General features: G+C 41.5%; 1 protein-coding gene across 1 annotated transcript; it reads right to left on the minus strand.

The window, feature by feature from the left end:
* Positions 1-62,016: 62,016 nt before the first annotated feature.
* KIF14 (kinesin family member 14) lies at positions 62,017-115,588 on the minus strand. Its single transcript, XM_047705372.1, is given in 32 exon segments — positions 62,017-64,192; positions 64,550-64,685; positions 65,657-65,731; positions 69,049-69,171; positions 69,910-70,068; positions 74,226-74,410; positions 74,586-74,810; positions 76,916-77,010; positions 82,204-82,304; positions 83,751-83,883; positions 84,478-84,571; positions 87,620-87,746; positions 90,126-90,278; positions 90,779-90,926; positions 93,412-93,572; positions 94,506-94,608; positions 96,823-97,007; positions 99,460-99,523; positions 99,788-99,935; positions 101,032-101,204; positions 102,625-102,740; positions 103,220-103,336; positions 104,264-104,371; positions 104,812-104,842; positions 105,657-105,709; positions 107,179-107,199; positions 107,201-107,278; positions 108,936-109,023; positions 109,657-109,694; positions 109,696-109,912; positions 111,903-113,164; positions 115,260-115,588. Coding segments are annotated over 31 exon segments (4,986 nt in total). The 5' UTR covers positions 113,054-113,164; positions 115,260-115,588; the 3' UTR covers positions 62,017-63,812.
* Positions 115,589-142,122: the final 26,534 nt, after the last annotated feature.

Here is a 142,122-nt window from a genome sequence, read left to right on the forward strand (position 1 = left end):
TCCTCATGCTGTTTCTCACTCTCTCTCTCTCTCTCAAATAAATGAATAAATAAATAAATGAAATCTTAAAAAAATAATAATAAAGTTCAAACCACTTGAACAATGGAATTCCTGTGCCTTTAAAGCAGGCTAACAAGCAGATTTTAACAACTACAATTCCCAAAGGTTAGATCCTTTTCCAGAAGTATATATAAAATGCGTAAGCAACCGAGATAGATAAAATCAGAACAAAGTATCTGTTATGATCATATGTAGTAAGACCCAGTGCTAGGTTTATTCAGGACCTTGGTAATAGTCAGAAATCTGGATAAAGGCCACCCGCCTCCCCCGCTCCCCTCAAAAGGAGGAGCCCTGCGTGGACTGGAATAGTGTATGCCCTGGTCTTATTTCCTGTGCTTGGAAAAGCACACCTGGTCCCTCTGGTGTTACTATTTCCAGAGGTTACTCACCCAATGTCTGTGTCTCCCCTTGCAATCTATCCATACCAGGGACCAGAGCAAGGTCTGGCGAAAGAGAATTCCCTGGGAAATGCCTGCCCTAGGGAAAAGAGCTACTTGCCAAGTTTAAAGTCAGTGCAGAGTTTGGCAGAGGGACCTGCTGTCTAGCTCAGTCGTGGAAGTCACACCAGGACGGTGTCCATCCCAGGGTATTAGGGCTGGACTGAATCCACATTTCTCTGCTGTCTCAGAAGCCACCGAGAAAGTGGAAACAGGAAGCAAACTCAGCACGTCCCCCTTGCCCGTTAGCAAACTTTCTGAGTGCTTTTCCTCTATCCTTGAATGTGGCCGTCCCCTTTTATAGTCGGCCTGGAACATCTATAAAGTGGAAGCCACTGAATTGTATAAAAGCCTTTATAAGCATCTTTACAATTGCCTATCTCCTTTCAACCCCTCTGCCCCAGCTCACCCCCCTGGGATGTGGACTACATGCTTGCTACCCTATAAACATCAAACATTTTCCACTTGGGATTTTATGCCAAATCATCACCACGATTCGGAACACTAAAGTGTTTCGTTCTAAAAGTCGCCTCGCTTCCTTTAACCCACATTCAGGGATGGCTTCTTTTCTGTTTTACAGAGCGGAGGAGAAGGAGAAGAGAACCATCACATACACAGAACAGGGTTCCTGGGAAAGGGCACAGAGAGTTTCATGTTTGAGACTCGGTTCCTTGGGCTCTTGGACAGTGGGTCCAAAGTAAAGCAGCGCACAGCCACTCCATAATGAGCTCTGCCTTTTCACGTGTAACTCCAGGAACAAGGGAAAACAAAACCAATTCCTCCCCCCCCCCCGCTTCCCCGAGGTACAGACAAAGAAGAGCACCCTCCCAGAGGAGTCTGATGATAAGTGGCCGCTGAGAGCATCACTGTGATCAGTCAGAAAGGCAGGCGAGTTATTAGCTTAGCCCTGAACCTCCTACTTAATGTAGGACCGGTGGTGATGGTTAACAGACCCTAGCTGCGGTGACAAGCCTGGGACCTGCTCGAGGAAATCCAATTGAAAAGCAGCCAAGAGGAACAACAAGCTAGAAACAGATGTTCCAGCTACCAGGATGAGCACACATTTAACCTGAATATGTAGTTGGGGTGGGATAGGAGCATGCGTTTCTAAATATAGTGATTTCACCTCTTCCCCCATATAGATATTGTCAAGTTCAATTTTAGCCATCCACATTAGGTTTGTCAAATTTTCGGCAATTTCTTTAAAATAAGAAGATGTCAAAAATCCTAACAGCTATTAAGGGAATTCTGGGTATGTGATTTATCTGCCAAGTTTTACTAAAACATTTCAGCTAAATCATATACTCTTACATTCCAGTCTCATAGTAACTGAAAGCTATCTTAAAAAAAAAAAAAAAACTGCCCCAATGAAAGGCAAATAAATAGTTCACGTAATTACTGGATGTAATGTTACCACTCAGGGTAAACTAGCATTAAGAGAGTTCTATTTTCAGTAGTTCCCTTTAGCCACTTCTGGTTACTTAGTAGGGGAGTTTATGTTAATAGAGGTGTGATCACCGCACGGAGACTAGAGCCCAAGCTTGACAAAATTGGTTAATTAGATCTGAACGCAAGTTGAGTCCTCTGAACCATGGCAATATGTCACACCCGTTAGGAAGCATTCTCCTTTATGTCAACACAATCCTGGTTTTCTCTAATGGGCTTCCTAAGAGGAGAGAGAGACCATCTCTCCATGTTGATTTTTCTTAAGAAAAAAAAAATCAATACTTGTAATAGATTTTAAGTAGATCTAATGTAGCACAAGAATATGCTCCTAAGAATAGAAAAATATATGTAAAAGATTTTAAAATGTGAATTAACGCCTGCCACACTAAGGCCAGACCTTCCCCCAAATTCACGTTGTCGTGATATGTATCTAAAGCAAAGAATAGCTACAGACTATTTTCTCTGGTAACACTTCATGTTTTATTGGTAGTTTTTAATCTGGTACATTTTTGGGTTCACCGAATTCTTATTTGCTTTAGAATGCCCGATTATATCATCCTGTAAAGGAGAAGAGAGTGTGAGCCGTCGTTCTGCGCTGAAATTTATTGAAGGTTTTTATGAAGAGGGTGATCCTGAGGAATACAGCTTTTAAAATCCAAGAACAGCAGCAAAAATAAATTAATCAGGAATTCATCACTCATTTATACATGCATTACTTCCAAGGAAGGTAAAACGGTTCAGTCAATTATGGATTTATAAATAAACCTGATTCTAGGACCTTGGAAAATACTTTGATTGGACTATAGATCTATTTTTCCCCCAAAACAATTTTTACTTCAACTTCAGAGAAAAGGGACATTAAAAACCAACCCCTCTCTGTGAAAATTCGAGGGGAACTCTTTTGTGATAACAGGAGGAATCCGTGGCAATGGTTCACGGAGCTCATCTGTTCTCCACAAACTCCGGGGTGGGACCCGTCTCTCCTGTTTCCAACTCATTCTCATGAATTCTAAATTGTCAACACCTAAGGTTAATGATACCTGTCTTTTTGCTGTCATAAACAGTTAGGGCGGTTTAGCAAGGGATAAATCATCCTCAACAGAGGGCTGTCCTATTGTTCTCGTCAAACAAAGGAAAAAGCCTATTTCTATATAAATCCTCAACAGTGTTCAAAAAGAATAGACTTTTTTTTCGTTTATACTCTGATGAAATTCTTAGTCTACAACACCTTTCCTTCTTGAGCCAGAATATTTTTTTTTTTTAAGTTTGCAGAGTAATAATGACAAGTTTATGCATGCGGGAGCACTCTAATCTCAAAATATGCACGGATTTTTGGGGGACAACACAGTAGGAAAGTCAATCATCCTTTGGATTATTAGCTAGCCAGTGCCTTGATCTGAAACCTCCTCCATTCTACTGAGGACAGTACTTTTAGCTAGTAAATAAATACACAGTGATCACGTGCGGTTGGGGGGAGAGGATAAGAACATTGCCAAGAATAATCAACAAGTTCATCTAGCAGTAACTACGTATGAACGAAAATTTCTTTTAATGAAAAATATTAAAGAAACTACAAACTACTTTTTCCCCCCATCCAAATCTTAAATAACTTCTTTCTGGAAAATATGCCTTTGACGATTCAACAAGCACACTACTAATTTTAGAATGTGGCGTCATTCATGCTACAATGTAAGGTCGGATCTACTTTGTATTATAAGCTTTTATACACACGAAGCATATATTAACTATAAGATCAGCATAATAAGCCTACCAGGTACTCCATTAGATTTCATTTAAATGCCATAAGGCCAAGAACTTAGCAACAAAATAACACAATGTGCTTAGAGATAACTTTACAATTTTCATAGAGAATGTCCTTGAGTTAGCAACAACTGTGACACGGTGGGAGATGGCGGCAATGGTCAGTCAGTCATGCTACAAATATGTTGTAATGAAAAAATGTATCACACCCTCAGAAATTTGCCAAAAATAGCAAATGGAAAAAGTACTTATGATTCGATGAATGGTTTTTCCCCACAGCCTTCCACTCTGCTCTCTCTGCACGCCCCCCCCCAACACTCTTTTGGTGATTCTCTTTATCATCAGTATGGCACACGTGTTCAACCAGCTCCACGAACCAGTAATGTGGCTCTGCCCCTGGGTCTAGTCCTCTACGCACACACGGGCCAACAGACCAAGCCACTCACACAGCACAAATTCTTCCATTTCACGTCTTTGGCCAAGATGTTTTCATCCTCACCAGACATGGTGACAAAAAGATTATTTGCTGCCTCCTCTTTGCCAGCAAACAAAACCCCTCTCTTTGGGTAGCTGCCGGAGCCTGGATTGCTCGGTCCACCCGTTTTTGTGTTTCAGACAATATGAATATAAATCAGGGCAATATAAATCAGAGGGTATTAGAGACAGCCCTAGCAACTCCTTCTGCCGACAGGCAAGCGAAGTTCCAAAGCAGTGACCTGTGCCAAGCACCACCAAGCTGGCCAGGGACAAGGCTGGACTGGAATGCAGGGCTTGGCATCACCCACTCCTGTTACTTCTGGTCTCGAGGAGCTGGCCTGGGTGGAAAGTGGCGGTCAGGATGTTTTACCAGACTTCCTTCCCACCTGGGGAATACTTCATGTGGCAATTTTGGACTGGAAGCTGGCCAGCCCAAGCTGCAAACGTGTCTCAAGCAGCTGGAGTCTCGATTCTGGTTATATCAAAAGCCAACCAGTCACTATCGCATTATATTCCACAATGACTCAGTGGCAACTCACACAGTCCACAAAGATTTACGGAGCCCCCAGCAGTGCTCAGGGACCAACCAGCTAGGCTCAATCACCAGCTAAGGCAGAGAGGAAAAGTGACCACAAGCACTCTGCCGGAGATCGACTACTAGGGAAGTGGGACACCTGATGCAGGCTGGGGGTCTGGAGACTGAACTAACAGATCTGAAGGGTGCACGGGACTGAGCCACAGACTAGTCCTATAAATAGTAGGAACACACTTTCATGTTAATCAGCTCGCTTCATTCTCCTAATTATACTCCCAAGAGGTAGGCAGGACAGTCACTGAGTTCACCTTAAAAACAAACAAACAAACAAACAAAAAACCACAACAAAACCCAGGCTAACGAGAGGAATGGGCTGAAGGCTGGCCAGTCATAGAGCTGGGTGGAAAGCAGGATGCGTGATGAGCTCCCCAGAGAGTGTTCTTTCTACAAGTGGACATTCTCCTAAAGCACCTGGAGGGCTGGAGCCATTTCTCACTCAAAACAACAGGGAGCGGACGCCTGGAGGGGTCCGTCAGATGAGCATCTAACTCTTGGTTTTAGCTCAGGTCATGGGATCTCAGGGTCATGGGATGGAGCCCCATGTTGGGCTAGGCACTCAGGAGGGAGTCTGCTTGAGGTTCTCTCTCTCCCTCTCCCTCTGCCTCTCCCTCCATTCACACACATCCTTGCTCGCTCGCTTGTTCTCTTCCTCAATAAATAAATAACTTAAAAAACAACAACAACAACAACAAAACAGGGAGGAGGGTTCACCTCCACACTCTGGAGCCCACTTTCTCGTCATTTTTGTCTACTTGGGTAGATGGCATCCTAGTTGGTGCAAAGGAGCTGATTTGCAGCCAAACAGTCCTGCCAGGCCACAGAGAAGGTGACCCTTCACCTGAAGGACCCCAGGCCAGATCTAGGATCTCAGTATCTCAGCCCGCGGCGGCAGCCTGCAAACCAGAGTCTTCCATGAGCTTGGGCCCCTGCACGGAGCCCATTCTGGAGGTTCTGCCTGCCTGCACATCACCCCCTTTTCTTCCCCTCCTTGGCCTTCCCCATCCCGAATGCTTGTGCAAGCAAACCCAAAGTTTCTTCCACGCGTGCCCACACACACACACACACACACACACACACACTCCCAGCCTTCACCCTGCTTCCCATCTCTTGTGTTGCTTCTGAGCCACTCCACAGTCATCCTCTGGGTCAGAAGTCACCCAGCATCTCCAGAAACTAGGAGGCACTGCCAAAGCTGAGAGGCTACACATGCGCATTCCAGGCCTAGAGGAATACTTTTGTATTCTTTTATTAGGGGTTTTTCAAGCAGTAACCCTGATGCTTTTGATTTCCATGTGTGCCATGGTAAAATACTCATTATCCAAAAGTCTTTCTACATTATGGGCTGTTTATCCCTCTGCTTTTCTGCATTTCCCCCAAATTTCTATGATGATATATTGCTTTCAAAAGCACGGGGAAAAGTCCAAGTGTTTCCCCATAGGAATATAGAATTATTAAGACTTCTCTGAGTGGTGGGACTGTGGGTGACTGGTTTTTCTTTATTCCATTAGAGTGCACATGTATTGCTTTTGGACTTGTACACTGAGATCAGTCCCAGACCATTCTTGAGTGATGAGGAGCAGCTCTAAAGTAGTAAGCAGAATGATTGCTTACCCGGGGGTTGGGGGCGGGGGGGAGGCTGGGTGGCTCAGTGGGTTAAAGCCTCTGCCTTCGGCTCAGGTCATGATCCCAGGGTCCTGGGATGGAGCCCCGTATCGGGCTCTCTGCTCGGCAGGAACCTGCTTCCCTTTGTCTCTCTCTGCCTGCCTCTCTGCCTACTTGTGATCTCTGTCTGTCAAATAAATAAAATCTAAAAAACAAAAAGAATGACTGCTTATCCGGTGAAAGCATTTTTGGAAAACCCATTAAAAAGCCAAGATAAGAAAAAAAAACCAAAACAGATGGAAATGATGCCTACTTTTCCCACCATTCTCTACCTTCATCCAAGGTTGAGACAAGGTTGGGACTCCAGCCACCATGGACCGTGTCTTTAAAATCCCACTCTATTTTCCTCATTATTTATACAGATACAAAGCCTACTATTCCCGAAATGGTAGAAGAAATATGGGAAACAAAAACTGTGTTATGTCAAGATGTAGCTGTCTATACTCCCACTGGTTTATATCATGCTGTGTAGACCACTAAGCATTTTCCGTAGTTGAGAGAATCAGAAACAGAGAGAGAGAGAGAAATTATGGCCGAATTATGGCATCATACCATTAACGTGCAGAGATAGTTGCTGCTAGTGTACGATTACTACTTTTCATATGATTTTCACCTTTCATCTTCTTGTAAAATGGTGTGGATTTACTGCTGAGCCTGTGTACTGCTCTTCTCCTAAAGAGAAAATTACTTCTTTTAGAGGATCTGCTTGCACAAGCGTAAAATCTTTGCAGCTCTCGGAGCAGCAAGAGAACCACATCAGACTTTGATATGCTGAGCTGGCTGTTTTGAGCTACCTGTTCCAGAGAAGTTTGGGCAGGGGTTTTTCCAGCATGTCGCTTTCTCTGTATTTTTGTCCACTCCCATCCTCAAATGCTTTATGAGGTACCTCCTAAATGCAGCTGACCTTACTAGATGCTGTATGGGACACACAGATGGCTAGCACAGGGTCCCTGTGACACTGAGTCTTGCCAGCTCACTGGTGATATGGCAGAGCAAAGTCCCACCTGAGGGGCTAGGGGAAGGACATTCCAAGCCGAGGGACAGAGGAGTGGAAAGACCCCGAGGGAGGAAATGAGCATAAGGCTGAAAAGTGCTAGAAAGAGTGCTAGAAAGTGTGCTAGAAAGGCCGAAAGTGCTAGAAAGAGGAGAGGAGAGCTGAGGATGGAGACGTGGGAGTCCGTGAGGTCTTTTAAGATTGAGGGGCTTGACTTTTATTCCGAGTATAATGAGAAGCCATTTGAGCAAGGGAATGATGACATCGGATTTTTTTTTTTTTTTTTAATGATCCCTCCAGCTCTGAGGAGGCTACGTCACAGAGGGCTAAGAGCAAAAGCAAGGAGACCAGTTACATCAGCAGAGGAGGAGACTGGAGAAGATGGTGACCTGGACCAGGGTGGTAGCAGGAAGAGCAAGGAGACTCATGGAGACAGAACTCACAGAGCTGGGAGAACCAGGCTCTTAACTCTACAACAGAGCCCCGGGTTATTATGAGGCACTCAGAAGGGGACCCATACACACGTACTGAATGAATGGCTGCAGGAGAGACTAACTCCCCTCTTGGAGATCAGGAAACTCATTCTAGGCTCAAGGATCTCTGAGAGGCCACACTGATTTTCAACTTATCTAGTTCAGTTCCATCTGACTCTTTTCTTCCACCTCGAGATTTTCAGGGGTCCCAACAGAGGTGCTCCACGGCTCCAAAATAAAATGACTTCTGACCAAAGGAGAGTACTGAGGAAGCAAATGAATATCACACTCAAAATCCCCTATTCCCCGGCGTCCTTTAGACGTCGCAATAACTGGGGCTCTCATGTGCTTCTGAGAAAGTCCTACGGTGCATATAAAGATCATCACGATAGTTGTTTTAAAAATGTTTGTTGAAATATAAAAACTGTATGTCTGCATCCACAGTTCTTAACTCTGGCTGCGTATGAAGTGCCTGGGGAGCTTTTAAAATAGACTCGCACCCAGGCCCCGCCCCAGCCAGATCGCATCGCCAGCTGGGGCACGAGGCCCTGGCAGACAGCGCGAGGCCCTGGCAGACAGTGCGTGCGAAAGCTCCCCGCTGAGTCTCACGTGCGTCAGAAGCGCCTGCGCCGTACATGAAGCGAGTCAGTTTCCTATCTGCCCTTGACCACAGGACGTGAGCAATCCTGTGGACGGGCTACAGCCGATGACACAAGGAGCAGCTTCCTTCACGGCATTCAGACACACACGTTCCCTCTTGAGCACTTGCAGAAATTGCTCACAAAGCTTAGAATACAAATATATTAATCAACTTGAGGCTTAGGAATGAGTAGCCTTGCCAGGCATCCCAACCCTCTATGATTCCTGCCTTTGCTGTCCCCTCCCTGCCACCTTCCCTCCCTCTCTTCCTACCTTCCTTCCCTCCCTTTCTCCTTTCCTTCCTTTCCTTTCCTTCCCTTCCTTTCCCTTCCTTCCTCTTTCTCTCTCCCCCGCCCTCCCTTCCTCTCTTTCCTCCCTACTTTCTTTTTCCTCCTGCTCTTTCTCCCCCCGCTGTCCTGGTGGTCTTCCCACTCTCTTCCATCACACCTCCCCGACAGCTGCCTGGGACACCGTCAGCAGGCCAGCTATCCTGGAGGCTTCAGACGGCAGAGATCAGATCTCAGGGAAAGGTCTGGATAAAAAGAAAAGGTTGAAAGGCCACAGCATATATAAAATTCTTGCTCTGCTGCTGAATATGGGCTTCACTGCTTTGAAATCAAGTCTGGTTAAAGAGGTTAAAAAGGGAGTTATCATATGGCCCAGCAATTCTAGTCATATACTTATAGGGGTAGAATGTAACATATATGTAAGAGAAATAAAAATATATCCACACAGAAACGTTCATACCAATACACATAGCAGTAATAGTCCTAAGAGCAAAAAAAATGTGAACAATTCGAAGGTCCATCAGCAGACAAATGGATACACAAAATAAACCAAATGTGGTCTAACCATACAGTGGAAGATGATTCACTCCTAAAAAGAATGAAGTGCTGGGCGCCTGGGTGGCTCAGTCATTAAGCATCTGCCTTCGGCTCAAGTTATGATCCTGAGGTCCTGGGATCGAGCCCTGCATCAGGCTCCCTGCTCAGCGTGGAGTCTGCTTCTCCCTCTCCCACTCCCCCTCCTTGTGCTCCCTTTCTTGCTGTCTCTCTCTGTCAAATAAATAAATAAAATATTTTTTTTTGAAAAAAGAATGAAGTACTGCTACATGTTACAATTTGGATGAATCTTAAAGACATACACTGACCGGAAGAAGTCAGAACAAAACTCCACATAGTGTATGATTCCACTTACATGAAATGTCCAGAAGATGGAAATCTAAAGGGACAAAAAGAAGACTAGAGATTGCTCAGGCCTGGGGGAGGGAGGAATGGGAAGTGACTGCTCATGGGGACGGTTCTTTGGGGGTGATGAACACATTCTAAAATCACCTGTGGTGATGGCTGCACAGCTCTTCAAATACACTTAAAAAAGTGTATTTGTGTAATGTAAATGGGTAAATTATACACTACGTGAATTATATCTCAATAAAGCTGTTAGATCTAAAAACAAAATGTGTAGTTCAACAGAAAACTATGAATGCTGAAATGATCATATTTTTAAAAATCATGTAGACCTTAAGAGAGGGCATTCATTGGAATATTACAGTCAGAGCAGTCAGCATATAACACAGAGAGATAGGACCCATCTCTTCCAAAAATGTTTTCCTTAATTATGGAAACTTCGGCGACCTTTGCTCCTGCTGTTTGAGCATCTTACAAACTCTTCCCCATCCTCTCCTCCACCCATTAACTTAATGGCCCCTCTTTCTTCTCAATAATGAATAGTTTTCTCTATTTGTCTCACTAATTTTCACAACCTCCACTTCCAGGTGTTTGTGGAAGTTATGGCCCCTTTCAAGGAGGAGATTAGAATTTCATGTTTTAAAGACCCTGCGCTGACGTATGGGATCAACTCTCAGCCAAAATGACATTCCCACCCAACATCTATCCAACATCCAACACACAAAGACCCCCCAGGGATTTCGTGAGTTCCTCGCTGTGTCTGGGAATAGACTCCACAGCTTTACAGGACTTCTTCCTCTAAACGACCCCCAGGCCAGCTCCCCAGAGCCAAGCTTTCTCAAATTGTTCCAAAAACTCCATGATCGACATCAGTCACTCTGCATTCAAGGACTCTTGGAACTGGAAGTTTGCAGACTGGCCCTCATCTTCCTCTCAGCTTTCTGTCCTGCCATCGCCCCTATCACCCTCTCCCTAAGAGCCTTGAGGAAACAGCTCCTCTTCCAAGCACCTCACATGGAGCTTCCACCACAGCCCCTGAGGCAGCTCGTCATGTTCTTACCATCTCTGTCTTATGACGTGAAAATGGAGGCACGCAGAGATGAAGTCATTTCCCAAGGGTGCACATCTGGAAAAGGTGAAGCCTCCATGAGGAGGCAGAACTCCTGTGTGCTGAGAGCCCAGCATGCACCAGGCACCGTTCTAAGTTCTCTACGGGCTGACAACACTCACCTCAGACATTCCAGTCAGACCCAGCCAAGCTTAAGTGAAGGAGGCAGCCTCACAAAGCCAGCCCTATCGTGCTGGGTCACAGGGATGTGAAATTCTCACTTACTTGTGGAATATTTAATAGACGGTATATCTATTGCTCTAGGAATGGGGCATATGTATAATACATACAATAAAACGAATTAGAACCCTTGCCCTCACAGACTTTATTTCTGTGTGAGGTGAGGCAGACTAGAAAACTAGTGAATAAGTGATGTGCTGTATTAAAGGGCTTACGTGCTATTTTATTTTATTATTTTATTATATTTTTATTATTATTTTAAGATTTTATTTATTTATTTGACAGACAGAGATTACAAGTAGTCAGAGAGGCAGGCAGAGAGAGAAGAGGAAGCAGGCTCCCCACTGAGCAGAGAGCCCGATGTGGGGCTCAATCCCAGGACCCTGAGATCATGACTTGAGCTGGAGGCAGAGGCTTAATGTCTGAGCCACCCAGGCACCCCTTAAATGCTATTTTAAAGGATGTCGTGCCAGTGCCTGTAGGACGTGGGGCTGTAGTTTTTGAAAGCACAGCCAGAGTGGGTCTCATGGAGAAGGTGACATTTGACAGACATGAAGGAGGACACCCAGGAGCACATTGGGGGAGAGCGGCTCAGGGAGAGAGAACAGCCAGTGCGAAGGCTGACGTGGGGGGGCACTTGGAGGCTGTGGGGCAGCAGTGACCGGAGAGCTGGGGTGAGCAGTGGGGGAAATGGTGTGGGGTTACAGGAGACAAACAAGGTAAACGGCAGCTCAGCTTTCACTCTAGGAGCTGGGAAGCTGCTGGCGGGTTTTAGACTGGGGACTGACCCCCTACAGGGATCCCAGGATGGAGCATAAACCAAAGTTAACAGGTCATCTGGGAACCTCACTTCCAGCAGTAATGCCAGCCCAGAGAAGGGACGGAACTTGCTGGGGGAATGCAAAGCTGCCTCCAGCCCCTGCATCTTTACTTTCTATCCCTGATCACCCCCTGGTGGAGGTAAATGGCTACTCGAAGGAAGCAGAACACAAATTCGCCTAACGCACAGACTGAGAACGCCATGTGGGGACACCGGGTGGCTAAGCCCGCAGCTTCTCTCCTCTAACCCTTCCTGGAGCCTCCGCTAAGCATCTTACTCATCCTTTAATCCTTCCCGGTGCTGTGCACATCACGGTGATTCCATAAGTGTGAGCCGAGGGAATGAATAAAGGAATAAACGCATGTGGGCGTCTGTTACAGGAGCAGAGAAAGGTATCAGTAATTGTCAGCGAAGGAGGAGCAGAATGAGTACTGCTTCTAGCCGACCTTTTAAAGTTCGGGATACTTTCGTGGAATGTTCTGTACGTTGCAGATTTCTGACCCAGGCAAGTCTGATCAAATCAATAAAGTTTTAACACCATGGCTGACTTACAATATGCTAGAGCACAGAGCCAATGTGTTTTCAAACCGATATCCCTAGTGAGCAGTGGTTGTTAAAACAAATGTGACTGTACAGCCTTATTGCAGAAATTAAGGGAGTCGTATTCTTTATTTAAAAACGATCCGTTCGGGCGCCTGGGTGGCTCAGTGGGTTAAGCCGCTGCCTTCGGCTCAGGTCATGATCTCGGGGTCCTGGGATCGAGTCCCGCATCGGGCTCTCTGCTCAGCAGGGAGCCTGCTTCCCTTCCTCTCTCTCTCTGCCTGCCTCTCTGCCTACTTGTGATCTCTCTCTCTGTCAAATAAATAAATAAATAAATAAATCTTTAAAAATGATCCGTTCACATTCATACATAAGTTAGCTATTTATGAAACTGACATGGTCAACAGTTCTCTGGAGCTGCTGTATGCTTTCCTTACATTTAAGGTTATCAAATGCAAACCAGGGGGTAATTAAATATTCAGAAAATCACAGAAATAGGTTTCTAATAGTACGTACATACCTTCCTACATATATACTCATCTTCGAGCACATATGTGTGTAGAGGAAATAGAAATGCATTTATTTTCTTGCAAATTACTGGTATGTTTAAAGTTCAACGTTGATTGACACATGCTTTCACTTAATGAAGGTAATTACAAAGAATAACAACTCCAAACAGATCTGTTCAGTGTAACCATCTCGTCCCGCCATGTAGATTACATCGAGAGCTGTCAGATGGGTCGTTTTGCCACCAATCATGCATCAGCACATTTGTAAGACAAAAAACAGATTAAGAAGCACTAACACTTTCCTCTAAACACTTGCTGAAAAGAATAAAAGTGGCTGGCAGGGAAGGAAATGATGGGATGTTGGAAGCTTTCTCTACCTCACCTCCAAGGTAGAGGACTCACAGGAAGGGCAGGAACGCAGGCAGACCTCTTGCAATGGGTGTGGTGTCTTGGAGGAAGACAGGATCACCCAGACCCAAGTTTAATGGCACTGTTTTACCTAATACACTGTGCATGTATCACTGCTTTCCCTAAAAATCTCTACTGAAGGGGCGCCTGGGTGGCTCAGTGGGTTAAAGCCTCTGCCTTTGGCTCAAGTCATGATCCCAGGGTCCTGGGATTGAGCCCCACGTTGGGCGCTCTGCTCAGCAGGGAGCCTGATTCCTCCTGTCTCTCTGCCTGCCTCTCTGCCTACTTGTGATCTCTGTCTGTCAAATAAATAAATAAATTCTTAAAAAAAAAAATCTCTACTGTAACCACTGGATACGTAACAGCCCCAACAGGGAATTTATTTCTGCTTCAGACAGCTATCAACTGGTTGAGTACCCACTATCTGGTAAAGACAAGTCTCACTAAAAACCAGGTGGTATTGGAAATGATGAATCCTGTATTTAGATGTAGATCATTACCCAGGCCTCGTTTGGGAAACATGAATACATATGGAAAAGGTCTGTGATTACAATTACACCGGTCTAACTTCAAACACCAGGATTATGAAAGAGGGTTCCACTGTATTTAGTTTTATCCTGCCAAACATGTTGGGTAGATGAATGTTGTACCTAAAATACCGGCATGGATTTTCCCCCTTGACTTTTTACTACCACGTATAAATAGTAGGAAACATGAAAATGGATAGACAAGAGCATTGAAACGATCAAATTGTGTATAACATGAACTTTGTTACTATATCATAATTGTGGGGCCTTTTATTCCAAAGCTGGTTAGGATTTAAGGTCATGTTTTTTTTTATAGCAAGGGAGCACAGAATTATAGCCAGTCAGTTACATGATCTTGGCCTGGTCATTAATGTAACGTGACTGTTTGCTTTTGTGTAATGACACGAGGCATTACAAGGCACTGCTGACATCCCAGATAATGGCAAAATAAATAAATAGTGGAAGTTTAAGACAAAAACTCTTCAGTCGTGTTGCTTTCAGGAATATGCATTTTGTATCTAAAAATAAAGGGAAACGTTTTATTCCATATTTAGAAGTTGAAAAATGTGTATTTAAAAATTAACTTCCTCCCATGGAAAACACATTTCTATAATCCTGCTTTAATGAGAGAGTTGGTTTATGGGTCTTCGAATGTCCCTCAGAAAAATTACCTGCTAAGTCTATGTCGAGGAGGCTGAGGAGGGGTGTGGAGGTTTGAGGTGCCTTTACTAATGTCCTATTTTAATAGCATGAAAGTCAACTGACGAGAGTTTCTTCAAAAATGGTTTGATCTCTTCATTTTTGCTCCTATCTCTGAAACTGTTCTAAGAAGGATCAGGATTCTAAATGCCTGTCAATCAATGCTCCTTGTACCGTTCTCTTCATTCACTTGCAGACTACTCATTCAGATGCCATAATAACCAATATCACTCCACTGCTCATTCTGTTTCTGACTTCAAAGGTACAACTTACTTCTTCAGAATGAACAAGCCTGCATGGCGGGACGCAGCCCTTGAAACAATGCTGACCGAGATGGGCACCTGGGTCCAAAAAGCCAGCTTTCGTCTTTCAGGTCAGAGACTTACAGAACACAGGAGCTAGGAGAGACCTTCCTGGTGGTCACGTGGTATTCCCCCCCCCTTTTTAAAATTAATTTATTTATTTGACAGACAGAGATCACAAGTAGGCAGAGAGGCAGGCGGGGGGTGGGGGGAAGCAGGCCCCCCGCTGAGCAGAGAGCCCGATGTGGGTCTCCATCCCAGGGCCCTGGGATCATGACCTGAGCCAAAGGCAGAGGCTTTAACCCACTGGGCCACCCAGGCGCCCCTCATTTTTTTTTTTAAAGGAAAAATTGTATTGATAGGATGTGATAGAAAGAAAACAGCATGAGACTCAGGAGAGTTTTAGTTCTCTCATTCGTCAACCTCTGTAAGTCTCAGTTTTCCTCTTGTAAAAATCGAAGTCGCGGTACCCAGCCAGCCACCATGGTAAACGTGCCATGTGTTGCTGTTGTCTTTGGTGTCCTTGAAACCGCACCCACGCACTGAATATTGGGGTGACAGTGGAACACGGCCCACGCGGCTCGCCTCTGGCTTCTCCCGCCGCCAGCCTAAATCATTCTTCAGGAGGTGATGGAGTGGCCCTTTGGAGACTACTGAAAAGGAAAGCATGCCTCTGAATCCCCGTGTGGAGGGGCGTTTGAGGGCCTGTTGCTATGTAATAGGTCACCCGATTATTACTATTCCATTACCTGTGGAAATAACGCCACATTGTCACACTGGATGAATTAATTCAGATACCAAGTCCCACTTGGCAATCCGCTCTGTGTGAGAGTCTCAGAAGCACATTTACAGCTCACCTGTCAGTCACCTTCATAGAACATCTCAGGAAAAGAAATGATGTACGGTAGTCCCTGCTAATCATGCACTTGGCTTTTGCCACTTGGCTTGCTTCCTGTCTTTTCCCTAAGTTAGAGTACATGTCTGTGTTCCCCTTCCCTCCTCCCCTCCCAGGGGAAGGCGGGGTGGGGGGTGCTGCGGTAATACATGCATCTGACCAAATTCTCAGCGTGGCTGCTTCTGTGGCATCTCGGCATATGAGCAAATAATTTACAGAAATTCCAGAGAAAAGAGGTGCTTCAAGGGCTCCCAGGGCACATGATGGGGCTGGAAGAGTGAAGCGGCACAGCTGGGACAGCTGGGAGCTGGCGCTGTCACTGAGCTGTTTCCCTGCTTAACACAAGGTCATCAATCACCCCCTCCTCCGGTCCAACCACCCTCATTCCATGACTCAGAACCTGAGCGTCAGCCTCAATCTCCTTGACACTGTGTCCTGTGAAGGACATCTCAGAGGTGTCTCACGAAATTCACATTATTAACAATGGTTAAATGGGGGAGGGGGTGGGCAGAATTCAAGGATGAGTATGATGCTAACAGGCCTCCTCTAAATTCCCGTCACACCTGGTCCTCTACCAGTTGCTAAGACGTTTGATTTAGGTCATCGCCCTTGAAATTTGCCATTGCTCCCTGAGATCTACTACTGGCCAAACCCAACCACGGTGGGGAAATGCATGCATTTTTCAAATGAAAAAATGCTCACTAGAAATATATTCTGAAATCTGAAACTACGGAAGCTCATTGCCTGCATCAGATTGCTCCTGGCTTGTGCCGGCCGGGAAGGAAAGTTCACCGCCTCTGCACCACTGTAGAAGGATCGGCTTCTGATCCTTCACAGGGATTTGCTAAGTATTGGTAGTGATAAGTCACCATTTAGAGTTGGGTACTCTGTGCCAGACATTTCAAAAAAAACAAAAACAAAAACAAACCAACTCATTGACAATCACCCTATAAAATATTATTATTACTATTATTGTTTCATGCATCGATGACATTTTGTAGTGCTTTTTTTTCTTTAGAGAGTGTGCATGCACATGTTGGGGGAGAGGAGGGGCAGAGGGCGAGGAGAGAGAAGAGACTCTTCAGGATCCTCGCCCAGCCCAGCCCAGAGCCCAACTTGGGCTCAATCTTAGAACCCTGAGATCATGACCTGAGTGGAAATCGAGTCAGATGCTTAACCAACTGAGCCACCAGGTGCCCCCATAGTGCACTTTTCAGTGTAATTTCAAGGTCCTGATATTGAACAATTTGACTGAAAGGATGATCTCGTAATTGAAAATGCAAAAGCCTCTGCAGGAAAGAACAGAAGTAATTTTATCTCTTATTTATGTATGAATGAGTTAATCAGACTCCTTATCTAGTAAGGAAATAGAGAAGAGACAACATTGCTCACTGGAAGAAAGTGAGAGATAAGTGGGGTTCTGGAACTGGGTGAGGCTGGGTGAGTGGTGATGCAAGGACCGTTCCCTGACTTTCTCTCTGAGGTCCCCAGCCAACCCCCTCCATCCTGGGCAGCCCAGATCTCCCCTCTACAGCTGAAGCAAGAATGCTGAGGCAAAGTGACTCATTCACCTCCCAATGGAAGGACAACCTCCAAAATTTTATCTACTTTTATTTTTTATTTTTCAGCTTCCAGAATTTTAGAATATTGCAAACCCTCTAATATTTTGCTCAGAAAGCAGTGGAGCTGACATTTACGAGAAGTTAACTGCCGTAAAGAAGGACATTGTCTAAAGAAAAATCTTCACATAGTTGGACAAAATTCCAAAGGTCATAGAAGGGTGTGGTGGGATCTATTTACATTTTGTATACAATGTAGTCTCTGCCGGGTAGTAGGTGAAAAATTAAGTGATCACACAAACCTGAATGGTTTTGAGCAGTTATAGGAGGAAAGAAAAATCCTAGATCTTAGTCTCTGCTGCCTCGACATGTAAGTGGGACAAGTGTTTTTTGAGAATCAGATAAAAAAATCCCACATGCTGGTCTCAGAAAGCCTTCCAAATCTCCTCTTCCACGTTGGAGCAGCTATTATGTTAAATAGAGAAATTATTAGCTAGTAATCTGTCATTAAAACCTTACAAATATGGTATTTCAACAAATCTTCTATGCCACGGTAAAACATCCCGTAATTTTATGTGCCCCTAAGAACAAACAAAACCTGACAATTAAACTGGGTTGTATCGACAATTGCTGGATCCATTCTGACTACAGATGTGTTACGATGTTATGATGCACGCATCTCAGAACCAGTAAGAAGAGATCCCCAAACTTTAAGTGTGAAATTATTGGATGTAAATATCTACTTGCCCAGCCAGTTGTCATCAAGCCCTGGTATCCTTGCTTCTTGATGTGTTTGTCTCCTGCCTTCCCGGTCCCTCCACTGCGGACCTCACGATCTCCCACCTGTCTGTGACACAACTATGTCAAAGCTGTCTGTGAGGGGTACCTGAATGGCTCAGTGGGTTAAGCCTCTGCCTTAGGCTCAGGTCATGATCTCAGGGTCCTGGGATCGAGCCCCGCATCGGGCTCTCTGCTCAGCAGGGAGCCTGCTTCTCCCCTCTCTCTCTGCCTGGCTCTCTGCCTACTTGTGATCTCTCTCTCTCTCTGTCATAAATAAATAAAATCTTTAAAAAAAAAAAAAAGCTGTCTGTGAAAACAGCAGACCCCCCAATTTCAGTCCCTCTGCATGTCACCGAGCATGTTACTGACCTTTGTGAAGGACCTTCCTTCCCCAGTCCTAGTCCTTCTCCAAATCCTTCTTTGTGCCTACAACCATCCTTCTCCAGCTAAAATACCAGCCCCTCCAGGAGGGTGGTGAAGTCCTCAAAACCACTGCATGGAGAGAGCACATTTTCCTGGAGCATTCATTTCAAGCAAATGGGAAGTAATTTATGACATTTGTTGTTTTTACTAAAACACACATAGCAGAATAGAACGATACATCACATGATTCTTAAAGATAAGTGAGTTTGTGGAAACAGCATCATTTCCGGTTAGCACTCCCTTCTGTTGTTTGGGTAGGACGGTTCCAGAAGCTCTAGCCTATAGGATAAGCCCAAAGTTCCCATCGCCTTTTCTGTCTTGTCTCTCTCCCTCCCTTTATTCCCGAATGCCAATTCTTTTCTTCTGCCAAATACCTTCTCACCATTTTCCCCAGATACCAGCTTTGCTGCCTTCCTAGTGACAGTCATCTGACTTCAACCATCGTTTTTCCTCTTGCCTGCTTTCCAAAACTAATGACACCTTAAAGACCAGGTCAACTCCCACCTCCTACCTCAGAGCTGCCTTCTGGACCACAGGAGCCCAGTGTTCTTACCCAAAGATGCTTACTGAAAGAAATCCTGTGGCTAGGGGTCCGCAAGCTCTGGCTTGTAGCCAGATACTGCTTGTGGCTGCTGCTCACCCCCAGTGTTGAACAGCAGCAACAGAGACCACATGGCCTCCAAAACCTCGCCTATTTTCTGTCTGGGCTTTTACAGAAAACGGTTGCTAATATCTAATCTAGATCTTTATTATATTTTCTAATGCTAAACTTCCATTACCTTACTATATGTTATCGTAACACATAAAGTTAGTTTACTTTCAAGTTAGTGAACGTTTTCTATTTCCCATTTCCCAAGTGAGACCACAAGCTCCTTGCAGGCAGAGGTTATTCACCCAACCTCCTTCCAGAATGCCTGGGACTCTTCTATCCTTGACAAACGTGCTCCGTGGCCTCATCTAGCACGTTACTAAATGATATGTTGTCAAGGCACAGGTTCAGTGAGATATGAAATAAACGCGCTTTCCCATGGATTGGTACATGACACGTCTATCAATCATTCCATCACCAAACGTGTATTTACCATCTACACTGCATGGGGTCCAAGACTGAGAGAGAAGAGTCGTATAAGAAAATGTAAACTCTCGGGATGCCTGGGTGGCTCAGTGGGTTAAAATCTCTGCCTTTGGCTCAGGTCATGATCCCAGGGCCCTCGGATCAAGACCCGAATTGGGCTCTCTGCTCGGCGGGGAGCCTGCTTCCTCCTCTCTCTCTTGCCTGCCTCTTTGCCTGCTTGTGATCTCTGTCAGATAAATAAATAAAATCTTAAAAAAAAAAAAAAAGAAGAAAAGAAAAGAAAGAAAATGTAAGCTCTCCCTGATGGTCAGACATCTCCTTGAGATGAGATCAGCATATGCAGAAGAGCAGCCAATGGGAAACAGCACACGTGCGGGGGTGAACCAGTAGTGTGATGCCCAGCATTACAGAGAAGAGAGGAATGAGAACATTCTGAAGGCCAAGGAGGAGCTTTGACCCTCAATAAATGTATTCTATGGGTCCATGAAAGGGAGAATAAGGAATAAGGTTTACTAGTTGGTGCAAAAGGATTATATAAAGTAGTTTCTACCTTGCCCGAACCCCGTCTACCGGAATGACAGTCCATCGCAGCACTTAGTACAATAAGCTAAAATCCTGGGTATGTGCTCCAAAGGCAAAGAGGAGAGAAATGTTCCCCAGTTCACGGTTATGCCTGATCTTTGTACTGATCTGAATATTTATAACTTACCTGTCCTGTAGAACCAAAAAGCAGCTGAAGCAGCCTAAAACAAATGTATTCCATAAACATTCCACAAATATTTACTGGGTGCCCACTACGCACCAGTGTTCTAAGGCTCTAGGAATACAGTGGTGACTCACACAGGCCGGGTCCTGAACTGTTGTCCTTTCCATGGTGAGAGACTGTCAGTAAGTAAACAAGATCAATACAGACCACGCTAAATGCTCTGAAGGAAATGGACATGGTGACCCGGTGTAGAGTAACTGACACGGAATGGGGAAAGGTCACCGAGAGCCTCCCCAAGGCCTTCCACTGAGACCCGAAGGGAACCCCCCATGTGAAGAGCTGCAGAGAAGTACAGAAACGAACACAGAGAGGACAAAAGCCCCAAGCAGCTCTGAACCTGGTGTGTGCTTATAGAAGGCAGGTCACGGTCAGGGTAAATGGTCAGCTATGACGCTGGAAAGCTGGTCAGGAGCCAGGGCACAGAGAGCCTAACAGGACTCTGGCTTTGACTCTGTGGGCAAAAGACACGGCAATAGAATATAAGCCAAATTAGAAAATCTGGGAAGAGAACAACCAGAGTCCACAGATCTGCTCCCGCTAAGGCCTCGCTGATGTCATAACCGAGCTTCGGATTTGCTTTCTAACAACCAGAGCCAAAAAGGGTTATGGAGGTTACGAGGTTCTAGTTTCTGAAAGGAGAAAGTGCAGCAGTTTCTTGGGTTGATCAGTGGAGTCCTAGCACTTGATTCTATAAATATTTCCCTAGAATCCTGTAGTCAGGACCTTGAGAAATATAATGGTCAATTTTCTAGAAAACAGCTTCAGCAAATAAGAACCAGTTTTCACATGGCTTTCTCTGGTTCCTGTGGCTCAGGGCTGAAATGCTACTCGGAGAGATCTGAAATCTGATCTTGGTGCCTGTGTCTGGCCTCATAACATCCAAATAAGATTCAAAATTTTCTAGAGCAATATCTTAGTTTTTGGTTGCACATAGATGGACCCTAGGCAAAATGTGAGAAAGGCAAAGTTTATCCCTTATGTCCTCGCCTCCAATACTGCTTTTGGATCCCTGAGGGCTCCCTGATATGACCTCAGACTCCTCACGTCTACCTGGTAGGCTGTGTCCTCTCTGTCCTCCTCCACGACCACCGATCAGCAACAAGAGCACTCCTGATCTTTGAAACCAGATGAGCCCAACAACATGCGGATATGTGCCTTTCAGCAAATTACTTAACTTCTAGAAGCTTTCATTTCCCCATCTAGCAAGACTGAAATGAAAAGACATGTGCAAAGTGCCTGGCACTCAGTAGATGCTTTCCACACTCAATTAGTCAAAACAGTTACCAAATGAGTGCTAGTTAGCTAATGAGGAATACTATGCTTTTGCTCTGTTAAAAATACATTATGTGCCTAAAAAGCTTTAAAAATATATATTAAATTATTTTAATTGTAAAAACATACCTGAGTGATATGTGAAAATTTGAAAGACTTTTTTTTCCTACGATTTTATTTATGTATTTGACAGACAGAGAGATCACAAATAGGCAGAGAGGCAGGCAGAGAGAGTGGGGGGGGCGGGTAGAGAGGGGCAGAGGTAGGGGAAGCAGGCTCCCTGCTGAGCAAAGAGTCTGATGCAGGGCTCAATCCCAGGTCCCAGGGATTGAGATCATGACTTGAGCCAGAGGAAGAGACTTAACCCACTGAGCCACCCAAGCACCCTGATAATTTGAAAGACCCAATGCTGACAGGTGTAAAATGAAAAGTGGAAATCCTCCTTCACTACCTCCTTATTTCCCACTCTCAAGTATATGAAGAAAAGCTATAATTAAATGCCCTTTGCTATCGTTAGCAGAGTAGATTTCTGCAGTCTGATTAGCAGCTTTTCAGAACTTTCTAACATGTTATCTATGTTTCTGTTTATATGCTACACAAATTAATGTTGTTCTCCAAAGCGTTTTTTACTCACTGGCATAGTAATCCTTTCCCATCTGTTCATACAGACCTACCTACCTTGTCTTATACTATTCCATTTAACAATGCATTCATTTAACAAATATTTATCAAGTATTGATGATGTAATAATTATCTATAATTTGCTATTATCATAAATATCTTGACACATACATTTTTATATGCCACGTGTGATTACTTCTAGAGAAGAATTCCCCCCAAAATGGAATTTCTAGGTCAATGTGCATGCATTTGAAATTGACACTTATCGACAAACTGCCCTCCAGAAGAGGAGGTGTCAGTTCACACCCCGGCCACCATATTATGACCAACCCAGTTTCCCAATGTGACAAGTAAAAAATGTTATTTGGTCTCATCTGTCTTTCCCTGGTCATTAGTGAAGATAAACTTTTCCCACATATTTATTAGCCAATTCTATGAATTACTCTGTGAAGATCTTTTCATGTTTTGACACGTTTTTCTTTCTTTTTTTTTTTTAAAGATTTTATTTATTTATTTGACAGAGATCACAAGTAGGCAGAGAGGCAGGCAGAGAGAGAGGAAGGGAAGCAGGCCCCCTGCTGAGCAGAGAGCCCGATGCGGGACTCGATCCCAGGACCCTGAGATCATGACCTGAGCCGAAGGCAGCGGCCTAACCCACTGAGCCACCCAGGCACCCTTGACACGTTTTTCTAGAAAGAATTTCAAGTGGTCCCTAATCTTAACAATTACAAGCTTGTCTAGAGGTATTTAGTATGTCCCTGTAACTAACACATGAAATCAAGCGCCTATGGTTAGGACAGACTACAGTATTCACCTACATGAGGTATATCATTAGGCTTCTGAAAAGCGGGGAGTCATTTTACCCATCCCTGATTTTCTTATTAGAACAGGAGTCACACGCAGATATTGCAAAGTTTCACCCAGTCCAAATTAGTGCCCCAACAATTTCAGAATCAAAGGAGACAAGGAGACAACAGGTCTGGGTGACTGGGTCACGGCCTTCTCTCAAACCTTCCTAGAAGTCCTTTCAGGTAGCTCATTATCTCTCATCAAATAATGAAAGGTTCCCCAGGGGGTGCAGTGAGTCAGGCATCTGACTCTTTTTTTTTTTTTTTAATTTGTGGCTTCCTTCTCAATTTTAAAACTTACCATAAAACATTTCTGATCATCCAGATGAGCTCAAAACCAAAATTTCATTCATTCATTTGCATTCATGTTTACAATATATATTTGCAAAACCCAATATACTTTCGTTGTTGTAAGCTGACGAGGACCCAAAAAAGCAGATTTACTGTATAAACGGGCATCTGACTCTTGATTTCGGCTCTGGTCTCGTGATATGGTCGTGAGATTGAGCTCTGTGCTGAGCAGGGAGCCTGCTAGGGGTTCTCTCTCTCCTTCTCCCTTTGCTCCTCCCCTCCCCCAACAAAACCAAACTGTGATGGTAATTCAGCTGTTGGGGTTTTTCAGTGAGTCTTTTCTGACCATCCTATTTGAAGCAACATCCTTATGCCCTCCCTCAAGCACTCTAGCCCCTCTCCTGCTTAACTTTTCTGTATGGCACCCACTGGCATGGGCATTCACTCCTATTTGCTCCCTTGTTCATTTCTGTCCTTCCCGCTACAGTGTAAGCCCCAATGAAACTGTTGCATAGAACTCTGTAGTCCTGAAAACACTCCCGTACCTAATCTTTCTACCAAGGCTTGATGTAGGTGTTGTATTACCTTCACTTCACAAAAGAGGAAAACAGATCTAAAATAAATTAAGGGACACACTCAAGGCTGCTTGGCTGGTATGTGGAAGGACCTGAGAGTTCCACATCATGATGTTGCTGCTTCTAATGGTAAAGTTGAAGGCTCCCCGCATACAGATTATGGTTAATATAGATGTAGCCATTTCCAAAATGATCTTTAGATGGCTTGAAAGCTACCACTTTATCTATGAATGCCTTTTGGCTTCCACATAGCTACATACCCAATTCTGCCTATTTAACTAGATCCCAGAAATGACGATCCTGATGGTGGTCTATCTGGGAGTAAAGGGACCCCCTCCTTTGGTGTTGATGCTCTTTCCTGCTAGACCACAGAGGGCAGAGAGCCATTGCATTTCTTTTTTGAGATACAGCTTCCAGGACAATTACCCTTTTGTGGTCATTCAACAACTATGTGTGGAAAGGAACTGAATTCCCAACGGAACTGGCTATAACCAAAAAAAAAAAAAGGAACTGGCGATAGCAATCAAAACCCTAATTTCAAAATAGCAGAGGGTTCTTCCTTCATAAATTTGCACAGCAGTAGTCAATCCTGACCCACATTAGAATCACCTGGGGACCTTTCAGAACTACCAGTGCCTGGGCCCCAAGACTCTAATTTAATGGGACAGGGAGTGCCAGTTGGCCATTGGGCTTTTAAAGCTCCATGGTACAGCCATACAGGCGGGGATGAGAAACCTGATTTACAGGTTTCTCAAGTGAAGCATTCCTGTCCCCATTGAAAGGTAACATCTGCAGGGGGGAAAAAAAAATCCTCACCCAACAGAATTCTTCAAAGCGACAACCACCTAATCCTAAGAACTGTAAAGATGACACGGGGCCTCCCTTAGCAGTGACCCTTGGGAAAAAGCACTTCTGAACAAAGACAAATTGCAAAGCCTCTTGGGGACTTGCATTCTGAGAAATTCTTCGCAAAACAAAGGGGCATCGCATATGTGTTTTAGAATGGAAGCCCACAACCCTTTTCTGCATAGTAATTACTTTAGGCTCTGCAAGCTGTACACGGTGGTTCCTACTCAAGTCGTCCACTACACCTCAGAAGCAGCCAGGGACCCAGCAAGCAAGGACTGTGTTCCGACAAAACTCTGGTTACGGGTATTAAAATTTGAATTCCATGTAATTTCACCTCACAAAATATTATTCTCTTGATTTTTTTCCCCAACGATTTAAAAATGTAAAAACCATTCGTAGTTGGGGGGGGGGGGTTTGCAAAAACAGGCGGAGGGGTGAGAGTTGGCCCGTGGGTCATTTTTTGTTAAGCCCTGCTCTGAAAGCATGTATTAAAAACAGAGGAATGGGGTGCCTGGGTGGCTCAGTGGGCTAAGCCTCTGCCTTCGGCTCAGGTCATGATCCCAGGATCCTGGGATCGAGTCCCACATCGGGCTCTCCGCTCCTCGGGGAGCCTGCTTCCCCCACTCTCTCTGCCTGGCTCTCTGCCTACTCGTGATCTCTCTCTCTCTGTCAAATAAATAATTAAAATATTTTTTAAAAATAAATAAAATAAAAACAGAAGAACAAGTAAGCACAGCTAATAAATATATAGATGCAGCAAAAGATGTATTTGGGTAGAACTGATTTCACTGAAACTGTACTTAATTCTTGTCTTGGCAGGAAACTGTAACTGGACCCGTTTCTCAAAATACAAGTGTATTTGAGATTCCAGAGTATTTGTGGGGGGGCAGAGGGGAGCTTGCTTGCCTTTTAGCCCCTTTCTTACTAGAGACATTGCAGGCTGCAGGAGATGCACAGTACATCAGGACAGGGCTCCAACAAGAACTTAATAACTCAATCACAAAACTTGTGGCTGGCCTATGCGGAGGCTGCTTTTACTGTCCTTTGAGTCATAAAAAATACCAGCTCCGGGTTCGCAAGTGAACGGTTTATAGGCATTGATTTACACAAACACAGGTCTATTAAATATGAGCCCAAAAGATTTGGGGAATTCGGAGACATGAAAATCAGAGATTGGAGATGGAAGGAGTCCCACACTGAGAGGCAAGAGGGCAATTTTTCTACAGGGGTGCTGGCCGGGGTGCTGACAGCCGAAGGTCATTTGACCAAGAAACAAGGAAGAGGGAAAGATGTTGGCGTGAACAGAAATACATCCTTGCGTCCTAAGCAAATCGTCCTCGGTTACTTAATTTATCAATGCACGTGCCGTGCTTATATATTACACACAACCCTCAACAATGGAAACATTCAAATGGGAAGTAAATTTCCTCTAGTGAACTTCCCCCAAACTGTGAGAGGTCAGGAAGAGAGATTTGGTTTTGGTGGACCAAAGAAAAAAAGAGAAGAAAAGAAAAGAGAGAGAGAGCACGCATCCATTTGGGGATGCCATCTGCTTGTCTTCGGTGGAAAAAGGCACAGAGAGAAGAGGGAGTAGAAGGAGAGAGACCCGGCCAGTGTGCGTGTGCACCGAGGGCATCCTTCTAGGGCCACCAGCAGCCCTGCGGAGACTTGTGACGTGCGGGGGGCGGGGTGGGGGGATGCAGGTAGAACACAAAACTGCTACTGTTCCAGGATCTTCCCAGCAGCCAACAACCTCTGCCACCGCAGGCCTCGTAAATGTGTTTTATGTGTCCTGTTGCTCCCGCAGCCCCGTCTCCCCCAGGCTGTTGCCACCTCCTAATAGCGCAGCACAAAGACCAATGTCCCATGGAGCCAGGAGCGAAATTACCAGCCTGACCCTCACCTCTCTGATGGGCCTCACTTTCAAAGGCTTGCCCAATCCTCTCGTGGGAACCACGAGCCGATTTGTGTAGCGACAGGGATGCTCTCAGCTGGCCTCACAGGGGAATTTTCCAATGACACACACAAATAAAACCTGCAAACCTGACAGTGGGGTGGGGGTAGCCCCAGAACTATGGCTGAACCGCCAGAAACTGCTTCTCCCTCAACCCCGATTTAGTGCAAAAGTTTCTATGGAGAATTTGCAAGGAAGGGTGGATGCTGAAAGCTCTGTGGGACTCACTTCTACCCCAGACAGAGCAGAGTGGTGGGACCCCCGGGGGAGAGGGGGGTTCGGGTGGTAGCCCCACCTGGCCTCTGGCCCCCACTCCGAGGTCGTCCCGACCGCTCCACCCTGCCAGGTCCACACTCTTCTCCCAACTAAAGGATCGGGCTGTCGCCGTCCCAGTCGGGCCCCACAGCCTGCGCGGACCCTCTGCGGGGCTGCACACCAGCTCCCCAAGCACCTCCCACCCCATCCCCAACCCTTTCGGGACCACGACCCCGTCTTCCCTGCAGTCATGATTCCATCATAAATTACTGAATGGTCTTGATCATGCCGAGTTCTACCTTTACATGATTTCATATAAATAAATGAATAAATCAGGAAAAATACCCTTTTCCAGATCATGTGACTTTTGTTTTTCTTCTGAAAATATCATCGCAGTAAGTTTCTTCATCCAGTCGTGCAGGAGCACCTGCTGGGCACCAGGCACCCTTCTGGATGGGATGAACACGGCAGAAACTGTGGGCGCTGCTCTGATGGGGTGCGCTGTCTTGTTAGGGGGACAAGGAACAATACAACCGTGTCCTTACCAACGGAGCTACGTTCTGTGAAGGTCGGAAGGGACACGACGCCTTCCCTGTGAAGCGGGGTTTGGAGGGGGGAACATGATGTAGGCAGCCAGAGCTGAGGTTGGGGTTAAGGGAGGCTCCACATCACCAGGGCAACCTGTTCGCTGTCATTGCTTGGTCGTGGGTGTTAGGAACAGCAGGAAGCCATGGGAAGGTGTTAAGCAGTCACAGCACAGTGACAGTGATGGGAAGCGGTCCATCCCAGGCCAGGGTCTCTCTACTAGGCAGGCCCCAGAAAAAGCAAACAGAGCTACCAGCCCACAGCAGAAAGGCTTCTTGACTTCCATTGCTCCTTCAGTTTCTTCCTTCAGGCTACGAATCAAGGTTTTTAAAAATACTGGCCAGATTTTTTTCTAGACTCATTCTAGAAATGGAAGTTTGATTTGGGGGAGGAGTGGTAGGGTTTTAATATGACATTAATGAGGACTGTTCTGGGAAAGTAAGTATTTGATGAGGGAAATGCCAATATACAGACAAAGCCTAGAATTTAAAAGGGAATAAAATGTGACATGTAAGAGAAACAAGGGCTCATTTTTTTTTTCTTTTAACAATCAAGTCCTGAATGCACTGCTTACTTGCTCTGTAACCATGGACATGTTGCTTAACCGTTCTTTGCCTCAGTTTCCCCACAATTCCCCATAATCCTCTTCCAGATCATGTGACTTATGTTTTTTCTTCTGAAAATACTATCGCGTTAAGTTTCTTCATCCAGTCATGCGGGATTAACGATAATTTTTTTATTTTTATTTTTTAAAGACTTTATTTCTTTATCAGAGAGAGAGAGAGACAAAGATAGTGAGAGGGGACACAAGTGGAGAGAAGAAGCAGACTCCCCAAAGAGGAGGGAGCCCACCGCGGGTCTGGATTCAAGGACCCTGAGATCCTAACCTGAGCCAAAGGCAGATGCTTAACCCACTGAGTCACCTAGGCCCCCCAAAGATAATTTAAAAAAAAAAAAAGTTTGTATTTATTTATTTGAGAGAAAGAGATGAAGACAGCACAAAGTGGGGAAGGGACAGAGGAAGAGGGATAAGCAGACTCCCTGCTGGGTGAGGTGGGGTGGGGGGATGCTGGGAGGCCCTGGACGGGGGAGCCTCCATCCCAGGACCTGGAGATCATGACCTGAGCTAAAGTCAGACGCTTAACCGACTGAGCCACCCAGGCGCCCAACAGTAAGAAGGATAAAAACTGCTAGAATTCCCCATTCACTTTCAGTGTCTCTGGATGTCTCCACTTGGATGCCTCATTCTTCTTAATCAGGAAAAAATGAAATATGTATCAGCAGCTCAATCAAGCCCAGCTCCCAAATGTGCACAGAAAGCTAAGAATAGAAATCAGTCCCAAAGGGCACTCAGCAAATGACTCTGAAAACCCCACAAATTGCATGTATACATTTTCAGCATTCATAAAAATACAATACTGTTATTATGTCTGTTGGCCTCTAGGTATAAAAAAATAGGAAATGTCACAAGAGAACTTCTTGAGAGTGCTTGAAATATTTATTTTCACAATATTAAGAACAAAAACATTTTTGACATGTTTTACTGTTCCTTTCAATTCTCTTTAGTTCATTTTGAAGTTAGGACTTGAAAGTCCAAGAGGGAAGTAGACCCACCAGCCCCAGGGAGCGATCACTATATTCTGTGAGACATTGCCATCTAGTGGCCAATGTGAACACTGCAGGGGATGACGCTTTTCCCTCAAATTTTAATTTGCAAACCTATCAGCTTCCTTTCACCAGTTCTCCCACGATTTATACTGACCATGGTGTCTGGGTTTTCTAATGTGTGTTTTTATTTCCTCAGTAGTAAGAGTACAAATGGGCCGTAATAAAACTCATAAACTATTTGGGTTGAAGGATTAAGTAGGGTTCTTGTTTTGGGGTTGTTTTGTTTTGTTTGATAAATCATGTTTGGGTAGATAGAAAATCCAGCCATTTAATTTGTAAATGTTGGGAAACACTGATATACATTGAAAACAAATCCACAATTTTGAGATTTGAGAGGGAAGTGCATATTGTGTGAATTCTGTGCCTTAACACCGAGCTAACAATCAATGTTAAAGACAAATGACATGATAAACGCATAAACAGGTCCTTCACTACATGATGCAAAGCGTGGTAGGGGGCTTTCCCTGGTTACCTCGGCAGTCCTCAAACAGCACTACAAGCTCCATCCTTCCCCACCTGGCAGCTCAAACAGCTGAAACTCACACAGTTGATGAGAATTCAGAAGCCAGGACCTTCACCTGAGGGCAGGCACCTGTGCAACCCTGCAGACTGCTGTCTTAGCTCCAGACAATGTCTGGCATGCTATAGGTACTCAATAAATACCGTGAATGAATAAAGGAGTCCTGTGGCAGAAGCCACTAGCACTCCCCAGCGTCTCTGCTCCTCCTCTCTTCTAACCAGACGTGCTACTGGGTGGCACTTTCCAATCATCTCTGCAATGAGGTCTGGCCACGGGACGGAAGGATGGCCGCTGGAAGTATTATGCCCAGGCCTGGCTTGTGAAAACTGCCGAAATGGGACCCTCCTTTCCTTTTCCCATGTGCCAGCTGAAAGGAAGGGAATCCACTAACCTAAAGCGGGGGTTGGGGGGGAGGTGGGGGGCCACCACAAGGTGCAGGCAGCTCACATCCCGGAAGTAATGCCTGGGGCAGAGTCCCCGGGCCCCACTGACCCTCATTCGATGGTGACACGGGTGAGAAATAAAGCGTTATTGTGTTAAACCCCTCAATAGGAGAGTTGTTTGTTACAACAATCAGTCCACCCAAACTAATAAAACTCCAAGGCAGTCCTTTTGAAATGATAAACACTGCATTTTCTGCACAAGAGAGACCTCTCCCTTTGCTGTCCTTTTAAAGGCTCTGCACAATGGAATAAAGAACTTTTAAGCTTTACTTTTGTAACTAGTTCATGCCCTCACTGGAGCGTCTTTATAAAAATCAGAGAGAACTTAAAGGGAGTTCGTTTATCCTTTCTTTTTCGTAGGTTTCCACTGAATCGGAGCCCGAAGGTGAATTTTCTCCAAGGAGTCTTAAAATACTGACGTTTCCAGCAGGGTTTACTGTTGCCTGTAAGATGGCATGTTTCATGAAATCAAACTAAATCTGCTCTCCAGCACATCTATTTTTAAGATCCCTGGCGCCTGACCCTGACTCAGCCGAGTGAATCACACTAGACTCCTCTGATGACACACCAACCCCCCCACAGTTGGGGCGGGGACAAGGGAGGTGAGGGGGGGGCGGGGAGACAAAACCTAATGACTGCTGTTGGCTGTGTTCACACTGGGAGCTCCTCACCACCTGACCGAAGGAGCATTCCGGATTGCCAAGAAAACACAAGCTCCGGAGTGCTCTTGAGTGGGAGCAATACATTGGCAACTAAAGCCACACTGACTCTTGTGACATCCACGTGCTTGAACTTCTACAGTGAAATTGCCCACCTAACTCCCTAGTACAGTTTTAGGCATCTACGGAGGGTTTTTCTCCCCTTTCTAATTGTTCTGACAAGGAAATATGTAATGTTCAATACTAGTCACCCAAGAGAGCTATTATCTGCTTCTAATTTTCCTCTCTGTCATCTGCCAGGGACTTCGAGGGGCATTCTTATGTTGGATTAGAATCAGCGATGCACCCAATGAGAGACGTAGGAAAATTCATGAGGAATACTTCATTTCAATTAACATATTGGCTTAGGAAATTTAAAACACCATCCTTTAAAGTTGGACAAAATTATTTCAACATTTCTCTGAAATAAGACATTTCACAATACTTAGGACATTTTCATAGGAAAGAATGATGAAGGAGGATTTCCCTTACCAGATATCAAAACCAATTTAAAGATGTATTAATTAGGGGAACCTGGGTGGCTCAGTGGGTTAAGCCTTTGCCTTTGGCTCAGGTCATGATCTCAGGTCATGGTCTCAGGGTCCTGGGATCCAGCCCCAGCATTGGGCTCTCTGCTCAGCAGGGAACCTGCTTCCCCTTCTCTCTGCCTACTTGTGATCTCTCTCTCTGTCAAATAAGTAAATAAAATCTTAAAAAAAAAAAAGATGTATTAATTAAAACACTGTGGTGCTGACACAAATGGAAAAAACGATTATAAAAAGAGACTTAGAATATTTGAAACATTTCGGTATCGTATGTATGTATTTATTTATTTATTTATATTTGCTTTTTAAATCACAGATCAATGAGGAAGGGATGGAGTGTGTGACAAATAGTGTTTAATAAAAATGGCTACTTATTTGGGGGGAATTCCACCTTACCCCTTGAACAGCAAAATAAATCCCAAATACACTGAAGAATTTAAACTGTAAGCATTAACAGGAGCTAGAATATAATGGTGACTATTTATACACACTGAAGATAGGAAAAGGTTTTCTAGGGACAAAGAAACAATGGAATAAAATACTGATCCGTTTTGACCCCATGAAATTTTAAGTTCCTGAATTTCAAAAATATAACAAACAAAATTAAAAGGAAGACTAGGAACTGAAAAATACTTGCCATGTGTATGACAAAGTTCAATATCCTTATAAATCCATGGGAGACTAACATAAAACCCAAACTAAAATAAAAGCCAAACCAAAACAAAAACCCACTAATGCCCTGATAGAAACATGAGCAAAAAGCATAAACAATTTCTTTTTTTTAAGATTTTATTTTTATTTATTTGTCAGAGAGGGAGGGAGAGAATGCACGCACAGGCAGGCAGAGAGGCAGGCAGAGGCAGAGGGAGAAGCAGGCTCCCTGCTGAGCGAGGAACCAGATGTGGGACTGGATCCCAGGAGACTGGGATCATGACTTGAGCCGAAGGCAGCCGCTTAACCGACTGAGCCACCCAGATGTCTCAAACAATTTCTTCATAAAATAAAAAACACTGGTTAAAGTTAATGATCAATTAACATATAGAAAAAATGTTCAACTTCACTACTAATTGAAACACTAAATCAAAAGCAAGATACCATTTTTCACCTTTGAAATGGCCTATAATTTTTTTAAATAATAATATTTAGTGAGCTTATGGTGAGACAGCCACTTTCCTTTACTGGGGGGTGGGAGTTTACATTTGTCAATACCTATCGAACTCCTTTACAAATTCTATTCCCTTGAATATTGTAATCCCACTTCTATGAATACATCCTGAAGAAATAATTAGAGATAAAAGTATTTATGCACCAGGATGCTTGCTGAAGCATTATCTGTAATAGCGTGAAATTGGAAAAAACACAAACCTCCTGCGCTAGAAGAATGGTTAGCATTCATAGAATGGATTTATGCGATCATTGAAAGTGCAGGTATAAAAGAATATTGATTGCTCTGAGAAAATACTGATAATAAGTAAAGAAAAGCAGGGTACATAGCATATGCATGTGTATTACCTAACAGATCCCTCTATTTACAGCTTCCAATGCCTCCCCACCCATCGCTAAGGATTCCTCCAATCACCGCTGCTCGGACTCTGATTTCTCAGTTGGACCTCTGCGATGGCTTCCTACATGATCCCCAGATGCCAGCCTCCCCTCCCTCCAGCCACACCAGAGGAAAGAAGGCCCAGTGCATCAGTGACTTGATTCCACCTCGGACTTCTTCACTGGTCTGCTCACACTTCTGACTCCTACCTCCTGGAAGACCTACAAGCTTGCCCCAATGCACCTCCCCAACCTTGCCTGCTATGCCCCCCCACCATATTCGAGTCGGATGTTCTTTGTGGCTAGGTCACACACACTCTGGGCCTCACTTGTTCTGTTCCTTCCAACTGGAGGGAACAATGCTTGGGATTCCTTAACCTCCATCCTGCCCATGAGGCCGTCTTCATGCCTCCAGGCCCACTTCCCTCCAGGAGGTCCACCCCAACCCGCCCAACCAAAGTGATTGCTCTCTCTTCCTCTTCTGGTAGGTAGTAAGAACCTTGAGGGCAGAGGTTGGGGCACAGGCTTTGCATACACCAGGCATTTAGTAAAGGCTGGTTATTGGTTGTCAATGGAAGAAAGGAAGGAAAAGAGAGAAGGAAGCAGGTTAAGGCGGGGGAGGGGGGAAGAAGGAAAGGGGAGGAAATGTAACTAACATGGCAGGATGCTCAGTTTTCTTTTGGGGCTGAAGACAGAGGGTGGAGAGCACTTGAAACTCTTGCACTTGGGATGTTTGAGACCTATTTGTGATTCTTTAAAAATGCAAGAAAATGGGGTTAGGTGAGGGGAAGAATGAAAGAGAAGATCTTGGAGAATATGAGTACCTAAAATCAACTGCTTCTCACCTACCTGAGGTACCAGAGAGAGGAGAGAATGAAACCTTTATATTTGGTCGTTCCTACAGTATGTAATCTGCCTGACCAGATACACTCAGATTCATTTTGTTTTTACTAGAAAAAGAGCTAGACACACTGGCTTCCTTTTTAGGTCAACGTGAAGCTCTACGGGCCCCAACTCATCCTATTCCTTTCAAGCTCTGAAATCCACTCAGACTCAAAAGCATACATTATTCCCTCATATGTATAAAATGACTTATTCTGTCTGTATTCGTTGAAGCACTGTTTGTAATAGTGAAAAACTGAAAAAATCTAAATATCAATTGATAAGGGATTGATTAAGGGGCACCTGGGTGGCTCAGTCAGTTAAGCGTACAACTCTTGATTTCGGCTCAGGTCATGATCTCAGGGTCGTAAGACTGAGCCCGGCGTCTAGTTCCATGCTGAGTGGGGAGTCTGCTTGAGAGTCTCTCTCCCTCTTTCTCTGCCCCTCCCCCAACTTGTACTCTCACTCTCTGTCTCAAAAACAAACAAACAAAAAGATTAAATTATGGATCAAACAATGGAATACTATGGAGCTGGAAGAAAGGAACGAGGAAGCTCTCCGTGAACTGATTTTGAAATGATTCCCAAAATATCATTATGGGAACAAAGCAAGGTACCAAAGAGTGTATGTAGAATGTACTATTTGATTACAAAGAAGAGAAGTAAAACTTTATAACTTATTTGCATACAATGGGTAAAATATGGACGAACATATGAAGAACTGAAAAGCTGGGCACCTGGGGACAGGGGTGGGAAGAAGGTTTTTATTACTGGACACTCTTTTCTGCCTTTTGGAATTTGAACCAGGTCAATGTATTAGCTCTTCAGGAAATACATTAAACCTCGTGTTAGATGACACTGTGAGTGGGTTCGGGCTAGATACTACACAAAGGAATACACAGATATGGCCCCAGCCTACAAGGTCAGAATTAAATCTTCTTAAAAGGAGAGGTTCCAGAAAGAACCCCATCAAGGGGTACAAGGGCAGTTCAGTTGGTTGGGTGGCCGACTCCTGGTTTCAGCTCAGGTCATGACCTTGGATCACTCAACTGAACCCCCACTGGACTCCCTGCTGAGCAAGGAGTCTGCCTGCAATTCTTTTCCTCCCCCTCGACCTCTTCCCTTGCTCATGGGTGTGCATGTGCACACATGGGTACACACACTCTCAAATAAAATAAATATAATCTTGATTAAAAAAAAAAAGAAGAAGAACTCCATTAAAAGGAGCCAATGATGGACACTTACACAATAGGGTCAAGCTGGTACCTTCAAAAAATCTGAGTTTCACTACCCAGATGCTAACCTTTGCTCAGCCTTGCCTCTGTCCCTGGGCTCTTTGGGTGTTCATGTGTACTGTTTCTGATTTATTTTCTTTCATTACGGCTTGATCTGTTCCAATTCGTACATCTGAAAGGAATTAAGTACATGGGTTTGTTAAGCATGAATCTGACTGTTCCCAATAGGAGTAAGAATAACAGCGGTGAGGGAAACACATCGGCGCAGACCTCCCCGTCTAAGCTCGCACGTCTGCAGTCACTAAACACGGAGAGCACCAGCGAAGGCACCAAAGCTGGGGGAGTCTGCATGTGTGACATCTGCTCGAAGAACATGACCGTGGTCTTCGTACCATCACTTGCTTCTTACCATATGCCCCAAACGATTCTGCCTTCCTCGAACCTCAAGGAACCTCTAAATTAACTAGGAGTTTTATTCTACTCTAGTAACGGAGTGAAAAGAAGTTCACTGGTACAAGAGATGGTTTATTAAATGGTATATTAAAATACACGTGACTCAGGGACACCTGGCGGGCTCATGGGGCACATGTGACTCTCCATCTGCGGTTATGAGTTTGAGCCCCACGCTGGGCACAGAGGTTCCTTAAAATACACCCAGCTTTGAGTTCCACTAACATCTCATTTTCAGTCTGGTCACCTTTCCCTTTCATCACCAGTGAAAATGAACACTCCAGGTGACAGCTCGAAAACCATGTGAGGCCTAACCCACCAAAGGAAGACCGGCTTGTGTACATGCCTATGAAGACATTTAAATCGTACTTTAAAAAATACTCAATGTAACAAGAAAGTATTCATGAAACAAAATTTTAAATGACAGAAGCACATGCATCATGATGAAAAACCTGTGTGTGTGTGTCTGTGCCTGTGTGCATGAAAATGACAAAAGAAAATTGAAAGTTTACCGCAGTATTATTTCTGTGCAGCAAGAACTACTGGTGATGTTTATTTTCTTCTTGAATTTCTCTATTTTTCTGACCTTTTTACAAATGAGCCCTTTAATATTCTCACAATCAAACGAAAAAGTCTGATTTTTAGAAAAAAGTATTTGCTTTCAGTATAGTCCACTAAGTAAGGTGTGAGGTAGGAGCAATCACGTTTAGCAAGACTTTCAGCAACCCCAAAGAGCTCAAACGAAAATACTTAGTTTGCAAGGTTATTGCTCTCCCTGTTCACCCGTGAACTGAGGGTCCCTGTGGTTTTTTTTTTTTTTTTTAATACTTGTATTTATTTGACAGAGACAGAGATCACAAGTAGGCAGAGAGGCAGGCAGAGAGAAAGGGGGAAGCAGGCCCCCTGCCGAACAGGGAGCCCGATGCGGGGCTCGATCCCAGGACCCCGAGATCATGACCTGAGCTGAAGGCAGAGGCTTAACCTACTGAACAACCCAGGCACCCCAGGTCCCTGTGTTCTGAACGACATTCCCATGAGGGGTCCAAGTCACTGGAGGATTTCGTAAGCACCTCAGGGCTGCTGCGGACCCTAACAGGACCTGTCACATGACAGTGTGAGCTGGGGCCACGTCTCTCACCCAGAAGGGGTTGGGGGTGTTCCTGGCAGCCTGACCTCTCTTGACTCAGCCCTGTCAGGGGGGACCATTACAAGGATAAAGTTGATGAATAATAAATAGCATATTTACACAGCCCCGCTCTCCCAAAGGACTTTAAAGTGCTTTATAAACAGATAAATTACACATTGGGAACCCATGCTCTCCCACTGAAATGTGCCGCTCCCCCAAGGGTGAAAAGTGACCATTGGTAAGTGCTGCACAGGCCAAGTGGACCGGAAGCCCAGAGCTGCCTTTTAAGTTAATTTTTACCAGAGGTATGCAGATGGAAAACAACTAGTCACCTGACAACTAAGGGACAAGGCATGGAGTCTTTAACCCAACAGGAGGAATGGAGATACTTGTCCTATTCTTCCAAAAGAACCGGAACTCCCTCCCACCCCACTCTACCATTTACTCAGTGCCGTGGTCAAGGAATGTCATCTTCTTGGTCAACAGATGAGCACTAACCGTTTTGGGGAATGTGCCTCAATTTCTCCATCTGTGAACTGAGGATGGTAGTAATAAGAACTGGGCTTTAAGAGGGCTCCTGGCTGGCTCAGTTGGTAGAGTGTGTGGCTCTTGATCTTGGGGTGGTGAGTTTGAGCCCCACGTTGGGTGCAGTGATTACTTTAAAAATTAAAAAAAAATCTTAAAAAGAAAAAAGAATGAGGCTATTAAGGATTCAGTAAGATAAGCAGAGACAGTGCCTGACATAGCACTTGTGGAGGGGGACAGTCAAGTACAAGAGACAAGAACAAGGACAAGGGACAATGGCTCCTTCTCTCTTTACCTATTACAAATTCTCACGCGCCTCTCGAGTTCAGTGTAACTATGGAATTTTATTTTTTTAATTTTTTTAAAGATTTTATTTATTTATTTGACACACACACACAGAAAGTATAGGCAGGGGGAACAGCAGGCAAAGGGAGAGGGAGAAGCAGGCTCCCCACTGAGCAGAGAGCCTGATGTGGGGCTTGATCCCAGGACCCTGAGATCAGGACCTGAGCCGAAGGCAGAGGCTCAACCCACTGAGCCAACCAGGCGCCCCTGGAATTTTATTTTTAAAAAATCAGTAAAAGTGAATGAGGAAATGAGACTTCTTTGAGCTCCCTGAGGCTACTAGCTTCTGTATGTTATGTATTGTTTTATGTCAGAACTGGAGGAAGCTACATCTTCTGGAGCTGTGGAATGGACTACGGAAATTTAAGGAGGATTGTAAGAAAATTCACATTTTCTCCTGTCTGAACAGGCCTCCTGCTCTGTAACCAGTAGGCATGGTGAGCTCGTGGGCCTCCTTTGATGTGATACAGGCTTATCCCAAGCTCTCAGGCTCCACAGAAAATTAGATAGGATGCGTCTTAACCTACATCCACAGAGCAGAGACAATGGAAAGGGATAAGGAAAATTCCTTCCAGAAACATAATCAGGAAAGTCCTGGCTTTGAAGGGGCCGCCTACAGGGAGAGTTCTTCAGGGGAAAGAGCTCATGGTATGAATTTTCCTCGGGGCTGCAAAATACACCGTCATCTAGATTCGTGGCAGGGGGAAAGGTGAATCCGGAAGCAAGTCCCTGGACCCAAATTAGAGTAAACCTACCTGGAATATGACAACTAGTAACAGTTGCCCCCCTGGGAGCCCTGACTATGTGTCTGGCCCGTGAGACACCTTTGCTATATTCTGGCCTCTTACTGGTCCACAGCCCAGCAGCACTGCCTTCCCCTGGGAGCTTGGAGAAAAGCCAACTCAGGCTTGGCTTGAGACCAACGGCTTCAGAATCTGATTTTAAGCAGACCCTCAGGGCATTCGTGTGCAGTCTGAGAAGCACCAACTTTCAGATCTCATAAAGCCGCCTCCAGAACCCTTTTGCAACCTCGTCTGGGATGATCCTGACAATGAAGTTCGAGATTTCCATAACCAGGAGGACAGACGATCCTGGCCAAGATCCCACAGAAAGATACACAACTGGAACCAAAGCTCGGGGTTACTGACTCTCCTTTTTACACCAGTCCTGGATTCGCGTTGTCCTGACCTGCCTTTCCCTTTGCCCCAGCCATAGGCAACTAGAGCACAGAGGGCTGAGAGTCACTCTGCCTCTCCAGATGGGAGCAATGTAGCAAGTACACACTCCCTCAGTAGAACTTTCCAGCTCTAACTTCTAACTGCTTGACAACTTATCCACAGCATGGCGGCTTCCAGATCCCTTGAGGAAGGACAACAGATCTGTAGGGCTCAGAAAAGCTTTTGAAAGCTTGCTGACTGGGGGAGGAGGGTCCTACTGCAGGAGCCCTGGAGGGTATGGCTGGGGGGGGGTGGTGGGGGCAGGCAACGGTTGCCTTTGAGAAGCAAAAGTTTGGGAAGGGAAGGAGAGGGAAGGAATAGCGCAAAATTGAAACAAGCTTGGATTTTCCTCTGGACTCTGGCATCTGCCTATTTACCCTTTAATTCTGGACATAACCTGATGATTTGGAAAGCTCTTTGCGTCTATAAAACAAGATAAAATCAAATGAAATCCCACCCCGACTGCATGAGTCTGTCTCTTCATTTTGTGCGGAACCGAATTTTTGACCTGAGAGCCTGACCAGTCTGGAAATGAGGAGGGGGGATCACTCAGAGAGGGATCTGGGGAAGAGGGAGAACTTCCCAATCCCCCTGCAGTCCCTGCACAGGGAAATACAGCCTCTCTCTAGGAGCCTGCACTGGGCTGCCCCAGGACACATCCAGTCAAGAAGCTGTCATCTTGAACTTGGGAAGCTGGAGGTGAGAATTCTTGAAGAACAACTTCAGGAGCGAGGAAGGGGCAGCAGGAGGGACAAGAGGACCTTTGACGGGGCAAAGCCTGGCAGAACATTCCAGAACCTTCACCGGGAACAGTGCTGGTTGTCCTAGAAGGTGTGCCTCATTCACGGGGCCCTGCCTTTTCTCTACACAAATCTCTTCTGAAGTTAGCTTGTTAGACGAAAAGGGAAAGGGAAGCCTCTGGAGTTCTCGGGTTCCCATTATGTGCTCTTTTGAGTAAAGGGCTTTTCTATATAGTGCCAAGAATCCCTGCAAACATCACTTCCCTAGACTTCTTCCCCAGATGCTTTTTTAATATGGTGTGTTTATTGCTCAAGGGACATCCAGGAGCCAAGTCTCTTTGCATAAATCACTAGCAACTTGAAAGGAGACCATTCCTGCTCTGAGGATTTAGAAAATACCTAGCAAGGGAAGAATCTATTACATCACGGTGTGTGCCCGTTCCAACAACGATTAGCAGGATTACTTTGGGGGGCTGGGAGATTAAAAAGTGTCACCGTCAATACTTCCAACTTCTCCTAAAGAATAGGGCAAGGAAACCCATCACTGAGAAGCCAGCATCCTACCTGCTGAGTCAACGGCCTTCCTGTTAGTGTGCTTATTCTAAATCCTTCTGCGATGCAAAGCAAAGCAAAAAAAAAAAAAAAAAAAAGAAAAAAGAAAAAAAGAAAGAAAAAAAGAAAAGAAAAAGAAAAAAAGAAAAAAAACCCACAGAACCACAAACGGTTACCGTTCTAGAAACCAGTGAACTTTCTGATAATTGCATGTATACTTCAGAGGCAAACAGGATAAACTAGAAAATTCTAAGCATCTGTAAAAAAAGGGTATGAACCTTTGGGAGGGGCTTACGTGTTGAGGACTCGCCCCATGGACCGATCACCTGACCAGAAAGGTCCAAATTCATCTAGGTGTCACTACAAATACGGTAGCTTTGCCCACCAACCGCATCTCTTGGAAATTTAACTTTAATTAAACTTGACATTTTGTAGATCTCCAGCAGTGTTTTCTGAATACTGTGCCACGGGCATGAAGCCTGAAACTCCAGTTGCTTCTCGATGCCGATGGGGCAGTGCCTTTGCAAGAGTCAGCTAATCAATCAGACCTGCATAAGGGCGATTCCTAGAAATATCAGAAATCTCCTTTTAATGATCTAAAGCAAGTCACTGGAAAAGTGTTGCTCATGATAATGAGCTGCAGAAGGCTTGGTCCCGTTGTAAGGCAACGATGAAGAACTAAGGCACACATTCCACACCTGCAGCAGATGCCAAGGGTGGGAACTGAAGACGTGTTTTGCAACAGAAGGAGCCATGGAAATTCCTCTGTCCACCCGAGAGCCCGAGAGGCTGGGCTGTGCTTGTTCCAACTGGCCCACTCCCCATCAGTTGGCCACCTGCTGGCAGCGGGCAGAAGTCGTGTTAAGTGTGAATCAGCCTGGGGGTCTCAGGGAGGTTCCCTACCCCTGCAGCTCTGACCACCCTGCCTCTACTCCAGTCTGGAAGCCCAGCCTGGAGAGGTCAAGGGACTGAGGTAGCACCAGAGGTCAGGAGGGCCCTCACCTTGCCCCCCCGCCCCCAGACTGCTCCCTCTCCTAATACCTTTCCTTAGACAAGACGCCGGTAGAATTGTGCCCCATTCTGTTCCCACAGTGGCCACCATGTTTGTTTCCTGGACCAGCTGAAGACACTTGCCCCAATTTCTCAGCCTCTCCTTTGTGGGATGACCGGCTCAGGGAACAGGTGACGGAGTTCAGAGAAGAGACCCCCAGCCTGCCAGAGCGCCATGCTGGGGGCCTCTGGAGCCCGACTGTGGGCAGCAGTGCCATGCCACTCGGTACCAGGCTGGACAGACTCTGTTCTGTCATGGAACGCTGATGACCATACGTATCAGGTCGAGTGCCTTCAGCAACCTAACCCTCCCTCAGCCCCATTCGTTAGAGCTCTTTTGGTTATTAGGAATAGAAACCTAATCACCTCAAGTAACTGAAAATGCCCAAAACAGCAAATCCTATCTTCCAACACAGCTGGATCCAAGAGGCCTTCCGTCTTTCCCCACCCCAACCCCGTCTCTCTTTGTTCAGGCCTAGGTCACATGCCCATCTTTAGGGCCAAAAAGGGAACACTACCATCGGCCACCTCACTAGAATCACTTGACTTAAAACAGGGACAAAGCAGCTCACCAAACACATCAGGGACGCTGGGCAGACAGGAAAAAAAAATAACAGATCCCACTACAAGACCAAGGATTTTAATCATTTAGCCACTGTGACCATCCATCACTAACCTCTGTGAGAGGGTGTCCTCCACAGAATGCCGACTGTATGCAGATGATGACACACCAAACGGGCCCCACCAGGGGACCAGCCATACATGACGAGGCCGCCCTCCTGAGGAGCAAGTGTTTTATTCCGTGCTTTCCCCGCCTCCTCTGTAAGGCATTTCCATGATTTCTCATCCCACTTCTTAGAGACACAACAGTTACAGCCAAATTCTGAGAGAATGCTACTGTGCCAGGTTTGGCCTCCAAATGGCTGTGTCACTGAGAGTCCTTTAAAATAAAGGGGCAGATGGCACCTGAGTGGCTCAGTCAAGCATCTGCCTTCAGTTTAGGTCATGATCCTGGGGTCCTGGGATCAAGCCCTATGTCGGGCTCCCTGCCCAGTGGGAAGCCTGCTTCTCCCTCTCTCACTCCCCCTGCTTGTGTTCCTGCTCTCTCTGTCAAATAAATAAAATATTTTTTTAAAAAAATGGCCCTCCAGGTAGCCGTACCAAAACTGGGTTTAGGATGCAAATCCCAGGCATCAGGGCTCTGCCCAAATCAGACTGAGTGCCTGGGTCACGAGGCCTGTGGTTACCTCGGGACAGGACGGCCCTGTGCTCTGTCCTTGCTCCTGGGAACTGCGGAGCACCATTCAAACCAAACAGACCAACCCCAGAGCAGAAGACCAGTGGCCTCACAGTTCCCACTCCACCTCAAGTTCAAAAGAAGAAAAGTGCAAAGCCCCTTTAAGACCAGGCAGGAAGGGTCAGCAGAAAATCAGGTTTTAAGAAACAAACTTCCTAACATGACATGAAATCGTGAAGCCACACAGTGACTCCCTGGGTAGCTCTCTGGTTAACACAAAACCCTGAAGAGCCAGCAGGAGGAGGGACAGACCATGGATGAAATTAGGGATGAAATTAGGGCAGCCAAGGCAAAGCAGACCAGGTACACGGGTGTTTTCGTGTTTGTCCTAAAAGATCAGAAGAGTGAGGTGGCCTAATTTCTTGAGTAATTATACAGTGGGGAGGAAGCTTTAAAGACATTAAAACTGGGGTTGCTGGAGGGGAGGGAGGTGGGGCGGTGGGGTATTATATAAGACTGATGAGTCACTGACCTCTATCTCTGAAACCAGTAACACATCATGTGTTAATTAAATTTAAATGTTAAAAACTGGTAAGATTTTAAAAAGGAATTTACTGATAGGCTCCCCTTAGGAGAGCAACCTTACCTAAACAATGCATTCCTTGCTCCCCTCTACTTGCTAGATGGGACACCTCCGGATTCAGGAATCCTTTAATAAAAGGCAATTAGATCTTTTTTTAAAAAAAAAAAAAAAAGGCATTAAAATTTGTTCAAAGCTGCCTATATGGTCTTATCTTAAAAACCATGTCAAGGACGTAGATCATTCTTTTTTACTTTATCTGAACTGAATCACATTCTACAGTTACTAAAGCCCCTAACTGGAGAACAGCACTCTTGACGAATGAAGGCAGTTACCATTTTAACCTGTCATAAAAACAGGCAGAAACTAAGCAATGACTGGTCACAGTTGGACGTAATCAGAAAGCACTGGTGTTTTACTTAAATGTAGTATTTCTTTCAAACCCTGGGGAGTGGCCGTGTCCAGCGCTAAGGCAGAAGAATACCGTGGTTGAGCACGAGGCTTCCCCCCAGAGTGCCCTGGGCTCATGGCCCAGCCTTACCGCTCCTTAGCCATGTGACCTTGGGCAAGTCACCGCTTCTTCGTGTACAGAATGGTAGGATTAATGGGGCTTTTTTTAAGATGAATGGAGACTGTCTGGCACGTCTGAAGCACTATGCAGCCACCCTTTTTAGCAGACCTATCAAGTGCTGTGTGTGGCTAAGAATACACCTTTATGGGCACCTGGGTGCCTTCAGTTCGGGTCATGATCCCAGAATCCTGGGATCGAGTCCTGCATAGGGATCCCTGCTCTGCGGGGAGTCTGCTTCTTCCTCTGTTTCTCTCCCTGTGTCTCTCATAAATAAATAAAATCTTTTTTAAAAAATACACTTTTGGGGGCGCCTGGGTGGCTCAGTGGGTTAAAGCCTCTGCCTTCAGCTCAGGTCACGATCCCAGAGTCCTGGGATCAAGGCCCGCATGGGGCTCTCTGCTCAGAAGGGAGCCTGCTTCCCCCTCTCTCTCTGCCTACTTGTGATCTGTCTGTCAAATAAATAAATAAAATCTTTAAAAGAAAAAAATACACTTTTGTTTTTGTTGACAGCATGGTGGGCTCCCATGTTCTGGATCACCTCTCTCTCTCCTAGACCCGGTAACCTGAGGTCCTTTGCTATTTCAGCAGGCAATTCAGGCTTCTTGACGTGAGAGGGAGGAAAAACCAACAGGGACTGAAGGCTTACCCTATAAACCCAACCCCATTAAGTGACTGCAAACCGTACAGAAACAAATTAACATGTCAGTGTTGGTTTATGGGTGAAGTAAGGGGTGTTCTCTAAGCTGTCAGCAAGCCGTATTTAATTTGGGTAAAGACCCTGCCACCGAGGACCTCCGCAGGCGGTCGCAGCCGCAGTGCAGCTGTGACCCACACTTGGGGCTCTCTGCTCACTTTTTCCAGCTAACCCAAAGCATCTGGGCCACATTCCCGGCCCATTTCCCGGCCATGTGCACTTTGCAATGGCGGGGAATAGGATCCCTGCTGCCTACTGTGCCTGGAACCAGAAGAGGGTGCTAACTTTTCTACACCTCAGCCACAGTCACTCCCCTCTGCCTCGAGGAGTCCCAGCCCCCAGGGCAGGGAGGCCCCTGCAGATCTCACAGTCCAGACCCCAGCGCACTACTCAGGGAGACAAAGAGCCAACAGATAGGGCCATCGATAGGGGTTCCAGGGCTGGGGAAGCAGAAAGAAGACACAGAGAAAAGAGAGCTCTGCTAGCTTCTCACCCTCAACTCCCCACCCTAAGCTCTGGTCAGCTGTGTTCAGGCCCCATTTCAGAGGAGGGCAGGGAAAGCAAAGCGATCGGGGGAGGGAGAAACAGATACAAGCAGGGAAGGGGTAAGAATGCGGCTCCTCCAAGTTGTTGCCCCCTTGCAGAGTGTCTGTAAGATGAAAACTCACCCACACAGCTCAGCAGCCCTCCACGCCGGATCCTCCGGTCTCTGGTTTCAGAACTGTCGGAGGCCCCTGGGACTGAGATGGCGTCTAGAAATTCACAGACCAAACACCTTCCACAGATCTTATGCCTAATTTGTAAATCACACCCCTCTGCTCAGGAGTGACAAAGGGCCAATTTTGGGATCAAATAGTCCACTACTTTTGCAAGAACCAGAACCGACCGACTTCAAGCCTCTTTGAGGGTCTTACACACAACCTCGGGATAGGGGCTGAGCCCCGCCTCTTGCCTAAGCCAGCTCTAGCCCCTGGGGGGTGGGAAGCTTTTAGCCCCAAAGAGGGTGAGAGGGGCGGGAAGGAAGGGCCTGGGGGTGATTCTCTTTGTTAAGGAGTTTGGTGTTTTGTTTTGTTTTGTTTCGTCTGTTTCTCTTTGATTTTCCCTTAGAAACTTCAAAAGTTAGGGGCGCCAGGGTGGCTCAGTGGGTTAAGCCGCTGCCTTCGGCTCAGGTCATGATCTCAGGGTCCTGGAATCGAGTCCCGCATCGGGCTCTTTGCTCAGCAGGGAGCCTGCTTCCCTCTCTCCCTCTCGGCCTGCCTCTTTGTCTACTTGTGATCTCTCTCTGTCAAATAAATAAATAAAATCTTAAAATAAATAAATAAATAAAAGAAACTTCAAAAGTTAAACCTATTAGCGAATCAGCCTCCAGTCTACATTCAAGGTCTCTTCCTCTGTTCACATGACTTTGACTTTTTTTGGAAAAAGATTTTATTTATTTGAGCGAGAGTGGAGAGAGGGGCAGAGGGATGGGGAGAGAATCTCAAGTAGACCCCCTGCTGATCGGGGAGCCACCTGCTGGCCTCCACTCAGGACCCTGAGATCATAACCAGAGCCGAAATCAAGAATGGGATGTTTAACCCACTGAGCCACCCAGGCGCCTCTGACTTTGACTTTTTTACGCTAAAAGAGTATTTATTCCCTTTTCCACCTCGTGTTTCTTACAAAGCCTGATTCTGTTGAGACGGGAGGCCTCCTGCCCAGCCCCCATTCCTGGTTCTTGAATTCACCTTCTGATGGGGAAGGGAGATCCAAAGAGGGAGGAGGAGAGAAAGGGCGTTTCCTTCATGCTGTCAACCACCACACAAGGTATTTGCCTTTCTGGTTCTAAGCTAAATTCTCCTCCACTCTGCACCATGCTAGGGGAGCAGACCGTCCCTGAAGACGCTCGGGGACTCTGTACCCCCAACTTCTTAGTGGATTTGCCAATGGGGAGCCCCAGTAGGAGCTCAGAGGGAGGCAGATGAGTCAGAAGGTGGCAGTTATGTACCCAGCCTGGGATGGGTGGCTGGATCTCTGACCAAAGGGGCTCCTGTGGGGTAGTCCTCTCCACACAATCTCATTACTTTGAAAAAATATCTAAGGTATAATCAATTCTTCAATTTTTCTTACATGCATTTATCTTACTCAAAACCTTTTCTAAGATAGTAGTGAGACATTTGTGTTGATCTGAGGCTCCAGAATCCGCTCAGGTACCCCATGTTGATCTTCACATTGACACTAACATAGATTACTTTTCTCGGCTTCACAAACCAAGGTTAATGGTCCCGGACACTGTGGATCCTGAGGTGCTCCCTGGCTTGGTCCTGGTACTGCTTTCTAATACAGCATGGTTGCATAACAAGCTCAGACTGGGTAGAGCTCCAAGGGAAGATTCCCTGACCTCACAGCTCTCGATAAACTACTTCAAATGCTGGGATAGAATCCCTGCCAACACATTCACTTTTACTCGGTCCGTGAGTTCCTGTCTGATTGGAATACAGTCTGATCAAGTTTGTAAAAGGACAACACATGATGCCCATCATCTTCTCTTTCCTGGATCATGTCCATGGTCTTCTCATGGTCTTTGTATCTCCAGCCTTATCCCCCCACAGTCCCCAAACAGCAGAAAGAGTGAACTTTTCAAAATTTAAATCAGATCATGTCATATCCTCTACTTAAAACCCTCCAATGGTTCTCTACTCAGTGTGAAATCCATAGTCATTACAAACGTCTATGAGGCCCTACCTGCTCTGCCTTTTCCTCTTCCCGCACTCTCCTCTTCTTGTAGGTCTCTGCTCCCATGTCACTGTATCACCATACATAGAATAGCAACCCTCCTCTTAGTATCCTAGCACTCTCTATCCCCTTCCTTTAATCCACTGGTTTTCTTCATAGCACTTGTCATTTTTTTTTAAGATTTTATTTATTTATTTGAGAGGCAGAGATCAAAAGTGGCCAGAGAGGCAGGCAGAGAGAGAGAATCCCTGCCGAGCAGAGAGCCCGATGCGGGGCTCGATCCCAGTAACCTGGGATCATGACCTGAGCCGAAGGCAGAGGCTTTAACCCACTGAGCCACTCAGGCGCCCCAGTTTTACTTATTTCTTAAAATTTGGATGCCTTTTATTTTATTTTTGTCTGATCGCTGTGACTAGGACTTCCAGTACTACGTTAAAAAAGTGGCAAGGGTAGGCCTCCTTGTCTTGTCACCAGTAAGTATGTTAGTTGTGGCTTTTTCATATATGGCCTTTATTATGTTGAGGTATGTTCCCTCTATCCTCATATTGTTCAGAGTTTTTATCATTAATGGATGTCGAATATTGTCAAATGCTTTTTCTGCGTCTGTTGAGATGATGATATGATTTTGCTTTTTATTTGGTTAATGTTGTGTATCTTGTTGATTGGTTTGTACGTATTGAACCATCCTTGCATCCCTGCAATAAATCCCACTTGCTCAAGGTGAATGATCCTTTTGATGTATTTTTGAATTTGGTTTGCTGAGGACTTTTGCAAATATACTCAACAGGATACTGGCCTGTAATTTTCTTTCTTTCTTTCTTTCTTTCTTTCTTTTTTTTGTATTGTCTTTGTCTGGTTTTGGCATCAGAGTAATGCTGGCCTTGTAGAATGAATTTGGAAATGTTCCTTCCTCTTCAGGTTTTTGGAATAGTTTGAGAATGATAGGTATTAACGCTTCTTTAAATATTTTATAAAGTTCAATTGCAAAGCCATCTGGTCCTGAACTTTCATTTGTTGAAGTTTTTTGATTACTGATGCAATTTCATTTCTAGTAATTGGTCTGTTCAGGTTTTCTATCTCTTCCTGATTCAGTCTTGGAAGATTGAGTATTTCTAGCAATTTATCCACTTCTTCTAGGTAGTCCAATTAGTCTCTTATACTCTTTTGAACAATATGTTAATGTTTTATATATATATATATATATATATATATATATATATATATATAAAGATGCCATTAAAAAAACTATTAGAACTAATTAAGACAGTAAACCTTCAGGATATAAAATTAATATACAAAAATCTGTTATATCTCTCTATACACTAGTAACAAACTGACAGAAAAGAAATTAAAGGGAAAAGCCCTATTTACAATTGCATCAAAAAGAATATAATAAAATAAAGAAGATGTGATACTTATATATAATGGAATATTACTCGGCCATAAAAAAGAATGAGGACTTCCCATTTGCAACAACATGGATGGACCTAAAAGATATTATGCTTAGTGAAATAAGTCAGACAGCGAAAGACAAATTCCATATGATTTTACTTACATGTGAAATCTAAAAAACAAAACAAATGAACCAAATGAACAAATGAAACAAAACAGAAACAGACTCTTAAATACAGAGAACAAAATGGTGGTTCCCCGAAGGGAGGCTGGTGGGGCAAATGGGTGAATGAGGTGAAAGAGATTAAGAGGTACAAACTTCCAGTTATAAAATATATAAACCACGGGGATGTAAAGTATAGCATAGTGAATACAGCCAATAATATTATAATAAATCGTGTAATGACAGATGGTAGCTACACTTACCATGTTAAGCATTTCATAATGTATAGAATTGTTGAATCAGTATATCGTACACCTGAGACCAATATAATATTGTATGTCAACTATCCTTCAGTTAAAAATATATTTGAATGAATGTAAAATGTAGATATATATTATTCAAAAAATTTTGCAATATTGTGAATTTGTATCTGTGTCCTGCCTTCATTAAATAAAAAACCCCTGGAAGAATGACTGTTTCCTAATTTTCACTGCAAATGCCAGATAGATGTGCTAATGTGCTGGTCTTGTACCATTTTCCTTTGGCCTGCGGTGCCGATGCCAGCCCTCGGCCCTTGAGGATGAGAACAGAGACAGCATTAAGAGCCCCTGACAGGGCCTGGCAGGCACATCAGAGGGAAGGAGCCCCCACACAAACAGCCCACGATGCTGTCTCAGCTGCGTGAAAGGACAGAACACAGGCTCTGTTTGCCGTGACCGGAATCAGGTATTGAAAGGCATCTCAGTTGGAACAAAATGCTCATTGCCTTTGGGATAAGGAGCAATTTAAAAAATCTTTCTATGCCAATTCACAGACCTGTACCCCTGGGGCTAATAATACATTATATGTTAATAAAAAATTAAAAAATCTTTCTAAAAATTGATGCTAGGTGTAAAAGTAACCTTTTCTACTTTAAAAAGGGGCTGGACTTGTGAGTTCTAGAAGGCACTGTGCGGTAGGCGGCTTGCTGACGTCTTCCCAGAGGCAATACGTGCCTGTCGGCAAGAAAATCTGCACTTGTCTTCTCTGCCTGAAGGTGTCGTCATTGAGCCAATGAGCAGCCCACGCCTCGGGTGGCCCCTGGAGCCCAAGATTCTATAAATGCTTTGCTCCTCTGCTGCTAATTGGAAAGTGACTTCTGCGGCTTTTTGGTGCAGTCGCATTAAAACATCATCATGAAAATAAGTATCATTTATTGAAAGGGACTGAGTTAGTGATTCTCATCTTTGCCTACACAGAAAATACTTAGAAAGTATTAAATGTATTTATGGACCAATTCGCCTCATACCAATTAAAACAAAATCTGGGAGCCAGGGGTCGGGTACTGATATTTTTAAAGCCCTCCCCAGGTAATGCTTATGTGCAGCCAGGTTTGTGGTTCTCTTCTCCTGAGGGTCAGGAGCAAAATGTCGAGACCCAGATACTTGTATCCATCCCATCTTCAGCATTTACCAGCTGTGTGACCTTGAGCAAGTCATTCGAACTTCCTGTGGCTCACTTTTCTCAACTTTAAAATAGAGATAATAAGGGCTCCTGGGTGGCTCGGTCAGTTAAGGGTCTACCTTCCGCTCAGGTCATGATCCCAGGCTGTAGGATCGAGCCCTGCATCGGGCTCCCTGCTCAGCGGGGAGTCTGCTTCTCCCTCTACCCTTACCCCCTGCTCCTGATATCTCTCTCTCTCTCAAATAAATAAATAAAATCTTAAAGAGAGAGAGAGAGAGGTAATAATAGTACCTAACTCATAAGGTTGTTGTGAGTATTAAGTGAAATAATAGATAAGTATCAAATAAGGATTGCCTATCCTTGTTTTTATATTTAATAAAGTAGTAGACAAGTCTTGAGAGTCACCAGAAAATTTTTTCCATGTCTAGTCAGAAGCTGTCAGGTATGTCCGTGGGACAGAACAACGTCTTTTATTTCCTGAACCACAAAGATAGGTATGTGTTCCCCGATTTGGGTCCTAATTGATTTGAACCCCATATTGGCATCTGGTCGTCGTACCTGTTGTACCCCTACTCCTCTGCCTGATCACTATAGTTTTTCTTATCACCAAAGTCCTGCAGCGGTTGTTAACAACATATGCATGGCAACCTCTGCTTCGTTATCTAAACATCAAGTCAAGGGCAAGACCTCTGAGAATCCAGCTCCAACCAACGAAAACACATGGCGACTGAACCTTGCAGCGGCCACACTCACCTCATATTTATTTACCTGGCAGGCAGCAGAACGAGCCCGTTTTGCTTTATGTGCAAAATTTTCCTCCCAGGCCAATTTTCTCGTGCCCCTGATGACATATCGCAAAATGAAATAATAGTATCAAGAACAGTAATTTATTCCCAAAATAGATCTTCCAAGAGCTACAGATATCTACCATGTTGACCTCTCTTAGCCTGGACCTCAGCTGTCACCCACATTAAATTACTTTCTAAATCAGAAGTAAAGTTTATATCATAAAATACCATTCATAGCCGCATCAATCCAACCTGAAATCTGCATTAGTCTCCTGACCTGAGCTTCTAGGTACCCACAATTCACAGATCGACCAGCGTAGCTCTATCAATATGCCTCACCCCGATGCTGGATTACACTAATAGATTCCCGGAGCTGTGGCTCGCTGTGCTGATGGATACAAGCAATTCATTAAGAAGTCCCCTGCTCACTTGGATGATGTATCGTTGAAACGGTCATCCGAGGGAAGTGTGCTGGTGATGGATGGCCCCGACAAGGGCACCAACTGGGAGAGAACAAGTTTAAAGTGGGTTTGGTTTAGCTTGTGGAGGCATAGAGGAGAGCCATTTGGCTGCCACCGGGCCATGTTCTGGCTGGCCCTACAAGGACTCCCATTTGTAGGAAGGTAAGGGGCTGCACGCCCAGCTAAAGAGCCAGTTCTTGGCTATGTTGGTCTCAGAACTATTTGTTTGTTTGCCATTACTATTAATCTCTCTAGAGGCTTGAATGAACACAAGTACAGATAGGTGTTACTTTTCCTTTTGGGTAGATACTTGGTAATATAATGGTTAAAGGAAATTGCATGAGGACCTTCCTTCCATGAATTTTTTTATAACATTTGAGCCATCTGGGAACCAGTAGATGTGTGCCCCTAAAAGACATTTTCAAGAATGCTCATATGTCAACTTCACTGTAGTAACAGAAAACAGAATAAAGCAAAGGTACATCAACTAGACACTGCATGATGTGGCGGAAGAGAGTGTCGCTTGACCATGGACACAATCTCCCCGGCAGACAGCAGCTGCATTTTCTTAGCTCGTGACTCTATGGCGGCTGATCCAGGCTGGGCTCTGAGAGACAGGAGGGGAGGCCTCCTTCACGTGTCCCTAATTCTCCTCCTAGGACCCGCCTGCACGTGTTGGTCCCATGGCAATAGCAGAGATACAAGAGCTAACAAGCCCAGTCTTCAAAGCATTTTTTCAAGACAGTTTGCATCACTTCTGCTAAGATCTTCTTAGGCAAAGCGAGTCATGTGGCCAAAGCCACTGTGGGGACTTATGTCTGGCTCGCCGGCAAGTGTAAAAGTCTCTGGCAAACAACATGACTGACATATATGGATACAGGGACGGTGGGCAATATGCAAATTGTCCACAGGTGGATAAACAAATTGCAATATAGTAATTGCCATACAAGGAAACACTATGTAGCAATGGTGAATGACCTACACTACATCATGAATCTTGCAAAGAGAACACTGAGCAAAAGAAGTTAGACCCAAAAGAAATCCCAGATACAATCCCACTTACACAAAAGCTCAAAAACACGCACAGCTAATCATGCTGTTAGAAGTCCGCGTGGAGGTCACCTATTGGGGGCCAATGACTAGGAGCAGGTGTGAGGAGGGCTTCTGAGCATTGGTGCCCTTGTTTCCTTATCTCTGTAGCAGCTATCTTGATGCATTCGCTTGGTGGAAATTCTTACAGGACACAGGATTCGTGCATTTTAAGTATTTGTTTCACGTCACTTGAAAAGCTCATTTAAAGAAAACTGAGCATGCTAGGTAGTATGGCGTGCCTAGGGCAGATTAAAAAAAAAAGATATTTAGGAATAAGAAGACATTTAAAACATGAATGCCTTCTAGTTCATGATTTCATGACGGCACGCAGGATGACAAGACAGCTATTCAGAGAAGCAAAGCAAGAAAGGGACTTCCCATAGGGAGCTGGTGTGCTCCTGCCCATGTAGTCTTAAAAACTGCTTGCTGACTAATTATGGACTCAGGTGAAACCAGGGAGGTTCTGAGTCCGGGAGCAGCATTTGCATTCGTACAGTAGTGCACTAATTAGCAGAGGCTCAAAATCTCAAACAGAGCTGGGTTCTAATATGGACTCCACCCACCCATTTCCTAACACTAGAGCCCTAGGGTTAGCCCCAAGCAACCCCCAGGAAGCCTCCATCTCTTCAGCTAGGCTTGTAAGGATAACAATATCATCACATTCATGGAATTGATAATTAAACTCACAGTTGCATGAACTCTACATAGTTGGACAATTGCACCCATAGGAAGTGCACACAAAGGGAGATCTTGACATTATCCATCTCTCCTCCAACGCATTCATCCAAAGAGACAGACAAACATCCCTCTAACCTTCCATCCTTCCACCTACACACCTGCTCACCCACCCTTTTCCCCCATTTATCACCCAAACCTACCCCTCCACCACCAAGATTTACCAAAAAGTGTGATATTAGGAGCTTATAAACCTGTATTTGAGGCCTAATTCTTTCTCCCTGTGTGATCTTGGGCAAATAGTTTAAATTTTCTAAATTTTTTGTTTATTCTTCCATAAAATAGGAGAAAGCACTTATTCTTAAGTTAGTAAGCTACTGTAAGAACGAAATGATTTATTAAACTCCCCTCGGGCAACATATCTAGGTATTGGAGTGACAACATCTACACCAAAAAGGGAAAGATATACCACAGTATGAAAATATAAAAGATTATAAACCAGCACCCTCTCCCACTTCAGGCTCATATTTTCAACTTTCTACTGGATATTGTACATTAAGTGTGCCAAGACCCCTCAAGCCAACAGATCTAAAACTGAGCTGATTGTATCTCCTATTATGGGTTGAATTGTGTCCTCCCTCCTCACCCAACCACCCCCACCAAATTCAGATATTGACGTCCTAACCTCCAGTACCTCAGAATGTGACCTTATTTGGAGATAGAGTCTCTGCAGAGGTAATCAAATTAAAATGAGATCAAGGCGGATGGGAATCCAGGATGACAGCTAGCCTTATAAAAGAGAGAGAGGTTTGGATACAGACAGGCTCAGAGGGGGAAAACGATATGATGAGACAAGGTAGAGGAAGGCTATCCACAAGCCAGGGAGAGAGGCCTGGAACAGATCCTCTCCTAAAAGGAACCAACACCTTGATTTTGGACTTCTAACCTCCAGAGCAGTGAGACTACAGACTTCTGCTGTTGAGGACACCGAGCCTGTGGCACTAGGGTCAGCAGTGGCACAAACAAACACACCTCACTCCCTCCCATCTTTCTCTGGCCTTTCCTGCTGATGTGAATTGTACCAACCTCTGCCTGACTGAGTGCTCCAGCCACATACCCAGTCATCAAGCTTGTCCCTTCATTTGTCTTCGTCCTCCCTTGTCAGCAGTCTTGCCCATTTTCCCTCCTGGATGTTTCTAGAAGCCATGTACTGTGTCCATGACTTCATTCAAGCCTCCCAGAGACCATTTCCTCACCAGTCTTTCTCTCTGTCACCAATCTATTCTCCATGCTACAGACAGAGGGATCTTTCTAGAATCCAAATTCAAAATCACTTCCTGGCTTAAAACTCTTCAATGTCCAAACCTCTGGATGCCACTCACAAGTGTCCCCCTAAAGTCCTTCTGAGGACATCTGCTGCCTCTTTCTCTCCACTCAGCCCTGTCTCCATCAGCCTTGGCCCCATTGGCCACACATCAGGCTCTCTCCTTCCTCAGGTCTTTGCACGCACTGTTTTGTCTTCCTGAGAGATCCAGCTTCCCGCCACCTCACCGGCTAACTCCCTCTCCTTTTCCGGATCTTGCATATCCCATCTCAACCTGTGGGGTAGGTGCTTTCTATACAGCCCCTGTCAGAACACCGGTCACACCATATTGTCATTGCTGCAGACTTGTCTGTCCTCCCCTAGAATGTGAGCTCTGTGGGAGGAGGTCACTCCTGGGCGGTCTTCTCTGCCATTCTCCTCTCAGTGCCTCAGGGCCTGGCCTTCCACAGCACCCCATTCAATTAATATTTGAGTGAGAGATTTTCATAGAGGAGGTAGAATTTCAGGGATGGCTAGGATTCGATGAGGCGACAGAAAGAGAGACGGTATGTCTCCTGCCAGCTAGAACTTGGGGCCAGAAGGCACAAGGTTCACCTGAGAGACACTGAATAGTTCATAGTTTGGAAGGGTATCATTGTAGAAGGAGGAAAGTACCAAGCTCTGTATTTCAGTATCAGTCTCTGAACAGAAGCAAACATTGAGAGTTCTTGAGTAGAAGGAGATGAGAAAATAAATCCAGAGATTTAAGAATACTATCTTGGTGATGGCAGGCAGGGGAGGAGGGAACTGGAGAATATAAAAATAAGATCAGTCACTGGTAACCTTTGGGCACAAGGTAAGAGAGACCTAGAATTTTATCAGTGGGAATGGAAAGAAAGGGGCAGGGGCACTTGAGTGGCTTAGTCAGTAGAGCATGTGACTTTTGATGGCAAGATTGTGAGCTCAAGCCCACACTGGGCACAGAGCCTACCTAATTAAAAAAATTTTTTTTCAATTTTAAAAGAAAGAAAGGGGCAGATGAGACACTTTGTTGAGAAAGAGTCAATAGAATGGTATCGAGTTAGATGATGGGAGACACGGGGAGACAGAGTGAAGACTAAGACTCAGGAACCGTGAGACAGTGATAAGCAGAAGGTCAGGTGCAAAAGAAGTTTGTGGAAGAAAAAAATGTGTTTGGGGAGACAGGTGGGGATGAAAAGTTGGAATGTGGGAGCCTGTTGGGCTGAGACATACGGAAAACCCACACAGGAAAGTGCTTGAGATCCAGAAGGAAAGGTGTGGAGGCAGGAGAGAGAAAGAGAGAGAGAGAGAGAGAGAGAGAGAGAGAAGCCAAGCCCTGAGCTTTGGGGACCACAAGAGAAAGAGTGACAGAGTCCATATGGGGCAGAAGCAGGAAGGGACTGGAACAGTGTTCAGGGAATGGAAGCCACCGGGGCCTTCTGCATGGGCAGCAGGGGATGCTGGAAGTATTTAATGCTGAAGGAAGATCAAGGAGCATCAGAAGGCCCAGAGCTTACTCGCTTTTCTTGAAAAGACCTTACTAAAAGCACCACCCTTTGAACAACTGAAACTGCTCGAAGATTTGCATGTGGGTTATTCAGAGCTTGGGTTGCTCTGCTGTAAATTTCCCTTGGTGTCTAGTACATTTCGTTTTACTTCAGGCGGAATTTCCCCAAATCTAAGCTGTGTGGATGGGACCCGAGTGCTTAAGCTCTTGACAAGTTTCATGTCCCATATTCCAGACCTAAGCGAACTTGGTGACGAGGATGCATTCTTTCCACTTCTCCATCCCCTAGCCTGATGCTAACTGGGGATGTGATGTCCTAAGTGGTTAGGGAGGATACAGAAACCAAGGGAAATGAAGAAACAGAGATCTCTACATATGCAAAAACTTCAAACTGGTACTCAGCTCTCATGTTATTTTAGGATGCTGCAGAAGTATACCCTGCCCTGGAAAATGTAACTGGCGTAGGAGTAACGGAGCAGGGGTCACACCTGGACAGGAACACGAATTGTCCTCCGCAGCAGCAGCCATGTCTGTGCTCACCAAGGTTAGACGGCAAGTTCACAGGAGGTGTTAGCTGTGATTCTGTTTGTCCGAATCCGATCGATGGCCAGAAGGTCCACGTCTAACATGCTGGTCCAGGAACTTCGAAGAAGAGGAAACAGTGACCGTTGTACACTGCAGACAAAGCCAGACAATCTGTCGCTGTGAGGAGACAAGAGCCATGAGCCTAACAGTCCATCCCCGACCTGGCAGTGGGGATTGGGCAGATAACACATAATTTTTTAAAAAAAGATTTAATTTACTTTTTTATTTCAGAGAGAGGAGAGACAGAGGGAAGGGCAGAGGCAGAGGGACAGAGAATCCCAAGCAGACTCCGTGCTCAGTGTGGAGCCCGATGTGACATCACAACCCTGAGATCATGATCTGAGCCGAAATCAAGAGACAGACGCTTAACCTACTGAGACCCCGTGCTCGCTGAAACCCTCATGCCAGTCAAGGCACACAGTCTAGCAATTCAATGGAACTCACAGCGGCACCCCGAGGGTGTGGGATTGTCTCGAGGGGTGCTGAGGAAGCCAAGGCATAGGGAGGCTGTGACTGGCCCGGAGTCACACCACCAAGGTCAGGGCAGGAACTCGAGCCCAGGTCTGGCAAGCCTGAAATTCCCTGTGCTCGCTGCTCAGAGCTCTCTCCCCAGCCCCATCCCCGGGGGTTTTATGACTGGGGTTTTTGTTTTTATCCTTCACCTCTTTTCTGGGTTTCCTCCCAGCTGTTTGGGCAGCTGGAGCCCTAGCACTGTGTTCTGCTCCAGCTTCTTGTGTTTTTTGTTTTTTAGCTTCTCCCCAAACTTGTATATTCACCTTTTAAAGAATGAAGACAGCATTTGATTTCTGCTCAGGTCATGATCTCGGGGTCATGAAATCGAGCCCTGCGATGGGCTCTGCACTCAGTGCAGGGTCTGCTTGTCCCCCTCCCTCTACTCCTCACCCTTCTCTCTCAAATAAATAAAATATTTTAAAAAATTAAGAGTGAAGACAAGGAAGTACTTGAAAAAAAATGTAAATGCTTAAATCTATGAAAAGTGACTTATGTTAAGTTCAAATTTACCTCAATTATCACCCAGAATCCTGTCAGAATGGCATAGCAACATCTCCTATTGATTATAAGCACATGCCAGAGTTTGATTTCAGAGTTGCTGCCTGGGAACCTGGGTGGCTCCGTCGTTCAGCATCTGCTTTGGGCTCAGGTCATGATCCCAGAGCCCTGGGATCGAGTCTCACATTGGCATGGTGGTGGGTAGGGGAGGAGGCCCCTGCTCAGCAGGGAGTCTACATCTCCCTTTACCCCCTGCTTGTGATATCTCTCTCTCTCTCAAATAAATAAAATCTTAAAAAGAAAAAGAAAAAAAAACACTTCAAAGTTGTTGCCAGGAAAGAGGCCTTTGTGGGGAAGTCAGTTCCAAGAGACCTTTTTGGTGAAGAGATTTTATAGGAAGAGAATAAAGAATCACTGGATTTAAAAAAAAAAAAAAAAAGTCTAGTTAAAAAGTATTTGGTTAGTTAGTCAGCTGAGTGAGTAACCCTGGCTTCCCAGAAGTTTTTATCTCATTTTGTTCTAGCAGAACATTCCTTAAGCATTTTATCAGGAATGCTAATTCCTTCCCAGAAAGAAGTTGTGAATTACATCATAGAAAAAAGCCCTGCCCTGGACAGGGTTTGAGATAGTTTTCTTCTTCCATCCTTCAATGACTTCATTGTGCACGTCCACCAACGTGTGTCCTCGATGATGTGCTGGGGAGGAGGCTTGGTTTTAGAGACGTAGGGAAAAAATATGAACTCAAGTCTAGGAGCTCGCAGAAGTCTTTCTTCCTTTTCTGTTCTTGAGTAGTAAATGGTGAGGTTTCTCTAAGGGTTTGCCGGCTAGGGAGGTGGCCTAGAAGTTCCAGAAGGTATGCTCTGGATGCTCACGGGAGCAGTGGGTTCTGGGCAGCCAGCCAGGGGGCCTAGGAGTGGCAGAGAAAGAAGGGGGTATGTGCAGGAAGGAGTAGAAGACATCACAGGGCTCCTGGGGAGCCTGGATCCTGCTGACCCAGGAGGCCTAATGGAGACATTGACAGAAATGACTTAAAATCTGGAAGGAAAAAATGCAAGAAGAGCCCCTCCCAATCCTAAAAGTAGAGCTTGAGCAAAGTCCCACACTGAAATATAGAAAAACATGGGATCCATGTGGGCAAACAATCACACTGGAAAGAGGTCCCATGTCCAGCAACAGGTGAAGGGCTCAACCCTTCGGGGTGAGGACATGGAATACTCGCTGCTCTGAGCAGTAGTGAGGGCCGGAGTGCTGACGCACACACTGGTCTCGAGGACCCGCAAAACGTTGAGTGAAAGAAACCAGACACATGCTAATACGCTGTATGATTTGGTTTATATGAAGTCTAAGGACCAGGAAAATGAATCCGTTGGGATAGAAATCAGCTTCTCCTTTCTCAAATGATAATAACGGTACCTACCTGATGGAGTCATGGCTGTGGGGGTGAACGGACAACCCAGCTACAGCCCTTAGCCTGGAAAACCTGGCGTATGAGGACCCAAGGAAAGTCAGCCACGATTACCCATTGATTTCACCCACCTGAGGAATTTTAACCACCAGGCATGAGCAGATGCTCCCAGATTGACATTTCCTTCTCCTGAGGAATTTTAACCACCAGGCATGAGCAGATGCTCCCAGATTGACATTTCCTTCTCCTGAGCACTCTCTCTCTCTCTCTCTTTAAAGATTTTATTTATTTCAGAGAGAGAGAGAGAGCACGAGCAGGGGGAGAGAAACAGAGGCAGAGGGAGAAACAGACTCCCCTGCTGAGCAGGGAGCTCAACGTGGGACTAGATTGCAGAACCCTGGCATCGTGATCTGAGCCCAAAGCAGATGTTTGACCGATTGAGCTACCCAGGCGCCCCTCTCTTGAACACTCTTATACTCAGCTTGTGTACCTGGTGGTACTATAGCCACCTTAAATTGAAGTGTATCTAAAAAATTACCCCATTCCCCTCACCCCTTAAATCTAGCTCTTCCTGTGTTCATCATCATTGTTGAAGATGTCACCATCCACTACGTCACCTAGCATGGAGATCTTAAGCTCATGTGTACCTTCTACTTCTGGTAAGGAAGCTGCCTGGACAGGGGGGAGTGATTGGCAGAGCCTCTAGAACCTGCATCTTCAACAGCTACACTATTCAGCTGTCCTTAGGGAGAGCAAGGAGACTTCAGAGAGAGGGGTCACTGGGCACAGAATCCAAGGAACACTAGTATTTGAAAGAATAGGTAGAGGATGAGAAACACGTGGAGTTGGAAAAAAATGAAAAACCAATCAGGGAGGTAGAAGAAGCCAGAATTTTCTGTTATGGGGGACACGGGAGGAAATAATTTATTTATTTATTTATTTATTTTAGATTTTTATTTATTTATTTGGAGGGGAGGGACAAAGGGAGAGAGAGAATCTCAAGCAGACTCCATTCTAACCACAGAGCCTGAGGCAAGATAGGATCTCACAACCCTGAGATCATGACCTGAGCGGAAGCCAGGAGTCCAACACTTAACTGACTGAGCCATCCAGCCCCCTACCCCCACCCTGGGGAGGAAAAGAATTTCTAAAGAGAAGAAGCAATCAAAGAAGAAGACTGAAAAATTGCTTTGGGTTTTGCAGCTGGAAGATTGCCAACAACCTTAGTGAGAGCAGTTTCAGGAGAGTCATGGGGCAGGGGGTGTGGGGGCGGGCACGGCCAGCGATGGAGCTGCCGGAAGAGAAGCAAAGTCAACAGAGATTTCACAGTACAGCATCCAAAACGGGATGGGGTGGGAGGCCTTGAAAGCCAGAAGAGGAGAAGGGCTGTAAGAAGTGATACCCGTTTCCCAAATGTCAGAGATTCCCCATCTTTGTAGAGGATAGCTCAATCTGTTCATCTTGAAAATGAGGGCCCCTCACGGGTAGATGCTTGATGATGTAGACAAATTCAGATGTATACACCGAAATGAGTCAGAGAAACAAAAGCGTGATGCCTTCTTAGAAAAGACTGTGAATGTCCTCTTAAACTCTTAAAAATCTATGAGCATCTGAACCCCTGGCCATTTGGTGATGGGAAATGGGAAGAGCCATGTGCTTAATCAACATGGTGTCCTCCTCAATTCTCTTTTGAGGCAATCAGTGATGCTCTGGCGGTTCTCATGGGGTTCAACTCCGGGGTGGTTAGAGGTCTTCTGCACTGAGAAGGTACAGTGTTATGAACAACTGGGGAGCCAACAAATTGGGTCTTTCACAAGTCCAGGATTTGAGGCAATCTAAGCTTTTTTTTTTTTTTTTCCATGTTTCTAGGTCATTGCACTAGAAGTATGTCTGGCATTAAATAAATAATTATTGGAATAAGAAGAATGAACCTAGCTATTAGATGTTATTCAGCTAAATGCCTATATTCCACATCTAAAAAGCTCATAAGCCAATGATGGTTAAAAAAGAAAGATGAAAAATTCAGTCTTGATTATATCATGCTGTGACTGTCACTTGCTAAATCCAGAGCACAAGCTTCCCTGATGAATCATGCACAAGAAGCTGAACGGATCAACCTTCTTCTAACCCCACCAAACTGACACCTTCCCCCTCCTCTGTGATAAATGAACTTTTACTTTCCATATTTAGATAAAACCTCAAAATTGTTACTGGCAAATAGTTAGGCACTGCAAATTTAGAAATGCTAATGAGTTAACTAAATAATATTTTGCCAAAAATCTCAGAGAGACCTCATGAAGGACACTCCTACATCACACTGAACCTTCCTTAAGGCCGGTGGGATACTGTTTACTTCCTTTTATTATCATGGAACCCGAGGGTAGCAGATATATTTTCAAGTATGCCGCGTTTGCAGGGTTGCAGTACAACTTGTCTCCTGGCGGACTGTCATTCACAGCACAGGCTTGCACCACGGGTGACCCTGTACATATGACGACGGGGGTTTAGTTGCCAGTAATGGGAAAGGACAGACACTAACATTTACTAACAACGCACTACTTGGCCAGGACCTAGTCCTACATTTTCCCCATTTAATACCCAGGAAGTCCATGAGGTGGGTATTACTTTTCTTTCTGCACATGAGGAAATGGGAAGGAAGACAGCAAGCAAGTTGTCTACAGCCTCTCTTTTCACTACAGCACGTGCAGATAAAGCTATCCCAGACAACTAGCTGCAAAGAGGCAGAGCAATGTTGAACGAAAAAATCTTTAAGTAGTTGCCATATAATATTATTATTGTTTAGTATTACCTAATGATTTGTTTGGTTTGCAATACCAGTATAACTGTTATTATAGTTTTATATATCTATATATAAAACACATTATAGTTATATGTAACTATGATGAACACATCATAGTTATGTGTAACTATGATGTAACCAGTATAACTATTATCAAAGCAGAGCTATTATGGCAATTTTGAGTCAGAAATAAAATAATGAAGAAAATCAATAAAACAGGGGCACCTGGGTGGCTCAGTGGGTTAAGCCTCTGCCTTTGGCTCAGGTCATGATCTCAAGGTCCTCTGATAGAGCCCCACATCGGGCTCTCTGCTCAGCGGGGAGCCTGCTTCCCCCCTCTCTCTCTGTCTGCCTCTCTGCCTCCTTGTGATCTCTCTGTGTCAAATAAATAAATAAAAGCTTTTAATAAAAAAAAAAAAAAGAAAAGAAAAGCAATAAAACAATAAAACCCTGAGACCAAGAGAGAATTCTGAAGCCAGTAACATTTATTAAAGGCATTCTGTTTATAACATTTCTTATCAGTGCACATGATTCTAAGAGCAAATATATTTTCATCATTTGTTTGAATACTGTTTAACAATTTACTTAAAAGTATAAATATATATAATATACAAAAATTACAAAGACATTAATAATAGGTTTTTGACCAATGAAGTCATGAATTTCGAAAGCAGGAAGTAAAGACTAAGTACCAAACATTAACATGTTTAAACTCTTTAAACTACTTTAAACTACTGTATTGATACTTTAGAAAGTTCCTCAAAGAAGTACAACCTGCAGGCAAAGTTCTCCTATGTACATTGACACTTCATGAAACTTGATAGCAAAAGTGCCACTTGGCAGAGAGTTGACTATTAAAAATAGTTTTAGAACTTCAGAAAGAATACAAGCTCAAATGCCAGAAAGAAGAGGAAAAAAAAAAAAGGAAAATTAAAGCAAATTTGCCGCACTGCACCATTTTAAAGCACCTGGCAATACTGTACATGGTTTATTAACATTGTTCTGGCTACAGTAACCAGTAGTATTTACAATCTCTTCCCAAAAAGGAAATTACTGAACTTACTCATGGTACTAATATCAAATTTTCACTTCTCAGGCTAAAGTGATATTTGCAAGTGAAAAGGCACATGAAAGGATCAGTTTATTTAAAAGAATTATTCTCCAGGAACTGCTCAATATCGCTCAAGCAGAATCACTAAGTATCTTTCCAGATTCCACATATGCTTGTGGTCAAAATGTCAAACTATTTCCTTAATGAAAGGTCCCAAAAGGAGAATATTGTCTTTATTACCTGATTGCAAATCAACTGTGAGATATAATAAGGATCTTTAACCTTTATCAAATCATGTACAAACTCTTTCATTACACCTTTAACAAAACAAGCATTAACAAGAAAAGGTCCAGCCTCTGATTTCTTAACCCCATTCAAAAGAGGATTCTGGCACTATTTAATTGGTTTTAAACTATATTCATACAGCTCCCATTATGGAACATAGATAATATAGTGAACGATTATACCAGCAAGCCATTTTATTAATATATATTCAAGTAACTATTTCTATTTGGAAAGAAAAGGAAACTGCCCTTGAACACACTGTTCAAAAAGGCAACCAGTTAACCTTTCAAGAAAACACTTTTAGATCTAATAATGCAAGTTAAGCTGCCTTAGTAAAACCTACATTGGCAGTTTTACCACAAACCTCATTGTAGCTATTTGCACCGGAGAGAAGGCACAGGCATAAAGGTAACTGATTATTCATGTGTTAATCCACTCATGAGAAAATAACTTAATAGTAACTATAGTAACCATTTACAAACAAGCTGAAGAACCAACCAGAGATAGTATATCCATGTGAAAAATAAACATTTAAAAATAGTGTATCAATGTGAAAAATAAACATTTTAAATAGTATATCAATGTGAAAAATAAACATTTAAAATTTAAGGCAATGAGAAACTGGAGAAATGACCATTCACTTGTTTTCGAACTCCTAATTTCATTATCTTGCCACCATGTTCCAATACGGTGAATGCCTACTTAAAATTATCTGCCAAGAAACTCCTGAAAGCACATTCTGAAATCAGGATTCCATAATGCTTATACTCTCCATTCCCAATGAAAGGCCATCAAACAGATGTGGACTTCTTTGAAACATTTATGCTGACTTCCAGCTTTTTATATTCTCCTACATAAGGAAAATTGCCTACCCAGTGTTCTCTCTCTTTCATGGATGGTCATAAAGTGCCTACATATCAGAATTCACACCCACTGAATCCTACTGGGCGTGCTGTCCTCTGAAGTCACTGCTGGGGACGAGCCATGGAGTTCAAAGACACGCTTTGGTACACCTTTATTCCTAACGGAGTCGGTCCTGCTTGGTTTAGATTGCTGTCCTTCTTCTCTGGTATTTTGGTTACACGTTTCCCAGGGATTCAACAAATCAGCTCTTTCCTCTGATTCAAAACATAAGAGGAGTGACTTGGCTAGAGATTCTAGTCCCCCATGGCCAACTGGAGGTAGTCTCTTCTCACAGCTGTCAAAAGAAGTAGAGCACATGCTCAAATCATCATGAAAATCCTTGGCCAAGTTGCAAAGACTTTCAACGCAATTCTTGAGAAGATTTTTGTCAGTGTGGCATCCTATGCAAGGAGAAGAAAAAGTTCGTTAACCTTTTCATTTTTCATGAGGTATTTATTACTCTTATATGACTCTACATATCTTTTAGGTCAAAGTAACCCTGTCAAGATAAATCTAAATGACTTAAGATTACTCAGCTTATCTGCTAATTAAACACCTGGGTTTTTAGGATCTAATTATTTAGGCAAAGTACTTACATATTTTAAGTGAGAATATGACCATACACGTTTCTATAATTAGTGTCAAAGAGTAGCATTAGTTAGACTTTAGTTAATGAATTAGACTAGAAATGAAAAGATATCTGAGAGTTCTTAAACTATAAAATTTTGATTAATTACAAATCCGTCTTGAGTATATACCTCTCAGTGCAGAAATAATAATTTGAATAGTTTGCTCCAAGCAATGTTTTAACTTCAGGAATTCCTGTGCAAGATTAACCATCTTCTTCAAATCTTGGTATCCAGGACTTTCTTGTAGTTCAGTTCTGAAACTTTTCTGTAAATAAAGTTAATATTTTTAAAGATACATAATAGGCTACATGACAGTAAGGCTTAGTCAATATAATTTTAATCACCAGAGTTTTATCTTCAGGAAAGAGAATGAGTTTACTTTCCTCACCAGTGCTTAGTTCTGTTTCCACAAGCAAGACCAACATACAATATTCCACAAGCAAGACAACATACAATAATACAACTAAAAACAGTAATTACTGTTTTTAAAAGAAATAAGAATTTTAAATTAATTTTATTTTTTAAATTAAAAGAATTTTTTTTAAACTAAGCTTTATGCCCAATATGGGCTTGAACTCACAACCCTGAGTTCAAGAGTTGCATGCCCTTCTAACTGAGCCAGCCAGGTGCCCCAAGAATTTTAAATTAATTTTAAATCAAAGTACAATCATCATATTACATGGGAATGAAATAAAAAAACAGTACCCTTTATTATCCAATATCATAAAAGATAAATTTAATTTTTTAGAGTTCAACTTTATATATCTCCCATTTATTTTTATTTAAATAAAAATTTTCGAGCCATAGCTATTTCTGTCCTATTTGACACATTGATTATATACTTAATTTGTATTTTGTTATTTACTTGTGATTTGAAAATAATTTGTCTAATTCACCTATATTTTAAAATTTTCAAGCATATTGATTATTAAACACAATTTTTTAGCCAGTGACTATCCCAGGAAAAGCTGATAGTTACTAAACTAGTAGCAGTAAGAAATAGATAAAATACTATTAATCAATTTCTATACACTATCTCATCTCTTTCTTAAAAAATTAGTTATGACGTCCAAGAGGAAGTAGCTAGAAAACTATGACACATGCTGCAACTAACCAGGCACAAAGGAATTATCTGGCTAAGGATGAAAACTGAAATAAACATATCATTATCTATACTTCGGCTGAACGAAATGCTAAAATACACCAAACCAAAGTAAACATTAAAGCTTCTCTTACTGTTTTCCACTCAGCAAACATGTTTTCAAGACATCCAATCAATTCCATGGCTTTACCTTTCATCTGTTTGGTAACCTATATGGAATATGAACATATTTTACTATATAAATAATTATTTAGAGGTTTAAAAATCCTAGAACTCTATGGGACGAGACAGGCAAGAATTTTAGTCTAAGAAGTCGAAAGACTTGAGTTCTATTACTGGGACTGCAATTAAACAGTCAGTGTACCTAAATCATGTAGGCAGAATTTTTTTCAAAATAAATTGCATGTTGATTCTATATTAACTATAGATACACTCTGATGTTTGTGATAATAACAGCATTTTGTTTTACCTTTAAATATTTATAGGGATGAACTTTCCAAGCCCTCCCTTGAAGAGGGTAACTAATTTATCAAGCAGATATTATGCTCAAAGAACTACATATACATTTTCACCATTTTCACAGAGAAATAGTTGACATATAATGCTGTATTAGTTTAAAACTATACAACATAATGATTCGATATACTGCAAAACCACCACCACAGGAAGTTTAGTTAACATCCATTACCTCACAGTTATGATCTTTTTTCTTGCAATGAGAACTTTTAAGTTCTACTCTCTTAGCAACTTCCAAATATACAACATAGTAGGTATCATTAACTACTGTCAGTACTTGCCTTCCTATATCTGAGTGATTTCCCTTACATGTTTTATTATCTGCTTCTCAATTATAATTCTATGCTGCATATGCAATGTCTTCATTTACAAATAAGAAAACAGATTCCAAGCTCCTAAGACTCAGAACCAGGGTTAGAAGCCTTTGCTTTTGTACTGCTCAATGCTGCCCCCCTGAGGTACCTTTTCACTTAATTTCTGCCGGGGATGGTGTGAGAAGCATTTAATTGGCTTCACCCACACAGCTCTTCCCAAAGTCTAACTTAAAGTTTCTCTATGTGGTTAAAAAAAAAAAAAAAAAAAGAGGCACACACAAATTCTTTTTTCCCCTGGCTCCAGCTTCACAGTTATAAATCCAATGCCTTATGTTTGAACCCATTTTCCAGTTCTTCGGATTCTTCGTTTTCCTTTCACAGGATCTTGAGTTTTAACTTAAGAGAATATGACAAGCTAAAATCCCACCATGGCTATACAGCGGGGGCATATAGACTATGAGAGAAAGTAAATAAGAGAAAGGGAAGGAGGGGCGTCTGGGTGGCTCAGTGGGTTAAAGCCTCTGCCTTTGGCTCAGGTCATGATCTCAGGGTCCTGGGATTGAGCCCTGCAACGAGCTCCCTGCTTAGCAGGGAGCCTGCTTCCCTTCCTCTCTCTCTGCCTGCTTCTCTGCCTATGTTTGATCTCTGTCTGTCAAATAAATAAATAAAATCTTTAAAAAAAAAAAAAAGAGGAAGGGAGGGAGAAGTTTGCCTGAAAATGCCAATAATACGAATTGTATGCAAAATGGGCCTGACCCTTTTGCTATGCATTTCCCCCGCAAACCGCAGCCAAGCTGAGTCTGCGCACCCTGCCCTACTACTCTAAGCACATTTGTGTGAGCTTACTTCGCTTCTACTTTTCATTAACTGACTCTAGGCCCCTTGCACTTACTGCTGGTGGAAACTGTACTTTGCAAACAACGACAGAGAAAAGTGTTTTTGGGATAAACGGCGCTGCTGCTGGGCACCACCAAGCTGGAGATGTCGGCAGTGGGCAGTACGAGTCCACTGTCTTCATTCAAAGTAGCATTACAGAACTGAAACCAGCCTCATGTCTCTAGGACTAGACCCGTGTATTTTGATTTAGGGACAAAATGAGCTCCTTTTGAATGTGTTTGTATTTTAAAAGCAAAATAACACAAAATGGGAAAGGCAAACACAGCGAGAACAAGCTCGAGCAAACTGAGGCAGCTAAGACCTGCAGGGGAACTGTGTTTAGCATTTCTGTCCACTGCTCTTAATGGCACAAAATCCTCAGAACAATCTTAGGGAGTTCGTATGCTCATCCTCACTTTTTAAATGCAACACGTGAGGCCCAGGTGAACAGCTCAAGGCTACACAGGAAGCAGGAGAGCAATTTAATGTTCAATGTTTCTTCCAGTTCTGAGCCGGTTTGGGCAGAGATGATAGCCCTTTAGAACCCATGTAGCCTTTTAGTCTGAGGAGGGTTGAAGAGCCCCTCTAGCTTACATGGACAATTTCTCTCCTGATAAGGGAGCTAGACGCATTAATGAAAAGGTTTTTCTAAAAGGAAAGAAAAAAAACTAACTTACTTGATGCCTTCCTGGAAATGAACCACAGGGGTGGACGCTAAGGGTCCTTTACCTGATTGTCTTCCCTAGATCAAACAGTATGTATGTAAATGAATACCGTCCTCCTGGGGGTGAGTTCAGCAAACACAACATCCCCAGGCAGCTCCATCCCAGCTGACCGACTCCAGAAAAAGAAAGGGAATGGGCAGAGATGGTTTTAACAAGAAATTGTTACAAGATTCTAGAACTGACAGAGCTCCGAGATTTCACTGCTGTAAAGATTAGAACTTATCTCCTGAGTCCCCACTTCACTAATAATAACTCCCAATAATGAAAATTAACGTGCATGAACAATGATTTACAAACCTTAGTTTTGTAGCCTGTGGAGTTTTGGAGTCCCACAGGTAGAATATAAAACCCTGGCTTGGACAACTGGACGAGGTCCTCCAGCTCCGTAAAATGCATGGGAACCCAAGTAATTCCTCCCTTGCAAAGTGGGGAGGTTCACCCCTATTCTAAGGAGAGCACCTAGTCCCATACTTGCACTGGGAAATTATTTAGTAAATAAATTACTCACAATCTAGGACATAACTATTATTACAGTCAACAGGTGAAGAAACAGAGTCAGAGCATGGACTTGATAAATGATTGCTGAAAACTGAGAGACTGGTTTTAAAGAGTGCCACCTCTAAGACAGCTACTGGGTTGATGTTTAACGTCAGTTAGCTAGAGGAGGTGCTGGGGAAGCATATTTTTGGAAGTCACTCAAATCTTCATTGATTCTGTATCTTGATATGAAATAACAGATATGAATGCCTTTGGCAAAATATTTAGTTTAAAATATGGCATCAGTAAGTGGTAGTTTCTGTTCTTAGGTGGAAAAGTAGAGACGTAAACAAAGACCAGGAAGAAAGAGACCAGCAGAAAGTGAACACTAGATGTCACTGCCAGACTCCATTCTGCTCTGGAGTTCATCCGCAGTCGGTTCACTGACAATAACTGACATAATGATCACATCAGCCTTTTCAATTAAAAAAAAAAATTCAACACTAATTAAAATACATAAATTTATAAGAATCCAATTTAGTTGAATTAAACTATTTTCTAAAAATCAACTTTATAGGCCATCTGGTACTATATAGAATGTTCTTTTGTTCCTCTTACCTCATTTTGGGTACACTGACTTAAGAGTTCATGCTGAAGTTCTTTTGCTTTCTCTAGTCCAGAATCTAATAGAATCTTCATTCCTAAGCCTACACCATCACAAAGAGCATCCATGAAGTCCTCCTAGAAAAAGTTTTTAAGCATTAAGTAGAAAATTTGGTGTTTTTAATTATAAAATAATTGTTGTATTTTCTGCTTATTTTAGGACTACAGTAAGTTCCTAGTTTATTAAATTCAACTAAAGCTGGAATAAAAACGGTCTGTAAGAAAATCTATCATTTACTATTCCACATATAACATGTAATAAATTTAGCAAATCTATAATTTAACATTCCACATTTAACAGTTAATAAGGAATATCTGTCTGAGGAGGTGAGTAGAGGATGGGTTAGATGGGTGATGGGTATTAAGTGATGAACCACCGAGTTCTACTCCAGAAACCAATACTGCACTATATGTTAACTAAGGAAAATTTAAGTTAAAAAAAAAGTCATCTTAGAACGCTGTGTTGCTAGAATATAGTAACATTCTAATATAATACTGTTCTTAATGGCATGACTACTTAGAGCAAGCAAATACAAATTTTCTAGAATTATGGAGTTCTGTATGTGTTGATTGGCTGTGCAAACCCTCCAGAGTAGGTATGCATCATCAAAGCAAAGATCCAAAAGGCAAAGTGAAGATTCCAGAATTATCCAGTACATTATCTAATTTAGATTGAAACAGTTTTAAATATTGCCAAACTATTAAAAGTATGAACTATTTTAAAATAAAAACAACTTATCCTGTTTAGTTGATACTATTATCAGAAGACTACTGTTCCTCAGATGAAGTCTTCCAAAACTAATATTATCAAATTACCTGAACACTAGCAGCCTTATTGCTACTATTTTCCAGAAAATGCAGCTTGCTCCCTTGAAGAACTGCTAACTGTCCCACATACTTTACAGCTTGTTGTACAATTTGGATTATTTTCGTTTGAGCCTCTTTTACCATTGATGAGATATCTGAACAACATCCCTATAAAACAAAAATGGATCAGTATATCAGATACATGAGATTATAAACAGAGGTAAAGAAAAGCAATTTGAAGAAAATAAATTCTGCATTCATTCATATCGTGACTATGCTTAATAAAAGTCTCACTCAAAATAAAAAAACATGCAACCCTATAGCTACTAACGATGATAAAACCACTTGGATACAGCCTCTACACCCAAACACCCTACATGCTAATAGGAGACATAAGACAAGTATGCAGTGAACTAAATAGAAGACAGAAGCGATGAGTGAATGCCCCCCACACCAGAAAAGGGAACAAAATGTGGCTCTTTTTTGCCTTTGAACTTTTCCTGTCCCATTAGCCATCTGGCAGATGGTTAATAAAGATACTTTCTCTTATCAGGGGAGAAGGAAGAGGAAAGGGAAGTGAAAGGGGGAAAACCAACCCTTCAAACAAAAGGTTTCTACACCAGAGTGCACATGCCCAAGAGGAATGAAGCGTGCCTCCCCTGCCCTGCACCGAGATTTTCTTTTTTCTTTTTTTTTTTTAAAGATTCTATTTATTTATTTCATAGAGAGAGACACAGCAAGAGAGGGAACACAAGCCGGGGGCGTGGGAGAGGGAGAAGCTGGATTCCCACTGAGCAGGGAGCCAGATGCAGGGCTCGATGCCAGGACCCTGGGATCATGACCTGAGCAGTAGGCAGTTGATTAACAGCTGAGGCACCCAGGCGCCCCCAAGATTTTCTTCCTTTTACCTGCCAACTGCAGTGATTCTTCAGAATACTCTTGGCTTGCTTTCTAGGCCATGCTTATAATACTGCTACAAGGTAAGAATTCTCAAACCACGCTTGGGTAGGAAGTGTAGTCACTAAATTCAGTTTTGCCAATTTAACATACGTCTTTCCTGAGCTCGGCCTAATCTCCCCTTTGAGTCACCTGTTCTCTCCGTCCTTGATTCTTTACATAAAACCTTTCCCATAGGGCTATAGGTCACAAGTCCCAAGTTAAGTTCAAAGTGTTCTTCCTAGAGAATGAAAAGAAGGAAAGAAACTACACACCAGTTACTCTCACAGGCACTTTCTTATAACATCCATCCATCTGATCCTCATAGCAACCTTGTCAGATAGGTGCTGTTATTTTTGTTTTCCCAAAGAGAAAATGGGGAGCTTAAAAATTTAAGCAATTTGCCAAAGGACAAGAACTAATTTAGCATGGGTTCAAACACTGAGTTTCCAAATGCCAATAATGGGTTTGGGAGTTTTTTCCTGTTCCTGAACTACATCTAAAATCTAAGAGCCAACTAAGTATATCTCACACTCTCTTCCCACCACAACCCTTCGACTAGCTTCCTTCTCCAGGCTCAAGCATAAGTCGGACTCTCAGGCTTTGGCTCCCCAGCTTTGCTCTCTGGCCAGCCTTCATCTTCATGGCTCTTTGCTATCAGGACATTTCCTTCATCTATTACTTCACCCATACCGGTTTGAGGCCCACCTCTCTGTCCTAGGGTCATTCTGTTTCCTCACTGCTTATATCCAAAGTGATCCTTCATCCAGTGTGAATTTATAATTAACTCAATAACAAGTATCCAACTGAGCATCCTTCATATGAGGAGTCCTTGTGAGAAAAAGACACCTAAGCTGCTCTAACTGCCCAAAGCTAACTGCCCATTGAGGTGTGTGGGCTTATAGAGATGTTATATTAAAAGGCATAACAGGGGTGCCTGGGTGGCTCAGTGGGTTAAAGCCTCTGCCTTTGGCTCAGGTCATGATCCCAGGGTCCTGGGATCAAGCCCCGCATCAGGTTCTCTGCTCACAAAGGAGCCTGCATCCTCCTCTTTCTCTCTCTGCCTGCCTCTCTGCCTACTTGTGATCTCTGTCTGTCAAATAAATAAATAAAATCTTAAAAAAAAAAAAAAGGGGGGCATAACAGGTGAAGTATAATGTTATCTGAAAAACAAGAGAAATGCCTGAGTTGTGGGGAGACTCACAGAGACCTCCTAAGGAAGAATAATGGACAATTAAAAATAAACGTTTGGGGCGCCTGGGTGGCTCAGTTGGTTAAGTAACTGCCTTCAGCTCAGGTCATGATCCTGGAGTCCCGGAATCGAGTCCTGCATTGGGCTCCCAGCTCTATGGGGAGTGTGCTTCTCCCTCTGACCTTCTCCCCTCTCACTCTCTAAAATAAATAAATAAAATCTTAAAAAATAAAAAAATAAACGTTTGATTTCAATTTGACTATTGAGATTACTCAATCAAACAAACATTTCCAAATCCTATCAAGTAAATAGCCCCTCAGGAAGTATTTGATACAACTAACTTCTACCACAATAATAGAATGTAGAAAGTCTCTTGGTGGGTATAATAACGTAAGTTTTGGGGGCGCCTGGGTGGCTCAGTGGGTTAAAGCCTCTGCCTTCGGCTCAGGTCATGATCTCAGGGTCCTGGGATCGAGCCCCATATCGGGCTCTCTGCTGAGCAGGGAGCCTGTTTCCTCCTCTCTCTCTCTCTGCCTGCCTCTCTGCCTGCTTGTGATTTCTCTCTCTGTGTGTCAAATAAATAAAATCTTTAAAAAAAAAAAAAAATAACGTAAGTTTTGTTCAACATTTTAGAACATTTTGTTATGAATCTAAGTCACCCATTTAAAAAACTGAAACCTATCCCTTTTGATATTTTTATATCTGTTCCCCTCATACATTCAAGGAATTCTTTTTTTTAAAAGATTTTATTTATTTAGAGAGAAAGAGCACATGCATATATGCACAAGCAGGGGAAGGGCAGAGGGAAGGAGAGAGAGAGAAAAAACCCTAAGCAGACTCTACACTAAACACAGAGCCTGACAAAAGGCTTGATCCGGTGACCCTGAGATCATAAAATGAGCTGAAATTGAGAGTTGGATGCTTAACTGACTCAGCCACCCAGGCACCCCTATTCAAAGAATTCTTATGGAGGAATTCACTGAAATGGTGGGTGACTAGGTATTATCCAATATCAAATTCCCCACTTCTTTTGTAGTAATAGAATTCTTGATTTTTCCACTAGGTACATACCTGTCCAGAATAAAAAGTACATTTCCCAATAACACTTGTAGCTAGATATGGTCATGTAATGAAGTTCTGGCCAAAGATACATAAAGAGAAATGTCATAGGGAAATTTCTAGAAACTTCCCTTAAAGGAAGTTTGACCTTTCTCTTCTTTGTCACTTCTTCCATCCTGCTGCACCGAACTCAGACAGAGCTCCACCACTCTGGTGGACCATGAAATAAAGGGCCATGATTTGGCTTGGTAGAAAGGTGTGTTGGAAGGAGCTTGGATCTCAAGGAGTGGAGCAGAGCCACCATGCCTACCGCCAGATTTTATACGACAGAGAATAAGCTTTTAGCTTACTACTTCTTCAGAGCCAAGTCTAATCTCACTTGATATAAGGTAAACAGAAAAAAAATTATTTTCCTTGCCTGTGCATCACCAGGCTTGTAACTAATTCAGCATAAGCTGAAATCTAACAAACAAGTAGAGCAAGACTTTGCCTTTTTCCCCATTGCCATTACTGAGGGTTAGCATAGTAGAATATGGATAGTAAAGAGCATGAACTCTGGGCCCAAGCCTGCCCGGGTCCAGATCCTAATTCTATCACTTACCGGCTATGCCTGTAACACTGGATAAGCTACATACCCTGTACCTCCATTGCTTCACTTATAAAATGGTGATTAATAACAGTACCTACTTCTGAAGTTGTTAAGAGATTTAAATGAGTTAATATTTGTAAATCACTGAGAACTCTCAGTGCCTGGCACAGAAGCCATAATTAATAGACAATTATAGGGGCACCTGGGTGGCTCAGTGGGTTAAAGCCTCTGCTTTCGGCTCAGGTCATGGTCCCAGTGTCCTGGGATTGAGCCCCACATCGGGCTCTGTGCTCTGCAGGGAGCCTGCTTCCCCCTCTCTCTCTATCTGTCTGCCTCTCTGCCTACTTGTGATCTCTGTCTGTCAAATAAATAAATAAAATCTTTTAAAAAAAATAGACGATTATAGATAACCACAGTTTCAGAATTATAAAACAGAAATCACTTCTGAAAATTCTACAGATCTAATTTTGGGGAAGATGCAGACAGTAGGTCAATAAATACTTGCTGAATAAATGAATTCTTCAAAGGATAATCAGCAAAGCAATTTACCTGTAAAAATAACTGTAAGTAGCCTCCTAGTTTTTTGATCTCTTGTCTCAATTCATCTTCAAGCCTTGCTGCGCTGGTACAAGGCAGAATTTCATTCAGCCAGTGTTTGATTAGCACCACAAGGTGCTCAAAAGCACATGTGACCTGGATTGTAAGTGACTGGGTTGCTCGATCAGAAGACAACACTTTGAAAAAAGAAGGAAAATTACTGGAAGAAATAATCTCCAGATAAAAGAACTCATATATGATCACCATTAAAGTCAGAAAATGCATGCAAAATGTGACAGTCCTTCAAAAGAATATGTAATGTGCAGAAAATAATCATTCATGTGAGTTAATAAAAGCTGTAAGTTTGCTTACAGTTTTCTTGACTTTCTTCGTCTTGTTCTTCATGAGCTTTGGAAATGGCAAATAGCCCGTGATAAATTTTAAGAAAATTATCCATCAGACTGTCTGCCATGGTTTTTTCCTCATCATAACTCTGTCCAAGAAAACTTAAGGATGACCCAATCAATTCTTTGCAAATTCCAGGAAGAAAAGATTCTGCTGAACTTGAGTAAATAGGGCTCGATTTCTCCAGTAATCCTGTCTCGGTAGAAAATAGCCATCTTAAGCCTACTTTTCAGGCACAATACTTTCAAATAAATGCATTAACACACGCATATTATAGACTCATTTGTCAGTAAATTCAAAGTAGGCTGTTCTCATTTCAATGCATTCTTACTTCTATAAGCCTAAGTGAAAACACAATTTTATAAAGGAGTCAATTCATCTGTCAGTGGAGTCAGTCAATAGGTTAGTAGCTCCTCAACCACAATCAAATAATAGCCAATGCAGGGGCGCCTGGGTGGCTCAGTGGGTTAAGCCGATGCCTTCGGCTCAGGTCATGATCTCAGGGTCCTGGGATCGAGTCCCACATCGGGCTCTCTGCTCAGCAAGAAGCCTGCTTCCCTCTCTCTCTCTCTCTGCCTGCCTCTCTGTCTGCTTGTGATCTCTCTCTGTCAAATAAATAAATAAAATCTTAAAAAAAAAAAAAAAATAATAGCCAATGCAAATAAACTAAGCAACCACTGGTTTACTCTCCTTCCTGACTGACTTTTGGGGAACACCTAAGAAACTCTGAAATTAGTGAAAACAATGGTAGTTACACAAAAAATAATATAAATAGAATAAATATAAATATCATAATATAAATTAATTCGCAAGCTGAAAAAGTAGGCAATACTAAAGCAAACTCTATTAAAAGGAATGTCTCAGTAGCTCTACTTTATATCAGTTCCTGCTCTAGGCTTACTGTAATCAAAATAGGCCAAAGCCAATTATTATGTATAGTTAATATATCAATCACATCTCTGGGAGACAGACTTTCAGGCTAATTTTCTAAGCACTGTCCAAACCAGAAGTAAATGGAAACAGCTTAAAGAGCTAATTTGGAGCCTCCTTTATACTGGAATGCTAACTCATGAGTATAATGATTCTCATTTAATAAAAAGGTTATTTTCAGGTTCATAGATGATGAAACACCAAACTAAAAGGAAGGTAGAATAAGGACAAAGGATGGGGACTATTAAGAGTCTAGGACAGGGGAACATAGCTGGCTCAGTCATTAGGGCATGTGACTCTTGATCTTGGGGTCGTGAGTTTGAACCCCATGTTTGGGGTATTAAAAAACAAAATAAAATAAAAAGCATTTTTAAAAAAGAGAGTAGGCCAAAGATAAGAATTTGATTTGGGAAGAGAAAAAAGAAAAGCTACAAAATGCAAAGCTCTACCACTGTAGGATAATAGTGATTATATTCTAGTCTTCATGAATAGTTAACAATATATTCCTTGTTCAGTAAGATGATGATGTTAATGCATTCTAAAATCCAACGTCAACACTTTACAAAGCATTGCAAAACCCTGGTTTAAAAATACAGCCCTTGGGGCGCCTGGGTGGCTCAGTGGGTTAAGCCGCTGCCTTCGGCTCAGGTCATGATCTCAGGGTCCTGGGATCGAGTCCCGCATCGGGCTCTCTGCTCGGCGGGGAGCCTGCTTCCCTCTCTCTCTCTCTCTCTCGGCCTGCCTCTCTGTCTACTTGTGATCTCTCTCTGTCAAATAAATAAATAAAATCTTAAAAAAAAAAAAAAATACGGCCCTTAAGGTGAGAAGTTAGGACACGTGCTCAACTTCCCAGAGCCACACACTGCACTGTCCCCAGCCCCGTGGCTGCCTGGGCAGGTCCATGCTAAACGCACACATGGTTTGTTTCCCTCTTTGAAAACTGCAAATCAGCAAAGAGCTCTTGCATTTTCTTTAATTTTTAAATATGGCCCTTAAAAAGACAGCTTTAATTTACCTGGAAAAATTACTTTTTTTATTTTAAGATTTTATTTATTTATCTGTCAGAGAGACTGCATAAGCAGGTAAAGTGGCAGGCAGAGGCAGAGAGAGAAGCAGGCTCCCTGTTGAGCAAGGTGCCCGATGAGGGACTCGATCCCAGGACCCGAGGATCATGACCTGAGCTGAAGGCAGCTGCCTAATCAACTGAGCCGCCCAGGCGTCCTGAAAATTACTTTTGTAAAACATCTTACTCTCAAATAATACTGAATAAACTAGTTGATACACAGATATATAACCTTTTATTGTGCTGGTAAACAATAAGCCTTGATACTTTTTCCAGTATACAAGAAAATGTGATGAAAAAATACCTGATGAATGGGAAGAATGCAAATCCTGAATTGGGTGGGCTTGTAGATCATGCAAACAACCAGAAACTCTTCTATTCTTCATCAAGCTCCTGCTCCTAAAAAAAGATAAACCATAAGATCAGTGGTTATATACTACATGGAATAACAATATTAAGAATATTCTTGGAGCACGTGGGGGGCTCAATCAGTTAAGCGCCTGCCTTCAGCTCAGGTCATGATCCCAGGGTCCTGGGATGGAGCCCCAAACAGGGGTCCCTCCTCAGTGAAGAGTCTGTTTCTCCTTCTCCTTCTGCCCCTCCCAACTCACGTGCATGCTCTCTTTCTCTCAAATAAATAAATAAATAAATAAATCTTTAAAAAAATATTCTTGGGGCACCTGGGTGGCTCAGTCAGTTAAGCATCTGCCTTCAGCTCAGGTCATCATCCCAGGGTCCTGGGTTCGAGTCCCCCACTGCATTCCCTGCTCAGCAGGGAGCCTGCTTCTCTTTCTCCCTTTGCCCCGCCCCCCGACTTGTGCTCTCTCTCTCTCTCTCCTGCTCTCTCTTAATAAATAAAATCTCAAACAAAATATTCTTAATTCTCTAAAGAAAATGGGTATGTGCAGTGTGTGTTTCCTGCGGAAACATTTTCATAGTTAAATTCATTTGGTTTACGAAGCAAGAACTTTACTATTTATAGGTATCGTTCTAAGCATATAATTAAATTAAGTAAATGGAATACATATTTATAGAGTACTCCTATTTACAGGTTCTAAATACTGCATTTAAACACAGGAAACATGGTTTTTGGACTCATGAACTTAAGGTCCATAGGAAAAGAGAGAAATTAGGCAAATAATTATAATACAGTGATGTGCCATGCGAGCAGAGCATGCCCTGCTGGAGAAGAACTTGACCTGGCCCAAGGAGTCAGTGGGGAGGGGGGAGGGGGCTCCTGGGACAATGACCCTGAAGGACGCACAGGAGTTAGCCCAACTGGGAGGCAGGCTTGGGAAGGAGAGAACAGTGGTTCAGACACAGGCACCAGGATGTGGGAAGACCCAGTGATCAGAGAAAAGTATGGTGCATTCAAGGACAGAGTGAGATTCAGAAGGACTGCAGTAGGACAGCGGAGAGGAGCAGGGGGGACGCTAGGGGGTACGAAGATGCCAGCTTGAGGCTGACCCTAATGCCAATCAAGGAAGCTTGGATTTTATGCTGAGATTCGCCTGGCCAGGATTCTAAACAAGGAGATGATCTACATAAAAAAACATTCAAGTAAGCATTTGCTACACAGTGTGAAAAGCAGAAAGCCTGTGAAGTGTAGCAGTAACACAAATGGAGGGAATGACTCTATCTTCACTCTCTCTTTCCTCTGCCTCTTTCCCTTCAGCCTATAAAACCACTCAGATCTCTGCCTGGAGTGTGACTGGCTGTCTAGCTGTTACTCATTTTTCTTAACTGCTAATGGAAAAAGCAGCCTACTTCCACATTGCCATTCATCTGTCAATTTTCTAAACTCCAACTCCAGCCCTCATTGTATCAGTGAATCCTCGAGCTGTGACCTGGATCTAAATCTAGGGGATCCTTTGAAGTCTTTTTCCTAACAGAACTCTCTACCACTGTCGGCCAAAGAAAAATACTATTTGTTGAAAAGATCATTAAACAAAAACATATTCCATCTGGAGTCATCGAAATGTTTCAAATATATTTTTCCCCATGAATTCCTACAAGAAAAACACAGAAATACAACTCATAACCGGGAAAGGAAATATCAAACCTCAGTAGGACTGATAATAGGAAGAAGAAATATCAATCCTCAAAGATAACAGTTTTTGGTATTTAGGGATGAAAGGGAAGGGTACATTACAGTAAGTCTAAACCAGGGAAATCTATTCTTCTAACACTATCATAGTTAAACAATGTTTAAACTCAAACAAAATGCCTGTCACATTCCTTTCAAAGAATTTGAAGGAGAGGTTTTACTTTTGACTGTCCACAGAACGAATCACAATTTATAGTCATCCAAAACAGTCTATTTCACTGCAGAGCGGCTATGGTGTATTGCTGCCCGGTAACGGTTCCATAATTAAGAATCTGTCAGTGTTTCCATTACCCGCAGGCATTCTCAGAGTTTGCAATTCTGTCATAAACATTCTTACAAGGCTGAAACTTCATATACAAGGTCTCTGACCAGGAGCAATTCATTTTTTAAGAAAAATATGATAGTTTTAAATTTTAGAAGTTCTCAAGAAAACATCTCTACCACATGAAAACACCTAATTTCAAAACATCAAAAGAAGTTTTAATTTTCTGGTAATAATTTAAACTTTTGTTGGTTCCCTAGTTATTAACCTAGAGGTTAGCAGAAAATAAGATGTAGATCACCAACTTTCAATAAGCTAAAATTTTTATGTTCATTATATATTTTTAATTAATTTCAAAAATTCAAGTATAATTAACATGTAGTGTGTTACATTAGTTTCAAGTGTACAATATAGTGAAATACAGTGATTCAACAATTCTATATATTGCTCGGTGGTCATCACAATAAACGTACCCTTAATCCCCTTCACCTTTTTCACTCATCTCGTTGCTCACTAATGTTCATTAATCATACTGTGATCCATAATTCTAAGTACACCAAGTTTGTATCTGTTTATAATAAAATACAGTAAGAAACCAATATTATAAAATCTAAAGGGATTTATGAATCACCCTCTGATGAATTTGTAGTTCTGGTCTGAATTTGGGGGAGGCTTATGTTACTTTAGGTTAGCTTACGTACCCCAAGGCCTTCTGCCCAATATGCCCCACAGGCCATCTTTAGCTCATTTTGGAGAACCCAACACTGTTCTGAAATCTTCAAAATAAATCACCTGAAGATACCACCTAAAGATACCACTGGTATTATATCAGAAATAAGATCATCGGGGTGCCTGGGTGGCTCAGTGGGTTAAAGCCTCTGCCTTCAGCTTGGGTCGTGGTTCCGGGGTCCTGGGATGGAGCCCCGCATCTGGCTCTCTGCTCAGCAGGGAGCCTGCTTCTTCCTCTCTCTCTCTGCCTGCCTCTCTGCCTACTTGTGATCTCTCTCTCTCTCTCTCTGTCAAATAAATAAATAAAATCTTAAAAAAAAAAGAAAGATCATCTCTGTATTCTTATTTAGCACATATAAACATCCAATATTAAGAACTGCCATTTATTCAACACCTATCCACTGCAGTGGAAGTTCTACATACTTTATCTCGAATCCTTACAACTACTTCATGACATCATCATTAGTCCCACGGTGGTCATAGCAGAAGTAGCAGAAGAAGCAATTGTTTTTATATATGACCTCACTTAAACTTAGCAAGAGGCGCTGTAGAAATGTTTTACTGTCTCCATCTTAGAGATGAGAAAACTGAAGCCTAAAGATGTAATGTCACTTGCCCCTGGGTACACTCGGCATAAATCACTCTATTACACACCTGAAACTAATATGATACTGTATGCTAACTATACTGGAATTGAAATTAAAAACTTAATGAAAAAAGTTAGAACCCAGGACGCTGACATGAGCCTGTGACTTTTTTATTATAGTACATTATAAGGGATACAGATATATATCCTGTGCTCAAGAAACTCAGAATCTGTTTAAAGGACATGCTTTGATTTCTTTCAGCTTGAGATACACAGCTGGTATGTATATAACACATAACATGTATCGATTCTTATTTCTTGGCTATGTCCAACTGTAGCTTAGCAGTTACCATATAGCAAATAGAAGAGAAGTAACAGGAGGAAGAAACCTCTCTAAAGCAGTTCCATCTCTTTGAAAATTTTTAAATGAGTTTAAAATAATCATAGTCAAAAACAAGAAAGGCCTGAAAAGGTCTGAAACCCAAATGGATTCTGAGCTGCAGCTGAAGGTGATGAAGTGGGTAGGGGGAAAAAGAAATTAACCAGAAAGATTCTGTTCTTCCATATGCAACAGAGAGGCAATGTGGCACAGTGGTCAAGAAAAATCAGGATCTTCAGAGTCACTCAAACGTGGATTTGAGGGCCGGCTCTTCCTTTATCAGCTCTGTGAGTTTGGACAACTTATAACCTCTTTAAATCTTCAGCCTCTTCATCTGTAAAAGGTGGGTAATGACAGCACTGATCTTGTAGTTCTGTGTAAGAACCACCTGAGAGAATACTCAGCAAGCACTAAGTAAATGTTCTTGATGATGATGATGCTTCTGTTGGATGGAGAATGCCATGGACTCTAACATCCTGAAAATTCTCAAATCCTTCCTTCCGTGTTCTAGAGCTGAATGTATACACTTGCATGCTCCTGGGAAACTCAAACTCATTGTGTTCAAAAATAAGTTAATCTGACCCTCCATGTCTGGGAACACCACCTTCCTTTAGCCAGTTACCCCTGTTAGACCAGGATTCATCCTTGAGCCCTTTATCACCCTCAACCCCACAGCTAGCCAAGTCCTTATTCAATCTTCCTCTTGAATATGTATAAAACCATACTTTCCTCTCCACTCCTTCTGCCTGACCTGATTCTGGGTCTTTATCAACTGTTCTTCTAGTCTCTTCAATTACTGGTCTTTGGGGACAGAGAGTATTTTTTTATTCATCTTTGTATCCTCAAGACATAGCAGACAGTAGTCTTGTTTAAAAACCAAATGAAGAAGTATTTGTTTAAAAAGAAGTCTTTGTTTAAAAACCAAACTAAGCAGCTAAATTGGTTCCAAGACCATGACCATTCTATTATACCATTTTGCTCCTCTGGAATCTAAGCATCTGAGGTCTAAACAGAACTAGTTTTTCCTTGAAAAACATCTATTCACTGTGGAAGTCTTTTATGGTTTTAGTTAATAAGCAGCATTTGTCACATATAGAAGTTCTCTATCACCACATTTATTCTTCTGTGGTGCTCATACTAACTTGACAGCATTTAAAGTTCTATAACTTACAATAAAATATCATAGAATATGCCAAGTTCTTGAAAAAGGGTAATTTAAAAGTAATAAACACTATTCATTTTTATAGGAAATTAGATTTATTCTATTCTAAGTCACTCTTAAGACTTACATGGTGAGATGCTGACCATTTTTTCCCCATTCTTACTGACTGATAAACAATTTAATGCCCCAAGTGCTGTAATTTGATCACTAACATACTATTTCTCTTATATTACTCGGTCTCTGCACAGACATATCCATTATGACAATAGATAGTTCCTTTAAAATAAGTAAATATCTTTCTTTCTTTCTATCTACAAATATATACCCAGAACAACAACAACAAAAAACAGTAACAAAATGACTTTACCTCCTTCTAGAAAAGGAAGAAACTGGTGCATTTGTAATGTCAGGTTCCCATTCATCTTCAGGATCACAAAAGACATCGTCACTCTTGTTATTATTATTACTCTAAGGAAAAGAAAATATATGGTTTCTATTAGTTTACATTAAAAAATATTTAGCAACTAGGGCATCTGGGTGGCTCATGGGGTTAAGCATCTGCTTTCAGCTCAGGTCATGATCCCAGGATCCTGGGATCAAGCCTTACATTGGGCTCCCCGCTCAGCAGAGAGTCTGCTTCTCCCTTTCCCTCTGCCCCTTCACCTGCTCATGTTCTCTCTCTCTAATAAATAAATAAAATCTTTTAAAACATGTTTAGCAACTAAAAGAAAACAAAAATTTAAATTTGTTATATTTAAAATTAAAAATTACAAAATTACAGGTTATCTGACAGAAGTCTAAAAATATCACATTCCTGGGGCCCCTGGGTGGCTCAGTCAGTTAAGCATCCAACTCTTCATTTCAGCTCAGGTAATGAAATCAGTGGCCTGGGACTGAGCCCCACATTGGGCTCTGTGTTCAGCAGGAAGTCTGCTTGAGGATTCTAACGCTCCCTCTCCCTGTGCCCCTCTCCCACTCACACTCTCTCAAATAAATAAAATCTTAAAAAATCACATTCTTAACAAAAAATCAAGCACATGATGCTAGAAATTATACTGAAAGAGTGCTATCACAGAAAAAGCACAGAAATCATTAAATGATTTAAAAACATAAACTTGGGATTTAGAAGACAGTAAAAACATAAAAGATAAATCCTCAGTAGAAAAATAAAAGAATACTCTGACAACATTAAGATTCAATCACTTCCTGATTGAATATATTAATCATGATAATAACCTGAATTTTAAGTATTTAGAGTAATATTAATTAAAGTTCAACCAAAATACTATACATATAGAACTTGATTCAGAAATCTAGTTATATAGAAAAATAATCAAAGAACATTTCAACGGTTGAAAGTAGAAGGTAGGATAATAACAGAGGTAACTCTTCTATCATATTTTAATGTATATGACAAGACAAGAATGATCAAATGACTTCAGTACAGTGTTTTTGTTAAGATATTAAAAACCAATATGTGCAGGGATATTTTTAGTCCTATTAAAATAGAAAACAACTGGTAATATCAAAAAGCACAGCAATGGGAAAATATAATTATGTAAAAATACACATTATAGGCATTGAAGATAATGACAAATGATGCAAAGTGCTCTATGTCTATCAAATTTTTTCTTCTCTTAAGCTTAAATTCAAAAACTTGAAAACACAGTGTAACTGTGGACAGATTCAGCACTAAATTTCTCTATTACAGGTATACTTATATTAAAATGAATTAATAAAACCCCATCTATCACAGGCAAAAGTAAAGTAAACATACATAATTGTTACTATTGGTTGGTTTGGGTAATGTAAATTGCCTTTTCCTTTATTTGCCAAAGTTTCTTTACTAAGAACACATCACTTATATATTTTTTATTTCAAAAACTGTACAAAGGCTTTAATAATATTTCAAACCTCATAAAGTTCTTTCATTGCTGCAAGCTTAGATTCAAACTTTTCCAGACTCCAGAAAGTTGAGATCCCTAGTTGTAGGTTACGAACCCGAACATAAGTGTCAGAATTACTTCCTTTATCTGATACATCATGTCTGAAAGAAAGACCAAAGAAAAATGCTTATCCTAAAACATACATACCCATTTATAAGAGTTTTCTGAATTAAAACAACTTCCATAAAAATTCAGTCCACAGATTAAATCTTCCATTGTTAAGCATTTTTATTATAGTAAAAAAATCATGTCTAGTATATACTATATAAAAATAACTTATTATATAGGAATTTTAAAAATCATATTCTAATTAGGTATATTTCTTTCCAAACATGTAATATTAGTAAGTTTGCAACTCAAAAGAAAATCAGTAAATTCCTAAAACACCTAAAATTATTCTGTTTATAAAATATACTTATATTAACAAATAAGTATATTTTAATAAAATAAGTATATTTTATAAACACACTTAGTGTATTTAGTATGGTACGCTAATTATTGAAAGTCTTTTACTCCCGAGTGAGCCCTGAAAGGGGAGTCCAAATGTGTCACTGGGAATTCTGATACTGTTTTCTCCTAGAAAGGTCATATAGATACTATGTCTTTGCAGAAACTAAATTTAGAAAGCAATCCTATGAAGGTCAGTTAGTTTAAAACAAAGAACTACTTTATAATTAGGCTAAGAAATTGCTCACCTGCCAAAAACATAACATTTTTTAAATTTGTGGCTGATGGCATTGGCTTCCTGAATCATCATTGAGAGTTTCATAGAGCTCCAATTTGTCTGAACTAATAGAAAACACACAGAGATGATCAAAAAACACATATGAGCCCTGACTTATATCACTAGGCAGAACTCCTGAAAAAAAAAAATTGATTTTAAATAAATGGTTTTAACTATTACAGAAAGTAAGGGCAATGTTTGAGTAACTTTTCCTTAAGCCTGAACTAAAGTATTATTCGTAGAAAATGATGTCTTTCACCTGTGGAGACACAGAAAAAAACTGAAAGTGATATAGAAAGTTGATATAGAAAAGATTTCATAAGAGAGGAAATGCCAAAGACAATGCTTTGTCTTCTAATATCTTTAAAGATTTTTTTTCTGATTTATTTATTTTTTTTTAAGGAGTCATCTATCATCCAACCCAATGTGTACATTAAGTAAGATACTGGTTCTCAAATTTTTTCTTTAATTTTTTTAAAGATTATTTATTTATTTCACAGAGAGCAAGATCACAAGCGGGCAGAGAGAGAGATAGGGAAGCAGACTCCCCGCTGAGCAGATAGCCTAATGCGGGGCTCGATCCCAGGATCCTAAGATCATGACCTGAGCCAAAGGCAGAGGCTTAACCCACTGAGCCACCCAAGCACCCCTCTGATTTATTTTTTTTTAAATTTCTAATTTGTTTAAAGTATTGGGTAAAGCATACTACAGCCTTACTTATATAAAACCACAATCTTTCTTTATTTTGCCTGAAAATTTAAACGAACATATATTTCAGGATATCAAAACAAAAAAGGGAAATAATGTAGGCCACAATTCCATTTTCCTAATTTAAAATTAAGATTTTATCATAAATATTTTCTTCACCCAAACTTATCACCAATCTTCCATTAGAACACTTTTTTGAAAGGATAAAATTCATTATATACATGGTAAAAAAGTCAGGTATTCATTGCAAGGTCTTGTTTTTAGGCTCTAAGAAGAATAAAAAGATGTATTAGTCAATGTATTTATTTACTTCTCACAACAGATATAACAAGCATTAATAGTTTCAAATGTATTTCAAAATAGAAGCTATAGAAAATATACAATACAACTACCAGGTAATTCTTGCTAAAAAATTGAATCTGAATCTGATAGGCCTGAAGAAATAGCCACCATTGTATAGGGAATACAGGGGCAGAGGAACCTGTTAAGCAACACCATGGAAATACAAGAGCAAGATCCAGAATGTAGGAAACTATAGGATAAATAACCTGATTTTTTCAAAAAGCAAATTACAAAGAGAAAGAGATAAGAAAAGCAAATTTATGGGTTAAGAGACTTAAAAAGGGGCACCTGGGTGGCTCAGCCCATTAAGCATCCCACTCTCGGTTTTGGCTCAGGTCATGATCTCATGGGTCATGGATCTGTCGCTTTGGGCTCTGCACTCAGCAGGGAGTCTGCTTGGGCATTCTGTCCCTCTGTCCCTCCCCCTACTCACATGTGCTCTTGCTCTCTCTTTAAAATCAATCAATCAATCAATCCTTTTTTTTTTTTTTTTTAAATGGGGGTGCCTGGCTGGCTCAGTAGGTAGAGCATGTGACTCTTGATCTCAGGGTTGTGAGTTCAAGCCCCACTTTGGACGTGGAGACTACTTAATAAAAATGAAAAATAAATGTAAATAAAAGAGACTTGGGGCACCGGGTGACTCAGTTGGTTAAGCATGTCTGACTCTTGATTTTGGCTCGGGTTGTGATCTCAGAGGCCTGAGATTGAGCCATGAGTCAAGCTCTGGTTCAGCTCAGAGTGTGCTTGATATTCTCTCTCTCCCTCTGCCCCGTCCCCCACACCAGCTCACGCATTCTCCCTCTCTCTCTAAAAAAAAAATAATAAATCTTAAAAAATAATAAAAATAAAATAAGACTTACAAGGCATATCTACCAAACACAATGTGTGGGGATCATGTTTGTATCTTGATTCAAACAAACAAGATATAAAAAAAAAAAATTTATGACACAATCCAGGAAATTTGAATGTAGACTAGAAATCTAATGAGTAAAAGAATTTTTTTTTAAAGATTTTATTCATTTTTTTGACAGATCACAAGTAGACAGAGAGGCAAGCAAGAGAGAGAGGAGGAAGCAGGCTCCCCACTGAGCAGAGAGCTTGATGTGGGGCTCGATTCCAGGACTCTGGGATCGTGACCTGAGCCAAAGGCAGAGGTTTAACCCACTGAGCCACCCAAATTTTAGGTTTGCTAACAATATCATGGTTATGCTTAAAGAGTGACAAAGAAAGAGAGAAGAAAGTCCTTATCTAATGCAGAGATATATAGTGAAGTATTTACAGATCAAATGGAATGATGTCTTGGAGTTGCTTCACAACAATCCAGGGAGGCAGGCGGGCTAAGTACAGCCAGAACAAGACCAAACATGTGTTAGAAATTGCTGAAGTTGGATGATAAATATATGAGTCTGTTGTAGTAATCTCTCTACTTTTATAAATTGTTTGAAATTTTCCATAATGAGAAAAGTCATTGAAAACATGCCATGTTCCATACAGCAATGTAGAAGCATACGCAAAAAATAAGATTCAAGTGAAAAAGAAGAGGAAGTACCCAATGCCCAGTCTAGATGTAAGACCTAAAAAATTAGAATAAGAAATTGCATTTTTAGGGGCACCTGGGTGGCTCAGTCATTAAACATCTGCCTTTGGCTCAGGTTATGATCCCCGGGTCTTGGGATTGAGCCCCACATCGGGCTCTCTGCTCAGCGGGAAGCCTGCTTCTCCCTTTCCCACTCCCTCTGCTTGTGTTCCCTCTCTCACTGTCTCTCTCTGTCAAATAAATAAAATCGTTAAAAAAAAACAATTAAAAAAAAAGAGATTGCACTTTTAAAGACACATTACACATTAAAGTATCACTTGAAATTTTATTTACTATTTGCTTATGTAACTAAATATTCTAAAAACTAAAAATTCTGCAAATTTATTTAGATCCAAAAAAGCAACATCCAAAATAAATCATTTTTAATATACAAAGACAACCAACTCTAACATTTTAGTAATTACATCATATGAAATAACATATGTAAAACTTTAGAAAATGCCTGCTAAAATCATCATATACTCACTTAAAAAAGTTTTATCTCTATTACTTTGATTTTGCTGCAGTATTTGTACTTCTTTAGCAATTTTTTGCTTCTCAGTTTCTAAAGCTTCCAGAATTCTTGCATGGCGGATGCTATGATCTTCTAAAGCCTAATTGATAGTCATTCACATAGACCCATACATGAAAATACACAAAGAGAGAAATTATAATTGATAACATAACACAGCATAATTGAATTTCATTTTACAGTATGTTTTATTAAGTATACATGTTTTACAAGTTTTATTAAGCATAAAAGGCCTTTAAAAAGTGATTTATAAAATATCTGTATAAAATTTGACTCCATAACAAAATCATTAGAATTTTTTATGACATAAATTAATCTTATTCTTCCTATTGATAGGAAGTAAAAAAAAAAAAAAACCTTTTGGGGAGAAAAAACTGCTCAGAAGAGCCCACATTCAAGAACATTTGTTGACCAAATAAAATTAAATTTAAAAGATACCACAAAAACCTTATTTGCCACAAATACTTTATAACAGCCCATTAATAATTACTGTTTTCAAGATTTAAACAGTTGTTTTTTCTTCTAAAATTCTCAGGTGGTTCACTAGCTACTTTGTGTCCTAGAATTGACTAGTTACATGTTATCACTGTATTATAGTATCAGAACTTTTGGGTTACTAGAGGTATTTTCTTCTACCAACGCTCTCACTATATAACTTGGAAAAAAGAAAAAGAAAATTGCTATTCAAGGACAAATTTTGAGGCTAAGATGTAAGGAATCAAAGCAGAGATGGAAAACCATGCTGCTCAAACTTTAGTATTTGTCAAAATTCCATGCAAAACTTGTTAGAATAGTTCTGGGCCTCACCTCCAGAGTTTCTAATTTTAGGAGTTCTGGGGCCTAAGACGCATTTCTAACAGTAATGCTGATGTTGCTGGACTAAAGACCATATTTTAGCAGCCACTAACATAAGGAGAAAGAATACTTCACATGGTTGATAAAAAGGGAACTCACGATATTAAAATACTGACAGTCTGGTTTTATACTGCAGTCTTCAGAACTTGATTAATATGAGTCAGCCCTGAAGATGTCTCTGCTCTCACTGAGACAATAAAAGCTTCAGGGCCTGAGCTCATATGACTGGGGTTATGGACTCCCTCCTGTGAGTTCTCTTAGGAGTCACTCAGGCAAGTAGACTGCTGGTCACACTTTCCATGGATGGATAATGCTTCATTCTGACATGAGGATACAATCCAGTGTAAGAGCTGTGCCTTTCTTCCTTCTACACATTGAACCCTAGCACTATTTCATTCATTTACATTATTTGGGCTGATGGATCACAGGATAATTGTGGAGGCATAAAAAGGGAAAGCTGTAATGGAACCAGCTCAAAATAAGAGCTCTGTTTCTTTCAAAATGTTTGTGTGATGATGTGTGAGCAGAGCTGTGAGCATTACCAGGTTGTAAGCTTTCAGGCAAGAAGAGCCCTTTTCATTAAAAAAAAAAAAAGAAGAAAGAAAAAAAGAAAATCAAACAAAATGATCTCAACCCCCCCCCCACCCCCCCAAAAAAGAGGAAGAAAAAGTAGAGCCCTTCTCATCAGGAGACCCAGATTCAGCCATCTCCTCTTAGGTACCGTGAGTTCATTTAAAAAAAAAAAAAAAAGAAAACAGAACTACCCTATGACCCAGCAATTGCACTGCTGGGTATTTACCCTAAAGATACAAACGTAGTGATCTAAAGGGGCACGTGCACCCGAATGTTTATAGCAGCAATGTCTACAATAGCCAAACTATGGAAAGAACCTAGATGTCCATCAACAGACGAATGGATAAAGAAGATGTGGTATATATACACAATGGAATACTATGCAGCCATCAAAAGAAATGAAATCTTGCCATTTGCGACGACGTGGATGGAACTAGAGGGTATCATGCTTAGCGAAATAAGTCAATCGGAGAAAGACAACTATCATATGATCTCCCTGATATGAGGGAGAGGAGATGCAAATGGGGGGTTAAGGGGGTAGGAGAAGAGTAAATGAAACAAGATGGAATTGGGAGGGAGGCAAACCATAAGTGACTCTTAATCTCACAAAACAAACTGAGGATTGATGGGGGGAGGGGGGTTGGGAGGGGGGTGGGATTATGGACACTGGGGAGGGTATGGGCTATGGTGAGTGCTGTGAAGTGTGTAAACCTGGTGATTCACAGACCTGTACCCCTGGGGATAAAAATATATTATATGTTTATAAAAAATAAAATTAATTAAAAAAAATGAAGAAAAAAAAATATTAAAAGATAAGTGTACTCACCAAGAGTAAAGTTCTGATAAAATTAATAATTTTATATTACTCAATATAGTTGAAATTTAATTAAAATAATAATTCATAATTCATAAAATTAATCATTGATAAAATAATAATTTTAATTTAATAAAATTATTGATGGGTTTCATAGAAAAAAAAAAAAATTCCAGCTGTTGCCCAAAACAGAGCCAACTACTTACAAAATGAAATTACCTGTTTTGCAGCCAAAGTCTCCATTTCTAATCGCTTTTTGTTGACATAGATTTCCTGCTCAAGTTGCTGTTTTGCCTTTTCTAATTCCTCAATTTTGTCATTAGCCTTTTGGTTATTTATTTCCTGCATTTTCTTCCTTTGAGCCTCTTCCTTCTTTAAAGAACAATAAAAAAAAGTAATGGCAAAAACATAATATTTTTTCAAAAACAATATAAAGAAATGTACAAGAGTCCATTTCTTTAATCAATGTATAAGAAATTGACTCATCAATAGAAAAGTTGCCCTGTTTTTCTATCTCATTCAGCTTGATTAATCTAACTTAAAATAAGTATCACCAGTCAAACCTTCTAGAGCACTCTCCTCTAAAATGGGTTGTGGGAATGCAAGATGACCAAGAAACCAGAGAGAGAGCCATGGGCTCAAGTAGGTAGAAGACAGAAGCTTCTCTATTTTTCTTCTTCTTCCAACAGCTATTTGTCTACTACTAACTTGCTTCCTGAAGTAAAATTAAAGAAGGCTGAGACTCACTTGGCTTTGACACTCTAGTCTTTGATATTCCCTCAGTTTCCTTCTAGGGATATGCTCAATTTTATAGGCAATATATCACTTAGGGCGCACAAGCAGAGAAAGAAAAAACCAGTTCTGCCTTTTACCAGTTCTGCTTCCAATGCTTTTATTTTGCTTTCGTATGCAGCTTTTTGAGAAGAAAGCTCTTGTTGAGCCATTTTTTTTGCAATCTGGATTCCTTGCATCATTTCTTCCTTTGCTTTCAATTGTGCCTCTTTTATTTCTGCTTCAAGTCTACAAAGTAGCAAAACAGTCACAGGACACATAGTCAAGAATCCTTTATATACCATAGTGTTCTTAATCATATTAAAATGTTTTCTTTAAACAAAAATTTCAAACTCATCATTTAAATTTCTGACACTCTGTCAACAGTGTTCTTAAATTTTTATTGCTTTCAGAATGCCTTATGCAAAACAATATAAAAGGATGAAAATTTGTTTATTTCTTAGTTACCATAGCATTTAAGTAAATATATTTTTCTAATCTTTTTTTTTTTTTTTTAAGATTTTATCCATCTGAGATAGAGTGAGAGAAAGAGCACAAGCATGGCAGAAGGGCAGAGAGAGAGAGGGAGAAGCAGGTTTCCTGAGGAGCAGGGAGCCCAACGAGGGGCTTGATCCCAGGACCCAGAGACCATGAACTGAGCCAAAGGCAGACACTTAACCTAATGAGTCACCCAGGTGTCCCTGTATTTTCTAATCTTAAAGAAAATAAGTTATATAAAAATATAAAAATATGATGTCATAGTGAACGTTGTAGTAAACATTATAGTTGACATTAGTAAACATATAGTTGACATTGTAGTAAACAATATAGTTGACATTATAGAAAACACAAAATAAAGGTTTGTTTTGTTTTGTTTTGTTTTTGAGAGAGAGCGAGAGAGCACACGCATGCATGCGCACAGTGCAGTAGGGGCTGAGGGAGAGAGTGAGAGAAAATGTCAAGTGGACTCCAACTGAGCCAGAGCTCGACACGGGGCTCAGTCTCATAACCCTGAGGTCATAACCTGAGCTAAAATCAAGAGTTGGATGCTTAACCAATTAAGCCACCCAGATGCCCCCAAATAAGGGTATTTTATGATTAACAATAATTAGAGCAAAAATTATATTTCATATATCAATAACTTTTAATTCACGTTTAGGTCACAGGTTAGGGAAAACATTGAACTAACTCTAAAAATGTTATGAGAGCTATTTTATTAAATAGGTTGTATATTTTCAACCATCTATAAAAATTTGACATTTGGTAAGTTAAAACATTAAATTAGCTTTGTCATCTTTCAATATACAAGGGAAAAGCATCAAGGAGTATAAAAAACTGAAAGCTTCTTTCTTCTCAATAAAATCAATGCTCTAGAGGCACCTGAGTGGCTCAGTCAGTTAAGCATCGCTTTGGCTCAGGTCATGATCCCAGGGTCCTGGGATGGAGCCCCAAGCCAGGCTCCCTGCTCAGTGGGGGGCCTGCTTCTCCATCTTGCTTGTTTTCTCTCTTGCTGTCTCTGTCTCTTTCTCTCAAATAAATAAATAAAATCTTAAAAAAAAAAAATCAATGCTTTAGCAACTACATTGTATAGAAATTTCCATTCTCAATTTCACTGAAAAAAGAACTATCAAAAGAAGGAAGGCTAATGGTAACCAGGGCCTGGGGGATAGGACAACAAGAAGAGGGATTATGGGGAGTCAGAGCTGAATGGCAACAGAGTTTCAGTTTGGGAAGATAAAAAAGTTCCGGAGATGAATAGTTTGATGGTTGTACACACTGTCAATATACTTAATATCCTTGAGATGTATATTTAAAATGGTTAAAATAGTGAATTTTATGTTACATATATTGTACCACAATTTTTTAAAAAAGCACCAGAAGCAAGTTCAGAATTTTTAAAAGATAAAATAGGATTAGCCCAGTCCATACTAGTCATTCTGATTCCTCATCCCTTCATCCTCTTTGGTTGTCAAGTGTGGTTGATTCTTTCTCTGTAATACTCTCTCCCACCCAACCACGCTGTACTTCTACTTCAACAATCTCTGAACGGCATTTGCAAGCTATACTTGCTCCGCCTCTCTTCTGTTCTCCGGACTTGGGTCATGGTGAGCTCTAAAACTGCGATTCTGTCAGGTCTCTCTCTTGACTGACTAAAACTTTTAATGATTCTGTATCCTTTAAGATAAAGTCCTAATTCTTTACATATACTTTACCAATTAATTGGTAAAGGATATTACTTAAATCAGAAATCCTACAATATTGCATGAGCTAAAAATGGGGCAAAGAAAACAAAAAGTTTACACACTCCTGTTCTTCTGGCTAACTGCTAACAGCTTCTTGGGACTCCATTCCAGGGGATGTCTTCTTGTCCCTTAGAAAACTTTGCTGATTCCTGGTTGGGCCTACGAGTCACCCCTCACTCTATAAACCGCACATAGTGCAGGACTCTGTCATGGTACTCTGGTACAACTACGTGTCAGCCCCACGAGATGATAAATTCCTCCAGTATAGTAGCTAAATTTCAGTTATTCTTTGTATTTCTAGTATAGTGACAGATACATAATATCTGCTCAATTAATGTCTGCTGAATGAATGAATGTACCAAGAGAAAAGATCATGTCACTAGACACTAGCACCCAAAGAATTAACTGGCGGAGACTAGCACAATATGATGAACTCTTTCTTGTAGACCTCTCTCATATTCTTACTATTTCACATCAACAAGAATACTTACTGTGATCTCTGTGCAATGAGCAACTCATTTTTTGCAAATTCAAAGTCTTTTGGACCCTCGTTTATAAGAGTATCTCTACCGGATGGTCTTTTTCCTTTCTGGACTTCTACTGGATGATTAAATCTAAAATAATGATCTCCACCAAGAATCACCCGATCACCCTAAAGCACACAAAAAATGTACTACTTGAGGTGAGTCTGAATCAAAAACTTACACGGGACAAATAATTAAGCTCAGCAATTCAATACAGTCTAATATTAGTAATAATAAACATTAAAAATCATAGCAACTAACATTTATTAAATATTTTCTATATGCCACTGTTTTAAACACTTTATATATACGTGATCTCATTTATATCTCACAACAACCCAGTGAGATAAGACTATTATCTAGATTTTAGGAATGAGGAAGTTTAAGAGCACAGAGCTTAATAATAAAAAAAGGCATTCACTGAGCTTACAATTTGCAGACATTGCGTTAAGAACTATAGACAGATTATTTCATTTAATCCTCCCCTGCCCCTGAAAATAGGATATGTATGAAGTGACCAACAGTCTTGGTTTGCCTGCAACAGACTCATTTTTGCCTGCTCTCCCAATGTAATATTTTTAAAAGTTTTATTTATTTAAGTAATCTCTACACCCAGCATGGGGCTCAAACTCAAGACAAGATCAAGAGTTTCATGCTTTTCCAACTGAGCCAGCCAGGTGCCCTTCTCCCAATATAATTATTACAAATGCTCTCAACAGTATCCTGACTTCAGTGAAATACAATCACCCTAATTAAATAACTTTTTTCAAAAGTCACATAGCAAATAACTGGGGCTTACTTCCAAGGCTCAGCTCTTTACTGGACATGTAATGGTGCTGTCAGTGGTCAGTTCTTCAGGTACTGGTTTATAGTGATTTACCTTTTACCTTTGCATGAATGAAGGTAATTAATGAATTAATAGAAAAGAGAATTTTAGAACTGTAAAGTCTTTAATCTAGTTCACTACCTTATCTTACAGAGGAAAAAACTGAGACTCACACAAATTAAACAACTTGCTCAAAGTCAAACAATTTGTTAGATTTTAGCACTGGCTAACTTACATGATGTAATACTGTGGATTCCAAAATGTGTTTTCCATTTATATATGTCTTTGCTTCTCCAACTGGGATGATACTCACTATTCCATCAAAATTTTTTATAGTACTGTTAAGATAAGAAGTACAAGAAGTACATTGTTATAATTACAGCACAGACAAAAAAGAAAAAGGCAATACAAGATAATCCTGCTGAGATTATTCCTTTGCTGTTAAGATTCATATCAATTTGTGACAAAAATAACTTAAAATTCTTTTATTTTCCTCCAACTACATTTTAAAGTTTTGGCGAAAAAAGCCTGAGCAACTCCAACCATCAGTGGTGGAAAGGATTTTCATTGTATGTATTTTAACTATAACTATTAAAAAAAAAAAATACCAACCTTCTCCTCAAAAATAAAATAAAATGAAATTAATTCAAGGAAAAAACATTAGAATATTGACAATGGTTACCTATGAATGAAACACTTTTAAGTGTTTTATTTTTTAATTTCTGGTTTTATGCATGAGTTTTAAAGATGAAGAGAAAAACAAACATTTTCCTCTCATGAAAAGTAGGGTAATACAGAAGAAGGAAAAGCATGGAGATAAAAACACACTCCTTAGTCTCTAATTAGCTAGACCCTGACACCATGAAAATCAGCTATAAATGCTACACATTCCTTAAAGTCTTTTTATTTCAAAAACAGGAAAGGCAGGGGCGCCTGGGTGTCTTAGTGGGTTAAAGCCTCTGCCTTCGGCTCAGGTTGTGATCCCAGGGTCCTGGGATCGAGCCCCGAATCAGGCTCTCTGCTCAGCAGGGAGCCTGCTTCCTCCTCTCTCGGCCTGCTTCTGATCTCTGTCAAATAAAAAAATAAAATCTTAAAAAAAAAAAAAAAAGAATAGGAAAGACACTCCAAAGTCCAATTCATCTTTAGATTAACTTAACAGAGAGAGAAAAAGCTACAGGAAAAGTTGTAGCACCTAGAGAAAACAATCTGGAAAGAATAGCTCACCCCTTGGCAGTATGTCCCTCCCACCAGTCTAGTCTTTTAACCAGGTAAAGGTTTCAACAGGATCTACTTGTTCTGATTCTTTCTCTCTCCTAGGTCTATCAGAACTCCTTGGCGTGGCGTTCTGAAACATCCATGATCTGGCTTCACCACCAACATTCTTTTTTTTTTTTTTTAAAGATTTTATTTATTTGACAGACAGAGATCACAAATAGGCAGAGAGGCGGGCACAGAAAGAGAGAGAGAGAGAGAGGAGGAAACAGGCTCCCTGCTAAGCAGAGAGCCTGATGAGGGGCTCGATCCCAGGACCCTGGGATCATGACCTGAGCCTAAGGCAGAGGCTTAACCCACTGAGCCACCCAGGTGCCCCAATAAATAAAATCTTAAAAAAAAAAAAAAAAAAAAGATACTTCACAGCAGTAAAAATTAAAAAAACATCAAAATGAATGAATCTTGAAAACACAATGTGGAGCCAAAGCAGTTTGTATATACTATCATCCCAATAATATGTATATAATCATTCAATTTATATGAACAAAATTCACATGAAACAAAAAGTTTTTAAATTTGTCAATCCAAACAAAAATCCTGCCATATGAGATGGACAGAAGTTTAATTTCATGCCAGTAATTATAATTCTTTTTTTTTTCTTTCTATTTTTTTATTTTTTCAGCATAACAGTATTCATTATTTTTGCACCACACCCAGTGCTCCATGCAATCTGTGCCCTCCACAATACCCACCACCTAGTGCCCCCAAAGTAATTATAATTCTAAGAAAAGAAATGATCCCTTGGGGCGCCTGGGTGGCTCAGTCGTTAAGCGTCTGCCTTCAGCTCAGGTCATGATCCCGGAGTCCTGGGATCGAGCCCAGAATCAGGCTCCCTGCTCAGTGGGAAACCTGCTTCTCCCTCTCCCACTCCTCTGCTGTGTTCCCTCTCTTGCTGTGTCTCTCTCTGTCAAATAAATAAATAAAATCTTTAAAAAAAATTTTTTTTCTAGAGTATTTGCAAAAAAAGGTGTGACATTTAAAAAAATCAAATCAAATCAAATCAAAATCAAAATAAAAAAAATCATCCCTCAACCAACAAATCACATATACCAAAACAGAAATACCATTACACTATACCTCATATTGATAGTAATTAACCTATCTTCCTTACAAGACACTCAGAATGTCTGTTTTTCCTGGCTACAAGATGCATTTGAAGGATTATACCAAAGAATCAATGAAAATGAATGCCTCATGTGAAGGAAACCATACACATCAAGAGAAGGAAGCCTACTAAAAAAATGAACAGGAGCCTTTTTTTTCCTAGAAGAATAACATACCAATGATCATCAGCAATCAGCACCCCAGATAATTGAATGTCATGGCTTGAGTTTGGTTTATACTTTCCCACTGTTGTCGTTCCTTCTTTTATCATATATAATAGCATCTCCGATAGTTGAGGATCTTCATTGAGATTGACGAGGTTTGGCAAATGGTTGTCCATTTGAAATGTAATTCCTGCTTTCTAGTGGAAGTCAGAAAATAAATTAACATTAACAAAAAGCAGCAAATTACTAAATCCACCTAAAATAAGTGGTCTACGTTAAATATAAAAATTGCTGGATGTGAAGTCTCAGTAAAGGTTTCTTAGAATCTCTATTTCATGGTTCCCCCGTGACTGTTACCATCACACATCTTAGACTTTCAGAGTTATGTGGCCTTTCTTTGACCTTCACCATCCTGAGCCCTCTCATGCATCAATCTGTCACCCTCAAACTGTGCCTTTTCTTACTGACTGATTGTCTTTAGAATGGATCAGTCCCTTTTGTTGCATCTTTGCTATCCTCACCTTAGTTCGGACCCTTATTACCTCATACTTGAACTACTGCAGCAGCTGCCTGATTGCCCTGTCAACAATTTCTCTTGTTTTCAGCTCATCTTACATCCTATGTTAAATCAATTCTCCTGAAAGGGTATTCTCAAAATGTCAACACCCCAGTCAAACATTCTCAATCACTTCCCACTTCCTACAAGATAAAAGTCAAATTACTTAGCCTGAAAATCAATAAACTAACCATAACATATCCTGCCCATTTTATCTCCTTATGACCGCATACAAACTGCCGCTTCAATAAAACTGATCCACACACCTTCTTCTGAGCACACCTTCAACTTTTGTACCTTTACTCTCATACAATTTTCCTTTCCTAGAATGCACTCTTCCTTTTTTCTACCTAACAAAATCTTACCCAGGCTTCAAAGCCAAATTTTCAAAACTCAAATCTCGCCTCTTCTGTGAAGCTGGACTCACCACTCCCAAGGAATATTCTCCCCTTCCTCCTGATTCTTACAGTTCTCTGCCTACCAGTCATTTGAAATATTTTCTTTACGGCCAATACCTTTGCCCTTGACCCATACTCTCCAATCTCTTTTAGAACCTCATTCCATTAAGGAGTTTTGATTCCTATAAAAAAGTCCAAGTGTCTTCCCTCCTTTAAAGAAACAAAACCAAAATGAACAAACAAAACTTCTCCAGGATCTCACAGCCCCTTTCTCTGACTTCTCACTCAAGGTTTTCAGTGTTTACCTATATTGCCCTATCTCCTTAGTCACTCCTCAACCCATTGTCATCTGGCTTCTTTTACCACTACAGTGACTTCATGATTTTACAGTGCAATGCACCCACCTCAGAAACCTGGGCATCATTCTTGACTTTTCCATTTTTTCAGCATACACACACATCCAAAACACACTCTGAGTCTATGAATTGTACCTCCTTTCTATCTTTTGAACCCAACTCTTCCACTAGCCATTCCCACTGCCACCGCCTTACTCGAGCTCTCACCACCTCTTACCTTCACCATGGTAACAGCCTCCTAGATGAATAACCTTCCCAGCCAGCATGAGTCTTTCCTCCCTCAAATCCACCATTACCAGAAGACCCTATTTAAAACAGAAGTCTGCTCAAGTCACTTCCTTTCCATTTAAAACACTTCAGTGGCTCCCTGTCACCTAATTTCAAGTTCCTCACTATGTCATGATCTGAATCTTGGATTACTCTCCAGTCCAATCTCTGTCACCAGCATTAATATACAAGTTCTGAATTCTGTGGACATCCAAGCTATGCTGTCCTTCCATGCTTCTGAACATGGGATTCCTTGCTTAGAAATCTTGACTTTGCGGGGCACCTGGGTGGCTCAGTGGGTTAAGCCTCTGCCTTCCACTCAGGTCATGATCTCAGGATCCTGGGATCGAGCCCCGCATTGGGTTCTCTGCTCAGCAGGAAGCCTGCTTCCCCTTCTCTCTCTGCCTGCTGCTCTGCCTACTTCTGATCTCTCTCTGTCAAATAAATGAGATCTTTAAAAACATAAAAAATTAAAAAAAAAAAAGAAATCTTGACTTTGGTAGCCTAACAAAATCTTGCTTAGTTGTCCTTTTCTCTTTGAAGTCCTCCTTAACAACCACCCTCATCAAAGTTAATTACTCCCTCCTGTCTCCTGCTTCTCTTCCTTTTACATGCTTTTCATTGCCTTAGGTTGAACCGTATGACACTGCCAGTGTTCATTTCTTACCTAAAAAATGGCAATATCATATGGTTCAACCTAGTCAGATCACACTGCCTTTCAGTCATCTATTTACACTGTAAACCTCCCTTTAGATTACATGCTCTTTGAGGGCCAAAACTACATTTTATTCACCTTGGCCTCCCCCTGGCCTGGCACAGAAAAAAACATTTAATATTTGTTGAATCGAAGTGAACAGAATTAGATGGTTTGTTTATATTTTAATTTTCCAACATAGCTATGGGCTCTAAGTATATCAGAGTCTTGATCACAACACTTTCTTATACTATTTCTCTTTATGGTATTGCTTGCCATATAGAGTCAGTATGAAATGAATATTTGAGAAATTCCATTTCCATATTTACTGTCGTTTTCATTTAATTTTCAAATCAGTTTAGAAAGTTGAAATGATACCTGTAACGCCTTTGTTTCTTGGAGTTTTCTTCTTTCAGCTTGTTCAAATTTTTCTTTCCATGCTCTTTCCAAAGACAAACAGAATAATAGAGTTAAAAATATCCAGATGCATAAGATTGAGAATTAAAGATAATAAATAAAGATTAGGAAACCACTTAGGAATATTTAAAATATGATGGTCTGGGGATGGACTCCTCTATTCATACAGAAAGTATGAAAACAGAGCCACAGATCCTTCCTAAAGTCCTCCCTCTCCACCAATCCCAGCACCACCCATCCAATGATTTTAGGTAACACACAGACATCTAAAATATTAACTATATTCCACCTTTGCATTTCTGCTATGTCTCTCTCCTGTTGGTGCAGTTTCATTCTTAAGGATGTTATTTCTTGCCGGCATAGCCTATATCGTTCAGGGTCAATATTTCGACTGTTCCTTTGAGCAGCTTTTAGCTTTTCAATTTCTGCTTTCAATTCTAAATATGTAAAAAGGTGCATGATTAATAACATTTGATATATAATCATTACCACAGTAGGTTTAATCCTCCAATTTTCTTATTTCAAGTTTTAAATATTACTAAATAAGATAGAATATTTACAGAAATCAATTTTATTTTACTTACATTACCTATACATTTCTACTTAGCCTTAATCTGAAAAAGTACTCCCATCTTAATGAATTTCCCCCCTCATAAGTAGTATGGCCATATAATGTATGGTCCAAAGAGGGACACTTTTGAGAAGCACATTGTTAATCACACTAATGCAGGAGACATGAACCAGGATTGTCCCAAGGCAAACCTTATTCATAAAGACATGTTGGATAAAAATCAAAGATTTTTCAAGCTGGAGTTCAGAATACTTATTTTTAATGAAAGTAGCCCTATTTGTGAAAGAGAGGGGAATCCAAAAGGGAGACGATGGACCATGGTAACAGTAAATTCGTTCTTCTCTGGCCTGCTCCTCCGAAGTAACCATTCATTCTCTGCGGCTCAAAAGGGCCAGAGGACAAAGGACTATGAAAAAAATGGTAGCTCCACATAAGCAAAGAGAAAACTGCACAAACCAAGGTTCCATGCAGGTACTCAAGTTCATCCTAAGCAGGTGATTCCCAGGAGATACAGAAAAAGTAGTACTGAGCATAAATGAAGTTAGGCCTATGCTAGAAACTCAAGCCTTTAGATCACTATCCTTTATATCAATGAACTAAGCAAGAGTAGAACTGATAAACAGAATGACAATGGAGGAAAGGTTGTAGGAGGAAAAGTAATAAATCATGGTATTATTCTGCTGCACACATCTATGACTCAGTCTATAAGATTATTTTTCTATGTTCGCTCTTTCCCCTTTACCCACTCCGTATTTTCTTTCTGCTTGTTTTCCCCTTCCTAAGTCTATTTCCCATCGTCTCCACCTCTCTTCCACTATCATTGTAGAATGAGGTCTTGTGTCTATTATAAGTAGGTATGAAAGAAAAATCTTTAATTTTCTTAAATTGCATATTTTCATGACTGAAACAATATTTGAGATTTAGCTGTTATAAAATAATTAAATGTTTAGAGAAATCTTCACCTCTAATTAACTTAGCATTCATATCTTCATTTACTTTGGCAATATTGACTATCATACGGGCTTGGCTGGCATATCTCAGTGTGCTTAAAGTTTCTTCAATGTTGTTGGCAGCGGGACTGACAGTAGCGATCATTGAAGTTTTTGAATTTCCACCCAGACTTTCTTTTAACAGCCTTCAAGGAAAATAAGTCATAATTAGACTTTGTTTCTACAACCTAATAGCAGTACTTATGTAGAAAGAACAAAACAAACTAATAGCATATATAATACAGTATTATACTTTTCACTCATATACCATTCAGGACTTTTATTTGTTTATTTTTAAAGTAACCTCTACACCCAATGTGGGGCTTGAACTCAAGATCCTGAGATCAGGAGTCACATGCTCTATGGACTGAGCCCGCCATGAGCACCACCATTCAGAACTTTTGTGGTATTTGTAGTTATTTTTAGATCTCATGAACATTGTTTTCTCTTATACTTTTTATATTGTTTCATGAAACAGTAACTGGGGCAAAGATTTAAAATACGGTTAACCATCAAATATTTAGTGAGATACCACTTCCCACTCCCCAGACTAGACTGTGAGCTATACTTCAGGAAAGAAAGTATGTGTGTTGGCCATCTCTGTATTTCCAATGCTGCCACAACGTTTAGGAACAAGTGTCCAATAAATTCTGAAAATGATGAATGGGCATATAAACAAAAATGTTGTTTTCTACTATATGCAAAAGCCTTCTTTTAGAGGAAAAAAGATAGTATGAGACTAAATCACTTTTCTTTATTAATGCAGAATGAATTTCACTATCCTTAGTTTCCAAAAGGCACCAAAAAAAAAAAAAAAATCAGATTTCCCTTAAGTATTTTCTTAAATGTTGTCACTACATTCCTATAAACCAATTATAAAGACATACAGCAGTCTGAGGGCCTGGGTGGCTCAGCCGGTTAACCATCGACTCTTGATTTGGTTCTGGTCATGATCTCAGGGTCCTGAGATCAAGCCCTGCATCGGGGCTGTCAAGTAGAGAGGCAGCCCTTATCGGTATATATCAATGCTCATCACAATTGGATATTAAATCTATGCAGATGTAATTTGAATGTAATATATCTCATTAACGAAAACATACTCATTAACAAAATGTTTATTGAACACTTAAATGCTAGTCAGTAGGTGCCACACAAAACGGTTTCACTTTGTACACACAGCAATGTGTTTGGTGGTATCATATATGCTCAAACATGAAGCCTAAAAACAGTGAGGGTAGTACCAGCTGCTATACTAATACGGCACATACTACGTGTTAAGAGTTTTATAGTAATTATTTAATCTTCACTATAACCTTACAAGGGAGGTATTGTTATTATACTCATTTTACAGGTGGAGAAACAGACTAGAACATTCAATGATTTGCCTGAAGTTGCAGAGCTTATAGGATGCAGAACCAAGATTCAATCTGCATAGTCTGGTCTTGGGAGTCACACGGCCAACCACTTCTTCTTGGTCCCAAGGCTACATGAAGTCAGTCTATCATTCTTTTCCCCAGAGTGTTCACTATGTTTTATACAATTCTTTGTACTTCCAAAGATACTTGCCATGTAAGAACAGATTCACGATAAGGAATAAAAACTCTCTTTCGGTTTGCTTGTTCAGAAAGAGCAGATATGACCTTTCCCAGCACGAGCAAAGACTTATTAATACTCCCGCCTTCCTGTGTACGAGAAAAAACATCTAATTTAAAATAACTGCTCAGGAATCCATTCATTTCACAAAATACATTCCTTCCCTCATATAATTACCAAGTCAATATTTTCTTCCATAAACTACCAACTTCCTTACAACTCAAAATTTACTAATTTTCTTTGAAAAGCAAACACGACCACAAAAGTAAAGATCTCTCTTTAAACCACAGCAGTGTTGTCTATAAAGAGGCAGATAGACAATTTTTGTTTTTGTTTGTTGTTACTAAGTATATTTAGTTTGCAAACTCCTACAAATAATGCCCTGGGGAATTAAAAGTTAATTAGGTTTCATTAAAATGAGAAAAGCCTCTTATATATTTTTTAAAGATTGTATTTATTTGAGTAATCTCTACACCCAGCATCAGTTTGAGCTCACAACCTCGAGAACAAGAGTCACATGCTCCACTGACTGAGCCAGCCGGGTGCCCCAGAAAAGCCTCATATTTACCTTCAGTCGATCTCCACTAGTTTGAGCTGTGGAGCACCGCTCGCTGCCCGCCAGATCTATCAGGTTTATCCGACTCGTTATTCTGTGATCATGTTCTTCCCCTTCCACAGATTCCGTCTGTAGCAAAAAGACATTAAAATAATAGGTCATAAGTTCTTCCATGACTTGCTCTCAATGTAAGTCTTGGAATGGAAGGTTAGACAAGATTACAAACCACTCATTTATTTTTGAAACTGTCCTCTCACAAAAGTGTGATCATTAATAACTTATAATAAACATTCAAGAATACATGGAGCAATGCTTGCATTATGCCAGAATAAATGACTTTAAAGGGATAAAAACTCACAACTACCCAATAATATTGACAAAACAACCATAAATAGAGCAAAAGCTTGATGTACAAAGGTGTTATTTATCACAGCATGAAAGAAGCAAGGTGTTTATTTATTTATTTAAGTAATCTCTCCACCCAACCCGGGGCTTGAACTCATGACCCCAAGATCAAGAATCACATGCTCTTCTGACTGAGCCAGCCAGGCATCCCAAAGAGGCAAAGCACTTAAAGCAACATAAATGTCCAACCGCAGAGAAACTGGAATTGTTCATGGAATATTATACAGCTATGAAAAATGATAGTTGATAAAGAATTTTAATGGCATAAAATTATTGAAGATTTTGTAAATTTGTTTAAGAGTGATTATAAAACAACTAAAATATTATATATTAAAATATTGAGAGGGGCTTTATTTGAATAGTGGAACCTATGGCTGAATTTTTAAAAATCTCTTTCTGATACGTTTTTCCAAATACTGTACAAATACCATGTATTATAAACATATTATTATACATTAATATTCTTATCATATTAATATCAATGATATCATAAATTAATAATCATACATTATTGATTTTTCAAACAGTAAAATAAAAATACTGCCATCTATACAAAAGTCATTCTGTTATTGTGTATACTAAAATTATATATTGATATTACCATACTCTTACTTTTGATTTAAAGAATAAAAAAATCAATAAAAAGAATACCTTGGTCTGGGTCATTACCAAGGTGAAAACCGAATGCGATCGGGAGCTTTTATCATTCATACCAGTAGCAGCAGTTGCCCTTTGTTTATTTCCCAATTCTAGCCAACTCTTACAAGAAAGAAGAGAGGGAGGTCAGAACAGCAAACTAAAATTTATTGGAACAAATTAAGAAACAACAAAATTAAGTAAGTGCATTTGGCAACATATACACACTTTATAAACTGTTTATAAAATGAAATTAATAAATGTTTGTAATTTAATAATTTGTATTCCCATTTTCAACTCTGCCTCCATCACAGATACTTGAATCAGGAAATTACACCTTTAAAAGACTATTTCAATAATGTTAAGCTGCTATGATAGTCAATTTTTATTTTTACTTCAGAAGAGTAATTCCTCTGATTGAAGTTTAACAAACAAAATCAGCTCATAATGAATTAACAAGATTTACTTATGCAAGTAGCAGTTAAGGAGAAATATTCTTATGAATATTTATGATTATGATCTTTCTATGTAGTGGAAAGAAGATAAAATACAATCAATCTTACCTGGATATCAGAGTAAGAACTGACAACATTCCTATTTTTAAAAGGAAAAAGACAAAATTGTTTTTACTGATAATTACCTTCTTATTCTCATAAAATAATAATAATGTTTAAATTACATAATTACTTTCTGAAGACCACAATTGAATAATTCATAGGTATTATTATACTGGCTCTCACACAATCTTTCACTGTCTCCATTCTTAAAGGGTAGCAAATGTTTTAATTTTACCAAAAAGTATGGTTTTTATTAATGAAGCAGTTTAGCTCTTAATATTATAATATTCAAGTCTAAATCATGAGACCAAAACCCATACTTGGCATACGTGGGGGTGGGTATGCTAATATGTATAGGTCACGACATAATCCCAGAATTATTAAATGGAGCTGAATCCATACCTATTCACTTTCCCTTTTCTTTAAGAAAGCATCTGGGGTGTTGAAAGATAAAGTAAATGACTCTTAGCATGTTTCACACTCTCAACACTAAGCTCATCTTAGCACCTTCTCCCCTCTTCAGCTTAAAGTAATAGATAGAAAAAGCAACTAGAAAGGGAAGGCTTAACTTAATGGGGAAAGGGGAAAAAGGGAGAAAAATCAAATATCTCACACACAGTATAACTAACACTCCATGCCAGGTACTTTACAGGTGCTGCAAAAGATATAAACAAACACAAAAACAAGCAGCTAATGCTGTAGTCGGAAAGAGAGGAAAAATTAAAGGAATAATATTAAGGGTGAATGTTAAATAGTTATCCAGCGTTTCAAAGTTGGGAAGGCAAATGAGAACAACATTCGTTCTATTCATTACTTGTCTCCTCCTTGCTTTCACTGAGCCAAACACTTACATTGACAGAGCTTCGACATACGGCCCAGAGACAGGATGCTCCCTTACTCTCAGCTAATAGAAGCAAACATTAGCATTATTAAGGGCATAACAAATATTTCATATAAAACACAATTTTAAATGGTCTTTTCTTGTGTATGTGGAGTTTAAGGCAAAGAGATTTGCCTTTACTTGACCCAGAGATAAATATAAAGGTTCTCACAAACACAAATCTGTAAGGCATTAAGATACTGCTTCAGAATCACAAACTTTTTACAAGATGCCACAGTCCACTGTAGCATCAAATATCTTACTAGTTCTTTATTCTTAAGACCTGCAGTAGCCATTATCTCTACGCTCTTAAATATCTCTTTAAAATAAAATACGTTCAGCAAATTTCAGTTAATTTTTTTCCAGCTTTACATTATGTTTTAAACTTTGTAACCAGAAATTTAAAATACATTTAAGTCAAAGAAGAAAGCCAAGTTTAAGATTCTTTTTTTTTTATTTTTTTTTATTTTTTATTTTATTTTTTTTTTAAAGATTTTATTTATTTATTTGACAGAGAGATCACAAGCAGGCAGAGAGGCAGGCAGAGAGAGAGGAGGAAGCAGGCTCCCTGCTGAGCAGAGAGCCCGATGTGGGGCTCGATCCCAGGACTCTGAGATCATGACCCGAGCCGAAGGCAGCGGCTTAACCCACTGAGCCACCCAGGCGCCCCCAAGTTTAAGATTCTTGATGTTACCAACAGCATAGCCACAATGACTTTGAATGACTTGACTTTGAAAGTCAAGTGACCTCTTTTGATTTTACTTTCTTGCTCTCCAAGGTCCTTTTCAAAATTAAAAATTTTACATTCTTTTAAAGAAAAGACTTTATTTATTTATTTGAGAGAGAGAGCATGCAAGCAAGGTAGGGGGTGAGGTGCAAAGGAAGAGAGAGTCTCCAGCAGACTCTGCTCTGCTGAGCTCAGAGCCCAATGAAGGGCTCAATCCCAAGAGATCCCATGAGATCATGACCTGAATCAAAATCAAGAGTTGGAGGCTTAATCAACTGAGCCATCCAGGTACTCCCCAAATTTTACATTTTGATAGCAGTTTTTTAAAAAAATTATGTATTTGTGGAACTTATTATTTCACAGAAAATATTATGTATAAGATACCAATTTACTAAATAACCCAGTAAGATACATATTCTATAATAACAAAACAATTTTTAAACTTCTACTGCTTTTTGGCTTTAGGGATTTAGTGTTTGATTTAAGTGGTCTAACGAAATCTTGAAACATAGCTTATCTTATATTTTGACACAATATTTGCTTTAAAAGAGGCTAAATTTAATAACGAATTTAATACCCATTAGCAATAATGTTTAGTTTATTTACTATTTATTTACTCATTTAGACTGTAGATCCCAAGCATTTGCTATCATATAATAGCAATTTTAGTAAAAATGCAAGCCAATAGATCATGTTGAGTACTAGCATAACCATACTCATTTATAAAAACAAATTAAAAAACAGATCATAAATTGTGTAATCTTACTGGTTGCTTTCTCTGCCCGTTTTTCTCCTTTACAAACCAGAAGGTCATGAATTTTTTCATTATACACTTCAAAAAAGCTCATTTCAAGGTGGTAGCTGACCTAGTAGGACAAATAGAACACAACATGCAACTTATTTAAAAATCCTTGCATTTTTTGAAAATTATATATCAGATAAGGTTCTAGGATCCAGAATATATAAAGGACTCTTACAACCAATAGCAAAAAGACAAACAACCCAATTTAAAAACAGGCAAAGGACTTAAATTGACATTTCTCCAAAGAAGATAAGCTCTACTTACTAAGATCTCTCAAATGTTCAATCCTACAGTCACTACCTGAATCTAGCCCCTTGTCATGCCTTCCTTACAGTTTACAAGTCCCACAACTGGTCTCTTTGCTTCCAGTTCTACTTCTTTTCAATCCGTTCTCCACACTGCAGCCAGAGCTATCTTTTTTATTTTTTGGAGAGCAAAGGTGATCATTTGATTTCCCTGCTTAAAATCCTTCCATAGCTTTCTAGATTCCTAGATGCAGGGGTCATAAAGTCATTCACAAGCTGAGTTTTGCCTGCCTCTCTGGTTTCATCTCTTATCACCCTCTACTCTCAAATTCCATGCTTAAAGCAAAGTAAACAATTTATAGATTCCCAAAGGCTCCCTACTTTCTTGCTTTCAAAGCTTTGCACATGCTGCTCCCGCTGCCTGGAATGTCCTTCCGCCTCTTCACAAGCTAATAACTGCTCCGTTTCCTTTAAAAATAAGCTCAGTTGTCCCCCATTTAAGAACACGTGGCTTCCTCTAATCTTAAATATTCTCAAAGCACACTGTTCTTACTCTATTATAGTATTTGCTTTTATTTATTTAGCATTAAGTTGATTGTGCTTGGCTATTTACTGACTCATTTCTCCATTATACTCTCTTAAATACAGAAACTGGGTCTTTTAACTACATATTTTCAAATCTTGCATAGCATTTCTCCAATTTCCCTTATCATAAGAATCACTAGGTATAGTGTAGTAAGAAAACTATAAATTCCCAGCTGTAGCCCAGATCAACTAAATCAGAATCTCCTGAAGAGATTTTTGTAGCAAGTGTATACACACACACACACACACACACACACACACATGCACACACACATACAATCACACATGATGAAACACGCAAATGAAAATCTGCCCCTGACACATTCCTGGTAATTCTTATGATGAAGCAAATTTGGGGAAAAGTGATCTAATGGACTGCTCGGCAAACAGCCGATATCCCCTAAATACTGGCTGCATGTACGAATGAATAGGAAAAAAGGGAAGCTAGTACAGATTTTCAGGTGTAGGGCAGTGTAAAGAGCATGATATTTGAAGCTGAATCTGGGTTTAAACTCCAGCTTCACTACTCTCTGCTTCATGTTGTTCTGAAGGTTCTGCCTACTGTCCTTAGTTGAGTCCGTGTACCTGCCTGACCACAAACATGTAACAGTACATAACTGCCGCATTATAAACCACTACACATACATAAAAGTAATAAAGCTGAAAAGCTAGAGAAGACAGAAGAGATGATCCTTTTATCACTGCCCATCGAGGGGAATTCATTCCGAAATTTTGAATCTCCAACTTCCCCTCCATACCACTGTTCCAAAAGAGAATGATTTAGAACTTAAAATTGCATCTTCCATTATTACCTTAGTGGTGATGGCTCTGATTTTAATTTGATTTGACTGTTTCCTAGTCTAACATGAAGGCTTACACAAGAGAACGCACCTCCTGAGTTTGTTTTTTGGCTACTTGAGCAAAAAGGTCTTCACAAAACCTTGGAATTATTCCTGGTTCTTCACTAAGTCCCATCATCCTGGAAAATACATAATAAATGGCAGGGGTGAAGAGGGATAAAACTAATTAGTGGTTTTTTAAAATTCTTCTGGGGAAATGGGTTGGGGAATGAATGGGAGACAAGCTAATTAAACCACATTATAAATATCTAATAACCTAGTCTCTGAAGTCAGATCTTCCTGAGTTCAAATCTTGATCTCACCACTTATAAGCTCTGTGACCTTAAACAAGGTACTTAACCCCAGAAAACCTCAATTTCCTCTTCTATAAAATGGAAATAAATATGAGGTATCTAATTCAGAGAGTTGTGAGAAAGTACAAGCAGAGCCTTTAATATACATATACCATTGATTAGTTGACTACTTTTAATTCTCACAATAATATTTACAAAATAACCTCTCCAGATTTGGGTTTACACAAGACATATGTACAGTAAAATGGGCCAATGACACTCACAAATAGTATCTCCTGCACAAGCTGAAGCTCAGAGTTTACATAACGTGCCCAAGTTTGCAGAACCAGTATATAAAATGGATGAGATTTGAGCCCAGACCTGTGTGGTTTCAAAACTACATTCTTTCTATCAACACTACACTGTTTCTTACCAAAGAGTCTGGCACTTTCAGTAACTGTACTTGGAAATAACACTTACGTATATGATTTTCCGGAGGCCAGTGGACCATAAGCGAAACAGACTGGTATTGTAGCCTTCAAAGGCGCGTTCTAGGAGGGGTACAGCTAGCATCTCATAAACAGTTGTCTGGCTAGCATAGTTGGGATGGCATTCATCAAAAGACCAGAATGCAAGATCATAAATAAAATTATAAACTTGTTTCATGTCAGGATGTTCCACAACTATTTCTTCCCCATTCATGAAGACCACCTGGGATGCCTTTTCAACCTTCTCTCTTTATGAAGAAGCACAAAGAAAAATATTAAGTTACTGTGATTATTTTGAGTATTAATCCATAGAATATAACAAGAACCTCAAAACTAGTTAAACACAACATACCTCCAGAGCAAGATAATTCTTTAGTTTTATGTGGAAAATGTAGACCAGCTAACATAGTAATAGTGGGTTTCCAAATACATACTTCCTACAGCTCCAGGGTCACTCCTTAGAGGGAAAATGGAGTCCCAGATCTGTTGTCTGAAAAATCACCCTACTTTTACAGGATTTTCCATCTTTTCCTTTTTTCTCTTGAGCTCTCCCTTCACCCATCCCACCACTATAATCTATCTATACTCTTCAGTCCAAATCTAGGAACTTTTTAATATATTATAGAGAAGTTTCAGAGATGCAGATCTACATAAAGCTGACGTGAAATGCAAACATAATTTCAACAAACTCAGTTAAGTATAAGTCTCAATCATAAATCTCTTTGGGCTACTGCCTATTGTTACTGTTAATACGAAGCTCCCCCCCCCCTTAGATTATCTCCCTTAAAATCATGGATTTTCAGGGCACCTGGGTGGCTCAGTTGGGTTAAAGCCTCTGCCTTCGGCTCAGGTCATGATCTCAGGGTCCTGGGATCGAGCCCCGCATCAGGCTCTCTGCTCGGCAGGGAGCCTGCTTCCCTTCCTCTCTCTTTGCCTGCCTCTCTGCCTACTTGTGATTTCTGTCTGTCAAATAAATAAATAAAATCTTTTTAAAAAATCATGGATTTTCACGTGCATCCTTCTTCCATTAGACTTAAGTGGAAATCTTTCACTTACTCTGCATCTGCAGAAAAATATTAACAGCCCTTGCCTGGCGCCAGATGTCCCTTTTTGCCCCCAACTCTGCTTTAGATCAGAACTTATCCTGGAATCAACCTGCTTCTTCAATGTGACAAGTGTCCCACCGCGCCTGCTATCAGCCCAGTTTACATGGCTTGTCTGATGAGTCTGGACTCAGGCACTTGGCCCCTTACTAAGTTCTCTTCAGAACTTAGTAGTCATCCATCGTGGGTAGTCCTCTATCGTGGGGTTTACTCCTACCACCTCTGTTCCTTCTGTTGCCTCTCATCCTATCATGAACCTTGAGGCCTGTCTTTGAGGTCTCCCCATTCTCTCCAGCCAACTCACTCTCAGTTTTCTCACTTATCACAAACCCCACATCTTCACTAACAGGCTTTAAAGCAACTTATAGCTTGCTTTTAATCACTGACCCTTTAGGTTCGAACTAGGGGTTCCTTCGCCCACGGCAGGGGTCACCATATCCTGTCCATCTGCTTAGATATATGACAGAGTTAACAACTAACACTGAAGGTTTTTTCAGTCACCCCACAAAACATCCAGAAATAATTAAATGCCACATTCACATTTTGTCATGTTCATCTTTCTCATCCCTACCTGTAATATGTGACTATCTCACCCACAACCACTTTGGAGAGAGATTTTTTACTATCAACCTCAAATCTAATACATCACTGCATTTATTAGATATCTATATCTGATATATAACTATAACATTTATTAGATATTATATCTGATATATAACTACTATCTATCAGAGATGACGATGAGAATGATACTATGCTGGACAGGATTTTGGAAGGACCTCTTGTGGAATAAGTGACCCTAATAAGTGCTCTTTTTAAGGGAAACACAGAAGAGCCCGCCATACATTGCTGATTTGAAAGCAGACTGCATTAGACACTTAAGTCATTCCAATGTTTTCAAAGCAGCAGATCTAAAGAAATTTACATTTATAAAAGATGATTTCCATGTTTTAATTTTATACCCAATCATCAAAAATAATGAGGGTTCCACAACTAAACCAAAAGTTCTCTCTGCATAAAAATGCCAGTGCCAAGCTTGAAGGTGCATGAATGCACTCACTTTCCAAAGGCAGAGAGGAATGAGACATGTTACATGTCAGAAGTTTGGCCTTAGATTTTAAAAGGTGTAACATACCTCTTGCTGAAAGGCCTCACACGTATTGCCACTGTCACTTGACTGTTCTCTACTTTTATGGGGTCTGCTTCTATAGAAGTGTTCCGACCTGCTGTTTCCTCTTCAAGAGGGAGTGTATTTTCTTGTGACCTTTCCCTTTCATTTGCTAGAAGAGAACCTCTTGGCTTTTGTTTAACTTGGAGGCTAGGCACCCTACTTTTTGGTGTCGATGCAGCTGGGCTCATGAGCTGTGGCGTGCCACACTTCGGTGTCCATTTGTGTCCTATGACGTACTTCTTAGGTGTTCTTTTTTCTAAGCTTTCAAATTTATTTGAATTTTTTGCCATATCCTTCCCAGTACTTCGCTGATGTAAGTTTCCTGTTCCGGACACTTTGATACTCAACTTGCTCTGAAGAGGTTTTGTTGCCAAGTGACTGGATGGAACAACTTTAGTCTGACTCTGGGAATCAGTGGGTGCTCTATTACTTAAGTATTGAAGTGCAACATGTTCATTTGCCCCAAGAGGGGCAGAAAATGTTTCTTTGTGTTTTTCATCATTCATCACTTCAATGTCTTTTGGGCCTTCCGCTAAAGGTACGAAAGGTGCAACAGAAGAGTCTTTATCATTATTTACAACTGTTACCTTTCTCCTCGCTTCCAGGGAAGCACAATCATTTTCTGTTGGGCTTCCCACATTCTGGGTTGTTTTCCACTTTTTCACACAATCTGTTTGAGCTGTTTTCCCCTTTTCCACAGAATCTGTTTGAGTTGTTCTCCACTTGTCCACAGATTCTGTTTTAGCACGACGCTGTAATGTAAGACGTGTCTCTGCAGTATTTTCCGTTGAGTCTCCCAACTGGCTGCCACGTGAAGATGATTCTTTGTTCCTTGTAACTCTTCTCTGAAGTGCCAATCTACCTACAGGGTCAGGGGTAAGAGGAACCTCTCCTGTTTTTTTACAGGCTGAAATCACATAAGTACAATTTATGTCTCTGATTTTACTTGTAGATCTCAATAACGGATCATCATTTTCGCATTCTGACATATCTGAATTCAAATGCAGCTTACGTCTGCTATTATGGGTGAGGACATTCAGTGATGAACTCTTTTGGGAAGAAGGTATACCAAGGATATCCCTGTTATTTCTACTATGTGTGGTGTATACTGACATTGTGGCACAAGTTGTTTTAAAAAAGTGTTGTTGAAGATCCAAAGCTCTTTTTTAGATGTTCATTTGACTTCCAGCCATATCTTATGTGTAAGTTTCCAATTATCTGCTAAACTGTAAAAAAAAAAAAAATTAGATTATAAGACTATAAACAGACATTAAAAAATACGAGAACTCTCCACTGTGAAAATAATTTCCCAAAAGAATACATTAGAATAAATCACAATCTCCTCCTCGGATACTGTTCCTAAGCAACTTCACACAATCTCTGCCTTCAAAGAGCTTATAATCATTATGTAACAAATATTTACTGAGTCCCTATTACATGCCAGGCCCTCTGATAGATACTACTGACAAGACCCTGTTCCCATTTCCTTAGTCTAGAAGAAATACACAGTTTTCCATGATATCAGGATAAAGATACTAAGTGACTTAAAAGATGTAAACAGTACATATCAAAGAAGATACTTAAATAGCCAATAAGCACATAAGAAGATGTTCAACATCACTAATCATTAGGGAAAAGCAAATCAAAACTACAATGAGATACCATATCACACCCATTAGGCCGGCTACTAACAAAAAAAGCAAGTATTGGTGAGGATGTGGAGAAATTGGTACCCTTGTGTGCTACTGGTGGAAACATGAAATAGCGCAGCCACTGTGGAAAACAGCATGGAAGTTCCTCAAAAAACTAAAAATAGAATTACAATATGACCTAGGGATTCTACTTCTGGATATCTAACCAAAAGAACTAAAATCGGGGTCTTGAAGAGACATTTGTACACTCATGTTCCTAGCAGTATTATTCGCTGTACCTAAAATATGGAAGCAACCCAAGTGTCCATGGATAGATGAAGGGCTCACCAAAATGTGGTATTTACAGACACCAAAATATTATGCAGCCTTAAAAAGAAATTCTGCAATATGCTATAACATGGATGAACCTTGAAGACTTAAAGCTAAATGAAATAAGTCACAAAAAGACAAATACTGGAGGATTCCATTCACATGAGGTACTTGGAGTAGTTAAAAATCATAAAGACAGTATAATGGTGGTTGCCAGGGGCTGGAGCCAGGAGAAAAATGAGGGGTTGTTGTTTAATAAGTACAGAGTTTCAGATTTACAAGATGACAAAGGATTAGGGAATGGATGTTAGTGACGGCTGAACAAGATGAATGTATTTAAGGATATACACTTTAAAATGTATACGTAAAAGAAGGTAAGATGATACATGTTATGTGTCTTTTAACACAATAAGGTGGGGGGTAGGAACGTGCATGTCAGCAAAGATTTTTAGTTGAGTACTCCCTGTTTGCAGATTAGGAGAGGGACTAACAGAAACCCTGGCACCTAAATCAAAGACTGGATAAAGCATTTCGATAACACCTGTTGAATGTATGTTAATTACAGGGATGCCTCGTGGAGATTAGTTTGAGAGGGGTAGCAAAACAGAGTATTCCCAAATAAATACCATAGACAATAACTATAACAAGTAAATTAATTGCTTCTGTTGAGAAAAATTATGCAAGATTAGGTAAGTAGACAGCTTGCCCTCTAGCAGTTAGACAACAAAGCAGACAGGTGTGTCTGTAAATATGTCAACAATATCTATGCAGCACTAATGGTTTAAAAGAAAAAGAACTGCAGTGACAGCTAAAAGGCCTGGTTTCTAGTCAACTCTGCACGGAACTGTGTACTACTGATGTAACAAGTCCTTTAAATTTGCATGCCTGGTTCTAACTTGTAAAATGACACTTGCTCAAACTATTCCATAGATACTGACTATATATGCAGGGATAAAATAATAGAAGTTAACTTTTAAGTAGGTCTTTTAAAGTTTTAAATAAGTAATAATCATTACCGCCGCCGCCGCCGCCCCCGCCCCAAAAAGAGAAAAACAAAACAAAAACAAAACCGTCAGTATATAAGCATCTTCCTTCAACATTTTAACTAAAAGTACAGAATGTTCCTTTTATGGAAGTAAATTTAAAGGCAAGAAAAGATTCTGGAAATTCTACCGCAGCTAAAAACTATTTGCTACTAACGCAAACAGATGGGGCTTTTTGTTTGGGACGTTTTGCCATCGGAGTTTAAAGAGGAGTGGAACGAACAGAAAGAAGGAAATTAAGTCACAACCACAAGCGAAAGATCCCCGTGGATGGTTCTCCCCGCTAGTCACTCCGAAGGCTGCGACAGCGAATGTACCTCTTAATGCCAACCGACTGGGCGAGACTTCAGTGGGTGAGGCCCCGGCCGAGGGGCCCTGAAGTCCGGCTTCCGGGTCCCCACAGAGGAGCCGCCCGCGCGCGTCCTTTGGGGACCCCTCGGCCGCAGACCGGGATTCCGGGGCCGGTGGGGGACCCCGCGCTAAGGCCTCCACTCGCACCTCAGCGGTCACCGGTACAGAAGGCGCCCGCACGCCCCCACAGCATGGATACTTCGCCCCTCTGAAGGGTTCCCCACTCGCGAAAACCTCCCCAACGACGTCCACACCACTCACAACCCGCACCGCCGGCTCCCTCTTCGGCAGCAATTTGAATGGGCGCCCTGCTTTCTGATTGGCTGCTGGACGTCGCGTCGGGCGCCGCGCCCTCGCCTCCTTCCGCCCCCAGGAAGTGCCTGTAGTCTGGTAGCAAAGATTCTAAACTCCAGACCCGCCCCCCATCTCCTAGGCAACGGGGCCCGCCCCTCCCCGGGCTGCGCTAAGGCTTGGAGCTTGGGCACCTTTAAATAAGAGTGACAGTGACGCTTTTGTCGATGCTCAGTATAGAAAAATCGTGGCCTATCCACCTTACAGTGAAGTTGTAAAAATGGCTATTTGTCCTCAAGCTAAGCATAATAATTAATACGATTCTAGCATTTCCTATGCAAAGCGTGGAGATAGAAAGTGTGCTAAAAGACTTTACGTGGAATTTTTCCACTTAATTCTAAAAATTTAACGAGGCAGATATTAATATTATCCCCAAGCTTAGAGTTAAACCGGTGAACAAGCAACCAGCAAGTGGTATAACTAGAATTCTGAAGTCACGTCATAAGATTAATCAGTTTCAATATATATTCCAATAAGATTTTGAAACACAAAAGAAGTAGCAAAAATACATTCTGAAATATAACAAGAATCAATGAGAGACTCTAGTCAAACATGTTATTAAGGCAACAGTAATTTTATTTTTATTTTTGTTTAATTTTTTAATTTTTAAATTATTTTGAGCAACCAGTGTTTTTTAAAGGGCAAAAGTGCAGGTAATGGAAATGTGTTCAATGGTATACGAAAGGAAACCAGAAGTGGCTCCAAACTATATAGAAAACTGAATGGATGATGAAGTACTTATTCTAAAACTCACTCTAAAAATCATTCTAAAATTAAGGATGATTAAGTTATAGAGAAACCATCAGAAAAATAATATAATATTTATCAGGTCTATGAGAAAAGAGCCATTCAGTTTATAAGCAAAAGATATGGCAAAGGGAAAGACTGACAATCTCAAATACATAAAAATTTTAAACATGTGTAGTTGGAAGTAATAATGAAATGATAAAATATAAGCTAACAAGAAAAATATGTTAAATATGACAGATGAAAACATTTCTTTCAATTTTACAAGGAAATAAGCTTATAAGTAGAATAAGAAAATAAACAGAATTTTAAAATGGACAATGATATTTCACATAAAAAAGAATCAACCTACAGACAAAAATAATTTATATAAAAATAGAACATAAACACCCAAATCATTAATGCAAGTGTAAAAGAAAAATAGGTATAATTTAAAAATTGTTTTTTACACTTATGTCCTGTTGATTGGCATCAAAATTAAATGTATAGGGGCATCTGCTGGCCTAGTTGGTAGAGCATGCAACTCCTGATCTTGGGGTCATGAGTGTGAGCTCCGCTTTGGGAAGCGGGTATAGAGATGACATTAAAAAATAATAAATCTAAAGACGCCTGGGTTGCTTAGTCAGTTAAGCGTCTGCCTTTGGCTCAAGTCATGATCCCAGGGTCCTGGGATGGAGCCCCAGGTCAGGCTCCCTGCCCAGCAGGGAGTCTTCTCCTTCTGCCCCTCCCCCTGCTTGTGCTTTCTCCTCTCTCTCAAATAAATGAAATCTTAAAAAATAATAATAAAATCTTTTTTTTTTTTTTAACTTCTGACTGGTGGGGAGAGGTAGATGGAGAGAGAGAGTGTTTAGCAGCCTCCACGCCCAGCAGAGCCCTACTCAGGGCTCCATCTCACACCCCTGAGATGGTGACCTGAGCCAAAATCATGAGTCAAGTGTTTAACCAACAGAGCCACAGAGGCACCCCAGAGATAAAATCTTTAAAAAATATTTAGAAGTATATATTTTTAGTGACAGAAATTGTTATACTTCTTGAAGGCAGGGACCATATTCGTTCACAATATATCCCTAGTGTCTAATATAAAGCTCGATATATTGTAGATGCTTAATAAATATGTTGTGCAAATCACAAAACGTTCTAGAAAGCAACATGATAATGTGTGGAAAGAACCATAAAGATATTCATACTCTTTGACCTAGGAACTGTTCTGCAAAAATTTATTCTAAGAAAATATTTCAGGGGCGCTTGGATGGCTCTGTTGTTAAGCACCTGCCTTTGGCTCGGATCATGATTCCAGGTTCCTGGGAATGAGCCCCGCATCAGGCTCCCTGCTCAGAGGGAAGCCTGCTTCTCCCTCTCCCACTCCCCTGCTTGTGTTCCCTCTCTTGCTGTGTCTCTCTCTGTCAAATAAATAAATAAAATCTTTTTAAAAAAAATTTCAGTAGATACCAAAAAGTGTGCAGGAAAATTGTGTATCCATATTGGTCCCAAACTGGAAAAATTCTCAATGCTCAACCCTGAGAGATACTTTAAGTGGTTAAAGATGAGAAATAAATAAATCTTATTAAAATGATTAAGTGCCAGGGAGCCTGGGTGGCTCAGTCAGTTAAGCATCCGATTCTTGATTTCACCTTATGATTTCAGGGATGTGGGATGATTTCAGGGATGTGAGATGGAGCCCCATCAGGCTCCATGCTCAGCAGGGCATCTGCTTCTCTCCCTCCCTCGCCTTTTGCCCTCTCCCCACTCATGCTCGCGCGCTCTCTCTAAAATAAATACATAAATCTTAAAAAAAAAAAACAGCTAAGTGTCCATTAAGGTTATAGTTATGAGTCCAATAAGACCAGACAATGTCTGGCTTATAATCATAATCTGCCCAAGACTGTGAGCTCAAAATGGAGCAGGACCTTGTCTGTCTCACTTTTGCCTCCCCAAGTGCTCTGCCCCAACTGTCAGAGGACCTTCTTCTAACACTAAACTAACCATATTTCCCTCTTCTTTCTGCTTTTAGAAGCTCCCAGTTTAATTCCAACCGTAGGAATAACACTCCACAGGACCAAGGGCTACCTGTGAGCCATCTCCAGGTTACCCAAGAGGAATTTTGATCTTTTATTTATTACACTGAGATATACTTCTACAAATCCTGTCCACAATTGACCAGAAGAGAAAGTCACTTAAACTCTGATTGCCTCAGCTCCCTCATATGGAAATTGCAGATGGTAACGCTACCTTCCCTAAAGCTTCCTAATGAGGATTAGATGAGATAATGTATGCAAAGTGCTTAGCTTGGAGCCTGCTGGAGGATTAATGCTTAATAAACGTAAGCTACTAAAATGCATAGCTTAATATAACTCTCCAAAACACGGAAAAGCCCTACTCAAGGCTAGTGATGAGAAACTGGGATCATGCATTTTAGAAGCTCTCTGTTATAATAATGACACATCTTATTTTATAAAGGATGAGGATTATGATTTAATCCCTAGAAATAACTACAAGATGAAATAGTGAGTCTCGTTTTGTAAAGGACTCCCTATACTCTTAGAAATCAAAAGAGCAATGAAAACCTAATTCCAAGAGGGAGCGGTAGCAATCTCAATTTTGCTCCAATTTGATTACCTTTTTTTAGAACTTCAGATTTTGTAGGCGTTTTGAAAGATAAGAAAAGGGAATCCAGGAGCTCCTGGCTGTCTCAGTTCCTGGAGTGTGTGACGCTTGGTCTCCTGGTTGTGAGTTTGAGCCCCATGTTGGATGTAGAGATTATTTAAAGATAATACCTTAAAAAGATGGGCACCTGGGTGGCTCAGAGGGTTGGGCCTCTGCCTTCAGCTCAGGTCATGGTCCCAGGGTCCTGGGATAGAGCTCCGAGGCAGGCTCTTTGCTCAGTGGGGAGCCTGCTTCCCCCTCTCTCTGCCTGCCTCTCTGCCTACTTGTGATCTCTCTTGTTCTCTGTCAAATAAATAAATAAAATCCTTAAAAGAAAAAAAAGGAGAGAGAGAAAGAGAGAAAGGAAGAAAGAAAGGGAAAAGAAGGAAAGAAAAAGGAATCTAGAATGCAGACTTGGCCAACATAAGGTTCATAGGGTGAACAACTTGAATGAACCTCATTCCATTTCAAGACTCAGTTTTCAGGGGCACCTGGGTGGCTCAGTGGGTTAAAGCCTCTGCCTTCAGCTTGGCTCAGGTCATGATCCCAGGGTCCTGGGATCCAACCCACATTGGGCTCTCTGCTCTGTGGGGAGCCTGCTTCCCCCCCCACCCCCGCCTGCCTCTCTGCCTACTTGTGATCGCTTTCTGTTAAATAAATAAATAAAATCAGTTTTCTGAGTCAGTGGCTAGCATCTGCCTGATTTAGGGCATAAGGCCCTCTCCAACATCCAAACGTATCTGCCCGTGTCAGAGCCCTGTTCTCTAGTTCAGGCAGAATGCTTTGTTACTGCCAAAACAGCAGCCCTTAAAATGCCTTATGTTTTCAAATTTGACTCACTAAAATAATAGTTCTTTTGGGAGATTAAAGTTATAAAACCTGCTGTCACTCAAATTATTTTACCTCCCTTTGAACCTTGGCTTCTTTACCTGTAAAATGAGGAGACAATGTATCAATGGTCGCTAGAAGAATCAAATTAGATAATACACATGAAATGATTTGATAAATGTGACACATTACCGTATATAAATTTAAATCGATATGTTTCAACTATATGCAGTTAATCGTCAGGTATTTAGGAGAATTAAAATGGACCGTGCATATGAAAATTGCAAGCACATTATGTGGAACCTGAGTTCTGCACAACTGTGAGCTCAATCGGAACCAATTACATCTTCAGTCATCTAAGATAACCCTACTGACATTTTCCCTAAGTTTCCAATCGCATTTGTCGCCAGCTGCAAACTTTTCCTTCCTTTGAGCCGTCTTTTAGCTCTGGCTTCAGAGAAACTGGTGTCTTTCCTGGATCCTGGATTCCACCACTAGGGGCCTCCCTCCATCAGTTATCCTGTCTTCCATCTTCAACATTTCTCTCTTCCGCAAGAGAAGAGAAGAGAAGAGAAGAGAAGAGAAGAGAAGAGTGCCCTACCCCTACACCTCTTCTTGTCCTCTGGCTCCTTTTCTACCTTTCCATCCCTCCTCATGTCAGTGCTCCCTTAGGAAGGGGCATAGCAGATGTAGAGGTGTATGAAGCATGTCGAATTCATGCGGAAGGGCTGCCTTTTTCCAGGGCTGTTGGACAGGGCAGCTACAAGGGGTAGAAGCCAGAAAGAGAACACAAGATGGTATCCAAAAGAAAATACTGAGAAATTAAGACTCATTAAAACCAAGAAAGAAGCAGGGCCATTAAGGCCCCAAATAATCAGGTTTCTAGGAATAGTGCTAAAGGTTAAGAACCAAGGTCTAAATAAAGTAAGAGAGTCTGGGACTTTTCCATGGACACAAATGAGATGTCCACAACTCATCCATCCTTCCTTCCTCTCTCTTTCTCTCTTTCTTCTTTTTGGGGTGGGGGAAAGAGCACGAGTGAGCAGAAGACTGAGCAGAAGGTGAGGGAAGACAGGGCTGAGAGAGAGAATCTCAAGCAGGTTCCATGTTCAGCGGTGGGGTGGGGTCGGGGGGAGGTGTAGAGAGCAAACGCTAGGCTTGATCTAAGATCATGACCTGAGCCAAAATCAAGAGTCAGAGCCACCCGAGCACTCCTCCACAACTCTTTCTGATTGGAAGTTAACCTCACAGTATGAGGTTGGATCAACCATGACAGGGATAAGCGCAGGATACTCCTCTCTTCATATGAATTTCTTGAAGGCCAACACTCCCTTTCTCTATTCCTTTACTGCTCCCTTCACTTCTCATTTCAACTAACTTCTACCCCACTATCCCACCCATTATGATAATAGTGAGAGGCAAGAGAGGTCCAATTCTAGCCCATGAACTTCAACACTGAACAGGGCTCTGCTCTAGGAAAAAAGTGCAGACACATCTCTCCCAAGCTCACCAGTCACCTTACTGTCAGCTCTCATAAAAAGCTGACCCTCCAGGGGTGCCTGGGAGGTTCAGTCAGTCTGCCTTCTGCTCAGCTTGTGATCCCTGTCGGGTTCTCTGCTCAGAAAAGAGTCTGCTTCTCCCTCTCCCTCTGCTTCTCCCCACAAGCCTCCTCCGCCCCCGTGCTCGTGCTCTCTCTCAAATAAATAAATAAAATATTTAAAGAAAAATAAAATCCTTCATTAAAAAAAAAAATCCTGACCTTCAGACCTGTATGTCTTAACTCTCTGCAGCGTTTAGCATGATTAGTTACCACTACATTTTGTTTTATTTTATTTTATTTCAGTAATATCTATACCCAATATGAGGCTGGAACTCCTGACACAGTGATCAAGAGTCACATGCTCCATGCTCCACCAACCATACCAGCCAGCCTCCCCTCACCACTCCATTTTAAAACACTCTTCTCTTGTTTGCTGAACTCTCTCTCAGCTCAAGTCTCCTACATCTCTTTCTCAGTCTCATTTTATTGTTCTTTCTTCTATTGAGATAGGGAGCTAGAGAACCAAAGGAAAGCACTAGTTTGGGGGTAGAAATCAGTTAATTTATTTTCTGGGAAAATTGAGTCTGAAGTGCAAATATAGATGGCCAATTAGATAAATGTATACAATGGCTGGAGCTCTGGCAACCATTTTGGACCATGAGGAGAAAAACCACATGCTGTGGATGGAGGAGGCAGAATTAGAAAGAACCTGGATCCTTATTGATGGTGAATGCCATACCAAACTACCCACTTCCTGATTTGTTTAGACAGAACTTCACTTTTGTTTTCTAAGAGCTACTTATTTGGATTTTTGGTTTTTGTAGCTTAATCCTAATCAATACAACTCTCATTACTTAAAAACTAAATTCAAACATAACTTAAAAAAACCCTGTGATTTGGTCCTGTTTACCCTTCCACTCCATCCTTACCATAGTCTTTCATTCCGAATCGCTTGTACTTTTTTCTCAGTCATTTCAAACAACTTGCAACTTCTCTGAACATGCTTTTGTGTCTTTGCATGTGCTACTTAGAGCTCGTGTAGGTGGCAGAGAGCAAACGCCCTTGGACTATTTCTACCCTCCTTTAATTAGAGTCTCTGCAGACTCCCACCCAGGCAACACAGTATTCTAGGAGTTTCACAACATGAACCAGGCTGACAATAGGTGAACTCTTTTAACTTGTCAAAACCTATCCCAAACAATCCATAGTCACTCTGAAAATAAAAGCAAGTATTTTTTTAAGATCCACTAGAGGGAGACAAACTGAAAGAAAACATAGAAAGAATTCAGAAGTAAAGCAAGCATATTTGAAGCCTTCTAGATTAAGATTTCAGGAAAAATCTCTTACTAATGTACGGTCTCTTAGGATTCAAACCTGTTACAATTTAGTCAATTTCATAACTTTTTAATCATTAAAATTCAGGCTGTATTTTCCTGTTTTGTAGGTGTTTGTATTTAGTTCCATTTGGGATCCATAACAAAAAAGGGCAATAAAACTATAAAAATGAATAATTTTAAAGTCCAGAGGACAAAGTGGATGTTGAGGACAGTGTTAAGAGCACAGCCCTTGAATTTCAGCTGTGGCTCCCTCACAACTTCATAATAGGACCAAACCAGTTTCTTTGCTGTAGTTCGCTCACCTAAGAAACAGGTGAGTTCAATGACTGCATTAAATAATCATAACTACCAATTATTGAGTCCCTTCTTTGGGCAAGATACATACATTATCTCATTTAATCTCCATAACCCTATAAGCTCAGTAACATTACTGGAACTATCACTATTTTATAGATAAGAGGAAACAGTTTCCAGGAGGTTCAATAACTTGCCTGATATCATATACTTATTAAGTCACAGAGCCAAGTTCAGGACTCAGGAAATTGGGCGCCATTGCCTGTGTTCCACACCACTGCTCTATACTGCTGTTTTTACAACGATGCTTTCTGGTGCTCAAGTTTCTATGACTTTTTGATAAGCCTAGAGTTAAACAAATATAGATAGTTAAAAATCTGTCATATTTTGTTTTTTCCTTCTAAATTCTAATACACGTTAGACCAAGAGCCTCGGGAAGTATGTATTTTATAATATGCTTGTACTTTTTTAATATGTCCTGTTGATGAAATCTGTATGAATTCAGTTGTGATCACTCAGTGACACATTCTGAATAAATTTAGCATTACTACCAGTAATCTAAAAAGAAACAATTACATTAAGCTAGTAATCCTTTTTTAATATAAAAAGAAAAGAACTCAGGGATTAGCAAACGTTCCAGCCTCTCTTTGCTCTTTGAATCATGCTGGTTTCATTCCAGAGAAGATTAGTAAGATTTAAAAACCATTGTCAGCCCCAAAGCCTGCCGGGTAACCAATTTTTATATAAAGCTCTAGGGTTTGATTAGGAAGAAAAATTTTTTTAAAAAGGCCAATTTTGGGGCACCTGGGTGAATCAGTCTGTTAAGTGGCTGCCTTTGGCTCAGGTCCTAGTCCCAGAGTCCTAGAATAGAACCCTGCGTTGGGCTCCCTGCTCAGCAGGGAGTCTGCTTCTCCTCCTCCCTCTGCTGCTCCCCCTTGCTTGTGCTCTCTTTCTCTTTCTGTCGAATAAATAAATAAAAATCTTTAGAAAAAAACTAAAAAAAAAATTAAAATGCTAATTTTGACCTTTTGTTGGGAGTCTTCTTCCCATGGTGCTTTGCCAACACGGCCCAAGGTCATTGTTTACACTGTGTTGAAAATGTTGCTGACTATTCCAAGTAGAATTTGAAGGAGTTCAGGACAAGCAGAATGTCCCACTTTGGCATGCTCATTTTTTGTTAAGATTTATGTATTTATTTGAGCGGGGAGGGGCAGAGGAAGAAGGAGAGGAGAGAGACTCTCACATAGAGTCCCCGCTGGGGGATGGGGAGAAGCTTGATCTCAAGACCCAGAGATCATGACCTGAGTGGACATTAAGAGTCAGAAGATTAGGGGCGCCAGGGTGGCTCTGTGGGTTAGTCTCCGCCTTCGGCTCGGGTCATGATCTCAGGGTCTTGGGATGCATCGGGCTCTCTGCTCGGCGGGGAGCCTGCTTCCCCCTCTTTCTCTGCCTGTCTCTCTGCCTACTTGTGATCTCTGTCTGTCAAATAAATAAATAAAATCTTAAAAAAAAAAAAAAAAGAGTCAGAAGCTTAACCAACTGATCCACCCAGGTGCCCCTACACGTGGATTATTTTGAGCTGAAGGCAATCAAGACCTTGCTGGTTCAATAGAAACTTTTGTCCCTCTCTTAACTACACAGAAAAATCTAAAGGCAGGGTTGGGGGGTCAGGTCTTTCCAGAATAAGGGTTATTACCAGAGATAAATCTTGTCCGACTAACCATCTTATGGCAGGGCAAACATCTAATTACCAAACCTCTGCTCTTCTCCTGATTACCCTGTGAATTGCATTCTTTTCTTTCTCTCCTTCCTTCCTTCCTTCCTTCCTTCCTTCCTTCCTTCCTTCCTTCCTTTCTTTTTCTTTCTTTCTTTCTTTCTTTCTTTCTTTCTTCCTTTCTTTCTTTCCTCCTCCCTTTCTTTCCTTCTCTCTTTCTTTATCTCTTTCTTTCTTTCTTCTGTTTTTAAGAATTTATTTATTTATTTGAGAGATGGAGAGAACACAGGGAGTGAGAGGGAGAAGCAGACTCCCTACTGAGAAGAGAGCCCTATGATGTGGGCTCAATCCCAGGACCCTGAGATCATAATCTGAGCCAAACACAGCCACTTAACCAACTGAGCCACCCAGTTGTCCCGCATTCCCTTTTTTGAAACCACAGACCCTTAGCTCCTTTTCCTTGGTACAAGATAACAGATACACTTCATTTAGCCTGATTGTCCTTGGAATTTCCATGTCTATGTACATTCTTTGTTTATGTAGCTTCTCCGTATATATGCTATTCAATTTGATTATCTCCTGTTCATCTGTCTCATATCAATTTGGTTCTTAGTCCAGCTAAAAAGACCTTAAAAGAAACAAGATTTCTTGCTCCCCAATCAGGGGATAAGACATTCTTGCTCCCCAGAACTGTAGATGCTTTCCCAAAAGGGATGAAAAATAAGACTAACTTATCTTTCAACCAGTATAAAAAGCGATTAGGAGGTCTCACTAAGGATATTAAATGTGTATAAATCACTCAGCTGTCCATATTAACCCCAAAAGAGTTTATAATCCCATTTCTTTTATTGGTTCAATTGCAATGGTAGTACTGTCCAGAATGCTGAGAATGGTCTAGAATGACATAATCACTCTTCAGTTCGTGTGCTCTCATAAATCAGTTTTCCCATTTAAAAAACAGCATAAAAAGGATTGTGCCAAGTGATTGCTTCTCAGGGTTGCAGTTTTAAAAGACCAGCTGCCAAGTAAGCAGGCCACCTGGATTACGAGAATCATCTACATCCTCAGTCTTTCCAGAGGGGAGAAGAGGGAGTGTCTCTCCAGTTTTGTAGCTTCATGCATAATTCCACACCCATCCACATGCCCTTACCCGTTTGCATAAGGCTTATTTTTAAAATTTTTTCTTTTTTTTTTTTTAGTTTAGACCACAGTCTGTTCTCTGACTCACTCGGGAAAAAAAGAAATCCACCAACAGAAAGAGTTCTACAAGTTCTTTTTTTTTTTCAGACGCAATGATCTGGGGCACAACAGAGAGTTTAGTGTTCTATTTGGATTAACATTTTCTCAGTTTCCTCTAGCGTACAAAGATGAGTAAATGATGGCATTTTGCTGTCTTCTGTGAAGAACAGTGTTTCACAAGCCATGGTGAAGGTTTAGATGGACTTGATGAGTTTAATTCACATGGAATTATGCCCAAATAATTAGTCTTGTTCACTGTGTCCTTTCTCCCCAGCTGCATTTCTTAAATATTATTAATTAAATTTCTGTACCACGAGGCTTTCATCGGCCCCAAACATCTACTCTAACAGTTCGGCCTGAGCATTTCGAGATTATATTCTTGAGCAAAGAAAATGAAAACAGACTCCTCGTTTATCAGCTTGCTCCCCCCTCTCCAGAAATCTAACAAAGGGAATGCAAACTGCTACCCTAGACATCCGTTCTACTACTTGAAAATCTAAAGCAGGTTGTCCCATATAATATAAACTACATGCAAATTTTAAATTCTCTAATAGCCATATTAAGAGAGTAAAAAGAGTAATTCATTTTAATAATATATTTTATTTAACCCCACATATCAGACTTATCACTCAAATACACAATCCACATAAAAATTATTAATGAGGGGCGCCTGGGTGGCTCAGTGGGTTAAGCCGCTGCCTTCGGCTCAGGTCATGATCCCAGGTCCTGGGTTCAGGCCCCGCGTCGGGCTTTCTGCTCAGCGGGGAGCCTGCTTCCTCCTCTCTCTCTGCCTGCCTCTCTGCCTACTTGTGATTTCTCTCTGTCAAATAAATAAATAAATAAAATCTTTAAAAAAAAATTATTAATGAAATTGTGCTAGCTTAGGCAGCACATATACTAAAAAATTATTAATGATATTATGTCCTTTTCTCACATCCAGTGTGTATTTCCCACATATAGGAGGACCAGCCACATTTGAGTGCCCAACAGCCACCATACAGGACAGGGCAAGTCTAAGGAATTTCTCTTTCTCTCATTGCATATAGGAATGAGAGAGCAGGGCTTTAAGACGTGGGTTCAGATTTTATTTATTCAATCATAAGACAATTGCACTCTAACCGGATGAAAAAGGACAGAATTCTATGGCTCCCCATCTCTCTGGTCACATCTTCATGGCCTCTCTCTTCCTTTCCCTGGAACTTCGTTGGCCCCTGCTGATGATAAGTCTGTGTTTAAAGGCTGTTTCTGGTTTCACAAAGTTGTAGCCCACTCTGCACTCATGTGTTCTTGACTGTGCTCAAATAATGCTAACTTCAAAATTATTCCATTTCCTTTTTCTCTGCTCAAAACTCCTGCTCTCTCCCTGCAATAAATTTAGAATCCTTATCTCAAAAATACACAGCAAAGTACTAAGTCAGCGAAAGAGTGAGGACAAAGCATGAAAAGAATTGTGGGGATGCCTCTCCAAAACTCCAGACATCTGAGCCAAAGTTTTTTTTTTTTGTTTTGTTTTGTTTTGTTTTTTTTTAATTGAGTAAACTCTATGCCCAACGTGGAGCTTGAGCTCACGACCTGAGGTCAAGAGTCACATGTTCCACAACTGACCCAGCCAGACACCCCCTAAGCCCTGAACCAAAGTTTAAAGATTCTTCCTGCACTCAGCTCAGGAAAGGGGTGAAACGGTCCTTTTAAAAATATTATGGCACATTCCTGAGCTCCAGATCAACCTTTTCCGTTGTTTCCCTCCTCCCGCAACCCCAACCCCACTGGCCTTTTTTTTTTTTTTTTTTTTTTTTTTTAACACAGTGTTCAGTTTTGGCATAGCTACAAGCCCAGGATTGCACCCAGGATTCTAAATGAGATATGAGAAACTCATTTACGTAGAGGAACCATTGCTTCCTCTGCTCTGTGAGGAAATCCCCTGTTTGTAACTAGACTCTTGATGATTTTTTATCTAGCCCTAGGATCCTTTCCTCATTATTGCCAGCAATTCTACCTATTAAGGTTTCATTTAAATATATTACGGATTCTACTTTAATGCATGATCTTCCAGCTTTGCGGAAGATCTGAATTTCATTAACCTCGTTTCTGCCCATTTCCCTAAACTGTTTGAATCTTCAGTAATCTGGCCCATTCCTGGAATGTAGCAACTGATACTCCTTCATCATAGGTTCATCTGTAAATTTATCTTCTTACTGAGCACACAATGCACTCAGTTCTCCCTTTGTGTTAAAAGGCACCTAGTACAGGGTAATGAGAATGCCACACCGCCAGCAGGGGCCCTGCTTTTCGGGGATGGTGTGTGTGCGTGTGTGTGTGTGTGTGTGTGTGTGTCTGTGTGTGTGTGTGTGTGTGTGTGTGTGTGGTCTGAATGTGGGGTACCTGGTCCTGGCCCTCGGTGCTGTGCTCCCTACACCACTCTGCACCTGGTAATTGTAAACGGGGAGGGGTACCGCTCTTCACACTGGCAAGTTTTCCCTAATTCCAGTCTCCCCGCCCTGCTATAACCCTCAACGCTGGCCACACTTTCATTTCTGCTTCCATTTCTAGGAAGGGGAGAGGTTTTCATTGAGAAATTAAATAGAGGCAGTGGGTGTGGGGATTCCCTCTCTCTTTGCTGTCCCTCCCAGCCCCTCCCTGGCCCTCCCTCTTCCCCCATCCCTAAATGTGATCAGAGGGAGGACAGAAATGCCAGCTTTAATGATGGCTGCTTATGCCTCTGGGGATGGAGTTTGAGGTTGGTTGGCCCAGGTGCTCTGGGCTGATGCTTTGTCCCCCTCAGTCCCCAGGGCTGAGCTTTAAACCGGGTGCTGGTCTCACCATCCTCCTCCCCCATTTTGTGTTTAACCACAATGGCTGAGTCTGTTTGGTGACAGAATAGTAAAACCGAAATTCAAATCCAGGCCTTTTGGGCTCCAGGCTTGTGCTGAGATCAGACCCAGCCTTTGAAGAAGATGAGCAGACAAGCGTGTGATTGTGAGCTGTGGGCAGGATCCGGGGTTGGTGGGGGCGGCTGAGGCAGGCATGCCACGGGAGGTCACTGTGTCCGTTCACTAGGGAGGTAATGATGAGCCTGGTTGACAGCGGGGGTGGGAACCAAGCCAGCGGTAGATGAAACATCCTGAGGTTGAGGATCAATATGATTTGGGAACAGGTTATATGAAGAGAAGTAGGAAAGAGGGGGTGAGCGGCTAACACTTTAAGATCACTGGACAAGTCGTCAGGAAATGCCAGGAACCAACCTGTTCCATTCCAACCTGTCCCAACCAAATCCATTAAACCTGTTCTATTCTGTTTCCTCAGTTGTAAACTGATGGGGTTAGACAAACTATCTCTCAGTTACTTTCTAAAGCTAGAGCTCCTTGGCTTGAATAGATGTCTGTACGCCTGGGCTCTCCTCAACAAAGATTAAGCATGAAGCAGTGTTCATCTCGTAAGCTTTTTTTTTTTTTTAAGATTTTTATTTATTTGTCAAAGAGAGACAGAAAGAGGATGCCCAAGCTAGGAGAGCAGCCAGCAGAGGGAGAAGCAGGATCCCTGCTGAGCAAGGATCCCTGGTGGGACTCGATCCCAGGACCTAGTGGTCATGACCCGAGGTGAAGGCAGATGCTTAACTAACTGAACCACCCAGGCGTCCTGTCATCACATAAGCTTTGTTCTCAAGAAACTGGCCAGTCTTCAAGGAGGTATAAGCATCATCTAAACGATACGGTCCGTGGCCTTCCATGAAACACTCACACAAGAGGTATCTCCTGCCCCTTCCTTCCTTCCTTCCTCCCTACCCTCCTTCCTTCCTTCCTTCCTTCCTTTCTTTGGTTATAGATTTCTTTATTTATTTGAGAGAGAGCAAGAAAGAACACATACGAGTGGGTGAAGAGGCAGAAGAAGAGAGTATCTCAAGCAGACTCCCTGCTGAGCACAGAGCCCTACTGTTGGCTCAATCCCAGGACCCTGAGATCATGACCTGAGCCCAAACCAAGAGTCAGACGCTTAACCGACTAAGTCACCCAGGTGCCTCTTGCCTCTCTCCCAGTAGATGTTAGGAGTGAAGCTCAAAAGCTACTTAGATCTGGGCACCATAATTAACTCCAATGTGCCTCAGTTTTCATCATCTGTAAAATGGACGTGATAATAATAGGGACTCCCATAGTGGGTTGTTATAAGGATCAAATGAATTAATATGTTTGCCCGGCACACAGCATTCCATACATTTAGTTATTGTCATTTCATGTTTCTTGGTCCTTGAGATCCCATGATTTACAGTCTATCCAGATATGTTTAACTGTTCCTTCAAGGTGGAGGGGGAAAGGAAAAAAAATAACGTAAGCCATTTTCCTGAAATCACAGCATGCATTAACTCATTAGAGTCCTTCTGATGGGAACTAGAGCCAATCTTGATCACAGGGAAGCTGGAACGATGGGTGTGGGGCACTGGTGCTGATGAGCAAGGGGTTTGGGTAACAACAGCAGGAAAGCAGCAGCCTCTGAGGAGAGAGGGAGGTCGGAAGTAGCATTACAAGGAGAGAGATTGGTGCAAAGGGACCTTTGCTTCTCACACACCAGCCAGGGTGTAAGAAGGTGTGTGGAGAAATGGTCGCAGCTCTTAGAAAGCCGGGGTCCCTGCGGCCTGGTTGCCCCTCCCACTGTTACTCTGGCTGCTGGAGGACTGGCCAGTGGGGAATGTAACTGGGCCTCTTCTCTCACTGGCTGTAAAGAGAATGAGAAGGGGCAGTGGTGACAGCAACGGGAAAAAATAAGATAAAGGGCCCATGTGGCCAACGTCTCTGATAAGCTATGGCCTCCACCTGCCTTCCACCTCTCCACCAAAAATGAACAGAAACCGACTGAGGGACAACACAGTTAACCACAGCCCACTTCCGGGCTTCCCCATAAAACCACTCATCTTTCGAAGGCAGGAAATAGATGTCACAGACACTGTCAACCACAGCATCCAGAGGCGTCATTGCTGGAACAGGATCTGGCCCTAGATCTCTCTGGGTGAATTAAAAAAAAATAACTTTCAAGACAATTATGTACAGTTTGTCACAATCATTACAGAATAGAATAAACCTTTAGTGTCGCATTTCTAGAAGCTTGGAAACAATCCTTCCAGATATTTAGTTTTTAATAACATTCATTAACAAACATCTCATCTTCTCAGATGTAGCTGCTGGCGTCTGAATTCTAGCTCATTCCGCTATGTCACGAGCCATTTTTAAAATTCTCGTTTTGAGCCTGCAATTTTAAAAACCACGTAAGAACATGTGAGGCAGTAGAGAACAAAAGGCACAGGTTTCATAACCATCCAGAGCGGGACTTCAGTCCATGCCGTACTGTACCAGCTGTGTGATCTTGGAGAAGTTACTTAACCCCTCTCTGCTCCGTTCCTCACCTACAAAATGGGATAATAATAGTTCCCACCACATGGAGCTGTTGTAAGAATTGCATGGTCAGTCAGGGCGCCTGGCTGGTGCTCTCCATTAAGTGTGTGACTCTTGATTTCAGCTCAGGTCCTGATCTCAAGTGTTGGGCATCCAGGGCTGTGTCCGGCTCCCTGATCAGCTCAGAGAGTGCTTGGGATTCTCTATCCTTCTCCCTCTGCCCCTTCCACTTGCTCATGCTCTCTCTCTTTTTTTCCTCTCTCTCAAATAAATAAATAAATCTTTAAAAAAAACATAATCGCATGGGGCACCTGGGTGGCTCAGTTGGTTAAGCAACTCCCTCCGGCTCAGGTCATGATCTCAGGATCCTGGGATCAAGCCCTGCATTGGGCTCCCTGTTCAGCAGGTAGCCTGCTTCTCCCTTTCCCTCTACCACTCCCCCTGCTTCTGTGCTCTTCCTCTCTTTCTGTCAAATAAATAAATAAAATCTTTAAACAAAAATAATCATATGGTCAGTGAAACCGTTGGCACATCTTAGGTCGTTAGTAAAAGTGACCTCCTTTTCCTACCACCGTATAGGTTCCCACAGATCTCAGGGTTCTATAGCAATAATGTGGTATGACAAACACCTCTAAATTTCAGTGGCTTGAAACAACAACTCTTCCTTTTCTTGCTCACAGATCTGTAAGTTGTTGAAGTGGCTCTCTCTACCTCAGGCTGCTGCTGGTGAGAATCAGGTCTGGTCTTTGTGCCTCTCTTTCCAGGTATAGGTTGAAGGGGCAGTGGCCAGCTCGGGTGCCTCTCATGGTTAATGGCAAGGTCATAAGAAGGCAAGCCAAAAACCAGCAAGCTCATTTAAAACCTCTGCTCTTGTCAAGTCTGCTCATGTTCCATTGGCCAAAGCAAGTCACAGAGCCAAACCCAGAGCGAGTAGGGCAGAAAGGTATAATCCCCTACCCCATGAGAAAGAGGGGCAGAGAAATGGCTATTTGCTGAATAGCAACCTAATCTACCAAAACTGAGCATTTAATTTTCATAAATTTCTGAATTATATATCAACAAGTGAAGAGAACCAAAGAACCCAGATCAAGTTTCCACTACTATTCTTTTCCTGATATTTTAGGAGAAAAAAAACCAACCCAGAATTACATTAAAGTATAATATGGACACGGGTTGACTCAATCAATTAAGCATCCGACTCTTAATTTCAGCTCAGGTCATGATTTCAGGGTTGTAAGATTGAGCCCCGAGTTGGCTCTGTACTGAGCATGAAGCCTGCTTAAGAGTCTCTCTTTTCCTCTTCCTCTGCCCCTCATCCATCCCTCTCTCCCTAAAAAAAAAAAAAAAAAAAAAAAAAAAAAAATTAAATAATATATATACAAAAATTTATGCATCTATATACACACATATATAAAAATACAATTTGTTTATAAGCATTAAAATATAAGGAAGAGTTTTGAAACTATAAAGCACAGTCTAAATATCAAAAGATTATTTTTCTATTTTATTTCATGATAGTTACTCACTTTTAAGGCTGTTCTCTATAAATTGCCAAATATTATAGCTAGAATTCAGCTTTCAATGATCGTTCCATAATTTTTTAAAAAGGAATAGAAATACTTTGTTATTTATAGTGTTTTTATTGAGTTATTTTATGTTTTAATAATATATTAATAGATTTTATGTCTTATTTTAAGTCATAGGCTATGTACGTATTTGTCTAGGCATTCACTGAGAATATAGTACAGCATTGTTCTAGGGGCTCTGGGGACTAATAAAATCTGCGAAATGAAGTCATGGAAGAAATCAAAAGGCTTGGACTCTGGTCCTAACACTCCAACAGCCTGTGGATATTCACACTTTCCCTCTCTGTGGGACGTGGGCGTGAAACAAGAAGCTGTCAACAAGGTGGTCTCTCTGGCTTCAAATGTTTCGTTTCTAGAGGATATATGGTCCTTGCTTTGAGAAGAAATGGGACTACCAGGGCAGAGAGGAAGGAACTTGCCTGTCATTCTCTCTGGACCAAAACTCAGCACAGGGATGTTGGTTCTGCACAGAAATGCTAGATCCTGGCTGTCTGGGCTTGAGTCGTGGCTCTGCCACTTACCTTGGGCATTTTAGGTAACTCCTCTGAACCTCTGTAAAATGTTGATTTTAAAAAATAGTACCAGGGCACCTGGGTGGCTCAGTCACTTGAGTATCCAACTCTTGATCTCAGCTCAGGTCTTGCTCTTAGGGTCGTGAGTTCGAGCCCGCACTGGACTCCACTCTGGGCATGGAGCCTATTTAAAAAAAAAAGAAAAGAAAAGTACTTACCTTTTAGGGCACTTGCAAGGATTAAATGAGTTAATCATCAAAAGTAGTTAAACACTGCCTGATACCCGGGAAATGCTAGAATAGCGTTAGTTATTCATTGTCTCCGCTAAACAGTTTAGAAGTTTGTATAGTTATTTTTTTCCTTAAAGAATCACTAAGGGTGCGCCTGGGTGGCTCAGTGTGTTAAAGCCTCTGCCTTTGGCTCAGGTCATGATCTCAGGGTCCTGGGATTGAGCCCCGCATCGGGCTCTCTGCTCGGCTGGGAGCCTGCTTCCCTTCCCCTCTCTCTGCCTGCCTCTCTGCCTACTTGTGATCTCTGTCTGTCAAATAAATAAATAAAATCTTAAAAAAAAAAAAAAAAGAATCACTAAGAATTTTAATCTACAATAGTTCCATTTCATTCCTCAGAGAAACAGGGTCTATTATCTAGGAATTCTAAGTCTATCATTTTAGAAGTAATTTAATCATTAGCACCTCCAGTAGCTTCACATGGTGGATGAGAACCAGAGTATTCCAGAGAGTAATATCACCTCAACCTCCTGCCGTCCATCACGGCCCCATCTAGGTCCCTATGTTTGTTTTTCCCTCCCTACTAGTGTCAGTAAGAAAAAAACAATCAGAAAGAATATCAGTAATTCTTTTTTAAATTTGTTTCTTCCTGTTCTTGACCTTTGATTATGTCTTCACTCACCTCTGCTCCCACTGACTAGTGCTTTCAAAAAGTAATCGTATCCTTGGTTTCATTTCCTATTTTTTAAAAGCTTAGAAACTGGCCACCTAAATACTTATTGATGATATTGACCATTGTTAACAATTTTATTAAATCCACAGATCCAGCTTTGTAATTACCCTTTTTCTTTTCAGCACTTTTTTAAAAAAATTATTTTAGAAGACATATTTATTTATTTATTTGAGAGAAAGAGCACACACATGAGGAGAGGGGTGCCAGAGGGGCAGAGCGAAAAATCCCAAGCAGACTCCCCACTGAGCGTAGAGCCCCGAGTGGAGCTCAACCCCACAGCCCTGAGATCACCACCCAAGCTGAAATCAAGAGTTGGATGCTCAATGGACTGAGCCACCCAGGCGCCCCTACCATGTTTATTTTAAATGCAATAGGGTAATGGAATTGTGTTTCTCCATCACAGCAGAAAATTTGTCAGTAGTTGGCTCCTATCTTGCTCTTTCAACCAAGTAAGACACTGTCTTCATGTTTACATTTAGGGATTCTGCTCTCTCTGATGACAAAGAAACATCATGAACACAAAGCCAAGCCTTGATGCTCATAAAATCATGATAAACTTGTTCTCCTTTGTTGTCGAATAATGTCTGCCCTTCCATACACACCCATACCCACCGCCAACCGCAGGGAATCACCAGTGTTCTGTGCTGCATTCAGCGTGCCAGGACGCACTGTGAATACTAAATGGTAAGCCTATACAGCACTGTAACCAAGGAGCTCAGCGAAGCCATGACAGGGGAAATCACAGCCGCCCTAGCTTCTGGCCAGGGCACTGTTACCCAATATGGCAAAGCATGTGAAGGGTTAACTGCTCAACCAGCTTTCACTTCACTATTGTCTGTAAACACTCTAAAACTCCCAGCGACTTTCTTGCACAACTCAAGGGGCACCATTCACGTAGTTATGCTGCCCAGCAGCCTTATGAATTTGTTTTTATTTTCCCATTCTGGTTGGCTTTTGTAAAGACTTTAAAAAAAAAAAAAAGGAATTCCATCAACTAAAATCCTCCAGTTACCAGCATTTTCTCAAGATCAGAAAAACAGGGGCACCTGGGTGGCTCAATGGGTTAAGCCTCTGCCTATGGCTCAGGTCATGATCTTAAGGTCCTGGGTTGGAGCCCCACAGTGGGCTCTCTGCTCAGTGGGGAGCCTGCTTCCCCCTCTCTCTGCTCAGTGAGGAGCCTGCTTCTCCCTCTCTCTGCTCAGTGGGGAGCCTGCTTCCCCCTCTCTCTCTGCCTGCCTCTCTGCCTACTTGTAATCTCTCTGTCAAATAAATACATAAAATCTTAAAAAAAAAATCAGAAAAACAGGTAATGAGGCTCATGCAGATCTCAGAGACATGGTCTCTACTTTTAAAGCTCTTGGTCTGAAGCTTTCAGAGCTTTCAAGAAGCTTGACTTTTTGTCAAAGACGTGAGCATCTGTTAATCCTGGGCATTAAGGATCATAAGGTCTAGAATATCATGAAACGTCACCATCATAGTCTAACCACAGGGTGCTCGGCAGCAATAATATGGTCTGAATTTCTGGCAATTTGATAAATGTGTAAGTAATATGATTGATTTTAAACCTGTGCAAGACTGACCATATAAATGCATTTATACATCAGGAAAAAACAATCTTCTAAAAGATTGGGTCCGTATTTTAGTATTGGAAAAATTTGTTATCAGAATCAGGTATCTGATTTTGTGTTCGCATTTTTAAAAAAATATAAATTGATTGAGTTCATTAGTTTCACAAAGGCTACCTAGACCTTTAGTTTCTTAATAAAACTGGAAAAAAAACAAAAAGAAGATTAATAACTTACTTGAGAATAAATACTGTGTATACAAGATGAAACCACACCCAAAAACTAATTAAGAAAAGCTACAGAAGCTTCAATCACACATAAAAAAAATTGAAATCCTGAGAATCCCATTCTATAGATTTTTTTTTCAAGTAAGTGTACAAAGCAATCAGAACCCACTATCATCCCCAGTATGCACTGAATGCAAGAGGAGATGGCAGAAAAAGTCAAGTATCTGTCCTTTACCTTGGGGCTTGGATGGACTCAGTTCCTGGACTGATGTGCCCAAGATATCTTTAGTCTGGGTATTTCTTTAAAGCCCATATAAAATTTTCCTTGAATCGTTTACAATGATGTCTTATCTTTAAAAAAAATTCCAAAATGCATCCCCACCCAATAGTACCTCTCCAACAGCATTAAGCTAAATTATTTAATTTGCTAGCAGTTTGAAATGAATTTTAATTTTATGTGTACTATTTCATATCTGTTAGTGAGAGTTCAAGTATATAAACTAATTTCTTAAACACAATGCTATCTTTCCCAATAAACTGAAATTGAAATGTATTTCTTTTTTTTTTTAAGATTATTTATTTATTTATTTATTTGACAGATAGAAATCACAAGTAGGCAGAGAGGCAGGCACAGAGAGAGGGGGAGGCAGGCTCCCTGCTGAGCAGAGAGCCTGATGCAGGGCTCCATCTCAGGACCCTGGGATCATGACCTGAGCCGAAGGCAGAGGCTTTAACCCACTGAGCCACCCAGGTGCCCCTGAAATTTTTTTCTTACAAAACACAGACACACATAATCCGCACTTCCCTACCACCCCCAAATCCAAAAGAATTTTAAGGAAATTGAACAGCCATTTACCTATAAATAAATATGGAAACTGCCCTCTATTTTAGAAAGATACAGTTCCAGCTCTCTCCTCCTCGTGGTTCTCACATCTGCTTTCCTAATATTGTTCCAAAGATACTTCCTATGTGCATGCATACATTTTATGTAAAATGCTATTTTTGATTAGGAATTTTCAGTCTATTTTTGCATTCATAGAAGTCATAAATTGTTCTGCGTGAAATGCCTTAAAAATCATAATAATTGTTTTAAAATGTTGGGGCGTCTGGGAGGTTCAGTTGGTTAAGCAACTGACTCTTGATTACAGCTCATGATCTCGGGGGTCTTGGGAAGGAGCCCCTTGTAGAGCTCACATTCAGCAGGAAGTCTACCTCAGGATTCCCTCTTTCCCTCCGCCCTGCCCCCCATTGCACGTGCTCTCTTTCTCTCTCTCTCTCTTAAATACGTACATCTTTTAAAATAAATAAGTCCTAATTTCCTTTCTCTAAAGCATGACATTTAAGGAAATGCACTCAGTCATCTAACTCCTGTATCAAAGCAACTCTGTCAGTTCTAAAATGCGGCCCTAAGGATGTCTGGGTGGCTCAGTCAGTTAAGCATCTGCCTTCAGCTCAGGTCAGGATCCCAAGATCCTGGGATCCAGTCCCTTATAGGGCTCCCTGTTCAGCGGGGAGCCTGCTTCTCCCTCTGCCTACTGCTCCCTCTGCTTGTGTGTTCTCTCTCTTTGACAAGTAGATAAATAAAACCTTTTTAAAAAATAAAAATAGGGACGCCTAGGTGGCTCAGACCGATAAGTGTCTGCCTTTGGCTCTGATCATGATCCTAGGGTCCTGGGATCAAGTCCCACATTGGGCTCCCTGCTCAGCAGGGAGTCTGCTTCTCCCTCTGACCCACGCCCCACTCGTGCTCTCTCTTTCTCTCTCTCTCAAATAAATAAATAGAAATAAAAACATAAAATGCTGCCTGAATTTCACAGTTCGCTTTACTATTATTACCTGATTCCAAACACTTAAAAGTTCTCTGGAATTCCAAAGAAAATATCATCAGGATTCAAAATAGAGAAAAAATGTGACAAACATTCCCTCCCTAATTAAAAGTGTCCCTCCACAAGCAGATGCTTCGTTTTTCTTGAGCTGTGTTGGGTGACGGAGAGCTCAGCCAGTGACATAATGTTCAGGTTGCGAGCTGCTAATTACCGGTACTGTGAATGTGTCTGCGGAAGCTCCGAGGAACTGCTGAATCTTCCAGCAGTGGTGTTCAGTGCTGTTCTAGTGGGCAGAGAAAGCCACAGCAGATGGTTCGGGCTTGGGAACAGTGGGAAGAAAGTTGCCGAGTGGACTCAGATGAAGGAGGGATTCGGACCCCAGCCAGGAGAGCGCAGATTTGATGTTGCTGTCAACAGGAAACTGCTGAAGGTTTCTGAAATTCTACTCTAAAAATATGCTCCTGCTCTGGATTGGAGGAACACCGAGTGCCAGGAGGCTTGCAGTTAGAATGGCCAATTCAGAGGTGCGAGTAAAATTTAGATTTTGGGTGATGGAGCCCTGGCCTTTTGTGGCAGCACAAAAATGGGGGCATCTTGGGGCGCCAGGGTGGCTCAGTCAGTTAAGCGTCTGCCTTCGGCTCAGGTCATGATTCCAGGGTCCTGGTGTCAAGCCCACATCGGGCTCCCTGCTCAGCAGGAAGCCTGCTTCTCCCTCACCCCCCCCCCCACTTATGTTCCCTCTCTGACTGTGTCTGTCAAATAAATAAAATCTTAAAAGAAAATGGGGGCATTTTGAAAGAAAAACAGGTAGGACTTGATGAGTAAGCAGATACAAAGACTAGGGAGAGAGGTGAGTCAGTGATGACACCGCAGTTCTGAGCATGACTTGGACATGGTAGCACCACAGGCAATGGGGAAGTCAGGAGGGAATTTTATTTTTGTCAGGAAGCTGATGAATTTGGCTCTAGACAGGCAGAATTTCAGCCAAGGTTGGGGGGAAAGTTGAAGATCTGTAACTAGGGCACAAGTCAAAGGATAGGACTGGAGAGTTTATATAAATACAAAATCTGTATATATGTGTGTGTGTGTATGTGTATGTTTTAATTATGGAATATTTCAAACACATCAAACATAGGCCGAATAGTAATGAACTCCCATGCACCCATCATCACCTGCCTTCAGTCATGATGGGCTCTTAGCCAACTTTGTTTCATCCAGACTCCACACCCTGCATTATTCTGAAGCATATTCCAGACATGGAAACAGAGTCTTACGTATATTAAACTATGAAGTACAAAGGCACCTGGCTGGCTCAGTCAGTGAAACATGTGACTCTTGATCTCGGGGTGTGGGTTCAAGCCCGTCGGGTGTAGAGATTATTTAATAAAAAAGAAAAGTTAGGATGCGGGGGTGGCTCAGTCGGCTAAGCATCTGCCTTTGATTCAGGTCATGATCCTGGGGTCCCGGGATCAAGTCCCGCATGGGGCTCCTTGCTCAGCATGGAGCCTGCTTCTCTCTCTCTCTCTGCCCCTCCTTCTGCTTATTGTCTCTCTCTTTCTTTCTCTATCTCTGTCTCTATCTCTGACAAATAAGATCTTGAGGGGCACCTGGGTGGCTCAGAGGGTTGGGTGTCTGCCTTTGGCTCAGGTCATGATCTCCAGGTCCTGGGACTGAGCCCCACATCAGGCTCCTGGCTAGCTCCCTCTGCCAATCCCCCTGCGTGCTCTGTCTCTGTCTCAAATGAATAAATAAAATCTTAAAAAATAAAATAAAAAGTAAAATCTTGGAAAAAATGTATGAAGCACAGAAAATAGAGATTTGAGAAAAACCTCAGAGAAGTTTAAAGCAAACCCTCTCATCTTACAAATGAGCAAAGCTAGAGATTAGAGATAGTAATAAATTTCCCCTAATTAAAAAAAAAAACTGCGGAGCTGCAACTAGAACCTAGTTATCTGCAAACAGTTTTATTAAGCTTTCATGAGATGAAATGAGAAAAGGATAACAAATTCTTCAGAAAGCTAAAATTCAAAAATTTTTAGAAAATTACTGTTCGTAGGGACGTCTGGGTGGTTCAGTTGGTTAAGCAGCTGCCTTTGGCTCAGGTTGTGATCCCCGAGTCCTGGAATCAAGTCCCACATTGGGCTCCTTGCTTGGCTGGGATCCTGCTTCTCCCTCTACCTCTGCCCACTGCTCCCCTGCTTGTGCTCTCTCTCTCTCTCTCTCTCTGACAAATAAATAAATAAAATATCTTCAAAAAATTACTTTTTGTAAACATTTTATGAATTACTATTTGTAAACACCTTTAAAAAGTAAACATTTGTCTTATAATTCCTCTATGTGCAATTTTGTCAAATTAACACCACAGATGCCATACATTATAAAATAGAACAGTAACACTGGTCCTCAGGCTAACCTCGAAGAACAAGAGAATTGTGTTTACTTAATTATCAGTGGTTGGTTTTCATACTGTGGCCCTACAGCCTCTGGGGTCACTCTAAGTGTGCCTGGGAGACAACAAAGGAGTCCTCTCTGTCTGGAGTCAGTTTACTTTTGGCTGCCAGGAAAGTCACCTTGAATGACACGTCACCTCTCGTGGCAGGCCTGCCTACATTTGTGGAGCAAGCTCTGTGTGGATTGTGGTGAGCAGAAAATGCAACAAGACAATAAGAGGCGCGTTGATATTAATTTCATAAAAGGGCGCAAACTAAGTAACACTGTCAAAGAAAGTACAGTTTTATCAGAAAATAGGACACTTCATGGATCCAACTTAGATTTATAAAAGTAAATTAGTCAGTGTAAGAGTTTAAATACGTGGCAATGTCCTTTGTGAAGATGTGAGGAAACCAAAAAAAGAACTTCAAAAAAAAAAAATTCTGATTTGATCCTCACGATGAACCTATAAGCCTGGGGCTCTTGCCCCCACCATTGCCTCATTCACTTGCTGCCTTAAGGGAAGGGAGAGTTTCGAAGAGGGTGGTCAGTAATGCCCAGGGCAATAGGAAAGTTCAAAATCAGAGCAGGCGGGACATCAGGTTGTAAGAGGAAAAATGAAGGACAGGAGTGGTGGTAGGAGCAGAAGCCTGCCAGCCAGCACATTAAGCTGACCAGTGAGGTTGCGTTATAACCCAATACTACCGATTTTTGTTTAAATATGGTCTTCTAGGAGTGCCTGGCTGGATCATCCGTAGAGCACACAACTCTTGATCTTGGGGTTGTAACGACAAGCTCCACGTTTGGCACAGAGGTTAGTTAAAAAAAAAATGTTAGTGCCCATTGGTGATGGTTTAACAAGTTCAGTAAAGTGACACCTGGGTGGCTTAGTCGGTTAAGCGTCTGCCTTCAGCTCAGGTCATGATCCCAGGGTCCTAGGATTGAAACCCCATGTCTGGTTCCCTGCTCGGTGGGGAGCCTGCTTCTCCCTCTGCCTGCCGCTCCCCCTGCTTGTGCTCTCTTTCTCTCTCTGACAAATAAAATCAATCTTTAAAAAAACACAGTCTTCTAAATATGTTGACTTGCAAAGCTCTCTTATAATTATACTGCTTTTATTTATAGGCAAGTTTGAGTCTAGTGAAAAAGTGCCCTTTCTCTAGCGAGTATTACCAGCACTTTTAAGCCCCCCCCCCTTTTTTATTTGACAGAGAGAGATCACCAGTAGGCAGAGAGGCAGGCAGAGAGGGGGGGGAAAGCGATCATGACCTGAGCTGAAGGCAGAGGCCTTAACCCACTGGGCCACCCAGGCGCCCCTTAAGGCCTCTTTTATACATTGAGCACTGTGCTGAGGCTTTGAAGTCAGGCTCTAAATGCACCTCTGCTACAACACTCTGGGACCTTAATGGCTGCCTCATCCTTGAAATCAAACATACTTATCACTTGACAGCAAACACAAAAACAGGGTAAAGAGAGCCAGAGTCTTGAGGGTTCATATTCTTTGGGTAACTTCTGAACCCCTGATTTCCTTTGGGTGGAGAAAACATTAAGAAACTATCTACATGTAGACTCTAGTTAGTTCTATAAATCTCTGCCACAGGGTGCCTGGGTGGCTCAGGGGTTAAGCTTCTGCCTTTGGCTCAGGTTGTGGT

Source organism: Lutra lutra, chromosome 15, assembly GCF_902655055.1.
Source record: "Lutra lutra chromosome 15, mLutLut1.2, whole genome shotgun sequence".
NCBI classification, from domain to species: Eukaryota; Metazoa; Chordata; class Mammalia; order Carnivora; family Mustelidae; genus Lutra; species Lutra lutra.